This window comes from Heteronotia binoei, chromosome 3, assembly GCF_032191835.1.
Source record: "Heteronotia binoei isolate CCM8104 ecotype False Entrance Well chromosome 3, APGP_CSIRO_Hbin_v1, whole genome shotgun sequence".
Classification (NCBI taxonomy): Eukaryota; Metazoa; Chordata; class Lepidosauria; order Squamata; family Gekkonidae; genus Heteronotia; species Heteronotia binoei.
In genome coordinates, this window is record NC_083225.1 from 49033502 (window position 1) to 49173963 (window position 140462).

General features: G+C 41.0%; 5 protein-coding genes across 8 annotated transcripts; 4 read left to right on the plus strand and 1 right to left on the minus strand.

The window, feature by feature from the left end:
• The first annotated feature begins 2356 nt into the window (after positions 1-2356).
• Positions 2357-18717, plus strand: CFAP97D2 (CFAP97 domain containing 2). The gene is made up of 5 exons (XM_060235089.1): positions 2357-2562; positions 8377-8457; positions 14487-14605; positions 15286-15478; positions 18302-18717. The coding sequence occupies exons 1-5, from the start codon at positions 2470-2472 to the stop codon at positions 18470-18472; spliced, it is 657 nt and encodes a 218-aa protein (XP_060091072.1). The 5' UTR covers positions 2357-2469; the 3' UTR covers positions 18473-18717.
• A 4606-nt stretch (positions 18718-23323) lies between these two features.
• On the plus strand, positions 23324-41190 carry CDC16 (cell division cycle 16). Its single transcript, XM_060233751.1, has 18 exons — positions 23324-23532; positions 25216-25270; positions 26101-26198; positions 26993-27031; positions 27855-27995; positions 28353-28512; positions 30008-30102; positions 31535-31668; positions 32348-32427; positions 32987-33036; positions 34577-34650; positions 35074-35199; positions 35763-35915; positions 36818-36881; positions 38934-38995; positions 39485-39620; positions 39734-39824; positions 40422-41190. Exons 1-18 carry the CDS (start codon positions 23485-23487, stop codon positions 40685-40687), a joined length of 1872 nt encoding a protein of 623 aa, XP_060089734.1. The 5' UTR covers positions 23324-23484; the 3' UTR covers positions 40688-41190.
• A 1885-nt stretch (positions 41191-43075) lies between these two features.
• Positions 43076-60405, plus strand: UPF3A (UPF3A regulator of nonsense mediated mRNA decay). Of its 4 annotated transcripts, none has more exons than XM_060233757.1 (10): positions 43080-43280; positions 44727-44833; positions 45879-45916; positions 47323-47421; positions 48065-48175; positions 51849-51904; positions 51997-52155; positions 54853-55001; positions 56948-57242; positions 60088-60369. In XM_060233757.1, the coding sequence occupies exons 1-10, from the start codon at positions 43122-43124 to the stop codon at positions 60259-60261; spliced, it is 1347 nt and encodes a 448-aa protein (XP_060089740.1). In that variant the 5' UTR covers positions 43080-43121; the 3' UTR covers positions 60262-60369. The 4 variants fall into 4 exon arrangements, with proteins under 4 accessions (XP_060089742.1, XP_060089740.1, XP_060089739.1 ...); XM_060233756.1 differs by having other exon boundaries at positions 43081-43280; positions 45810-45916; XM_060233758.1 differs by having other exon boundaries at positions 43084-43280; positions 45810-45916; positions 56948-57186; positions 60088-60283.
• A 3779-nt stretch (positions 60406-64184) lies between these two features.
• On the minus strand, positions 64185-77403 carry LOC132568186 (F-box only protein 36-like). The gene is made up of 4 exons (XM_060233752.1): positions 77271-77403; positions 75367-75475; positions 65008-65180; positions 64185-64741 (listed from the first exon to the last, which is right to left on the minus strand). The coding sequence occupies exons 1-4, from the start codon at positions 77364-77366 to the stop codon at positions 64577-64579; spliced, it is 543 nt and encodes a 180-aa protein (XP_060089735.1). The 5' UTR covers positions 77367-77403; the 3' UTR covers positions 64185-64576.
• A 4775-nt stretch (positions 77404-82178) lies between these two features.
• On the plus strand, positions 82179-96245 carry CHAMP1 (chromosome alignment maintaining phosphoprotein 1). The gene is made up of 2 exons (XM_060233753.1): positions 82179-82397; positions 92405-96245. Exon 2 carries the CDS (start codon positions 92431-92433, stop codon positions 95476-95478), a length of 3048 nt encoding a protein of 1015 aa, XP_060089736.1. The 5' UTR covers positions 82179-82397; positions 92405-92430; the 3' UTR covers positions 95479-96245.
• Positions 96246-140462: the final 44217 nt, after the last annotated feature.

Below are 140462 nucleotides of genomic sequence, written 5' to 3' on the forward strand. Positions count from 1 at the left end.
AATGTCTTGAGCTTTGTTATCAGTTGCAATTCAACAGTCTCTCTTTCTAATCTCTCTTTGAAATTCCTTTGTAAGATAATGGCTACTTTTAGGTCAGTAACTGAATGTGGGGCCTGGAGATCTCCCACTATTACAATTGATCTCAGGCAATAGAGATAAGTTCCCCTGGAGAAAATGGCTGCTTTGGAGGGTGGACTCTGTAGCATTGTACCTTGCTGAAGTTTCACCCCTTCTGAAGCTCTGCCCCCCCGCCTCAAATCTCCAGGAATTTCTGCACCAAAACCTGACAATTCTTATTTACAACCCTAACTATGAATGCGTTTTTGGGAGGCTATCTCTGTATTCTTTCTGTTCCAGTAAGTCACAAGGCTTTAGTATTCTGGTTCAGAATGTTTTTGAACACATGAACTGTGAATCCAGCCCTTCAGCTGGGGAATGCTATTAACTGCAGCAAGAATGCTCTGGTGTAAAATCACGCAGTAAATGTGCTGCACTGTGCCAGATTACTTAGCAGTTCCCCAGATTAAACCCTGCTTTAATGTTCTGAGAAGTTAAATAGATAGAAAGAGCAAAGCAGAGAAAGCACCAAGCTTCATATTCTTGGCAGAGGCTCATTCTCTTCTCCTTTTGTGCGAGTATTCCCATTCCACCAAAGCAATTCAATAAGTTGGAGGCCCACGAGAATTTGCGGAGGAGAGGGTGAGAAAAAAAAAACTCTCCCCTGATAACTCCTGAGGATGGCAGGCAACCCAATTTCCACATTGTCCCTATCTTATCTTTAAGTGATTCTTAACCTCTCAGTCCTCATCAGGGAGCTTGCGATGTACACATGTGTTTCTCTCTTTTTTTCTAACTACATACTAAGCTTCTTTCTGCAAACCTAAAAAGCTCCACAAACACTCAGAAGACCAGAGGTACCAACTCTGGATTGGAAAATTCCTGGAGATTTGGGGGTGGAGCATGTGAAAGTCATGGTTTGGAGGGGGAGGGACCTCAGCAGAGTATAATGCCATAGATTCCACCCTCCAAGAAGGTGTTTTCTCCAGGGGAGCTCTGTAGTCTGGGGATCAGTTGTAATTCCAGTAGATCGTTAGCAACTCTAGCAAAAACTCCAGTCTTGGCTTCCTCTTTGCCCCCTTCATATCCATCTTTGTGGCTAGATGCATAGCTTCCTGCTCCCCTGAGCATCAGCAATCTTGAACTGTCATGAAATTGTCACGACTAACTTTGCAGCAAGGAGAGCACAAGACGGATATTTTTACCTTTTCCCCTCTATGTAGCAATCTCCTTCTACAGGGTTTTAAAAACTGCTCAGGTTTCTGGCAGGCACAGTGTTCATCTCCTTATGGAACTATGCTCTGCCACTAGCGAAAGAGCTATTAGGTCAATGGAAGAGCACCTTTGTATCCAGGCCAATGGAAAAGCACCTTTGTATCCAACCCACTGGCTTTTCAGATCCTGAGAGAACACAGTTTTATTGACATGTGACTGGTTATCGCTAGCCACTTGCTTTCAGTAATAACAGTGGAAAGCAAACCCAAGCAATAGCATTACATTGTCATCGCTATATGTTTTGCATTTGGTCAGCAGCTTCCAGGCAACTGGGTAACAATTAAACTTCTGCTTTAAAAGAAAGTCAATGCATTCCTTTCAGGTATGCAAGCGTACCACAGAAAGAGGTCTGCGCAAGCTGTTCCAGTATTGGTCAGGGGACACAAAAAATAAATAAATAAAATGTGAAGGCTTGAAGGTAGATTTCGAACTTTTTTCAGAAGAGCCAGCTTTGAGCAAGCTGTCCACATAATATAATCTCCCTACTGTAAAGAAGATGTATGTACAGTCAAATGTGATGATTATATGTGGGATTCGCAATGCATTTAAGTACCATGGGGTGCTGTGACTGTGACTGCCTGAGTATGTGCAGGAGAAATCCCATGTCACATTTGGTAGACTAAAGGGCCATTACTTATAATTTACTGTAAGAGAATATTTCCAACATAATAGTTTTGAATTGTAGTCTTTACTGGACAAGTATTTTTTTAATCAATTATACAAGGCATACTTTAGTGTGAGTCATGGCAAATGCTACATGTGTGCAAGTGCCTATGTAGTTGTAGAGCTATTACAAAATATTCCTAGCTGCCCCACTACTTTTCTGTTAATTGCTGAAGTGGTAATCAAGATCACTGGAGTATTCTCAGGGCTGCTGCTCTTCCAAAACCTTAAAGGAGACCTTTTTGAGTCTCAGTTTTAAGTGCTTCGCTCCTGTTTCACTATTCCCCCAACATCCTATTTAAAATGCTACCACCAGCTATTCAATTTTTGTCTTAGCGATACCATGACAACCACCACATGACCGACTGCAAACATACCACTCTTTGCCAGAGCTTCACTCAAGAAGGTTCCAGCTGAAGATGACTCACTCTCTGTGAAGTAGTCCTGATTTAGTGATGTTTTATATTGATTAAGATGCATCGAGCCTACCAGCCGATTTTACCATGCGGCAACAAGTACCTTCAGCAAAAGTGGGACAAAGCTGTCTATGAGGAGCACAGGAAAAAGGTAAGCATGAATTCAGAGAAAGGCCAAAGCATCCTACAGAAAGGTCAAAGTCACTGAAATGAAGCATCCTTGTATTTCTTCCTATGAAATCTGAATGATGAGCCATTTCTTTATTTTTTTAAAGATCTGCTTCAAATAACCACATTTGAGATAATAACCTCAAATAACCACATTTGAGATAATAACCTCAAATAACCACATTTGAGATAAAGTGCCTTGCCTAGAATTTTGATACCAAAAGGAAAAGAAATGGTTACCTTGCTTCAAAATCTTTCTGGATAAACATGTAGTTTTGCACTTGTTCTCTAGGCCATTTATTTCTTGCAATACTTTTTTTTCTCCTGACATGAAGATTAATTTCTGAGAAGAAAGGGCAGTGACAGTATGGGTGCTTTTCTGCCACAGGTATGTGGATTGGGAGCTCCTCAAATCCATGTACACATGAGAGCAGAAAAACAGCCATCAACCTATGACAAATTATTTTTCTGATGCAAACATTAATCAGCATAACTAAGAAAAAATTCACAGCACCCAATTAAACCTCAGTTCCAAAGATTAGAAGGAAGAAATGGACATTAAAGAATTATAAAACGAATACAAATTTGAAGTATAAACGTTGGGCTATGTTTAGTGGAAAATTTCTATCTATGCTAAGACCCTTGACCAAGACACTGCACAGGACATCATGGAAATAGTTATTTGGATCAATGGGTAACCCAGTATATCTAGAACTATTGCTTGTGCAAGCAGAACTGTGCTAAGTATGCAAATAAAACAGAAATCCAGCGGCACCTTTAAGATTAAACATATTCCTGCATAAGGTTTAGTGAGTCAGATTTCACTTCTTAAGATACATATGAAATAGATATTTTACATGGCCTTTTATAACTAAAATCCAATGGGAATAGAGTTGTCAGCTCTGGGTTGGGAAATAGCTGGAGATTTTAGGGGGTGGAGCCTGAAGAGCCGGGCCAAGATCTGGCTGTCATAACAAATGAGTTTGACACCCCTGTGAGTTCTGCCTTCCAAAGCAGACATTTTCTCCAGGTGAATCTCTGTTGCCTGGAGATCAGTTGTAATAAATCTCCAGCCACTATCTGGAGGCTGGCAACCCTAGATGAGAGGGGGAAGATATGACAGAGGCAAACCCATTGTAAATCATTCAGGTGTGAGTTCCATTGTAAGGGACCGGAATTGATGCATGAGTGACAAATAACTAAATATGTTTACATTACATACATCAGTGGATCCAATTTATGGCCTAAACTGTAGTCTCTGCATATGTATTTGGGATTATTTCCCAATGGATTCACTGGGACTTGCTTCCAAGAGGAGCCGGTTTGGCATAGTAGTTAAGTGCACAGACTCTTATCTGGGAGAACCAGGTTTGATTCCCCACTCCTTCACATGCACTTGCTGATGTGATCTTGGGTTAACCATAAGTTCTCTCAAAGCTGTTCTGCTCAAGAGCAGTTCTGGGAGAGCTCTCTCATCCCCACCTACCTCACAGGGTGTCTGTTGTGGAGAGGGGAATGGAAGATAGATTGTAAACTGCTCTGAGACTCCTTCAGGTAGTGAAGGGCAGGGTATAAATCCAATCTCCACCTCTTCTTCTTCCTCTACCAGGCTGAATGGCTGCTTTCACAAACACACTGAATCCATTTCTAGTGGGAATGGTTAGCCTCTCCACACTGAAGGCAAATAACAGACATGTTATGGTGACTGCAACAAAAGATGCAGTAAGAGTAGTATTAGACAAGCATTTGAGAATGTATTTAATTATTTAATTTATTCTACCTATCTTTAAAAGAAAACAAACCTAAGACAGCTTGTAAAGAACTATTGAATAAATTGTGTAAAAGCAGGCCTATAGAAGAGGTATCACTGTCTCCACCTCCCTCTTTGGTGGAAGGGCTGGTGGAAGGAAAGATAGCACATGAGCCAGGCATGCCAATAAAAAGGACCACGCTCTCCTTCTCTCTCCTTCTGCTAAGCTGTAGAATGATCGGTCATGGATGGAGCAGGGGTTGCCAGGTTCAACTCAGGAAACATCTGGGAACTTTGGGGATGAAGCCAGGAGTGAAACAAGCACTATTGAACTCTGGAGGGAGTTCTGGTCATCACATTTAAAAGGATTGTTCCTTTTAAATGCCTTCCTTCCACTTGAAATACAGAGGATGGGGGCACCTTCTTTGGGGGCTCATAGAATTGGACTTCCTGGTCCAATCTTTTTGAAACTTGGGTGGAGGGGTCAGGAGATACACTAGCAGTTATGCTGAAAAGTTGTGCCTCTACATTAAAAAAACCAGCCCCCGAGAGCCCAAAAACCCATGGATTGATTCTCCATTATACCCTATGGGGACCACAGTATAATGATAACCTTGAAGCGGGGGTTGGGCCTCCAATCCCCCCACCTAACTAGGGATTGGCAACCTTAGGATGGAGTGGAGGGGATGAGATTTTTGTTCCATGCAAGCTGTTGGAAAGGTGGAACAACCAAGTGCTGATAGATACCGTAACATTTGTCCACTACAAAACAGCCCTTGCTCAATGATAAAAGCAGCATGTGAGATTCTGATCACTGATCTTCTGTTCAATAAAGAGAAATTAAGCTGAGATGACAGTACCTCAGTGGAAGTTCTACCGTTCAGCATCTGATACGAAGGAGATTATTTTGACACAGAATTATACTGGTTACTCAGGGTAATTCCCAATAAATACCTTCCCACACCAAATTAAGCTACTCCTTCTAGTGACTATTACTGGGTGCTAAGCAATATGGAAGCAAGAATTTTACAGGTGGATGAGAGGATTTTATCCAAATAACCCCCAACTACCCCACACACACACCAAGGTTGTTTGCAGAAGCATAGGGAAAGAAAACATTTTGTGTGATCAGCTGCTGAATTCTAGTTGGTACTTACTCCTATTTCATGTAAAGGCAATTCTCTTTATTGCAGCTACGAGCAATATAAACTAACCTGGCAACTGTCATTTTCATTTTATTGTGTTCATGTTCTGCTCTTATTTATACCTGTCAGGATAAATGACTTTGAATAGACACAGTGCACCCAAAGAGGCCCCATGCAAATATTTATTCATAGAATGTGCCTTTACTGATGATGTAGGAGCTGTGTTCAACTTGTTAGCTACACAAACAAACAGAAATAACCCTCAAACATAACTCTAATTGTGTCCTAGTGAGTCTCAAAGTGTGTGTAAAAAAGGGGGAGAATCAGAACAGAAGAGGAAAGGGCAGAGGAGGGATGAGAAATGAAGAAACAGGCATGGGTAATGTATGACAGAGCAACATGATAAAGGAAACAGTTTATGATGGGAAGAAAATATTAGAATTTCCATTGCTGCCATCATTAAGAAATACTTCGTGTTCCACACAACCTGTTGGACAATGTCAAATTTCGTTGACCTTTACTTAGTCAAAGTACCTTCTGAAGAACATTTACTACTGAATACTTTGTATCCATAGGACTGATTTTAGATTTTTTTTAAAAAAAATCAATTTCTATCCTGCCCTTTCCACCAAAGTGGGCTCTGGGCGAGTTACAGCATAAGGGTTCATACATACCCTATCTAAAATTGCATCAATTTAAAAGCATAGTAACAGACAGTAAAATGGTACTGTGTACCCTGGGTCTGCCTCAAGTTTCAGGTCTGATCAGTGGTGAATTCCATTTTCTTTTTTTAAGATTAATGACTGTATGTACATGGGAGTAGGCGAAAAAGACTTTAAGTTTATCTTTTGTATAACAATTTAACATGGTGTTTAGGGGGCAACAATGGGAAGGCTTCTGGAATCTGGTCTTGCTGGTGGACCTCCTGATGGCACCTGGTTTTTGGCTACTGTTTGATACTGAGTGTTGAACAGGATGGGCCATTGACCTGATCCAGTCTGGCTTCTGTTATGTTCTTACATTCTTAAGTTCCTATGAACTGATTCATCCAGGATCCAATTCATTAGACTGAACAACAGCGCTGGAAAAGACTTTATATATATGAGTTTGACACCCCTGTGAGTTCTGCAACATCATGTTACTGAGACAGGGTTTTCTAATGAATCTGAAATTCAAGATATTCTATTTTGTGGTCAAGATCCTGTTCTTATATCCAGTCTTATACATATTATCATTACTACCATCAACATAACCATGTTGGTTTGAATACATGAACAATTGTGCACTTAACATATTTGTTTTTGTTATGTCATCCTTTAGGACAACTATATTGAAAAAGCTCTGCCCTGACCCAGATAGCCCAGCCAAGCCTGATCACATCAGACCTCAGAAGCTAAGTAGGGTTGACTGTGGTTAGCACTTAGATGGGAGGCTTCCATGAAGTACCCAGTCAAGAGGCAGGGACAGGCTTTATTCAGCCATCTCTCTGAATATCCTCCAGGCCCTCAGTAGGGGTCAGTCACCAGAGGTCAATATGACTTCCAGGTACAAATACACACACGCATGCACACAAAATATAATCACATTAAAAAACTCTGAGCGATACTGAGACTTAGCCCAAGAAATAACACAATAGAATGAACCAAACGAAACATGTGTGAGATGAGTCAGGACACGAGTCCCTAACTCAGCTTGCTGTCACATGACTTGAAAGTTCTCCATTGCTCTAGAGCAGGGGTGGCCAAACTTACTTAAAGTAAGAGCCACATAGAATAAATGTCAGATGTTTGAGAGGTGCAAGACATGCATATCAGATGTCTGAGAACTGCAAGACAGGAAAGAAGGAATGTGGGCAAAATGCTATAGGAAGGAAGGAAAATAGATGGGGGAGGGAGGAGGCAAGGAGAGGTGGAAATAAAGCAACTTTAACTGCATTCTCCAAGCTGCTGGCTGCCTTGGCTTGGAGAAGTGATTTAAAGAGAGAAATGCCTTCTCCATGTCAGCTGATGGGGTGATGGGGTTTCATGAGCCACACAATATGCCTGAAAGAGCCACATGTGGCTCCTGAGCCACAGTTTGGCCACCCCTGCTCTAGAGTGGTACAAGGCAACATGTGGAGCTAGAGAAATAAGGAAACAGGGCCCCCGCACTATTTACACTGGTGGAAAACTGTGTGGGAGGGAAGCCTGAAGCCCTGCCTCCCTTCTCGCAGCATTCGAGATGATGTCATTATGATGTCATTTGAGATGAGCCTGCTTCGGCGAGGAGGGCGGGATATAAATAAAATTGAAATGAAAAAAATGAAAAATTCAAGAACTGAATGGAGCATTTTCAAGGTAAATTTCCCACTACTTCTGTGTGACAGTGAGGCAGAGCAGTGATATTGCTCTGGGTTTTATCAAAGCAGAGTGGCACACAAATAGGGCCGCCCACCTCCAGGTGGGGCCAGGAGATCTCCCAGAATTACAGCTGATCTCCAGATGACAGTGATCAGTTCTCCTGAAAAAACCTTGGAGGGTGGACTGCATGACATTATACTCCACAGAGCTCTGTCTCCCTCACCCCCTCCACTCCACCTTCCCTGGACTCGACTCTCCAAATCTTCAGGAATTTTCTGGAGCTGGCAACCCTAGACACAAATGTGATTAATAAGGAACTGTGTTTCTAAATGCCAAAGCACTTCGTAGTCATAACCTCAACTTTTCTCATAATGACATCATAAACCAATATTACTACTCCCAGAGGCTGACGGCAGCCTGCAAAACAGCCAGTCCATTTGTGGCTGAAGAATTGAGATGTGAAGCAGAACTTTCTTTAGTGCTACACTAGCATGTACTTTCCCTTTATTTCCCTGGAAAATTTATGTACAAAAAACCCCTAATTTTTGTCTTTCATGCTGCAGATCCAGGCAGCCAAAGCTGTGACAGACACCTCTGCTCCTCCAACATATAGCCATCTTCTCTTGAAATTAAAGAAACTCAAGGTACATTGCTGCTTAGTGCTCTTTGAAAGCAGTTTTAAGCAAGTGTACATACGTGTGTGTGTGTCCGTGTGAGAAGTTCCATCAAGTCACAGCCAACTTATGGTGATCTGGTAGGGTTTTCTTTACTTTGTTTTATTTAGGTCTAACAGAAAATAAGTCATACACCAAGAAAATATTTAAGCATTTATAAATAACATCAAGCGTACATGCTTTAGAAACAATCTTTAGAAACACTTAGAAACAATCTTAATTTATGGGTATCAGAAGTGGCTGAATATTTTAATAGCATTTTGCACGACATTTCTACCTGGCAACAGTGTGTTCAGAACAGTAAAAGAAAACATGCAATAATGAATCAGGCGAGGAGCAATCACACAAACATTGCTCAGGAGGAATCCCAGCAAGACACCCCTTCAGCTGTGCTGAAGGCAGCGCATTACAGTGTGCAAGCGTATATGACCATCTTAATTTAGCTATCATCAGCATATAAAAGTAGGATGGGAATTCAAATTCAGCTAACTGATTCCCAGATGGAGTGCAGAACATTTCCATCTGACATCTTGAATTAATAGATTCCAGTCTTCTTTAAAGGGCATCTTAACAGCTGACACTTTTTTCCTTCAGCCTGCAACCCGGGAAGCAGAGAGCGGCAGAGCAGTGGGAGAGGGTGCCTGAAGGTGCCCTGTAGATGAGGTAGCTCCTGAGGCGGCCGCCTACCTCACCTACTCCCACCCGCTAGCAATGGGTTTGGCATTAAATGAGCACAAAGCTATTCACCTGCCTCTGAAGCTAAGCTAGGGCTGTGAGGTCACCGGCAGATTGTCAGATCCAGGTTTAGGGACTCCTGGAAATTTGAGGATGGAGCCTGGGGAGGACAGGGACCTCAGTGGGGAACAATAGAGTCCAGCCTCCAAAGCATCCATTTTCTCCAGGGGAAGTGATCTCGGTAGTCTAGAGATGAGCTATAACTCCAGGGGACCCCCAGTTCCTACCTGGAGGATGGCATGGCATCCCTATCTCCCCAATCCTAAATTCTATGGGAAAGTTTTTTGGGGGGTAAATTTAGGTCAAGGAATGTGTGCTTCACAGTGTGCATATCCCAACCTATTTTCACTCAGTGTTCCAGGATGCTTTAAGTTACTAGGGGCTTTCCCACCCTTTAAGATCTAAAACAGCCCTTGCAGAACCAGTTTATTGAGATCAGATGAAATTCCTCCAAGTTTAATTAATCCAGTCCCTCCAGGAAATCTTGGTTTCACAAAGTACTAATCACAACCTTTATAGCATCCTAGACATGTAGCAATTGAACTTACTATTACTATTACCACTACCACCACAAAAACTGTCCCCAAAAGATTTTTTTAAAAGAAATATCTTTCCTTTTCCCAGGGCTTTTTTTTTTCCTAGAAAAGAGGTGCTGGAACTCTCAAGAGGGAAGCACACAGGTGCCTCTCATGAACTTTTAAACTTTTTTGAGAATTTTTGTTTTCACAAAGATGTTCTGGAAGTCTACTCCACTGCATTCCCCCAGGAGGAAAAGCCTTGCCTTTTCCCTCAAGTTATTGTGATGTTCCAAGATCTTGAAATTCTGATTGAGCCAATAAAAATGTGAATCTGAAAACTACTCAACACCTGCCTGAAACAGCACTCAATTGGTTTGGCCTTCAGACTCTTGATGAGACAGAATTAAGAACACAATAAGAGACATAAGGCACTTTCGATTAACAATGAAATTAAGCAATCTTTCATAGAGAGCAATGGTATTCAAGTTAAGTGGAGCTTTTCAGAAAGAACAAAGAGTTTACAGTAGGTTCTGTCTGTTCAAGGAGGCCTTAAGGATCTTGGAATGTCTATAGAAAAGGAATATCCTGAAATATTTGCTAACCACAAACAGAGCCAGTAGTATATAAAAACAGAAGAAGCAGTCTTTCTGATGTGAAATATCTCTAAGGGTATTTTGCAATATTTTGCTAATGAATATATGAAGCTGCCTTATACTGAATCAAACCCTTGGTCCCAAGGTTAATATTGTCTGCTCGGACAGGCAGTGGCTCTTCAGGATCTCAGGCTGAAGTCTTTCACATCACCTACAGTCTGGTCCTTGTTAATTGGAGATGCTGAGGAGTAAACCTGAGACCTTCTGCATGCCAAACAGGTGCTCTACCACTGAACCACGGCTCCTCTCCTGAGTTTTTGCAATATGCTGTTGTGACAATCTTTGCTCTATATGTAAAAAGCTGCCTTTTGTGCAAAGTGCCTTTTTCCCAGGGTTCTTGACACCCAAAAACTCCCTGTGTTTGTTTTGAGTGCCCCCAATATGAAGCCAGAGAGGTGTGGCTGCATTCCATGTGCCTTATCTGAATTGTGGGAGTCCTCACTGGGCTACCTACTACGCTTAAGAGACTAGCTCCACATTTTGTCTGGTATCCTACACTGCACCATGGCTGTTTTGTGTTAGCTGGCATAACATCACACCAGTGCTGGGAGTAGGACCTGGGCTGAGGGGGCTTAGGATGCTGACTAAAACCTGCTTCTCGCTTGACATATCCCTCCCCCTCGCATGCTGCCTATTTCTGACTTCTATACCAGCACGTCTATGCTAGCTCTGTTTACACTTACATTAGGTTTATACCAGCATGATGCCAGTGCAGCATTTCACTGATGTTTCTCCGTTTGCATATCTCCAAGTTATGGCAGCACAGAAACTTAGTTGCCAACCTGAACTAGGGCTGCCAGGTCTAACTCAGGAAATATCTGGGACTTTGGGGATGCAGCCAGGAGCAACTTTGAAACAAGCACGATTGAACTCTGAAGTGAGTTCTGGCCATCAAATTTTAAAGGACTGTGCTCCTTTTAAATGACTGCCCTTCACTGGAAATAATAGAGGATGGGGGCACCATCTTTTGGGGCGCATAGAATTGTTTGTTTATTTATTTAATTCCATTTATCTCCCGCCCTCCTCGTCGAAGCTGGCTCAGGGCGGCTTACATGCTCATTGGACCCTCTGGTCCCATCTTATTGAAACTTGGTGTTTTTAAAGGAGAGGCACCAGATGCTATGCTGAAGATTTGGTGCCTCTACCTCAAAAAACAGCTCCCCCAGAACCCCAGATGCCTACAAATTGATTCTCCATTATACCCTATGGGGACCAATCTCCATAGGATATAATGAAGTGCCAGGTAGACAGTCAGATCACCCCCTGCTTTCTGATAACCCTGAAGCAGGTGGAGGGCCTCTAAACCAGGGGATTCCCTGCTCCCAGCTGGGGATTGGCAACCCTATGATCTGTACAGCTCAAGGAATGCCATAGGATTGCACTGTGAGTCTGTTACAGAGAATATAAGCCAAGCCGACTTAACAATTAGGCCAAGTAGGCACTGGCCTATGGACCCCTATGCCTTTTAGGGCCCTGGGCTGGCTTCCCCCCTGCTTGCAGCCCTCCCAGCCTACACGAGCAGCCAGCAACTGAGCTGCTCTTTGCCTGACTTGCCTGATGCGGCTGCTGCTGGCGTTGTCACCAACAAGTTTGCCTCTCCCCTGCAGCTTAGTAAAAGGGGCTTTTAAGAAGGTGCCTGCAGGCTGCAGCAGGGGCTGTGGGTAGTGGGGCGGGCAGACTCAGATAATTTGTGAGGGGCCCCCCAGGGGCCTCCACAGGGTTTAATCCAGCACTGTTATAAACTTTCATATAAGTCCCGAGCCCACCACCAGATGTATTGTAGAGCAAGGTCAAGTAATGCAAGAACCCCCATGAAAGGAGACTCAGACAACAGATTCAGTCAGAATGGGTAAGACCCACCTCCAGCTAGTGATGGACAGACAAAGCAAGATGCAACACTCACCTAAAGGATAATCAGTGATAGAACTGGGAGTGAGTTAGCTGTATGTTTAAATAACAACAAGTAATAAGCCTTTTATACTAGCCTATTGTAGTATTTGCTGTTTGCTTTCCCCCACTCTGTTTAGTCTTAATAGAGAAAGCAGCTGAGCAAAGACACCACTGCAGTTAGGGTGGAGCTCTCAGATTATCAGTTCTTTCACGGCTAAGAAGAAAACCAATACACGAGTTTAACCATAACAAGGCAGAGAAGCCAGCAGAACAGAGGCACATGGTGGGAATAATGGCATTAGCAAAGGACAGAGGATGAGCCTAAATATTTGGAATAAATCATCATGGTTATCTTTGCATACTTGAAGGAGTACAATCTACCCCCAGTAGCAATATGCTTCCAAATTAAAAATAGCAAAAGGTGGGCGCCATGTGCTTGTGAGAAGCTATTTATAGGTCTAGTATATTTTAAAACCTGCTTTCTTTAAGGAGTTCAGGGTGGCATTCATAAATAAACTGGGCATACTCAATAGCTTCCAGAGATATATCCCTCAGCAAAAGTGGCTGGCCAGTGTGTGTGCGCATGCATGCGAGAAATGTGTTTGTGTGTGAAGTGCTATCAAGTCATTTCTGATTTACAGCAACACTATGAATACATGAGCTTTAGATGTCCTATCATTAACAGCTTTGCTCAGGTCCTGCAAACTGAGCCCCAAGGATTCCTTTCCTGAGTCAATCTAGCTTATTTTCCTCTTTTCCTGCTGCCTTCAACTTTTCCTAGCATTATTGTCTTTTCCAGTGACTCTTTTCATAATGTGACCAAAGTACAATAGCTTCAGTTTAATCATCTGAGCTTCTAGGGTGATTTGATCTAGAACCCACTGATTTGTCTTTTTGGTGATTGATGATACTCATATAGCTTTCTCTACCACCACATTTCAAATGAATTAATTTTTTTCCTGACAGTTTTCTTCATGACCAATATAAGGAAGAGTTACTATAAGTTGTGGAATACATTATACAACAGAATACATTATGAACCAGTGCAATGTGGCTGTTGTATCATTAGATTTGGACTGTGGAGAATTAGGTTCAAATCCTCTCCCAGTCATCTGGTTCACTGGCTGCTTTAGACGTCACTATCTCAGGTTAGCCAACTTCACAGGGTCACTGTGAAGATCAAATGGGACAACATTCATTTTGCCCTAGAGATCCTTAAAAAATGTGGCTATGCTAAAGATGAATTTGACAACTTTGTCATCCTTGTCCCCCATGGCAATCTCTGTATAGAAAATGTCATATGCTACAGCCACCCCCACATTTAAAAAAAACCTAGCTCAAAAGTATTGAAAGCATTATGGGGCTCATTATAATGTATGCCCATGCACTCAAAATGTTTGAGTTGAACACAGTTTTTGAAAACACCATCAATCTCTTTTTAATGTTTGTCTGCACATGACCGATTCAAACTCTAGCTCATTTGTGAGCCAAATGCAACTTTGCAGCGGATGAAAATGTCACAAAAAGATATTTGTACAATTTGATCTCAGATCTAGGTAAGCAGTTATGAATTGGCTTTCAGTATTCTCTTCAGTGCTCCATATTTACTGATCTATATTTCAGCCTAACATGGTTAAATTCTCTGCACTTCCCTCTTCCTTATTACTTCAGAAAGTCTGGAGCTTTTTTTTGTTACTCAAGACCCAAGTTCAGTAACTTTCCAAAGTGCAAAAGATCTCTTGTACTTCTTTCATATTCACTGTGAAGTCTTCCTGAAGAAACTATGAAGGAGGAGAGATAAATATTGCACTTGTGCTTTGTTAGAGAAGATGGTCCCCATGGTGCAGAGTGGTAAAGCAGCAGTACTGTGGTCTGAACTCTCTGCTCACAACCTGAGTTCGATTCCAGCGGAAGCTGGATTCAGGTAGCCGGCCCAAGGTTGACTCAGCCGTCTATCCTTCCGAGGTCAATAAAATGAGTACCCAGCTTGCTGGGGGGGGGGGAGTGTAAAAGACTGGGGAAGGCAATGGCAAACCACCCCGTAAAAAGTCTGCCGTGAAAACATTGTGAAAGCAACATCACCCCAGAGTCGGAAACGACTGGTGCTTGCACAGGGGACCTTTGCTTTCCTTTGTTAGAGAGGAGACTCAAAATATAACTGCAGCTTCTACAGATATTCTTTTGTCTTTTAAAATGTATTAAGCTCGAGAATGATCGCCTATCAGTCATTAAGAGAGACAATCAGTTGCTCCTGGAGAAGATGTCTTACATCATGAGGACAAAAGGAAGAATAGATAACAGAAATGATTATGAGGCTAAAAGGTAAAGTTGGCAGTGAAACTGGTATGGAATTATAAAATACTTGGACAGTGATGGCGCTGGCATTGAATAATGTGTCCTGTAAGGTCTTGCATTAACAAGAGGAGGCAGAGTTGGAATGAAGCCTGTCTTATAAATATTTAGCCAGAAGTACATTTCATTGATCATTTTTGTTTTAAAAATCCATCAGAACACTGAATCAGATAATAAAATGGAAAAGGATCTTAATTTGGGAAAAGTATTGGAAAATGACAGCGTATCATCTCTTTACTGACACAGACAACTATGAAAGTGAAAAGTATGTTTATTGAGATTTTGGGTGTTTCCCACTGAAGGCCTCTTTATAAATCCACGAGGGAATCAACAGAGAACATTCTCAAGTGATTACTGGGATCTGAGAATATCTAGATGAATTCTCTAGTGAGAAAATGACAGGGGAGGGAATCAGTTTTGGCAGCTGAATTTGCAAAAGAAAATAACACTTTATATGGGGAAGATGGAAACGTATAGTTGAGCCTATTTCAGTGTTTGCATATAGGTTTGCGTATTATCTCCCATTTGACTGATGTTTCCCTCTAGTACTTAGATGTATGTATAATAATCTTGCTTTTCCAATAACAATCTTATCTCCCCCTGTATTTTGTGTGGGTGTTTATGGCATTGGTACACATTATCTCCTTTAGTCTGAACAGAAGAAAACGAGAGCAAGAATTATTGAGAATGACCAAAGAGAATCATGCCATTCTGGAAAAGATTATAAACTGTAAGTCTCACTATAAGGTCCAGAAGTGGGATGAAGACTGGCAAAAGGCTGAAGAATACAGGAACAGCATCGCAAGATACCCTCGTGGATCCTGCAAGCTGCAGAATCGAAAGGTAACTCTCAGCTGTACAGATTTCAGAAGGCCAGTGGTCTGCTGTTCCCAGACTCTGTTCCTCACAATTACTAGGCTAGTAAAGAAAGAAAAAAAATCTATACTACTATAAAGCTGGAAAATGCTGCAACAGTTCCCATGGGATAGAAAGGAAAGATGTTATAGAGACTCCATTTCTGTGGTGTTTCATTCTTCATTAGTCATATTCTGTAGCAGCAACAACTAGAGTAAAGCCCTCTTCATTCAAAGTACTCCAGGGGCCATAGGGCCCCCAGCTAGGTCTCTGTGATACATGCCCTGTCAGCCCTCTTGCTGGCTGTATTAGCAGAGTCAAAGGGAACCACACAGCACACACATGTACATTAGCTAAAAGAAAGTTTACTATTAAATTTAGGAAGGGTTACATCAGGAGTGGCCAAACTTGCTTAACATAAGATCCACACAGAATAAATGTAAGATCTTTGAGAACAGCAAGACATGAACATCATAGTTTGAGAGCTGAAGGAAGGAAAATAGATGAGGGGAGGTATATAGGAAGAAAGCAACTTTAACTTTAAATGCATTCTCCAAGCTGCCACCTGGCTTGGCCTGGAGAAGTGATTTAAAGAGACAAATGCCTTCTCCAAGCTGGCTAGCAAGGCAGTGTGGGCTTCAAGAGCCACACAATATGTGTGAAAGAGCCACATGTGGATCCCGAACCACAGTTTGGCCACCATGGGGTTACACAATAAGGATAAAACAATAAACAGTCTATCCAGCTACATATTTCTAGTTACTCTTAGCTCTAAGATGGACTCTAGCATCACACACATACACTCACACATCTTAGAATAAAGGGAACCCCTAAATGGTTATGTGCAAAATATCAGACAACATACATAACCCAACTATGAATTAACCAACAGTAGGGTTGTCAAGTCTGTATTGGAAAATACATGGAGACTTTGGGGATGGATCTGGGAGAGGGTGGGGTTTGGAGAGAGGCTCTAAGTGGGGCTCTCTTGAAGACTGTTCAGAAGCTATGGTTGGTACAGAATGCTGCAACCAGTGTGTTGACTGGAGTGGATTGTAGGGATCCTATCATTCTAATCTTGTTCCATCTACACTACCTTCATTTTTGCTTCTTGGGTCAATTCATGATACTGGTATTGACCATCACATCCTAATGTGGCTTGAGGTCAGCACCTACTCCTATACAAACCCATCCGTCCACTCCATATCTTCTGAGGCCCTCCTTTGGGTGCCCCTGCAATCTGAGGGTAAATGGATGGCAACCTAAGAAAATTTTGGGTGCTAGTACTGAAACTTAGGAATTCTTTCACCAGGGAAATCTGTCTGTTTCCCTTTATTTACTTCTGCCAGCAGGTGAAGGCTTTTCATTTCATTTGGTGTGCCCTTATTAACTGTCACCAGTTCTCCTTCTTTGTTGTGTTATGTGTGTTTTATATGTTGAATTGTTTAAATATTTTACATACCCCTATATTTTAACTTCTTGATGCTTTTATATTTTAACATTCACCACATTGGGGATCCTATTTGGGCAGTAAGGAGGCATAGTAGAAATAAATTTAGGAACTGACATTACTGGATAGAGCAAGAAATAGAGAGAGAGAGAGATAATAAGCATCCTAACTACATGACAAGGCAGGAGGGGAGTGGTTCAAGAAGACGCAGGAAACAGCGGGAGAATGGTATTCTGGGAACAAATGAGAAAATTACATTTGGCAGAAGGAAGGCGCTAGAGGCCCTCATTGCTATTTGACCGATTTTTTTGTATGTGGCCCACTGCAGGAGCTTCTTCTCTTCTTGTACATCAGACATTGCATATTCCAAAAGGAACAAATGTTTGTCTTTAATGTGGCACTGGACTTCTCTTTAATTCTGATTCCTATCTACTTTGCAATAACATTTTTAACAGTATGTAACTGCTGCTCCTTCTGAGCCAACTAAATCTGCCACAATCAGCACAAGCAAATTGATGTACATGGTACCAAAAATGTGGAAATCAATCCAGGTTGTAGTTCACTTTGGAAAAAGAATAATAATACAATTTCTGGTACTATATGCTTAGCTCAAAACTCCATATGTATCACCATTGTTTGAGGAATTCAGTCTCTACTAATTCCTTCAGTCCTGGGTTACCTCAAAAAACAAACAAAACAGCAGAACCAAATCTCTGTAGCTGAAGAAAAGGAAAGGCATCTTCCCTTAAAAAGATTTTTAGATCTGTTATCTTCATGCAAAAGAAGAAATGCTATGTAAATGATAAAGAATAGATTTCTCAAGTTGTAGAGCTGTTATCTGTCTTATATTTATCACAAATCTCAGAGCATTCCTGAAGCCCAAATTCCTGCACTTGGGAATCAATGCCTTAACAAGAAAGCTAGAGAGTAATCCCCACACTCTAAGGTGTAAATATCATTAATTTCAATTCATCTGACACTGTTATGTGCTTTTAGAACAGGCCTGGGCAAAAAAATAAATGGAAAGAGAGCCCACTGTAAGCGTATAACACAAAATAGATATCTAAAAGAAAAAAATAAAAAGGAACCAAGAGTTATGATTTCAGTATTTTATAATTTCATGCTTGCAATGCATGACTGACTACTTAGGATTAAAAGTGCCTAGTTTAATTACCTTTTGTACTAGTAGCAAAAACGGAAATGATTTCTTTTTGTGTGATTTTAACCTTTTTTTGTATTCTTATGACTATTTTGATGTACACCATCCTGAGCCCTGTCCTACAGGGGAGGACAGTTTAAAAAATAAAATAAATACATAAATGTTCAACACATTAACATTTGACTTCTTTTCCATTACACAGAAACAAAAGTACACCAAAAAAACACCGAAGCGAGACAAACAGAAAATGAAGCATCTGAGAGATGGATGCCTGGCAGACAAGCCAGGAGAAATAAAGCAAAGCAAAGACACAACTATCAAACATCAAAGTGAAAATCAAGGGGAAAGGTGTAAACAAATCACTGTTTTATAATGGCAGTTCAGACAATGGATATCAGAAGTCTTGGTGCAAAGAACATCATCATTAGAAAACCGGCATTGTTATACCAAGAGTAGATATCAGAAATATCTTACTTTTTAACTTTAAATAATCTCTAAAAATGTTTATGCCAGGTATTAGAAATTATAACATAGAAGTGCATTGGCTAGGATAGCAATTCTGTGCCTATCTGAAAATTAAATTCCATTGAAATTAATAGGAATTAGTTTTAAGTAAACCATATTTAAAATAGGAAAGGTCCTCTGAGGTAGTAGAAGAACAACCAGAGTCACCAGCCTGCAGGTGGGTCCTGGAGATCTGCTTTTATAGCTGCTGTCCAAACAACAGGGATCAGTTTCCCTGGAGAAAATAGTTGTTTTCGAGGATGGACTCTATATTAGGGTTGCCAGCCTTCAGTTGGGGCCTGGGTATCTCCCACTTTTACAACTGATCTCCAGCTGAGATCAGCTCCCCTGTAGAAAATGGCTGTTTTGATTGGTGGACTCTATGGCATTGTACCATTCTGAGGTCCCTCCCCTCCTCAAACCCCGCCCTCTCCTGGATCCATCCCCAAAGTCTCCAAGTATTTTCCAACACAGACCAGGCAACTCTATGGCATTGTACCATGCTGAAGTCCCTCCCCAGCCCAAACCCTGCCCTCTCCAAGTACACCCCCAAAATCTCCAGAAATTTCCCAACCCCGAGCTGGCAACCCTTGGAGGAAGAGGCACAGGAAGACCTTACCAGAAACCCAATCACCTCTGTTTCTTACAACCAATAGAACCTCCTCCTTTTTCCATAGGGCTTTTAAAATGAGCCCTGGCCTTCCCCACCCCAGAAAATCCTTTAACAGGCAGGAAGCAGGGAAGCCAGAGGACAGGTCAGATATACCTTGTAGAGTAGAATTTTCCCCCTTCCCCAAAGACTGGGGCTTTATCAGCATCCTGTTGCTAAAGGGCACCAGAGAGTGTAACAGCCCTGGGCTCTGTCCCTCAGAAGTTGGAGCCTGACACACAGATTTTGTATTGGCTTTATATTGAAACAAAAATTGCAGTATTTATCAAAAAGTACCAATAAAAAAGGCTCCAGACACAACATTGTACTAGCAAGGGTTTTTTTTTAAAAAAAATATTACGCTTAATGAAGATCTCATGTGGTTTAAGATGTCTTTCATCTGTTCAGTGTCCTCAGACGACGACTTTGTTTCTCCTGTTTCCCCACAGATTGTGACACATTTGTGCACCTCCCATGTTTTCCCTGACTTTTGTCTGATTATGTCCAAACCTGCTTTGCTGCAAAGTTTTTGGAAAGATAGCTGCAAAGCCCAGATGGCTGCAGAATAGGCTGGCAAATTCAGATTTCCATAGTCCTGGCAGCCGTTTTTTCAGGCCTTATTCCCTGTGGCAGCCATTCCCTCCTTGCCACTAGGGGGAGCTCTTTGGGGTTTTAAAATCAGCCATTGATTATTATCATTATAACAATATGTGAATCACTTTTTAAAAATATTCCTCTCGTCCCTTTTGTAGTGGAGATATGCCTTTCCCTTTATATCTCTGCAACAAAAGGGGCTGGGATTTATTTTGTAAAAATAAAAGCTAAGAATTCAGAGATTTTGATCTATGTATTTGTTATAATGTTATAACGATAGTCATTTGCTAATTTTTTTTTAAAGGATGAAAAAGCCTTGGTGGTGCTTGGGGGTGGGGGAGTAACTGCTGTTGGGAGAATGGGGGGGGGAGCAGTGGAAATGCTGGGGAGTCTGCCATGTGAGAGTCCTGTGGCTACTGTTAGCGAGGAACAAGAATCCCTCCTATTGGGGTAAGACCCCAGCACTCTCCAGTTGCAAGGTATTCCACCTACTTAGAGACAAAGTAGAGTCTGTGAATTAGTCTAGCATGGAGAAATTTCTGTAGAGCATATTCAAGAAAGTGGTGTTTCATAATTATTTACAAAGCCATTTAAACAACATCCATTCCTGGCTAAAACTTAGGAGAAAAAAACTGTACAGAGCATCAACCCTTCTCCCTTTTGAAACCACAGAGCTGTCTCTCATTAGGTTCCGGAGACTTTCCAACAACTACAGCAGTTGCAGTAACAATGGTGAAACCGTAAAGCATTCTCCCTGTGTACGCAATACTTACCTGATGGTCTCATACATGAACTACAATAGTTCTTACATTAAAATATAACCTGCTGTACTACGCTGTGTGTCTAATATATGTGCCTCTAGAGGTAAGCTAGTTGCCATCCTTATTCTAAGACTGGTACTGTGCAATGCTAGGCAGAGTTACTCCAGTCTAAGCTCAGTGGGTTTAGATTGCAGTAACTCTGCATTTACAACTGTGTGATCAGTATTCTGTGATCTGTCCGGGAATTTACTTTTTTTTGTTCCCTACATCATTTACTTTTGCTTTCTCTTCTGTGGAAGTAATGTATCACTATGCTGTATAATTGGTACATCATGGCACAGCAAGATCATTTGGGTGCTGGCACCATCTGTGGCACCATCAATACAAAAGTAATCCTAGTGTCAGTGCGCATTTCAGACTTGTACAAAGCCTTGAACGCATGAACTGTGTTTTGGATTGTACTGTAAATCTCTTGAACTGCTTTAAACATTATTTGGCATTGGCTTGTGGTGTGTTCTTTCCTACTCCCATCCCAAGGAATTGGTGGTTGGATACATAGATAATTAAATTCACAGGGCTAAAGACAGGCTACTGTTCTGATTGGATCTATACACAACAGCAGAAACTCTTATAGCAAAGGTTTTCTCACAAAAAAACCCACCTATTCTTTCATGCTATAACATGGGACAGAAATGTCAGGAAAGATGTTCCTCACCCTTTTTTAGTCAGCAAAACATATTTTTTAAAACCCTGGACATTTTGTTATCATGGAACACAATATTTAGCTTCTGCGTTTTCTACACTGATAGTGCTGCTGCAGGGTTGCCAGCTTTGAATTGGAAATATCTGGAGATTTTGGGCGTGGAGACTGAGGAGGGCAGGGTTTGGGGAAGGGAGAGGCCTCGACTGGATATGGTGCCATAGAGTCCACCTTCCAAAGCAGTCATTTTCTCTTGGTAAACTGATCTCTGTCACCTGCAGACCAGTTGTAATCCCAGGGGATCTCCAGCCACCACCTGGACAGTGGCAACCCTATCTGCTGTTATCCATCATTGCTTAGTTTTTACGACTTCACATGGCACTGATTCCTTCCACGGACTCAACCATATATGCCAAGCTTAAAAATCACTGCTTGGAACACCATTTAGCTTTTCCCCTTTATTTCTGAACCCTTAACAGTGCAGTCCTAAGCAGAAGTCAGTGGGTTTAGAAGGGTATAACGCTGCTTAAGATTTCACTGTATGACTGCAATCCTATGTGCCCACTTATAGGGAGTGGACCCACAGAACACGGCGATACTTATTCTTGAGTGAATATATACATGATAGTGCTGCAAGAGTAAGCACTTACCTTTTCCAGAAAAATCAAGCAAAGTACCTTGTTTCTTCCAGATGCTGTTGCACACAGAACATATTGTGAAATGTCTAGCTTGTACTTTCTGTGTCTAAGAACATAGGAAGACCCCTGATGGATCAAACCAGTGGTCAATCTAGCCCAGTATCCTTTTTCACATAGTGTCCAACCAGTTCCTCTGGACAGCCAACAGGTCTTAAAGGCTAGGTTGCCAACCTTCAGGTGGCAGCTGGAGATTTCCTTCTATTACAACCCAGACAACCAAGATCAGCTCCCTTGGAGGAAATGGCTGCTTTGGAAGTTGACTCTGTGGTTATTATACCCTGCTGAAGCCTCCCACCCCACCCTGCACTCTCAAAATCTCCAGGTATTTCCCAACCCAGAGCTGGCCCACTCTAATAAACGCTGAGACCTTTCCCTGATGTTGCCTTCTAGCATGGATTCAGAGGTGACTACCTCTAAACATAGAGATTCCACTTAGTTGCCACAGCTAGTAGCCATTGATAGCGTTATCTTCCATGAATCTATCCAGGACTTTTTTTGAGCATAAATGCAGTTCTGGCTGCCTTGGTGCCAGAGGGTGCGGCCTAATATGCATATGAGTTCCCACTTTCTTTTTTAAAAGCCCCATGTGAAACAATGGTGACATCAGTGGGTATGGCCTAATATGCAAATGAGTTTCTTCTGAGCTTTTCTACAAAAATACCCCCAAATCTATCTAATTCCCCTATAAAGTTGTTTATTCCATCACTACACCCTCTGCCAGCAAATTTCACATTGTAATCATTCACTGTGTAAAATAGTATTTCCTTTGTCCATCCTGAACCTTCTGCCCATCAGCTTAACTGGATGCCCTCGAGTTCTAGTATTTTGGAAAGGGGAGGGAGGTTCTTCGTCAACTATCTCTAACCTATGCATAACTTCATAACCTCTATCATGTCCCTCTCCCCTTAGTCGCCTCGTTTCTAAACTGAAAAGTTTCAGACTCTTCAGTCTCTAGGCCCTGTTGTTGGCCGTCCAAAGGAACTAGTTGGGCACTGTTTGACTCTGAGACAGGATTTCTGGCTTGATCCAGCAAGGGTCTTATGTTCTTAGAGACAGAAAACACATGCATCTGGAAGAAACAAGGTACTTGCTTGATTTTTCTGGAGTGAAAAGTTTACGGTCTCTCTGCTGAAAATATTTTGACTCTAGTGCCTTTTCCAAGTAAAAGGATGCCGGAGAAACATCTTTCTTAACTCAAACCACGCCAGTTCTGTATTCCCGTCGCCAGACGTCTGAGGGCGCCGTCGGAACGTTGCACGCGGGGTTCGTGTTTCCGGCTCAGGGAACGATACAATGATGAACGTTACACCAGAGAGATGTCACGGGGAAGGGGAGTGTAATCGCTGATGGACCCATGCGAATCAGTGGAATAGCAGAGTGGGAGAAGGATTTGAGGCTCCGAGGAGCAGCAGCAGGCGCTTTTGCCTCGGGGATCAGCCTGCCTTGTTAACTGGCTGCTGTCCGGCGCACTGCAGGGACATGAATCTGGAGCGTCTGCGGAAGCGCGTGCGGCAGTACATAGACCAGGTGAGCCGAAGCGGTGTCTTCTTTTCGTAAGCCCCCTCCCCCGGTGCCAGGCGCTGATGTGGTGGTTTGCGAGTCTTTCAGACAGTATCTAGCCTTGTGTGTCAGTGGAACACCTGGCCCTGAAAAAAGGGGCAGTTTTCTTTGGTGGGCAACATGTTTGTGTGTTTAGAAATACAGCTCATTCTCTACTCCATGTTAAAATCTGGGTGCAAGCAAAGTCTTCTCAGTTCATACCCTGGAAAAATGTGTTGGTCTTTAAGGTACTACCGCACTCAGATTTTGTCAGGTAGGTAGTATTTAAAGTCATAGAAGCCATGTGGGCAGGTGTAGAAATACTTCTCTCAGCAATTGCTGGATGGCCCAAAATGTTTGTTTAAAAATTAATTTAAAATAAATGTGTGTTCCTAGTATTTATTTCAGCCTGCTTTTTGGAGGTTGCTGACAAGATTAATAGTTATTAATGAATAATAATCTTATTTGGTTAAAAGTGGTATTTATGAATGCACTGTCTGATTGGTTTTATGAAAGATACTATGGTTGATATCTGGAGAAGTATGGGGAAACAATGAGTATTATAGGCTGCCCAGAGCTCATTGGATGAAGAAAAGCAAGATAAAAATGGCAGAGTAGACATTGTTAGATTTATGTAACGACACTAGGTCAGATACAGTGTGCAGCTTAGAACTTGGAAACCACATTTTTAAATCCAGCTCAACCTAGGAGCTCACCTGATGACTCTGGGCACACCCCTCTCTCTCAGCTTCAGTGTCCAACTATAAAATGACAGTATTGATATAACTGCCTGTCAGAGGTTTGGACTGATTGTATATCATAACCTTTGCAAGGTAGGAGATATGCTAAAAGCTAATGGATCCAGTTGGATTGTGTTCTGTGAGGAGGCTTCTCCATTCAGCCTCTTAGGTGTAGGATCAGAAAATTCCGTAGCTCTCAGTGATGTATTTGCAAAGCATTCTGCAGACAAAATATTAATCCTTACAGAGACTCCATTAGCTTATCTGTCCAGTCCTAGAGCGTTATCAGAATGCAATCTGGTTAGTTTCTTGGAATGTGTGTGTGTGTGTTTTTTTTTTGGGGGGGGGGAGTGCAGAAGACAGTAAATGCTTTGCCAAAGGAGGAGGTAGAGTTTGTTGCTCTGAAGGAGCTGGTTGTAAAATCCCTTCTGAAGAAGCAGTACCTGGATCCAAAGTAGTTCAGCAACTTCACACCACATTGTACTACTGTTTCCTTGAAACTACTTTCTACCTTTTTGTACATGGAGACATAGTCTCTTAGTGATGTACCCACCTCTTGTCATTTGTGCTTATGTCATTTGTTGGTCTTAAAAGTGCCACTGGACTCAAATTTTGTTCTCTTGCTTCAAACCAACACAGCTACCCACCTGGAATGTATCAGTATGTCATAGCTGAGTTACCAAAAGACCTTAGGTAAAAAATATAGAGAGTAATGTGAGTAATAAGTAACAGGATATAATGTGTCTGAATTAATAACAAATGAAGTGTCTTTGAGGAAGCTTCTCTCCCAGTCTCTGTATTTAAAGTTGCCCAATATGGAGCAAACTACTCCTACTATAAGTTTTGGGCTTATAAGACAATATCATTCTCTAAATACATTTGTTTTCAGCAGACTAAAACATTTGCTATATTTTTGTCTCCTTAAAAACAGCAACAATATCAAAGTGCTCTATTTTGGGCAGACAAAGTTGCTTCGCTGTCTCATGGTAAGCCAAATTTTTCTTAAGTCCATAACAGTTCAGCTTTCTAAACTGCTTTTCATTTCTTATTGTCTTCCATTAGTGTACCTTACTTTCATCTATAATGTTTATTTAAGATATTTGCACCCAGAGCAATGCATGAGGAAGCTTCCATACCAGAGAAAAGAAAATGACAATAAAATATAAAACCAAATAAAATCCATCATGTCTTAGCCATTAAAATCAGCAACTGAAAATTTCTTACACAGCTAACCCAACAATAAATGAAAAGCATAATAAAGTCAAAGGTACAAATCCAGTAATTAGGCAGAGGTGAGCAATAACCATTAAACTGGAAGCTCACACCTGAAAGATGGAGAAAAGTTCATTGTCTCGTATTTTCTAGAATAACATCTCCTCTTCAGGATTTAGATTGCTTGGGATGATTACTTTAAAGGAATTAAAAACTTCCTGACACCTGCAGTCTGCCATAGCCAAGGAATTTATTACCTTTGGTCTAGTTTGTACCAAAGGTTTTAAACAATGAATTTTCCAGTGTAACCTATCTGTTTCCTCAGGAAATTATTGCAGGGTCAGTAGAATTACAGAAACAGGATCTGTTTTCATCCAGGAGTGTAGTATACTGCCAAATGGTGTGTAAAATTCTGATGGTTTAGTTTCAGTCCATAAACCACCATATTTCTGAGATATGAACTTTATATAGCTGCATTTCTTCTTATAAATATTTACTTGGATAACAATGTATTTCTGAATATACTGTGTATTCTCTTTCAAGATCAAAGTCACGAGGTCTGTGGGGTTTCAGATCATGCTTAACACTGTATGGTTATTTCTAGAGGAGCCACAGGACATCTATTGGCTAGCCCAGTGCCTTTACTTAACAGCTCAGTACCACAGGGCAGCACATGCCCTTCGATCAAGAAAGCTAGATAAGGTAAGAGGATTGCAGACATATTCCGCTTCTAACATTTCTGACCTAAACTTTACAAATTTTTGAGTGTGGCATTGTGAAAGCTACTTATTCTTCTACTTGAAGTGGAATACTAGACAATAGGCTACAGCTTGTGTCCTTGAACAAGCTAATGATGATGAGTGCTGCTTTGCAGACCCGCTGATGTCACTGTTGCAAGAGCAGCTGTTGTAGCCCCTTCCCATTGTCCTTGCTCTCCTCCTGCCACTGCCATCCCACCTGCCCACCCCAGTTCTTCCCTCTTCACCTCCCCCATCCTGCTCCCTCTGCCCACTCCGGCTAGCAAATATTTTAGATAAGTAAATGTACAGGTAGTGCAGAAGAAGGCTGTAACCTTGCTCACAGTTTTATTGTGTTTTAATAGAAACAGCTGCCAGAAGGTCAAATTGTAAGAAACCAATATAGTGTGAAAAGGCAGTATGTTGGGAAATTGCTCCTCCTTTCCCTTTGGTTTTGTTTATAATACAAGCATAAACAAAATTCTTTCAAGGTAAAAAAGGCAAGAGCTTCCTTTTAGAAGGCAGGAGCTAGGGGAAGAGTGTTCAGGGATTATAGAAGTTGAAAAAGTGACTGAATGTACACATGATAAATTGAATAATTGGTTGAAATACAATAAGCAGCAAATACTGACAACAAATGAACAATGTGAGGCATATGGGGAACAAGTGTATATCCGGAATTAAGGTCTTTACTCTTGATAATTGCTTACTTTCCCCAAAAGTATAAAATCATCTAAATGATCTTTGTTTCTCTCTTAGTTGTATGAAGCATGTAGATACCTTGCAGCTAGGTGTCATGTAAGTATTTACTTACAGTTTCTTCTGAATTAAATTGTCATTTTGTGAAAGGAAATCACATAGCAAAACAAGGTATTTTTCTGATCGAATAACAGTTTGAAATGTCTTCACTTCTTTGAACTTTTTGTTTATAATGTTCTTTAATTCAGAGGGCAGTTTGAGGCCTATATTTTTTTTAAGACAGTTAATAAGATTGAATAAACATACAAATGTTCTGATTCCTGGAATTTACTTTTTTGTTCTGCCTTATTTTAGCTATAAAGAAAGAAAGGATTAAGGCAGGCAAAGGGTTAATAGTAGAAAGATGAAAGAATGGATGCAACTAAAAAAGGCAGAAGCAAAAGATCAAATATGAGCTAAGTAGGTGGATTTCAAGGAAATAAAGGACTGAGGTGGAGTTTAGATGTGGATATAAACAACCCGGAGAGGAGGATACAGCTGACCTTGAACATGTATTAGAGCAGGGGTGACCAACTTGCTTAATATAAGAGCCACATAGAATAAACATCCAGTGTTTGAGAGCCACAAGACAGGAAGGAAGGGGAGGGAGAAGTGAAAAAGAAGCAACAATGCATTCTCCAAGCTGCTGGCTGGCTTGGTGAAGTGATTTAAGGAAACAAATGCCTTCTTCAAGCTGGCCAGTAGGGCAGTGGGGGCTTCAAGAGCCACACGATATGTGTGAAAGAGCCAAATGTGGCTCCTGAGCTGCAGTTTGGCCACCCCTGTATTAGAGTATGATCATTTGGGTGTACAAATGCTCATCCTCTTTATGTGACCTTTTAATTGTAAAGTTACACTCTTAACTTTGAATTTCTCTGTGTAGTATGCTGCAAAAGAGTATCAGCAGGCTCTTGATATTCTTGACATGGAAGAACCAATCAACAAAAGACTGTTTGAAAAATATTTAAAGGATGAAAGTGGACTGAAAGACTGTTCTAATGACTGGGAAGTTTCACAATCTTCAGTAAGTAGGGAAAAAAATCTATGCACCATGTTTTAACTTTCAGCAGTGCTTGTTTTTCACATCTACCACAGTAGGCGTTAACATCTTGGCTATATAGGGGAGAAATAGTCTTTTCTTAATTTAATGGGTCACTGTTTATGCAGTGTGCATAACACCCACACACTATAGGCTATCTAAAATGTGTGCCTATTAAATAACTAATTTTATAATGTGTGAAACAGAGTAGCATGTCAAACTGGAAGAGGGCCACATACAGCATGGGTGAATTTTTTAAAAATGTGTTACGTTTTATTTTTGCTCATAATGAGATTCAAACACTGATTCAGTCTCTCACCTCTGGCCATGATTTCTCAACAGATCAAGAGCTCTATATGCCTTTTGCGGGGGAAGATCTACGATGCTCTTGATAATAGAACCTTGGCAACATTCAGCTACAAAGAGGCCCTGAAACTTGATGTTTACTGCTTTGAGGCATTCGACCTTTTAACATCACACCACATGCTGACAGCACAAGAAGGTTTGGATGGATGTTTTTTATAAAATTAAAAGATTAAAGCAGCTTAATTCATTGGACAAAACTATTTAATGGTGGAGAAAATAAACAGTTGGATGCTCTATGAAGACTGTCAATATGTGCTCTTTCTTTGGTACCTAACTAATAATGAACTAAACTATACAGATGTATGTGCTTTCTTGAACTGTGATGAGAGAGAAAATAAGAATGTTCCTAAGTACCATTATGTTCTTGCAACACAGTATGAATTAGAATCTGTTAGATATCAAGGAGAGTTGTACAAAGAAGGGATGGTTGAGTTCTCACTGGCTTCTGTTGAATTTGGAACCTTGGTTGAGTTCTCATTGGTTTCTGTTGAATTCAGAAACAGCATGCAACATGGGACAGTGTTGGGCTGGCAAAATCTGCACCTCACCCCAGATGCTCATGGCCAGGGGCAGGCAACTGGTTTAGCCCCCACTCCAACTGTAACTGGACTCCTTTCTGCTATATAAGTGAATGATTGGACATAAACACAGCTCATTCCACTGCTTGCAAAATTTCCTTGTTCCTTGGCTGTCCTGGTTCAGAAACTTTTGAATCAAAGTCCAGTTAGCCAGGGTGTCTGCTTATAGCTGTTTGTGCCATTTGGAGTTTGTTTCCTCACCTCAAACAGGAATTCTAAATCTTGGTTCAATCATAGTTTAGAATCTCAGTTTGTTTGTGGAGGAAGCAAACTCCACTTCCGATTGGCTGTCACAGAACTTCATTAAAAGTTTCCCAAACCCAGAAGTTACCAAACAATGTTGTATGGGGTACAGAAGATGAGAGCAGCAAATGCACCAACATGGCAACCAGCTATGTTCGTGCCAACCCTTTTTTGCACAGAAAGTCTGAATCCAATCATATGGCATAATATTATGTTGACTTTTGACCAGCACTGAAGTTCCTGCTTAAGAAAATAAGAGCTTGGGCAGCAAATGAGCCTATTAGTTGCCATATTCTAGTGTCACAAAACATGCTGTGCTGAGATTGCAGGTAATCCTATCCTGAGCTGCTCCAGTCTAAGGTTGCATTATGAGACTTTAACAGAGATCTCCTAAGCAGAGCTATACCCTTTTAAGTCTGTTGAGGACAACAGACTTAGAATGGTAAAATCATATACAGTTAAACTCTGCTTTCCTCTATGATGGGGCCCCAAAGCAGCTTACATTTTCTTGCCTGCACCATTTTATCCTCACAGTAACTCTGTGAAGTAGGTTAGGATGAGGAAAAGGGACTGACCCAAGGTCGCCCAACAAGTTTCCATGGTAGAGTGGGGATTTGAAGCTGGATCTCCCAGATCCTAGTCCAGTAGTTTTAACACTATACCATGCCAGTTCTCAGTGTCAGACTCTGTTTAGGATGGTGCTGTAAGTCTTTTAATATGTTTGAGTTCTCTTTTTTGCCGTGGATAAGGAGTAGTTGAGAGGTGAACAGGCAGTCATACTGGAATTCTTTTTGTTGTTGCTGCATTCAGAAAAAGAACTTCTTGAATCGCTACCTCTTGGGAAACAGTGCACAGAAGAAGAACAAGTATTGCTACATTTTCTGTTTGAGAACAAACTAAAAAAGGTAAAATATATCTTAATATGTTATAAATTACTTGTCTTCAAATGTAAATTTGATATGATTAAGTTTTACATTAATATAAAATGGTTTATATTTACTATTTTAGGTTTTAAGATCTAGTTCTGTTAGGCATTTTATCAGTTTAGTAAAAAAGTTAAAGGTAGTCCCTTGTGCAAGCGCCAGTCATTTCCGACTCTGGGGTGACGTCATATCACAACATTTTCATGGCAGACTTTTTACAGGGCGGTTTGCCATTGCCTTCCCCAGTCATCTACACTTTCCCCCCAGCAAGCTTGGAAGGATGGAAGGCTGAGTCAACCATGAGCCGGCTACCTGAACCCAGCTTCCACCAGGATCGAACTCAGGTCGTGAGCAGAGAGTTCGGACTGCAGTACTGCAGCTTTACCACTTTGCCCCATGGGGCTCTCTATCAATTTAGTACATCAGTATAAAATTGCTAAAAATGACTTCTAATCAGTTCTCAACAATAGAAATGTTGGAAATCATATCTATATCCAGGTATGACATACTGAATTTTTAAACAATGAATCGAGTCAGAATAGCTATAAAAAGAAATAACAGTTGTCAAAATATAGAACTTGCTGCAAAAACAATTGTACTAATTCTGAACAAGTTCAAGTGATATAATACTGGGTGGTAATGCTACAGTTATCTAAATATTTTATGTAAATATTTTCTGTGTAGAAGATTTATTCTGAGTATGGAGAGGAGGGATGCCTTGAAGTCTTAAAGCGAATTTCCAGTCAATAATTAGTCTTGGTTTTAAGATGGAAGAAATTTGCTTAGAGGAGGATATAATTAACAAGTATATGTTTTACCAGGTTGTCTGAACGTATGCAAACAGAACAGTATAGCTAGGGATAATTGTTATGCACCCTGAGCCATCTAAGGATGGGGAGCTATTCCCAAACTAGTCCACCATTGGCTTGAGAGGCATCTTGAGCTGGGGAAGGAATGCCTTTGGTGGTTGAGCATTATCAGCTGAGCCCTTAGTTGCTCAAATGGCATGCAGGGGATGAAGCTTAACATCTTTCAGCACTATTTTACATGCAGTTGAGGATAAATAAAGCTGGTGGTTATGCTGGCTAAGCTTGGAGGCAAGGTGGGCTTGCCCAGAAGGCTGGTAGCCACAGTAGGCCACTTATTAGTCCAACTCAGCTAATTCAGGAATGTTTAGCTGATTTAATAAGCTAGTCAACTAGTGTACCAGTGTCTTGTGTTGTTATTTGGGGGTACTGGTACACATTTAAGTTGTGTGTGAAACTTGCAATACCATTTTTGTAAAGATTTTCAAAATTATTTTATTCAGCTGCATCTATGATAGTGCTGGACATAGGGACCTTTTGCACCTCTAGGGTTAGATTATGGATCTAAGCTGCTGACTGGTTCTTTGTTGAAACCTCTTTCTCCACAGTATAATAAACCAAGTGAAACACTGATTCCTGAATCTGTAGATGGTCTTCAAGATAATCTGGACGTAGTAGTGTCTTTAGCTGAAAGACATTACTATAACTGTGATTTCAAAATGTGCTACAAGCTTACTTCTGTGTAAGTATAGAAATCATTCATTATAAAAAAAAGATGAGGGGTTGCTGTCACAGTAATGAACTCTCTTTGAGGGTCACTTATGAAACATACATGTTGCAGCAGGTTGTCTGTGCTATTCACTTTAAAAATGTATTAATGCCTTTAAAATGTTTCATGCCTTTACGTTGACCTTTATTTCCAAATATTTCCAGTGCTGTTATGGAGTTTGCCTCAAAATAATTACACCCTCGCTTCCTAGTAGGGCTGCCAACTTCAGGTTGGGAAATTCTTGGAGATTTGGGGGGGGTGGAGCTTGGGGAGAACAGGGTTTGGGGATGGGAGAGTCCCAAACAGGGTATAATGCCATGGTGCCCATACTCCAAGCCATTTTCTCCATGGAAACTGATCTCTGTAGCCTAGAGATCAGTCGGCATCCCAGAAGGTCTCCAGGCCCCACCTGGAGGTTAATTACTCTGCTTCCCAGGGATATGGTCACTAAATGTACAGTTCTGGCCTAAGAAGTAGTGAGTAATAGCAGAGACTTGATAAATATGAACAAACTAAGGCCTTTTTAGTGCCTCTTTGGATGGCAAGAATACAGCTATTATTACAATATATTTAAATGTCTATAATCTATTTGTGACTGAAGTAGTTTAGTTCATAATAAAAACCAGGAGTCTTATTTTGGGATTATCTTTAGAGTAATGGAAAAAGATCCCTTCCATGCCAGTTGTTTGCCTGTGCATATTGGGACGCTTGTGGAGCTGAATAAAGCAAATGGTAAGGAACTGTTTAAAATACGTCAGACGTTTAGTCAAATGTAGCATTTTCTTTTTAAAATGACTCCAGGGTTATTTTTTTTAACCCTGTTCATATTGCCATGTCTCCTTTCAAATGTGACTTGGCAGAAGGTGCAAGATTTTGTATGCATTTGTTGAAGAAGCTAGGGACCTATGAAGAATCACAAGTGGGACATAGTTTGAAACACATTCATACCAAGATTTTGCCTGCCAGGAACTTAATGTCTGCCTGGACTGATTTAATCATTATTTTATTTCCACATAACAAATTAATCTCGTTTGATTCTACATCTGAATTTTGCGATCTGATTTAGCATAAGATACAAAGTATGAATATATATTATTCTATAGTATTTGAATTCAGTCATTGGTCCAGATTTTTAACAGAGAAGTAGTAAAAGCTTCCTGTGAAGAAATCTTCAATGGCAACTCACCCACTCAGGAAATCAAATGCATAACTAGTAATGTAGTGATTTTGGTAATCTAAGCAAACTTTAAGTAATAGTGTTTGACATATTTTTTTTCTCTGTCCTTCCTAGAACTCTTCTACCTTTCCCATAAACTGGTGGATTTGTACCCAAATAATCCTGTAAGTTGATCTTTTGTTCTGTTTCATAAAGTTGTTGTAAATCTGACCTGAAGAACAGTTCTGTGTATGTTCCTGAGCTAGAATGATATATTAAAGAAATGCCTAGCCCTTAAAGAAAAAAATATTTAAAAATTTCAGAAAACAGAGTAATCATAGTGTGTTGCTCATAATACCTTACTGTTATCCCAGGTATCCATGATACTTGTGTAGCCACGTGGCACTGACAATCACAAACTATGTGTTTAGGCAACAACAGTCCCATTTTCTAAGCAACAAAATATTGTAGATTAACAGTACAATCCTAAAGAGAGTTACTCCAGTCTAAGCCCAATCATTTCAATGGGTTTAGAATGGAATAACTTTCTTTAGATTGCACTGTAAGTTCTGAGAAAATGATATCACAACTTTCAGAAAGAACATCTGGATCCTCTGCAGCAAACAAGAAAAAGACTGCACATGGGGCAACATCATTAATTTGAAACAAAGATAATTAAAACTCATTTGGTACCTTTTTGAAAATGTATACGTAAAGTGCTGACATATCGCAACCCCCTAAGGTTTTCAAGGCAAGAGACAGACAGAAGTGATTTGCCATTGTCTGCCTCTACACAACAACCCTGGACTTCCTCAGTGGTCTCCCATCCAAGTACTAATCATGGCCAACCCTGCTTAGCTTCCAAGATCTGGTGAGGTTGGACTAGTCTGGACCTTTGAGAACAGGGCTTTGAAGGGATGGGTGGAGAAAAACATTTTCACCATTCAAAACATGCTTTTCATAGTGCTTCCTTGTTTAAAATAAGTTTTCTATCAATCTGAAATTAAACTGGTGTGTGCATTGTGTTTCAGCTTGGATCATGCATCGGGTTTTCCCCAGACTTGTTTAAATGAACACTGTATACACTGTAATAAGGAAAGCAGTATTTATTCACTGAACACTTGCTAAGATTATAGTCCACCTTTCTCGCTGAAACTTCAAAAACGATGCAGTAGGAACAGCATAACACACACAATAAACAGTGCAATATCATTGGATTGTAAAACTTTGAGCACACCTCTTGTGCACACTGAAGAGCCAGTATGATATAGAGAAAGTCTCAGGCTAGGACTGGGGGAATGACACTCATTGGGTGACTTCAGGCTGGAAAAGGCCATTCTCACAAGGTAGTTGTGAAGATAAGCACATGAGAAGAGGCCTTCTATACTACCCTGAGCTACTTGAAGGAAAGTCAGGATAAAAAATATGGCAGTTCTTTGGATCCAAGTAAAAATCTTTAGGAAGAAGCATGAAGTTCATAAAATTCTGTAGTGTTCACATACAGATGCATAATGCAAATGCAACAAATTTTGTACAGCTTCAAATAATTACATGCTTTTTAATTTACTTGTTACAACAATAACTTGTTATATGTATTTGAAAAAGTGAGCAGTAACTCATGAAAGTTCATACCCTGCCGCAAATTTTGTTAGTCTTCAAGGTGCTACCGTTGTTCTTTTCTATTGCTGTATACTTAATATGCCTGAATTTTTATTTGGTAATTAGGTCTCTTGGTTTGCAGTAGGATGCTACTATCTCATGGTTGGCCATAAAAATGAGCATGCCAGAAGGTATCTTAGGTAAGTTACACTGTTTTGCTTAGCATTAAGCTGAGATTTTGCAGTCTAGTCATTTCAGAAGATGTGTGCAAATTTTAACTTTGTGTTACAAGTCTTGATAATATAAAGACCCAGGGCACTAGCACCCTTTCGTTTGCACAGGTTTAGTAAATGCCCATTACATTTGGGCATTATTTTTGTGACATACCCAGGCCTTATATTCAGTGGGAGCTCACAGGAGCACAGCTCCTGAACCTTTCTGAGAGTTCCACCTCCTTGCCCATTGAATAATATGTGCAGCTGCATAACAATCCCTGGATGAGCTCCACCACCTATTTTTCTACAAAATGACCACTGAGCATACCTAAACTTGAAGCATTATGATTAATATTACCTGTTTTATTGGTCCTTGTTCTATGTGTCTGGTTTTTTTTAATGTTTCAGCAAAGCCACTACACTTGAGAGAACATATGGGCCAGCATGGATAGCATATGGGCACTCATTTGCCGTTGAAAGTGAGCATGACCAAGCAATGGCTGCATACTTCACAGCTGCCCAGCTGATGAAAGGGTAAGTCCCAAACTAGACTGTTAGGTAATCGGAATGTTGAATAAGATTGCAAGATGGTTGTTAGTGAAGAAATAGTAAAACTGAAGATTTTTCTTCCAGTAAAATATTACCCCATGTCTCCTAAGATGTACTTAGAGTCTTGGTTTGTACTTTTGCAGTGGAATTGATGAAGTTGTCATATGAATGTATTTTTTTTTTCACATTGGCAGTCCGGATCTATTCTATAAAAGAGCAAGAGTCCAGTAGCACCTTAAAGAGCAACCAAATTTGTGGCAGGGCATGAGCTTCCATGAGTCACTGCTCACTTCTTCAGAAAGTTCATACGCAGCATCACATTTTGTTAGTCTTTAAGGTGCTACTGGATTCCTGCTGTTTTCTGTTGCTACAGACAGACTAACATGGCTGCCAATCTGGATGTATTGTAGATTATCTGCACCACCAAGGCTTTACTACTATATTTTTGCTCATGTTGAAAAGATGTGAAAAAATTAAACACTACAGATAAAAGCTTTATAGAAATGAAATTCATTATAAATGCCTCGTTGTCCTTAATTTTTTTTTAGCTGCCATTTGCCAATGTTGTATATTGGGCTGGAATACGGCTTGACCAACAATTCAAAACTAGCGGAACGGTTTTTCAGCCAAGCTTTATGTATTGCACCAGAAGATCCTTTCGTTATGCATGAAGTCGGAGTGGTAGCTTTTCAGAATGGAGAGTAAGTTTACTTTGTTGTGGATTTTCTCGGTAGGCGCAGGCTGATCTAATCTATGTGTGAATTCCTGATTAATTATATCAAAATTCAGAAATAATGCTTTTAAGATTTAGCTGCCATTTAGGAATATACTGTCATCTCTGTGTTTCATGAAATATGACAGAAACTGTTACATGCTGCATTATTTGTTACTACTGTTTAGCTTATGCATAGGGCCAACATTTATCACAGTAACTGTTCAGCAAGTGCATTTTTTCAAACAGTAACATGGCTCTTTAAAACCATGAAGTCCCTATTGCTCTGTTCTATCTTCTGAGAATTCTTTTTAGGCTGGAATAGTAAGAAGATTTAATAAATGACTTTTTTAAAAAACACATCGATTTGTGCTTTTGAAGTTAATTTAAGCAATTTTATTAAGAGCCAGTTTGGTGTAGTGGTTAAGTGCGTGGACTCTTATCTGGGAGAACTGGTTTTGATACCTCACAGGGTGTCTGTTGAGGGGGGGGAGGTAAAGGAGATTGTGAGCCACTCTGAGATTCAGAGTATAGGATGGGGTATAAATCCAATATATTCTTCTACTTCTTCTTCTATTGTTGCATATTAATGACATGCCTTGACTTAGATGTTGCAGACTAGCCTGATCTTGTCAGATCTTGGGAGCTAAGCCAGTTCAGGACTTCCACCAAGAAAGTCCAGAGTTGCTATGCATAGGCAGGCAGTAGCAAACCACCTCTGTTCATCTCATGCCTTGAAAACCATAGGGGGCCACTGTAAGTCAGCTGCAACTTGACAGCACTTTCCACCACGAGCGAGAAAGAAAAAAGATAACCTCCTTTTGAAATCTGATGAACAACTTCTTACCAGTTACAAAAGGATCAATTTCTTAATGACCTTTTTTCTTTCAGCTGGAAGACTGCCGAAAAGTGGTTTCTTGATGCATTAGAGAAAATTAAAGCCATTGGAAATGAGGTATTTAAATTTTAATCATGCTTTCAAAATGGGTGGCCATAATTCTTTCTCTGCCAGTGGAGATAAGGTGCAGAATGGCTTTACCCCCGCCAGAATTCTGACCACAGCAGCCTGTTGTAACTTTTGGACACTCTTCAAAGGCAACCTCACGTAGGGCATGTTGCAGTAATCTAATCTAGATGTTAGCTGGTCCTGCACCATGGTGGCAACATGTTTATGCCAAGGAAAAGCCACAGCTGGATCACCTGCTGAAGCTGAGGAAAGGAACCTGCCTTACCACTGTTCCAAAAGGAAGCCCAGGCTCAGCTGCACACCTAAGCTACAAACCTGCTTCTTTAAGGGTAGTACAGCCCCAACGAAAAGCAGAGATCACTCAATTCTTGAGTCAATCCTTCCTTCCACTAGTACCACCTCAGTTCCTGAGTCAATCCTTCCTGCCATCAATAGCCCCTCCATTTTGATGGGTTTCAGTTTCAGCTTATTTCATCCATCTCCAAACTGACTCCTGGCACAGCCTCCCTGGGATCCACTGGGAATGTGAGAACTGAGTATCATCTGCATATTGGTTATTACCCAGCCCAAATTTCCAAGCAGCTTCTTATAGATACTCAGTCATGGGGGACAAGATGGAACTTTGCACAACCAAGAGTCTGAGCAGCAGTGCCCCAGCACCACCCTCTGAAATCTGCCTTCCAGATAGGATAGAAACCATCACAGGGCAGTTCCTCTCAGCTCTAATCTCAAAAGGTAACCGAAAGGGTACCAAGAGGTCCAGGAGAATCAATAGAGTTGCATTCTACCCATCTCTCATAACTGATCATCAGTCAAGCCAACCAATGTTATTTTAGCTACATATTTAGACCCAAACCCAGAATTCATTCAAAAATCCGTGGAGTTGTCCTATTATCTTATCAGGCACATCCCTCTGTACAGTCCTTCTGTGATTGTATATTAAACCAAAGCTCTGTGCACCTCTAATACATCCAGCAAGCCAAACTCTCCTGTTCTGCCACTTGATGCACACAGGTTATTTGATGTCTCATGGAGAGAATGGTTGTTGCAGGGGATGAAGGACCAAACCAATACTGAGTGGCAGGGAAGTAGTCTGGTCCAGCCTGCTCTTCTGACTCTGTCTCTAGTCAGCACTTGTGCAGAGTGGATTGCTACACCAATGCAGTGACCAATGCAGCCGGAAGATATCATTAATTTCTTCCTGTGTTGACTGTAAGAGACCACTATGTGACTTCCCTCACCCTTCAGTAACAGTTATTCTACATTGCACCGCGGTATGTCCTGCTGTGAGAGGCACAAGGCTCTGGCCCAGCTGCATTGTCTAGCTAGCTAGTCCCAAATGGCCAGTTTGTATCTGTTGCAACTTCTCCACCAACATTATGTAATTGCTTTACATGATTGCAATACAGTAAGTACTTTTTAGCTGAGCACACATCTGGATCCAGAAACCATGCAACCTCAAGATCTCAACATGTTTCTCAGAGAATGCCTCCCCACCCCATTCCCATGCCATGTGGATTTTTTGGAAGCCAAGGTAGTTTTTGGTGTGACATAGACAGGGGTGGGTGTGGGTAGGTGGGTGTGCACCATTCAATTTTTTTAAAAAATTAAATATCCCACTGGGTATAATTAAGGCTTTTGGGACACCACTGTAGCTTTTCAGCACTTAGCCATACTATCTAACTATGAATTCTTTTCATGCAGCATTAATAAGGATTAATTATTCAAAAAAGTCTAGTGGATTATCTGAATTTCTGCCATCAGGTTTCTCCTTTATTTTATTCTTTTATACCCTACTTTTTTCCCCATTGGGAACCCAAAGTGGCTTACATAATTCCCCTTTCCTCCATCTTATCCTCACAACTCCTCTGTGAGGTAGGTTAAGCTGAGAGTATGTGACTGGCCCAAAGTCATCCAGCAAGCTTTCATGGCAGACTGGGGATTTGAAACTGGTTCTCACAGGTCCTAGACCAGCACTCTAACCACTACACCACACCGTTAAAATTTTGCCTAAATGTGATTTTTGCTTTGTATTTTCAGGTGACAGTTGATAAGTGGGAACCTTTATTGAATAACTTAGGGCATGTGTGCAGAAAACTCAAGTAAGTACAAAAACAAGCTATTTTGATTAAAATGAACTATTTATCCTTACTAGCAATGAGTTCCAGTTTGCAAAGCCTGAAATACTTGATGAGATTTTTATGTCCATAATATCATCCCATATTTGAGTTTTTCATGGACACTGCTCATGTATTTCCAGGTTTCTCCACTGGCCAAGGTTAGAGCTTTGGTGTTCTTCAACGCTTAAGGCTACCATTGTTTTGTGACTCACCTCAATCCCTGTCTTGCAGCTTCTTTTCTTCTTATTCCAGGGTAGTGGGTATATGTGTTTGATGGCCAAATATCTGCCTGTGATGCCTCTGCGGCCTACAGTTTTTTGTTACTCACAGTAACATGATATTAGGAAGACTATTATCATAAAGTAGTGTCATTTTTAGATATGAGATATTAAGACATTTTGCTAATGGCATCTGTAGCATGTTATGTATGAAAAGTTATGTTAATTTTTGTTCATTTTAATACATTAATAGGAAGTATGAAGAAGCTCTTGAATATCATCGCCAGGCTCTAGTGCTGATTCCTCAGAATGCTTCTACCTATTCTGCCATTGGATATATACATAGTTTGATGGGAAACTTTGAAAGTGCCATTGATTATTTTCATACAGTATGTACATACTTTATGACAAAATTATTTTTTGCATAGCCTTCTAACTTGCAGAGATTTAAAGTAATATATTTCCTATTTCTTTTTTTTTTTTGTACCTTAAAAATATACAGGCCCTTGGTCTTAGGAGGGATGATACCTTTTCAGTTACAATGCTGGGACATTGCATAGAAATGTATATTGGTGATTCTGAAGCTTACATTGGTAAGTTTGTTTTATTCCCATAACTTTTCTAACAGCTAGCAATTCAAGAGAATATCCCATTCTGAATACAAGTTATTTGGTTGCATCGAATGCTTGATTTTTGCTTGGGAGAAGGATTCTTCCACCAGGGTAAGGAGTGATTAACTTTCCCTGACATTCCCCCTCCTTCCATGCAGGACATCCTTATGCCCAGTGCCATTCTTCTGGAGGTGGGAGTCTCTTATAGCCTGGGGTGGTATTTTAGGGCTGCAGCGGAAGGGAAAATTCTGTTTTGCAAGCCAAGTTTTGCTGAGAGTATTTTGGGTACAATCTGAAAGAAGCTATTACTGATATTGACAGAAACTACTACTGATGCTGACTTAATGGAAAGTAATTTCATGTGGTAAATACCTGTAGAATGGACTTTCTTCAATGGAAACCACAAACACATGTTATGAATCAGATAAAAAAACCTCAAGGTTATAGTAATGAGCTGTGTATGGCAAACACCATCTTATGATTCTACTGAAGTGGATTGAAATAATAGTTTAAAGGAAGATATCTAATAGCAGGTTAACTAGGTACATTGGCAACATTAACCTAGAAAATCTCTTTTAGGAACTGCAATTAAGGATAAATTAAGGTGCTATGACTTTGATGTGCATACAATGAAGACATTAAAGAACATCATTTCACCTGCGTGGGATGTATTGGAATTTGATATAGAAAGGCAAACTCTAGAAGAAAGTAGCATCATGGCACTTGAAGCACCACATCAGAGGAAAACTGCAGAAGCACCTCCTCCACTAGATGAAAGTTTTGAAATCGAAATGAATGAAAGCGATATGATGCTAGAAACCTCTATGTCCGATCACAGTACGTGACTCTAAAGCACTGAGGCAGATTTATCATCATGCAAAGTATTGAGCATTTTTGTCATCTTGTGCTTTTAAGGACCTGCTATTTTTATACAATTGCAAACTCCTTCTCTGATGTCAACAGAACTGCTCAAGACTGTGACAATATTTGCTCATAAGAAATGTACGAATTTTATTCTGCAAAATAATCCTACACATTTTAAAACTATTCACTTCATTCTGTGACTGCTATTATTGAAGTTTTTGAAACTGTGAATGTTTAAAAAATGTTTAAAATATAATTGGTTTACAGTTCCTGTGCCCAAGAGCTGGTGAATTATAGCTTTGGCTGTCCTAATTTCTGGATTTCAATGCTAAATATTTGTCATAAGATTTTGATACTACAACGTTTTATTCTTTAAAATAGAATTAATGTTATTACTTTGTCCAACCATTACATACATTTGTGAAAACAATTTTTATCAGTTGGTTCAGTTTTGTTCATTAAATTGTTGCTGAATTTTCTTAAAGCATGGGTGCAAATGCTCAGAGTTCTCTTTTTGTCCTGTATTTGCCATTACTTGGAGCTTATTTGCTGTTTCTGCATCCTGCTCCCCTGGCAGATAAATGTGTCAGGTCTCAGCCAAGAATTACTTATTAAATGAAAATTCACGTTTGGCTACGCTACAAAGGTTTAATGGGTGACTGATATGAGACCAGGCATTTGTCAAAATTGAGAAGGTGGTTCATGGAAAGATTTAGACTGAGTTGCCAAGAAATCTGACTTGAAGCAGGGTCTGTAAAAATCTGAGTGGACCCCTAAGGAAAACTCTGTCAGAATGAAAAGAGTATGATTGAGCTGGATGCATTGACAGTGTAATAAAGGAACAGATGGGGGAGGGGGGTAGCCAAAGTCCAGCACTTGAATATTACATTTTGTGCAGGGTTGGAAGAGAAGCAGGACAATCTTTTAGGCAGCAGCAACTCATGGTATATCTTATGGCTCTCTGTTGACAATTAGGATGACACAGTGATGAAATGTATGGTTTGTAGGAATGCTTTGTATGTCTGTTGTCACAAAGGACAGTTCCTGTAAGACATCTCATGTAATGTTCTAGCGTGGAGTCCACAGCAAGCCAGGTAGAAATATTTTGTGATTGGACAACACTATTAAGCTACTGCGGTGATTCTTATATTGATCTTCCCACTTAAGTCAGTGAAGCAAACCTATGTCTTTGTCTTATTAAGGCCTTGGTGGCCATGATGGTTGACTTTTGAGTTATAGCACACAAATGTATATTAACATATGAGGTTTGTTTTATATTAGACATAACTTCCTAAAGATTGACTTCAGGCTTAGGTAAATGAATAGGAAGGGATTTTTTTTAGGGAAGCATTTGTTCTGAATCTTAAAATCCATTTAGTATTTTTGTGTGACTGACACTTTGCCACTGATAGAAGTTTATTACATATTTGGAATATAGTGAATGCATCCAATAAATCAGTGTCATGACTGCTAAGAGCTTAAATGCTTCTGGTTCTATATACAACATTAAGCTTAAATTTAAAGGATTAAAATGACATCAAAACCAACAAAAAGTTGTATATATCAAAGGTAATAAATCTTGGTTACTATGGATTAGAACAAGTATTCTTAACATCTCACTTAAGATCCAGCTTTACAGAATGTTGCAGGAAATTATCAGGCTTTTTAATGAACGGATGTAGACTATTCCTTCTGCCCTGAACCAGCTTTTAGAACCTTCTTTAAAACATTTTGCAGCTGCTGAATTTTGCCATTGTACAAAGGAAGGTGTGAAGTAGTGGGGTGGATATGTTGTTGATAATGACACCTGAAATCCAGTCCCTTTCTTCAGCAGAAGCCTGCTGATGCACATCAGTGACATTTACTAGCTCCTGCTACAGGCAATGTGGATGGACACAGTAACTGTGTATAATCACACTAGCCCCTGCAAGACCATTAAATAATTTCTAGAAACACTGTTCTTAGAGGCATTGGCAAAGGCTGCACAAGACTTCTGTACTCCCATGGCTTATGAAAAGTGTCCCAGACTTCTTGCCCTGGGTGCCATTGTTGCCCACAGTAATCCTGGCACAAGACGTCGAAATAGGCTTAAGGGGGCGAGAAGTAGAAGCCAGAGAAGTACCTCCTGGACACCCCAAATCGATACACTAGAAGGAGAAATAGGCTCCAGTAAAGGGAGCCTGGCAGACAAGCGATGGAGAAGCTCTGCAGCCGTTGGCTGTTTCTCTCTTCTCCCCCCTACCTCCACTCGCGAGACCCTCTCAGGGCGAGGGGGCGGTCTCGCGAGAGTTCCGGGCCAGCTTCGGCAGGCGGTTGGATGAGGGTTGAGGGAGAAAGGAGGCGCAGCGCCGCCAACGCGGTTGGCCGGGCTGGTGAGAAGCTGTCATTTCTATCCTCCCCGCGCACGCCAGGGCCATGGAGGCTCCGCGGGAATCCCCGCGTCGTGTGCCGGAGACCCCTCCGCCGTCGCCGGGGCCGCCTCCGCCGCCCCCTCTACCGCCGCCGCCTCCTTCCAACCTGGCGCTGCCCGGCAAACAGCAGCAGCGCGAGGAAAAAAGAGCGGCACTGAGTAAAGTGAGGAGCCGGCGAAGGATGATGGGGCGGGCGGGGGGGAGGGGCTCTCCTCCAGCACCTGGGACAGCGCGAGAGGCCGGGCGGCAGGAGGGGGGGGGGGTTGAACGCGCTCAGAAGGACTCCCCGGAGGGAGAAATTGCAGAGGGGCAGCCGCACCGAGGAGATCTGTTGCAGCAAAAAACCCAGAAAAACCGAACAAAAGCCTTGTGGCGCCTTAAAAACGAATTCCAGGAGAACATTGCACGGTCTAGATCCCACTTCAACACACGCTTTGTGTTGCATTCGTTTTATGTAGGAGGGTGGGATGGGGGCGGGACGGGTGACTTTAGACTCCTGCAGTTGCATGATCCTTTGAACCTGTTTTGTTTGTTTCTCCCCTATCTCTAAATTAAAATGAATGCAAAATGATTCCCTCATAATGTTTGAAGAAGTGGCTCCACAGAATATTATGCTGGAGTAACCTGGTGTTAATTTTAAAAATGTTTCACCAGCCTCCTGTTCATTTTTACAGGGGGAAGAAGGAAGGGGTATTGAAATTTGTGCCTGCAGGCAGTCTGGTCCCCTGGGTTGGCTGAGTTCAGGACCCTGGTCAGAGACATGGCTTGGGTTCCGTTAGCCAAGCCATGATCTTTCCTACAACAGTTCCCAGCCTCCACTCTAAAGTGGCCATCAATAAGTTATCTTCGTCCACACATTTAACAATTTAAATGGAACCCAAGAAAAAATTCAAGCATACGTTAAAAGCTGTCTGATGTAGTTTGAACTGGAAAAGTGCTTGTGAAAAGCAATGTGAAGGATGGCATCCAGAAGCGAGTGAGTGACATACAGACTGTAAATTTCTGTGCCTTCAAAGAAGATGATGATCCTGGATTTATATCCCGCTCTCCACTGAGAGTCTCAGAGCGGTCACAATCTCCTTTATCTTTCTCCCCCACAACAAACACCCTGTGAGGTGGGTGGGGCTGATAGGTGCTTTCAAGGACAACTCCTACAAGAGCTATAGCTGACCCAAGGCCATTCCAGCAGGTGCAAGTGGAGGAGTGGGAGATCAAATCCAGTTCTCCCAGATAAGAATCCACGCACTAAACCACTACACCAAACTGGCTCCTGCAGATGAGAGGGGAGACAGAAGAAGGAATGAGTTTTTCAGCTTGTTATGAATGCTCTATAGCAGGGGTGGCCAATGGTAGCTCTCCAGATGTTTTTTTGCCTACAACTCCCATCAGCCCCAGCCATTGGCCATGCTGGCTGGGGCTGATGGGAGTTGTAGGCAAAAAACACCTGGAGAGCTACCGTTGGCCACTCCTGCTCTATAGAACACTATAGAAATCATTAATATTACTCAAGGAAAATAATATAACTAATATGCTTGTTTCGATGGTATTGCAGATATTAGGATGAGTCCTGAGTTTGCTGTGCCCTCTGTTTTACATTTGATACTTTTAGGTAGTTATACGTCGGCTGCCTCCTAGCTTTACCAAGGAACAGCTGGAGGAACAGCTCCATCCACTTCCTGCTCATGATTATTTTGAATTTTGTACATCTGATCCCAGGTGAGAATTTGGTTGAATGTCTGTAGAAGCAGTTTATGTTGACATTGTAATAGCAACAGCATATGATTTCCAGCACTGTACATTTTCAAAACAAAGAAAATATAAAGGTGCTGTTTCACACAGCACTGAAAAACACTACATTAATACATTTTAAATAAATGAGTAAACATATTAAATATGTGTGGCACATTTCCTTTGTCTTGGCTTTCACAGATGCATGGCAGTAGCATGGATCTTTTCCCATCTGTGGGTGCAGCACACTAAACTATTTATGCCTATGTGTTTTTGGATATCTAGGTCTAGTTCACACAGTAACCTCTTAAGTAGACATGTACATGTTATTAACCTCTGATGTTGATAACTAGGACAAGCACTTACAGTTTTTCCTGCAGATGAAAGGGGAGACAGAAGGAGGAATGAGTTTTTTAGCTTGTCATGAATGCTGTCCTATATATCTATTTGCCTCACTGTATTTGTATATATTTAAGACAACTTTTCCAATGCTCAGAGTGTTTTGCATTTTAAAAGGAACTTTCCCCCCAGTGTATGTAGAAAACTGCAATTGCAACACCTCATTCAGTTTCAGCCAAGCCCCCACTCCTCACCCGCATCAGTTATCCACTGGTTTTTTTGCCCTTTTTATACAAGCTGTTTCCAGCAAAAGCAGAAGTGGAGTTCCAATAGCCTGGGTTGATGTTCAGGAGGATGTTGGCTGGAAGTGAATGAGTGGGTTCACTCCTAACATACCTGGGCAACACTGGAACATTGCAGCCCATGGCTGGAAAAAGTTAATTATATAAGAAACCTCTCTCTCTCTCTAATTAGCTGTCAGTTGGATACATATGAATGTGACTTACCTTCATTGCTATGCAAGTTTGATATATTCAGGCAATCAAAACTAAAAGAATATTTCTACTTCTAACTTTGCTTTCTTTTGAAAAACAAATAACTGAAAATATATGTACTCTTGTTACAGTCTTTATCCTCATCTCTACTCAAGAGCATATATTAATTTTAGAAATCCTGATGACATCCTGCTTTTTAGAGATCGTTTTGATGGCTATGTCTTCATTGACAACAAAGGTAACTCATTATTACTGTGGACAGGATCCATTGAATCCCACCACTAATGCTAAGAGCCCATGGAGGTATTGTTACAATAACTACCTTAGCCAAACCCAGAAGTTATGCATATCTTTCAAAAGCTCTGGTCACAGTTCAGTCCTGTCAGAGGTTTGCTATGTCAGTGGCAAGTCTATTTGGTGTTGTTAGCAAATTCTTATTTTGTAACCTCCAAAATGCTTTATTACTTTGTTATGGCATAGTTTTAGACTTCTAGAAGCCCACAACTAGATGGGTCATCACTGGTTGTTGGATCTACAGTCCTTTCATAAACAACATAACAAAGTTTGAGTCCAGTGGCATCTTTAAGACCAATGAAGTTTTATTCTGGGTAAGCTTTTGTGTGCGCATACACTTCTTCAGATACTCACAGGTTTATACCACTTACTTTCAGTCACAGAATCCACAGCTATGTGTCTGGGAGTGACTAAGTGGTGCTGAAGTTTTACATTTTGAATTAGAAACGAGGTGATATTTGCAGTTAAATTAGGTTTTAAATGTTTTGCAATAGAGAAACTGCTGCTGAGCTTTATGTGAATAAAATAACTGAATTAAAAAAGGCAAAGGTAGTCCCCCTGTGCAAGCACCAGTCGTTTCCAACTCTGGAGTGACATTGCTTTCACAATGTTTTCATGGCAGATTTTTTATGGGGTGGTTTGCCATTGCCTTCCCCAGTCATCTACACTTTCCCCCCAGTAAACTGGGTCCTCATTTTTACCGACCTTGGAAGGATGGAAGGCTGAGTCAACCTCGAGCCAGCTACCTGAACCCAGCTTCTGCTGGGATTGAACTCAGGTCGTGAGCAGAGCTCACTAAATAACAGAATAGATCACTTTTAAATGCAGATCCCATTGGAATCTAGTAGCAGCCTTTGATCTTTCAGTGATAGCATCTGTGCTGATTAATTTTTGCATTCTTTTTTCTGCCAAATCAAAAGAAATTTAAATAGAGATTTATGAAGACATTGACCCAGCTCTAGTTATACACAATCTAGCTGCAGTTATGGGCAACATTAATGGCCTTGGAGGGGAAAATTTGTACCCACACAAACAGGTATAACCTGCCAGATCAGTGCTCAGATAAGCATCACAATGCAGATGTGACCTATATGTAGACATGCATCCATACTAACTATGTCTTTGAAAGCTTACTTCCAGTTTCTTCTTGTTGGTTTATGTCAAATCTAAGTAGTGACAAAATAAAGGGAGTCAGTTTTCTTCTGATTTTTGATCCCATGAGGACTTGATTCTATTTTGGCTTCCCAGGATTTGTTGGGAGGGCATATGATACAACAACCTTGCTGAATATAAATGTAATAAAATATTTCCTTTAATCACTCCACTGGATTCATTTGTGACTCTTTGAAGGTTTAGAGTATCCTGCTGTGGTTGAATTTGCACCATTCCAAAAGATTTCAAAAAAGAAGCTAAAGAAGAAAGATGCAAAAGCTGGAAGCATTGAAGATGGTAAACTCTTTTTCTTGGCAAAAACATTTTCTTAACATTGCAGTTAAGTGATGTTTCCTCATTGTAACAAAAATGCCATACAGCAAACGACATTCAGCCACACAAACCGGAATTTCTTGATCTTCTCTACTTATAAAGTTATTACTATTTTTTCTCACATTTGATTTGTTTCTTTTACTGTTTTCTCTTTCTCTTTTCTTTCTTTCTTTCCTTTCATTTTCTCTGTCTGCGCTAGTCATGGATCACACCTAAGTAATTACCTAATAGTAATTTCTAGAATAACCTGCATAGTACGTACAGACTATAATTAGGCAGTTAGGAATTCATATCTATGCCTTATTAATATTTTTATAATATGTATTTTTGAATTGACTGTACCTTGATACAGGAATTACTGCCTTAATTTTAATTTTGTTTCCATCTTGACCTCTCTCCTTGAATAGAGAATGGTTAGCATGTCTAGATACATCTCTGTAGCTTAATATCCTTCCTTGATTTTTTCTATATGCATATAAGTATTTGTGCTTATTTATAACTTGTTTCCATAAGTTTAATTAATTGTATACACATATTGATATTTACTTGTTTACTTCAAAAATTAATAAAAACATTAATGGATAACTGCTATGGTTTTTTTTCACAGATCCAGAATACAGAAAATTTTTAGAAAGTTATTGTGCTGAGGAAGAAAAAATCTGTGCCAACCCTGAGATCCTGTTGGGAGAGATTGAGGCAAAAACAAGAGAACTCATTGGTCTGTTTATGTGCTTCTTTTATTCCCTTATTTGGCCTTCTTATTAGACTTCAGAGGTTAAAATTCAGATTTAGAGGTTGTTACATATTGTGCCATCTTTTAGCCCTTGCTTATTGTTTAACATTAACAGGATTGGAATGCTTACACTCAGATAGCCCATGAATCTCCAAGGAGGATACAATAACCTCTTTAATACTTTATGTTCAGGATCTGTTGGTGACCTAATCTTGGGGAGAACAGTTGAAAATGTTTAAAATATAAGCATGGTTTTGTGTGCAGGAGCAGATTTCAGTATCTGTGACAGGAAGACTGGCTCCTTTAATCTCCCTATGTTTGGAATAATAACTGGCTTTCTGGCTTGTGCCATTCCCCTCCGCCCACTCACACCTGTGCTTCTGCAATCACTACCTAGGCTTGGTCAGCACAAGCAGTAGGATGAAATGATAAAGTTATAAAGTGGGAAAATAGGTTATACCACTTAAGACAACAGGAGGTGAAATTGTATTGTTGAATCTATTCCAGTCCAGTTTTTGCCCTCATGGGATGGAGGTTGCCATCACAGATGACCTCAGGAGACATCTGGATCAAGGCGAGTCAGCATTGCTGTTGCTTTTAGATCTAACAGCAGTGTTTAACATGGTTGATTATGATATTTTGACCCACCACCTTGCTGACTTTGGGATCTAGGGGTTTGCCTTGCAACGGCTGTCCTCCTTCCTCTAGGTTGGGGACAAAGGGTGGCACTTGGGGAGGAAGTGTCCCAGTGACACTCACTTGAATGTGGTGTGTCACAGAGGGCATTCCTCTATCCAGTGTTGTTTGACATCTACATGTGCTCCCTTGTCCACTTGGTTTGACACCCAGCTATGTCTGTTGATGGATGGCCAGACTCTGCCCCAGAGATGTTAGCTGGGGTGTTACAAGTTGTGGCAGAATGGCTTAAGCAGAGCTAACTGAAATTTAATCCAATGGTCCTGTACCTGGGTTGCGGGGATCTGGGATTGGGAATCTAGCTCCCAACCCTTGATGGGACACCTTTGGTGTCAGCGCTGAGGGTGGAGAGTCTAAGAACTAACCTGGATCCCTCCCTTTCAATGGAGGTCCAGGTTACCACTGTTGCTTGGTCAGCCTTTTATCATTTTCAGCTGGTCAAGCAACTAGCTCTCTATTTTACTTGCCAGGACCTAGCTGCAGTGATCCATGCAATGGTCACTTCCAGACTGGATTATTGTAACTCACTCTATGCAGAATGTCCTTGAACTTGGACTTGGAAACTGCAGCTGGTACAGAACACAGAAGCACAGTTGCTGACAGAAAACGGCAACACAGTTGCTGACAGAAAACGGCAGCACAGTTGCCTGTGCAGGTTCACATCCAGCGAGTGCTCCACCAACTGTGATAGCTGTCTATAAAGTATTGCATCCACTTCAAGATGTTAATGTTGACTTCCAAAGTCCTGTAAAGCCAGGGACCTGCATATCTCAGGGACCATCTCTCCCCATACGTCCCCTGTAGAGCCTTGCTCTCAATGGATCAACACCTTCCTGGCCTAAAGGACATCCAACTAGCCTCAACCAGGGCCAAGGACCTTTCAGCCCTGGCCCCAACCTGGTAGAACAAGCTACCAATTGATATCAGGGCACTGCAGGATCTACTACAGTTCCTCAGGGTCTGTAAGAAGGAGCTGTTCCACCAAGCTTTTAGCTGGGGCAGCAGGCATCCAAATTCTTCCATTTCCCCTACCAGTAGCCCCAGCCTTGTGGTCAGTGGCCAACATCAGCAGCATTGCTCACAAGGCTACATCATAGCGTTGATACCAAGAGCACCCTCTTGGTAGCAATGCTATGATGTAGCCTTCTGAGCAGTCTACAGCTATCCTGGATCCTTCCCTTTCAGTGGTTTTATTGCCGTTCTATTTTATTCAAACCCTTTCAATGGTTTTATTGCCGAATCTTCTTAATTCATATAACTGTGGTATTGTATTGTTTTATTGTCAATATTTTTGTGACCTGCAACCCATCCTGAGCCTTTTTGAAGGGAGGACAGGATATAAATTGAATAAAATAAATGCTCCTGGGAGCAACAGATGCCTTCCTGTGTGAAGAACACCAAAACAGCAAGAAGTGAGATGGAATAGAACCTTTTTGCTTGGTGTACTTGTAGGAATTGTTTTAACATCCCAAAATGATATCTACTACCTTACAATCTGAAGTGGTATGGTCTCAGGATTTTAACTTTTTATCCTGCTACATGTGAAGAGCAGACCATATTCTTTTATTGTTTTTTTTTCTTTTATTGTTTAGGGGTAACTGTTCTGTAGTGCATCAAACCCACTTTGAACTGTGTTCTTTTAAAACTGTGATGGTTTCACTAACAGGGCGTTGGCAATGTTATACTCTCATTAAAAAGAGAAAACTAATAAAATGAAAAAAATACTATGTGTGTGAGAGAGAGATGCAATACTAATTTGGTATTATCACATCTGGGTCCCATGCCTATTCTGTGAGAAACAGAAGAGTCCACGGGAATTCTTGTTTAACAATGGAATAGCTATATCATGTTGATGCAGCACTGAAGATAGGGAGAAATTAATTACTCAGTACTTCTTAAAATGTATGCCTCTCAAATGTATTGATGAAGAAAAAAGTGCACAAGTAAGGTATATAGGTCTAGGAACGCTCATAGAAACCAACTTTTGGATTAATTTGAAGCCCCAGATAATGTCCTTGTTTTATTGTATCCCTATATCTTTAAAGTTTTATAATCTTTCATTGTAATCTTTACCAGGGCTTTTTTTGTATCAGGAACTCCTTTGCATATTAGGCCACACACCCCTGATGTAGCCAGTCCTCCTGGAGCTTACAGCAGGCCCTGTACTAAGAGCCCTGTAAGTTGTTGGAGGATTGTTTGCATCAGGGGTGTGTGGCCTAATATGCAAAGAAGTTCCTGTTACAAAAAAAGCCCTGATCTTTACTATCATTTCATAGGGGAGGTTACATTAATGGGAGTTATTATCAATCATTGTTTGGTTTTTGAACTAGGATTTATTTGTGATCTGTTGTGTTTTAAGAGAAAGCATTGGAACCACCAGAAGTTATGTTTGAACAACACTCTTCTTCAAAGTAGAGCAGAAGTTTCCACTAAAATTGGATACTATAGGCAATAACATGTACAAACCGAAGCTATCATCAGTAGTTTAATTACAAATTGTATTTTTGTGAAGTTTTGCAAGTATTTCACAAAAACATATATTTATACTCAGAATTTAAATATAAAACATTACATTTTTTAAAAAAATGTATGAGTATGCAAAACCAGCCAAGAAGAAGATGGAACGGACAAATAATAATTCTTTTAAGTGTTATTGATAGCTGTGTTTTCAATGAAAAATCAAATATATCATTGTGATTCATATATATGCCTTGTTTTACTGGTATCAATAGTCCTTAATGATGAGAAATTGCTGTCTTTTCAATGATAGGCTAATGAGCACTTTAATATATATAGTTCCATTATGAAACAACCAGTGTGTTAATATATATAGTTCCATTATGAAACAACCAGTGTGTGTTAGTAAGCACGGTGTTAAAAATTAAAGGACAAAAAAAGCAATATTTATGATAAAAACGTATATTAGAGGTGGAACACTACATCACAATTTTTTGTGTTTTAGCTAGAAGAACAACACCCCTTTTGGAATATATTAAAAATAGAAAATTAGAAAAACAGGTATGTTTGTATTTTGGACTAAAGCTTAATAATTATGTTTATTTTTTTCAACTTTTGTACAAATTTATAGAAGTTGTTTTCCAATTTTTTAGCGAATACGCGAAGAGAAAAGGGAAGAACGAAGGAGGAGAGAATCAGAAAAGAAACGTCTAAGGGAAGATGAGAAACGAAAACGCAGAGAGGAAGAAAGGCGTAAAAGAAAAGAAGCAGAAAAGCAAAAGAAAATTGCGGAAAAAGAAATAAGGATCAAGGTAAATTGTGACAGTCTATAAATTTTTAGCTACTTGTGGTGCATATTTTGGTTTCATATGTATTGATTATTTCAGTAAAATTTATTCCTGGATAAATGGCTTAAGCTTGCAGCATTAAGGATGGACACACACAGTAATTTGGAACTGCAGCAGCTATAAGTACTCATTTTTATTAATAATGAAAATAGAGCTGTGGTAGAGAAGAACTCTAATTATTTGGTGAACAAGAGACAATCCATGAGATGCAGAGTTGGTTAATTTTTATAAAATGCTGGTTATTTAAATGTTTTACACATGTTTAATATTCTGTACCAGGCTCTTCTGGGTGTGATTCCCATTGACTAACACTGACTCACTGCTGAGCAAACCTGCTTACGATTGCTCCCTGAGGTATTTTTGGTGACTGTAGCCATGAAATTAAAAGACATTTGCTCCTTGGGAGGATAGTTATGGCAAACCTAGGCAGTGTAGTAAAAAGTAGAGACATCACCCTGCCAACAAAAGTCTGTATAGTCAAAGTAATGGTATGCCCAGTAGTAATATATGGCTGTGAGAGTTGGACCATAAGGAAGTCTAAGTGCAGAAGAATAGATGCTTTCAAATTGTAGTGCTGGAGAAGACTCTTGAGAGTCCCTTGGACTGCAAGAAGATCAAATCAGTCCTAAGGAAAATCAACACTGACTGTTCCCTGGAAGGTCAAATGAGAAGGGAGTACTCCCTTGAGAAGACCCTGATACTGGGAAAGACAGATGGCAAAAGAAGGGGATGGCAAAAGATGAGATGGCTGGACAGCATTACTGATGTAACTATCATGAATTTGAATGGACTTTGGAGGATGGTGGAAGACAGGAGGGCCTTGGGTGACTTGGTCCATGGAGTTGCAAAGAGTCAGACTTGACTGTGCGTCTGAACAACAACAACAACTTGAGTATCCAACCAGTCCAACCTCCTGGGGCTACCTGGGGCTGCTCAAACCAGGAACATCCTTTCTTCAGCATCCCATAGATCAATCTATACATTCCAAACCATGATGGCCATAAGCAAAGAGCAAGTGTACCATTTAGAAGATTAAATCAAAATTTACACATTACAAACACTGCTGAAATAAAACCTCTCACCTAACCCTTGTGATGAAAGAACAAGACTTGCAAGTCTGTGGTCAGTGTCTGCAGAAATCTCTTAAACCAAAGGGATGCTTACAGTGCTAGGGGAGTGAGGAGGGATAAAGGAAAGAACAGATGGACCAGAAACTATGACTGGAATGAAAACAAACCACAGCTTTCTTGAATACAACCACAGGCACATTGGTGCCGCATGGAACATAGATCCAGGATTGGGAAGCCCACTTGTTGACTAATGGGACCCCACCTTCCCCCAGCCTGCCTGCTGGGGGAGCAACATGGAATGGCAGTTCCCATGAGATCCCCACATAGGGGCAAGCTTCTGCATAGTTCCCTTGCTACCTGGGGCTGAGAGCCAGCCAACAGCTCCCCAGCTGGACACATCAATGATCAGCCCTACCCCCAAGACCCCTTTCAGTGGTTCCCAGAACAGGGGGAGGCAGGCACACAGGCTCAGCCTCCCCCACTCCAATGGATCCAGCCAAATGTCCAAGCTGCCTACCTTAAAGCAGTAACCCTGGCATAGAATTTTGATCCTCAGTCTTTATTGTAGAAGAAGCCAACTTCTGACCCTGTGGAGTATGTTTCATTCTAAGCACAGATTACTTGTAGCTACCTCCTCTGGTTTGAAGGCTTATGTCTTGCATTGCACATTGCTTGTGCAAATTATTTATTGGATTTTTAAAATTGCCAATCACCTAAAGAGTCTCATGGCAAGTTACATTAAAACCAATAGGGTAAAACAACATAAAAACAAGCAATAAATATAAAATATTAACATTAAAATATTAATTTATTTAAAACATGTAGCTATCACCATTATTAAAATAGCTAATATGATTACCCTTCTTTTTCTTTCTTTCCTAACCCTTATGGTGAAGGAACTAGGCTTGAGCGTCTGGTGACTTCACAGTTTAAAAATTTAGAAGGTCTAAATGTGAGCAATAAATGAAGAAGAGCCAGTTTGGTGTAGTGATTAAGTGTGCAGGTTTGATTCCCCACTCCTCCACTTGCACCTGCTAGCATGGCCTTGGGTCAGCCATAGCTCTGGAAGAGGTTGTCCTTGAAAGGGCAGCTGCTGTGAGAGCCCTCTCCAGCCCCACCCACCTCACAGGGTGTCTGTTGTGCGGGAGGAAGTTAAAGGAAATTGTGAGCCGCTCTGAGACTCTTCGGAGTGGAGGGCGGGATATAAATCCAATATCTTCTTCTCCTTCATGGTTTTTTCTGCAGTTCCACAAATGGGACTGTACACGTTTACCCAAGCAGCAAAACCAAGTTAAGTACTTTAAATCCCATCTTTTTTTATAGATTTGAGCACATGCTTAACTCCCAAGAAAAGGTGGACATAATCTTTTTTGTGGCTGGATCATGGTCTCTGTTTCTTCATTGGATGCAAATGAGAATACCATATAGGTGTTGCTGTTTCGGAGGGACACATCTTGATCAAGCACATTTTGGTTGTTCAACAAGTGCATTGTCTTGAATTTTAGTGTATTTCACAAAATTTTATGTACATTTATACAGCTAAGCAAGATTTTCTATAATAACCAAATATTTAAATATATATATTCTTTAGCTTCTTAAGAAGCCTGAAAAAGGGGATGAGCAGCCTACAGACAAGCACAGAGAAAAAGACATAGAAGAAAGTAAATGGGAGAAATCTCCAGGGCATGGGAGCATAAAATCCAAGCCACTGGAAGGTTTGCTAAAGGAACCGAAAGAAAAGTAAGTGGTTCTTTATGTTAAAGACTGATTTCTTACACAGTGCATTTCAAATCCATTAATCCCACTGAGGAATTCATCAGAACATCTTGCATTGATGACTCTTCCGTTTCTTAGGACTTAATTCATTTTGCCTAGAGCTTAACTGCTGGGGTTTGTTGAAGCGCTCTTGTTCTTAGTAGGGCAGCAGAGCTGAACCAAACATTTGGTTTCTTTTGTTTAACCATATACTTGATGACTTCAGTTCAGTGTGAGCTGACTCCATTCATAAGCACTATATGTGAGATGATGCATTAAGGTATGAACTGTGGCACTCTATCTGTGATAGTCCATTCAGAAGCTCACATTATCCCAGTGCCATGAATTATAAATGTGTGTATGATCAGCATGTAGTCTATAATGATAAAGATAATATAAAGATAATAATAAAGATAATATAAAGAAAAATATAAAGCCAATGTAAAGGTACTGTGGAATGTACTACATAGCATCTAAAGAATTGGACTGGTGCTGATCTACAGTGTCATGATCTCAACTCACCTCCATTTGTCATGTTCTGTCCTATCACAAACCTTCATGTTGTGTCTAACTGATGGATTTGCAATCCTCCAAACCTTTAGAATTTAGCTTGGAAGCCATTCCAGTACAGCTAGGCTGTATCCACCACACTTTCCCATTTGTAGTATAATTGTGCAGATTACTTTCCTTTATGCAGAACCTCTATAGTTAAACAGAGTCCAGGCTGCTGTTTAAATGATACAGGAAGATGTGTACGCTAACAAAGCTTCAGAACCCCAGTTTCATTTAGTATCTATGAACATTATTTTAATAGAATGTGCCAAGTCCCAACACATTTTGAACTGGGCCCCTTTTCATCAGGGAGTATTACGAAAAGTAGCCTGAGGATATAATCTTTCATCTTACTACTGGACAGCTGTGTTTTAAAACTTATATCCTGATCAAGCCTGCCCTAACTTGAAACATAGATAAGTGAGTAAAAAATAAACCTTGTAATCACCAAGAATCGGCTTTTTTTGTAGCAGGAACTCCTTTACATATTAGGCCACACATCCCTGATATATCCAATCCTCCTGGAGCTTTCAGTAAGCCCTGTAATAAGAGACTTGTGAGCTCTTGGAGTATTGGCTACATCAGGGCTGGGCAGCCTAATATGCAAAGGAGTTCCTGCTACAAAAAAACCCCTGCCAAGAATAATACCAAAATCAATTACACTAAGATTCTGAAAAATTAATAAACTTTGTCACATCCCAATACAACATTTGATTTGAATTCTTCACTATAATAAAGTGCTTGTGCCAAAGAAATTAGTATGGCATAAACTGTGCAAAGGAATCCACAGAAGGATGTTTTGACAACTGCATGTGCCATTCTAATCTCCTTTGAAGAAGAGTAGGCTAAAATGGAACAGATTTATGGAATTTCTTTGGAAGTGTGAGGTTTCTTTTTGTGCTTGTCTAGAACCTTCTTGATGTGCCACATTTCAGTCTGAGTCTCTTCAGCATCTGTATATTCAAGATGGTCTGTCATCTTAGTAGCTCATATTATTAGACGATTATCAACTAAAATTATCAGTTATCAACTGTTATTAGGAGATTATCAACTAAAGAATTTAGGGAAGCCTCAGAAAAATACATTTAGCCAAATGGTGAAATTTTGGGTCTAGGATTTTACATTTTTCTGGTTCTCTGTTTAAAAAAGAAAAATCAAAAGAGTGGAATTTATGTCAAACATTTCAAAAAACACTTCTGTTTACAATCAGTAATTCTCTATATTTATGTTAGGATAATTGGGATCTCCTCCAGCTTCACTAAACCTACTGTGAGTTTTGTTTTGGCATAGTATAACTCTCACCATGTAGATTTTAAGTAGTTGATTTTCCAGTTTTTGTTGTTGTTGCTGCTGTTGTTTCATTTTCAAAACATTCACAGGTCACAAAATGATAGTGATAAAGAGCAAAGAGAATCAGACAGAAGATTTCGTGATAAGGAACCAGAGAGACAAAGGTATAGGTTGGATGATGGCCGAAAGCACAGAACTCACTATGAATTTGACAAGTTTGTGAGAAGGAATGAAGATGAACTGAAATGGGGGAAAGGATACAACCAAGACCGAGGGAAGAAAGTGAGCTACAACTACAGCTTCACTGTGGACACAGTAGACAAACTGGGTAAAGAGGACAAGTGTGATGACATGGCATCCAAAAAGGAGCGCATAAGAAATAAGGTTCTTTTATTCATTTAGGATAATCTTTCATTAGTAAAATTTCTTCAGGGTCACACAGGATTTGCATTTGTAATCAAAGCATGAATTTTTAAGTAGTTTCATTTTCAGTCAGATAAACACTCCATATTTACATGGCCAAAGCAGTTCAAATGATAGGTATTGGCATGGCATCTCTCTCTGCTGCTTATTTATACATTTGCATTTTTAAATGCATGCTGTAATGAAGCACAATTCTTGAGATCCTGTCTTTTTAAAAATTTGGTTGCCTGTTTTAACAAGCACTTGGCAGAATAACTACCCTCTTCATGGGAACCCATCCTCACCCAATGCCGTTCCAAAGGCACCTGCCCTTATGCACTAGCATATTACAAGAAAGGAAGAACAAAGCCATAAAGGATTTAAGCTGAACAACTAGTAGCATAGGTTAAATAATAGGAAAGACACAGTAGGGATATCTGTTGAGTAATGGGGAAAGTTATCTAAAAATGGCAAAGAATCCTTTTTCTCAAGGCTTGTACAGGTAGGTTCAGTGAAAGTTTAGATGTTAATATCAACACAGTCCAGGAGACTGGTGGTTTTTACAAATACATTTCTTATACCTTGATCCTGTGGATATGTGTGGCTTCTATGGTGTAAAGAGTTATAATTAACCTCACTATAGCAGCATCCTTTGTAAGCAGTCCTGCTGTGCAGTCTGTTAGTTGCAGCCCAATTATAGTGATCTACAATTATTCAAGAATATGTGAAAGTTCTATGGGTCTGTGTTTAGAATTGCAGGCTTAGGCTATGTAGCTGGTTATGTGTTGGATTAAAGGTCTTTAGAATTGTATGTAGTGAGTTGTTTTCTGTCTTGCCTATATCTGACCATGGCCCAGAATTTAGCATTCACCCAGTCTGATACTCCAGCAAAGTAAAATGGTACAAGTTAAAATACTGCACATGAAATGTTAAAATACTGCTCTTGGGCCAATTTAAGGGGGATAAACTTCAGATAGCTTTTGGAGGCCGGGGTGGGTGGGGAGTTGTGTTAAATGGGAAGCCACCTTGGGCCACAAGGAAAGGCAGGATATAAATAAATATATTTTGTACACTAATTTGCCAAGGAGCAAACTATTTAATCAAGCTGTAAATTGTTAGGTCAGTCTGTAGATTACTCTGGCCTAGTATGCACTGGTCTTTTCCCTCGCTTTCACTGTGCATCATGGTCAGGATTTTTTTTTTTGTCTTTTGCATTTCCCCTCACTGTCACTGTGCATGTCTGTCGGATTTCCTTTTTTGTTCTGCATTGTTCCGCCCCTTCAGTGCTCAGTTTGCTTTCTGCTCACAGTTTCCTCAAAGCTTCTCAAAGTTATTTTGTGGTGGTTTTTCCCCTTGCTTCACTTCAAAGCTGAAGATAAAATTCAAAAGCAGATAGATTCTCTTGGATTTCCCCCCTCCCTTTTCCTCACCCTTGGAGGCCACTCCCCACCCACATCAAGGTCTTGGCCACCAAAGCACAAACAGACTGAGAGACCAACCAGCCAACCACCAAGCTTGCATCCCTCTATAGGACAATCATGCCTTGAGAAGCCCAGCAGCAGCAAGCCAAAGGGGGTGGGGGAGCAGAGAGGAGTGTGCCCCTATGTCAGCTTCTCCTCCTCAGCTTGCCTTGTCCTCTCTTCCCTCACCTGCCTGCCTGCCCACCACTCCAAGTTGGGCGCACCTGGGCAGCTGCTCAGCCACTATCCTCTCCCCTTCATCTGTGTGCAATCTAAGTACTGAATGCAAACAAAAGGGGAAGATCATCAGCACAGAATGAAATTGACAAGCTCTTTAAGAGGGGAGAGAGGGAAAGACTGGCATCCAGTCAACTCTTTCACATTTTTCATATTGGCCAATAACAAAACAGACAATACAGTGGTGTTTGGCAATAAGAAAAGGGAGCTTCACAGCTGCTGTAGTCAGTTTTACTCATGGAACTGGACAAGGAGGATTTAAACAGGAGTCACTCACTGGACACTGCTGTGCAGTTGCATTAGGGCAGTGGTATAAATTAAAAAACCTTTTGGTTCCATCCCAACATGTCACAAGTGATGTTCCCAACCCAATAAAGCAAAAATTGCAGGTGTTGATTGTAGTTGCAAAATACATAGACAATACAAAATAAATGCATCAGAGAAAAAAGGTGCTTACAACCAGTGTTCCCTCTAAGCTGAGTTAGCGTGAGCTAGCTCACAGATTTTTAGCCTCCAGCTCACACATTTTTGTCTCAGCTCAGGAAAAATGGCCCCAGAGAAAGCTAATTTGTGCAGTAGCTCACAACTTTAATGCCAGTAGCTCACAACTTTAATACCAGCAGCTCACAAAGTAGAATTTTTGCTCACAAGACTCTGCAGCTTAGAGGGAACATTGCTTACAGCAGGAACACAAATCCAAAGTCAGGCTTAAAGGCTTGACTGTTCAGATTCTCTGCAGTATACTGTGTGTGCAGAAAGAGCCTCTGTTAGTTTATATCTTGACAGAATAGACTCATTTCCATATTTTTTACATCCAGTTTTCTTCTACAATGTCACAATGGATTTAAAATTTTATTGGGTGCTTTGAAATTTTCCATTGGTCAGCTCCCTCACTTTCCTACAAAATTAGCCAAATTTGGCTACCCTTGTTTTGTTTTGGTGGAAATTCTTTGTTTCCTGGAACCAAGAGAGAAGTGATCAGATGTCAGATCACAATAATCTAGATTTTCCATTTCTGCAGTTTATTACAAACCCCTCTTTTCTATATCAGTTCAAACTAGACATCTTGAGATCTCCTAAGTAGATAACTGGTGGCTTTGAGAAAGTCTTCTTTCTATATTTTTGCACAGGATCGGCCAGCCATGCAACTATACCAGCCAGGAATTCGCATTCGAACACATACGGGGTCTACAAATAGGTCCTATGACTCTACTGAAAAGTCTCATGAAGATGCTTATGATAGAAAGTATGAGGCAGACAATTCAACTGGAGCTGGTTCTGAGAAGAGCGAAGATGCAGAATAGAACAAAATGGACAGAACAAAGACATTAAAAGAATTAATGTCCCCACAGATTATTATATATTCTCAGAACTCAAGCAGCATCACCAACAAAAACTATTATGGCCTTCCCCCCTCTCTACTTTGCTGGCAGTAATTGGATTCATGTTCAACATTCCATACAGTTAACGAGAAAACACTTGATGAAAAAAGGAAAGGCCTTCTGAGTCTTAAGGCCATGTTAAAAGTGCATTTAATCTTGCCAGCTAAAGTATGCTGTATGTGTTAAGACCACATTCTAGGCTCATCAAGCATATTCATGCAAATTTGATTGCATAAGGTGACATTAATATCCTGCGAGATGCTGTTTTCTGTCATTTTTATAGGCATTTTTAAATTAGTCATATGTCTCTATGCCTAATTGGGGGGGGGGCTGCTCTTTCGAATATACTATCATTTGAAAGATGGGAAGGACATATTTGAAATACCTTGTTGAACATTATGCTAGATTTAATCCAGGATTTGGAAACTTTTATTGATTGCTAGTTTATTTTATATTTTGTGTGTTGCGAAATATTTCCGAAAATGCCTTTTCAAGTCTGTTGAACCAAGAGGATTTTATTTGGTGTGCACTTAAATTAATATACAATCTGAGGCCTTTATGTGTTCTATAAATTAAATTTAATACAGAGCCCTGCCCTGCAAGACCCCCTCCCCCCCCAAAAAAAAACATTCTGCAGAAAATAATAGTGAGATTGCTAGGGAGCAAATACAACATACTATAGCCGCCTTACAAAGAGTTTAGGCCCAATTTAGCATGCATTAATGCATAGCTAAGTATAATCAATTAATGGCACCTCCTCATTAGGATGATTCATATGTTTGTAATTAAGGTAATGTTCAAATTATTATTGTAGGGCAATACAAAATCCTAGTAAGTTTGTGAGCAGATAAGGCATATTTGCAGAATCACGTTCTGACTTGCACATTTGTGTCCAATATCTGCAGTCTTCAGTGCCTCATTGAACTTACTCTGATCATGGAGAGGGGCAAATTAAATATTACAGAAGCACAGCATCCATATTCTATCTTGGGTTGTGCTAAATTCCAGTACAGTGTGATTCTAAGCAAAGTTATACTCTTCTAAATCCATTGACTTCAAATAACTTAGAAGATGGCTCTGCTTTATATGACACTGTCAAAGTCCAACATGTTGTGTAGGACACGTGTGCTGAACCCTTTATCTGCTCATGTTTTCCACCCTAAAATTTCTTCCATCATGCCATTTTTCTCCTGGGAGTTACTTCTTTTATCAGAACTCTACCAGGAAACAAAACTGGGTGTGGGTGGGGAGGGTTCAGCACCCTTCTTCCCGCTGCCAATGCTGAAGTTTAAATCATCCACATTTTATAGAAATTCAGCAGTCACCCAATGCTCACATCAATCTACCATCACAGTTGGTCCCTAACTTTATTATAACATGACGCCACTATCAGTACTATTTTAGTTTCTCAACTACTTTTACCTTTCAACAGATTACCCATATTTAAACCAGAAGGTTTTGCTGACGGCTGAGTGCTTAATGCTGTATCTGATTTTCCTGAAACAGCATTTGAAAATGTTTTGCCACTTTTTAATATATGAAATTGTTTTATATGTTAATGTTTCATATTACGTTTTTTTCATAAGCCACCAGTGGAGCCTGTATGTTGATAAGCTATGGAATAGAATTCAAAGTAAGCAGTTATGGCAATTCTCTCTGCTCACTGTGATTGTTCAGAACAAGGCCTTTATGTATATTGTTTCTGGAATCTTCAGTGAGCACTCCACATGGGCAGAGCATCTCTGCCAAAGATCTCATATACTTTTGTTATTTATGTAATATTTTAAATGTTCTACTACTAATCCTACTATCAGCATTTGATTGTTCTAATGTATATAAAAGTGCTCTGAACCTTCAACCACTGGAATAATAAACTGAAATGATTAAGGAATTATATTTCTTAATTAAAACAATCAAGAGTTTAAATGCTCTGAGCTCCTGCATACACAGCAAAGTTATATGTTCACATACCTACCAGGTTTGTAACCCAGTTACACTGGATTATTAGTTGAATCCCACTGTCCAATCCATCCACAAAAACAGATTTCTGTATGGACATAAATGTGTATCTGCATCCTCACTGTAATATTCATATGGATCATACTAATTTAACTGGATGTATCTTTTGGTTTAGGTCATAATGTGCATTACCATTCAACATTAGTAAATATGGTAGGGGATTTATTATGCAGATCTAGATCCTGGATTTTGATTAAAATCATTTTTGAATGATTTCTAGCAAGACCTATGAGAATAGAACTGGTGACCCTGTGAAGACACACAGGGAAGAGAACATCTGTTTACTCTACAGGCCCCCATTTTCTCCCCTATTACTGTACACACACACACATTAACCCTCGCATTCCATGCTTTCCCTTTCCTATTTTCAAGTGATCCTGTTTTTATCTTTTCACATTTTTTATAACATCTGCACATGTTCAAGAATGGACTGAAACTGGACCAGATTATTATGGATCTACGCATGTGAAACCTCACATCAGATAGACTGATTTATACTAAGTAGTATTCTGATGGTGTGGTCATAAGAAGTACTGAGTTTAGACCTTTGTCATGGGCAAATCGTTACCTGTTCACAGTATACTTGGAGTTGGGTGGCCACTTCCATATAGATGATAGGTGATAGATGGTTTGCCCTTGTCACCTTTGCAGTTTATTATATTCCAAAATATGAGCAATGGTATACAGGCACAGGAGATAGTAGCAGCATCTCTGTTGATGCTCTGAGGGCCAGTTTGGTATAGTGGTTAAGTATACAGACTCTAATATGGGAGAACTGGGTTAGATTCCCAACTCCACCACATGCAGCTGCTGGAGTGATTTTGGATCAGCCACAAGCTCTCAGCAGAGTTCTCTGAAAACTCTCTCAGCCCCACCTACTTCACAGGGTGTCTGTTATAGGGAGAGAAAGGGAAAGGAGATTGTAAACCACTTTGAGGCTCCGAGTGAAGAGTGGGATATAAATCCAATCTTCTCTTCTATCAAAAGTAAGGAATGGAAAGCTCATCTGGATAATTGACAAAGTTACCCTGTCATCTTCTCTGCAAGTCTCAAAGGATTCCAGCTCTCTGGCACATGGGGCAGCTATGAAATAGATATGTAGAGAACTAGAGTACAGGTGACATGAGTCATGCCAAATCTGACTGGTGCATCCTAGAGACCATTTACAGGCATATGAATGGTGGCAAATCAATCATTCTTCTCTATCACCATATTATCAGTGAAATCACAACTAGCTGATCTGTTCTGGGCGATGAAAGGAGGTCTGTGCCTAACAGACAGGTTACTGGAGAATGAGGTACCTACAGACATTGTGATAATTTTGCTAGTAAATTTGCCAGACCTGTTTTATTTTTCCCTCACAGAGCCTTGAGCAAGGATGTTAAGAAGCAACCATGTCAGAATTTCCTATATCACTTCAACCTTGTTTCTTTCACAGATGTCAATAGAGCATTCTGGCTTGTCAAACCCACTACATATTTAAATCCATGTTTATCCTGGCTGGTTAACACCAGCAAGTGGAGTTCAGAGGCCTGTGGCTGAAAAAGTCATAATCACTTCAAAAGGGAAGGATTCTCCGTGTTTTATTTATTTATGTTATTTACAGTTATTTTAAACTAGCTATGTTAACATTATTTATCTTTATTTATATATATCAGGAGAGGCAGATTTTTGCCTGGTCTGGAAAAGCTGTCATTATATAGGGATGACTTGGTCATATTTAGACCTATTAGTAATCTTTCATCTTAATAAAGGTAGCTGAATATATAACAATAGACCAACTACAGGCATATCTTTTTTATATGCATTTCATTTGAATTTCCAGCCTGGTCTATTTATTTATTTGAAGCATCCCCCCCACCCGTTTTAGTTCATGAAGCATAATTTTTTTAAAGTTCAGGAAGAACTGAACCAACAAAATAAAATCAACGGTGTAAACTAATAATAAAAAGTTACAGCCAAAATTAAAGCAATAAAAAAACCCAATGACAGTAATATCATGAAAGCAACAAATAGAACATGAGAAAATCAATATGCAGACCAGGCATAAAAACAAGAAGTGAAAACACTTAGTGAACAGCTACAGGGAGAAAGTTCCACAAATAGCATGTCGTAATTGAGAAAGTTTGGAGGCACATGGAGGGTAGTCCAAATTATTTCTCTCCTCCCATGACTGCTTGGGGGACCCCAGCTTGTAGCCATCAATTTGTACCCCTTTTTAAAAAAATGTAGTTTGTCTCCTCTGCATCTGCGTCAGGAAGCCTTGTCTTTGGCTGAAATTCACTGACCTCTTATGAGCTGGGAACTTGATCATTTTTGCATCAAGAGTATATTTATCTTGCAATTGTTTTATTGTTTCCCAAAATTCTTCTGTGTTGCACAACTGAAAGAGAAATAGTTGCAATGTATATTACATAACACACAAATGCATGTCATACTCTCAGCTTATTTTAAATATGCTTCCAATAGTTACTTCATCTTTTGATCTGCTCTGAAACCAATATTAGTTTAGGTATGCTAGCAAACTTCCATGGATAACTGATTTTACATGTTTCTTCTGTGAACTTCATTTAAGCTGAAGATTCCATCTTGATGAAATTCTTTAGAGAATCAATATAGGCCATTAAATAATTATGTGAGAATTTTTACCTGGCGAAACTTTTTACATGTTTTTGACAATTGTCCAATATCCTCCACACTGAGAAATGACAAGATGTATATAATCAAACTCTCAGGCATTCGAACAAGGAAATCATAATGTCCTTGACACAAGTTGAGAACATAATCTAGCATTTTCTTTCCGAAGATACTTCGTAGTTGTTCTGAATTGTTAAAAAGAGAGAGAATATATATATATTTTAAATTCAGCCACAGCAGGAAAATTCCATCTTATGTTTTTTTTTATTCATAAAATCATAGAGTTGGAAGGGACCTCCAGGGTCATCTAGTCCAACCCACTGCACAATGAAGGACTGAAAAAGTTTGTTTTACAGACTTACAGTTTACAGTTTGTTTACAGTTTAAGTTTACAGAGAAGGAGGAAAAAATAGAGGCAAATACACCTTAAATGATGTAATATGAAAAGCCCTCAAAATAGAAATGCTACAAAGAAGGAATCACCTTCATTTAAAGGCAGCTACGAAGAGCTTGTGTGCACCTAAATCAAGCCACCTACCAGTACAGTAAAAATGTAAAATGATTGAAAAAATGCAATGTTAAATAGATGACTGAAAAAATACAGTGTTGAACATTAACAAGATTCCTAACTCTGAAGCAAACAACACATTTACAAAACTCCTCCTTTAACATGGTATATTTACATTTCCAAAACTTTATATGTGTTTTTAAAGCCCTGTTAGAGAATGCAAAATCTCCACTATATGTACACATAAAAATATAATGATTCACTGCAACACCTGTATGTGCAGTGTAGTATATAGTAATGTGGCATGTGTGAGGCATTTCTATTGCTAATTCTTGAGTTTAGGCCTCCTAACAATCTCCAGGAATAAATCAGCACAGTGCCTTTCTCTGAGTAAGGTCAAATGCATCACCTCACGCAAATATACCGTGTACATATATACCTGCACATGTATGTACTAAGAATGTATGTGTGTGGAGGAAAACCACAAGCAATTCACTAATAGTGTTAAAGCCAGGATTCACTTGTCAGACTATACCAAAAAATCCCATTTAGCTCAACTGATGCTTAAATCATGGATACTTTCTCATTAAAGAGACCTATAGGTGATCTAGAGGTCATATTCTTATTCTCTGAACAAAAGCCATGTAACATTTATATTAAGACCAACCTGAGAGATCTTTCTTCTCCTGCACTCACACATTTTAAAAAATTCTGCCCTGATTTTCTAGAGAACTTGGAAAGCTCTGACATTGTGTGTTCTTATTTTAGTTGGTCTTTATAATGTGTTTTTTGTTCTTGGACTTTGCTACAGACCAATATGGCGACCTTTATTTGCATTCTTTGGGGAAAAATCACTAAGGGAAACAAAAGCCTAGCTAAAGAGAAAGCAAGAGGAAAGCAAGTTTAATATCATTTTTCTGGAGCATATCTAGTTAAGCACTTACCTTAGAAAAGCACAGTGAGCATGAATATAGTGTGTCTGTGAAGAACCCTAGCTTATATTAGCTAAATTTTTTACTCATTTTACTTCTGGGAGCAATTCCATGTGTGGTTTTTGATCTAGAATCCTCTAAATCATCTAAGTTTAAGATTCTAAAAGGACATTCACCTCCTGTATGATTCCATTCACTCACAAAGATTCTCTCCAGAGGCCCTTCTCAGGTACTCCTACTAACAAAGGTTAGTCAGTAGTGTCAGGGTTGCCAAGTCCAATTCAAGAAAGATCTGGGGACTTTGGGGGCAGAGCCAGGAAACTTTGGGGGTGCAGCCAGGAGATATTGGGGGAAGAGCCAGAAGCAAGGTTGTAACAAGCATAATTGAACTCCAAAGAGAGTTGTGGCCATCACATTTAAAGGGACTGCACACCTTTTAAATAGCTTCCCTGCATTGAAAATAATGAAAGATGGGAGCACCTTCTTTGGGGGCTCATAGACTTGGGCCCCCTAGTCCAATCCTTTTTAAACTTGGACAGTGTTTTGAGGAGAGGCACCAGATGCTATGCTGGCAATTTAGTGCCTCTACCTCAAAAACCAGCCTCCCCAGAGCCCCAGATACCCATTGATCAATTCTCCATTATTCCCTATGGAAATTGGTCTCCATAGGGAATATGACAGGAGGGTGGAATATAAATTTGATAAAGTAAATAAATAAATAACTCCCCCAACAGAATTGCCTATTCCCTGCTGCCCCTCTTTGCCATGTTCAATACCTAGGTCTTTTCAAAGAACCCAGAGCTACTCCAATGAATTACATTACCATACTAAGAATGGGTTATTTAGTGCAAGGAAAGGGCAAACTGCCATGGTAATTATTAAGTAGAATACTGAGTTGCCCAGGCATGCCATATGAAAGGCACATTGTTTTCTTTGCCCAATTGGGTAGAAGGGATTTCCTTTTAATATCCAACAGTGCAGATGCCATAGCCCTTTCCACTCTGAAAGCTTTTCAAATTTCAAATATAAATAAAATGGACTTAAAGGATAATTATCATACTTATCAGAATGACTTGGATACTGTGTGTACTGAAGGTATTTGGAATGATAAATGAATTTCTCCATAGCTACTATGTCATGTGGTCTAGACCTATTCATTAAGTACATAAATAGAACAAACAGCTAATTTTAAAGAGTGAATGACTGCCTTAAAAACAAGTAAGACAGGAAGAAATTAAACTACCTTATGCAGACAGATCATCCAACCTGTGCTGAAAGCACTGCACTGGTTGCCCATTGCATATCAGGTTCGTTTCAAGGTGCTGGTTCTTACCTTCAAAGCCCTATATGGCCAGGGACCTGCATACCTTAGGGACTGCCTTTCCCTGCATGTTCCCCCGAGAGCACTTTGGTCTGGGTCAAAAAAATCTACTTTCAATCCCCAGCCCTAAAGAGGCCCGGCTCATGTTAACTAGAGATAGGGCCTTTTCTGTAGTAGCCCCACACTCGTGGAATGAGCTCCCTGAGGAGGTCAGGACCTGCAAGAGCTTATACAGTTCTGCAGGGCCTGTAAGACAACACTCTTCCGCCAGGCATTCACAATTTAGATTGTTGGCTACTGCAATGATCCAAAAATATCTGGATTACTTCTTGCAATCTGCTTCATATAGAACATTTGGACCATTAAGATATGCTCTATCGAGAACATCTAGCTGGAGTAGCAGGGTAACATAATTAAGATCATAGCACCTGAATTGTTAATTTCTATGTTTTAAATTTTTATTTTTTTATGTTTATCATATGTCTATACTCATGTATAGTCATAAGCATGTGAGCTGCCCTGAGCCTGCTTCGGTGGGGAGGGTGGGATATAAATTGAATTAAATAAAAAATGATGGCATAAATCACAATAAAGGATGAACAGGAGAATGAAGCTGAGATAGTATGGCTAATATTGCTGGGTCCACTGATGGTGTTGCTAGGATCCATGTGAGAAAGCTGGCACTTTGGTTTGTTGTAGGCATTGGTACCAGAGTCCATGTCACTGTTAAGTAGTTTATCATTGTAGGTAAAAGGTTATACGTTCTTTTCTGACAGGAATTTATTAATTTTTCATTGTCTGAAATGCTAGGTTCAGTGGCCATTTTTGGTTCAGTGGCCATTTTTAATTCATTGTATGAGATCACTTGGTTATTGATCAACAAGTCCCTATAAGAACTGTAACCTGAAATTTCCCATCTTCTCAAAGGGGCAAGTTCTGGACTTATCTCATCAACCGTATCACTAATAACTGAGGCTAAAGGTGAAAATCTTGGTGACAATTTATGTTTTACTTGGTCCCACATGCTAAGTATAGCATTAATAGTGGTATTATCATTATTATAATATTTCTTCCTGTTTTCCTTTTTTATCAAAGGCCAGCTCTTCAGAGGTACTGCCACAAAATTGTTCTATTGAAATATTTTCAACAATGTTTGTTAGCCAGTTCTTCAGCTGATTAATTCTAGAAGGTTGGTAATAAAGCTTAAGTTTGGGAACCTCCAAACCACAGTTTATTTGTCATACATATTATTGCATCATATCATAGGGTTTTTTTAAAAAAAATCCCAAATAGTGATTACCGTTCTCTTAACAGTTTTTCTGGAAGTTCAACTGGTAGGTTTTCAAATAAGAAATTGAATTTGGGAAGGATCTTCATTGTAATGGAATGTATACAACCAAGAAAGGATAATTTTAAGTTCTGCCATTATTTTAACTTTAAAAAAAAATTTCAATAATCATTGGGGAATAATTATTTTTTTTAAGATCTTAAAATTCTTAAAAGGAGCTTTCCACTATGAAATAGGACTTTATGCAAATTATGTTGTAATCTTTCTAACAGATATTAAACAATCTTGTAGAGCATTAAAAAAACTGGTTTTGCAATATGGGAATGCCTCTGGATATAAGCAGAATGCAGATAAATCAGTGCTCATGTGTTTTAATACAAATATTGATGACTATAAAAAGGACGGTTGGATAAAAGAATTGAAACTGTTGACTTATATCAGATATCTTAGTTTTAAAGTTTTATCATTTTATATAAAATGTTTTAACCCTGTTGTGGAGGGCATACTGTTACATGTTGGTGTATACGCTGGGATGTTATGACCTATGGCTGCAGCAATAACAATAAAATAAACTCAGAGGTTGATGTCCTAGCTGGTGTTTCCATAGGGTTGTCAGGTCCAACTCAAGAAATATCTCAGGACTTTGGGGGTGGAGATGGGCGCAAGGATGTGACAAGCACAACTGAACTTTGAAGGGAGTTCTGGCAATCAAATTTAAAAGGACCACATGCCTTTTAAATGCCTTCTTTCCTTTTAGAAACAGTGAAGGATTGGGGCACCTTCCTTTGAGGCTCATAGCATTGGACCCCACGGTACAATCTTTTTGAAACTTGGGGGGTGTTTTGAGGAGAGGCACTAATTGATATGCTGAAAAATTGGTGCCTCTACTTCAAAAAACAGGGTCCCTCCCAGAGCCTCAGATACCCACAGATCAATTCTCCATTATACCCTATGGGAATCTGTCTCCATAGGGTATAATAGAGTGCCCAGCAGACATTTCCTTCCCCCTTGCTTTCTTATAGCCCTGAAGTGGGTGAAGGGCCTCTAAACCAGGAGATCCCCTATCCCCAGCTGGAGATTGGCAACCCTATGTAACAGTTTCCATTGTGAGAGAACTGAAGTCATCTAATACTCAATTTACTAATCTGGGATGCCAGAAAACTACTGTTTTTCTTGCACCTGCAACTAAAAATATCACGTAGAATACAGTGGTAATGTTTGTGACACCTGTATCTATTGGATAGTGCCTGTGATATGCAACACTCATCACCCTCCATCCATTGTTTCATTCTGCTTTATCCTCATGAAATTTTAGGCACTCATTAAATTAAACTGATTTTCCTAAAATTCAAGATAACAGTCTGCATTAAAGAAGCAGCAAGAAGAACAGAAATTGCTGTTTTTGGAACTACTTTAACCTATCCAGCTATGTCATTTTGAAAGCTATGCCACCACCACCCTATGAGTGTGTGATCACCCAGCAAGCTTGCATGGCAGAGCAGGAATCAAACCTGGTCTCCCGGATCATACTTCATCCCCCACTCCCATTTTCCCTTCAGAGACTGTACTCCCTGTTTTGTACACTAGAACACATACAGGGGAATAGTGTACTTAGAAGTATGTTGTTAATCAACTTCACTGGCCTATTAATTTGCTTCATTTATACCCCACCTTTCTTCCCAATGCAGGCTTAAAGCATCTTACATTGTCTCCTCTCCTTATCGGGGAGAACCGGGTTTGATTCCCCACTCCTCCACTTACAGCTGCTGGAATGGCCTTGGTTTTAGCCATAGCTATTGCAGGAGTTGTCCCTGAAAGGGCAGCTGCTGTGAGAGCCCTCTCAGCCCCACCCACCTCACAGGGTGTCTGTTGTGGGGGGGAAAGATACAGAAGATTGTAAACCGCTCTGAGCCTCTGATTCAGAGAGAAGAGCAGGGTATAAATCTGCAGTCTTCTTCTTCTTCCTCCATTTTATCACCACCACCACCACCACCCTATTAGTGTGTGATCACCCAGCAAGCTTGCATGGCAGAGCAGGAATCGAACCTGGTCTCCCAGATCATACTTCAACACTCTAATCATTACACCTCACTGACTCACTACTGAGCAAAAGCTTCCACTTTAAGAATTCACTAGAATGATTTTTCTTGGGTTTTCCCCCCCAGACATACTGTTATATTTCTGCTGTCAGGAAATGTTCTGAGAGTGACCTTGGTAGACAATACTATCCAGGATACTGGAACACAACAGTATGTCATGAAATTTAAGAACAAGGAAGTAAACAAAGAGGTTACATTATCTTTGTGACTTTGTATCTGAAAAAGCGTTTTTAGCAACCATGGATCTGCTGAGCAGGGACAATTTAGTCTGAAGCAGACATTGACATACACTGAACAATAAGCAATAATTTAAATCTTTAAATTCTTTGATGCAGAGGGTTATTTTTAGTATACAATCATAGAGATGTCAATTAGTTCATCATATCTTTGTAGCCTCTTACTGCATCTGTTTATCTTATGCTAGATTTTATATTAATTCTACTTTAACTATCTAACAAAAGTGAGTAAATTAATTACACTTTATTCTACTCTGGTTTTACCGCTTTCATTTTCACCATCTTAGGGACCTTATTTGGCTGGAATGTCAGCATAACAATATTTAAAATAAAGATGAAGGTCTTTTATTGTTTTCTGGAATAAGATGAAACCAGAGGAAAAAAGATATGTAAATCTAAGATATCACTCTGGGAATATGCACTGCAGAAGGGATCCACCAACATTTTGAGCCTTTCGTATTCTGACACAGGACTGTAAACAAAAAGGCCACAAGAGGAGATGGAGATACATATAGGGGGACCTCAAGTGCAGGGGACAAGTGGAATATTTATATATATACTGGGAAAGAGTAATGAGAAAGAATAAAACCAAAACATTATTTTAATCTGCACAGCCAATCAGAGGCCCTGCTAGGCAGAAACGCTACCTGTCTACAACCATTTTATAAAAACACTTGGCAGGTGCCATAAATAGGGTTGGTGGTTGTCATGGTGCCCACAGGCACTGTTTTTTACCCCAGCATTGCAGCATAAATTTCTGTATTTCTATTACGTCTCATTAAGCTATCTGCACATTTTTCACTTTGCTAGTTTAGTTTTGAAATTTTAAAATTTTAAAAATCAAATAGTCATACTGTATGCACGCAAGTCTGCAGCTTCATCATACCTAATGTCCTGTAGATCATACTCTAGCTCAGGAGTATCAAACTCATTTGTTACAAGGGCCAGATTTGACATAAATGGGACTTTATGAGGCCAGACCATGTGAATCATACAATGTAATGGCAATTAGCACAGATATAAACTGTATAAGGATAAGGGGAAACACAATTAAAGATATTATTTTTCCTTAAAATACAAACATGCTTAAAACTCTTGTGATATTTAGTTTAAAATGGAAAAGTAGGGGAAATAATGAGATTTGTTAATGTGATTTTTAAAATAAAATGTCAAGAAAAAGCATTTAGATCACAGCAGAAACTGAAAATATAAAATGCTCTGAAGCCTATGAAAACATGAAATGGCTGGGCATTGCAACATTCCCCCCTCCCCCCAGGTTTACTCAGATTGGCAATGACTCTCCAGTGTAATATTCCCCTTTGGCTGTGGGTTCCCAGGTTAGAGTACTCATTAGGGCACCAATACTCAGGTCCATTCAGCAGAGACAAGCCGGCTCAGAGCATCAACCTTTTATTTGCAAGGACACAACTTCAGAAAACAACAGCTTCAGCTGCCCACAGGAATTCTGGAAAGTGAAACTGAGCTCCACTCCATTGAAACACATTGCAGCACAGACAAAGTTGCAAGGAAAATGTGGAATGGATTTTCCATTAGGGTCTCTGTCTATCTGGGTGCAGAGACCTTAACGGAAAATCCACTCTACATTTTCTTTGCAGCTTTGCAAACCCAGAAGAACTCCCTGCTGAATCTGGCAATGACAAAGCAGAAGGAGCTGGGAACTTTGGCAGCCTGGGAGCTTCAAAGGGTGATAGGAGGGGGAGAAAAGAGCTACAGGCCTGATTAAAGTCCTAGGTGGGCTGGTTCTGGCCCATGGGTCAGACATTTGACCACTGCTCTATAAGCTATTGAGAAACAATTTTGATAGATAATTCAGGCAGCTGCTTGAAGAAGATGCATGCTCAGCCATGCCTTTCTCTAGTCTTGCCACTATTTTTGATTATTTTGTTCAGTAACCTCACTGAGTTTACTGATGCAAGCCTCAGTTACTTCAGTGTTTTAAAATGTGCTAAAGATAACAGTCAAATATTATTTATTAATGGGAGAAAACCAAAATGAAGACATGCAGTCTAAGCCCGTACATATTTTATCAATTACTCTGAAGGAAGTATGCCTAGCATTGGAGTCCCCTTGATAATGCTATAAGTTGCCCAAAAGGTTTTTGTTCTAAAAAGGTCTCTGTTTTTTGTTGGGGGAATTAGCCAGAAGACAGGCTTGCATGGGGAAGGGGGGGGGAACTAGTGACATTCTCCAACTATGTTTTATGGGGATTTCCCCCCTAGAGAACTGTCAAAACGAATCAGACTGTTGCTTAACTAAGAAAGGTTGCTTTATTGAAAAAGAAAATAGTAAAATAATGCACACTTACAGAAAATAAGATGCACACTGAAAACCAGAGGTGGAATTCTAGCAGGAGCTCCTTTGCATATTAGCCCCCCCCCCATGGTAGCCAATCCTCCAAGAGCTTACAAGGCTTAAGAGCATATGAAAGCTTACATTCTGAATAAAACTTAGTTGGTCTTAAAGGTGAACTTGTCTACTGCTTTGTTCTATTGCAGCGTTCCCAATTTGCAGGGTCGTGACCTGGTACTAGGCCAAAGAAGCCTCAATACTGGGTCACTAGGGGCAGTCCGACAGCCCCCTCCCCTCTCTATTTATCTTTGGTGACGCATGCCGCACCGCGCTCCAGTCTCTGCCCCCCATGCCACTGCCTGTAGCACTCAGAGAGGGCTACAGACACTGTGTGCTGGCCAGAAGTCCTCCATTGTCCCTCTCTGATGTTCAGAAACATCAGAGAGGGCAGGGAAAGCTCCTGACTGGCGTGCAGTCTCTGTATGGCTCCCTGAGCATCCTCCACCCAGACCATGGGGAAAGAACCAGGCCAAGGAGGGGGGGGGGGGAGTTTGGGAAACCCTGTTCTATTGCTTCAGACCAACACAATTGTCTGCTGGGATCTATCTACAAGGCTCTTTTTTGTAAGCTCTTGGAGGATTGGCTACATCAGGGGTGTGTGACCTAATATGCAAAGGAGCTCCTGGTAGAATTCCACCCCTGCTGGAAACAAACACATAAGCTGGCAGAAATGCAGGAGTGAGAGGAAATATAGCAGAGTTTCAAGGAGTTATAGTTACCTATCCAGAAGAGGCAAGGTCTAGAGCAAAATGTCCAACATCTTAGGTGTACATTTGGGGCTCAGGAAAATACACACATACATATAATATCAGTGGAATAATACAGGGGAAAAATATGTCCTGAGGCAGTTTGACATGATTGTCGTGAAATAATGCCTTAATGTTTCTCCCATGACATGAATAAAGAAATGGGAGATATTTGAGAGGATTTCCTGATGCAAAACAAAATTCAAGTTGAAACTCTCATTGCTTCCTCCAGAAGTCAGAGTGTTCATGGTTGTCTAATTACAATAATCTAAAGTAAAAATATTGCCTTATGACCCTTCCTTTGTGTTGGATGGGAGACCTACCTGTGTTAGCTGTACCTTTTGTGAGGTAAAGTGTGGGTAAGGGGAAGATTAACAATCCAGGTAAATAATTTAAGGTCTGGATGAGGCAAGTCTATTGTTTTACTTATGTATACTTTAGGGTGAAGAGAAAGATAGCAGCATGGTCATGCCAGCGTTTTATTTCTTCCCAGGGTCCCTGCCTAGACATGTCAGTGAGGTCTGCCAGCCCTGACATCCATCTTGTGTACAGCTTGGCCAAACTGCCTGGTACATGAGCTCTTGTGGTGCTATAAATTAAGAGTGCTCATTTCCAAACTTATCCCTTAGCAAGAATGTATGATCTGCCTGCTTACACCCAGGGAATACTTCCTTGGGAGTAAGCTGTATTTGACATATAACTAGCTTCCAAGTATATATGTACGACTGAGCCCACTGAACAGTACTTGTTTTGAGAAAATATACAAAAGACCAGGCAGTAAAAGTAGTACAGTGACTTACAGAGTCACACAAACACTATGAAACTAGAAATACAAAGTTTGGTGAAAGTTCTTTAGTCAGTCAATACTTGCTGTGTAATTGATCATCCATGACAAAATCTTTATGGAGTTTCTTTATTTCTCTTGGGCAATTCCTTTCTTGATTAGGTCGAAAAGAGATTCTCCATGATTTCCAGATAACCTACAGCATCAATATTTAAAAGGATGGATCAGGCTGTGCATGCTGCTTCATTTCCCTTTTTTGTCAAGAACGGAGAGCTTTATTATTCAGCACATGAGGCTACATAACATATAATATCAGTGGAATAACCTCCATAAAAGTATAAGTAATGTTTCAGCAAATGTAGCTATAAGGGAAAACCAGAGAAGTTAAGGAAAATAACATCTTCCATATCAAATATATGCTGCAGATGTAAAGACATATGGGCTTATTCATTCATATATGGTAGCACAGCATGATTGTAAAAGTTGTTTTTTTTTTTTTTTTAAAATGCTATGGCAATTTCACTTTCTCTCACAGGATTTCCCTTTAGCTGAACAGCCCTTTTTTCTTAGCTGAGAAGCCCTCCCCGCCCCCCCCCCCCCAATTTATTTTTCTCTGGCTGTCCCACCAAGTTGTTGAATGTATATTGGTAAATGTTGACCCAGTTTAGGAAATTGAGAGGAGAGACTAAAATCTTTCTTTTCTCCTCTTGGCTGATGGTAATTCAAAACTAACAAATTGCTTTGGTTCACTTTTGAGGGGAAATGGGCAGGTAGAAATAAGGGTTAGGACAACAGGAATGAGGTAACATTGTATAAAAATGAAACCTGATAATTTGTCACAAACAAGTAACTGTTTCTGTTATTCAGACAGTTCTTTAAAACTTGAAAGAGATTTCTTGGCAGTCTCTGCTTAAATATACAAGCACAAGTGTCTTTGTTTCACAAATTGGTGAAGACAGGAATATTCATACTTTCCAGTTTCCTTCCTTATCCACTGGCTAGGGATTGCACATGTCTTCTAAGAGCTATTTCCCTCAGACGATAGGGATGGGCAATGTGTCTCATTTCCCTAACTCAGGATCCTTCTTGATTTTCTCACAGTCTGCTTTGCTCTCTGTTAACTTTTAACTCCCAGTTCCTAACTGAAATTCTCATCTGAAGAATTTCATTTGAATCCCCTGTCACTCAAGGTTCTCAGACCAGGTTACAGCATTAACCATTTACTATCCATGACAAAGGCATTTATGTCAGGGGTGGCCAATGGTAGCTCTCCAGATGTTTTTTGGGGCTGACGAGAATTGTAGGCAAAAAACAACTGGAGAGCCACCGTTGGCCACTCCTGATTTATGTCACTGCGATAAATTCTTCATATGTAAATATGAAAAGATCCTAGCATAGCCCTTTTGAACATTATGCCTAGAGGGATCTCAGTTAACAAGATGTGGATATTAGGAAATTAATTCACCACAACCAGAATGTTAATAGCCACATGCATGGAGACAGGAGCAGGCACCAAATATTGAGAAATGGCTAAGGAAAGTATGATATATTATGTTAACTGAGGGAAATATCTGCATATAGGAAGTTCTAGGATGGAGACAAATATGTACAAGTCTGGTCTCCCTTCATTACTTTTGGAATAGAAATAACTCTAAAGAATTGGTCAGAAAAGAGGTATTGAACCTTGTTTAGATTATCAAATCTTATATGATGGAACTGAGGGCTTTACTTTCAAACTAGATGTGAATACAAATTAATTACACTGCTTACAGAGAAACAAAGTAAATGCTACGTTGCCATCCCCCTCCCCTTTTTATGAATACAGCCCCAGGAATGCAAATCTCTGGATTATTTCTAGGACTGCCTGCACAACCAGTATGCAGCATTGCCACTTTCCCCCCTCTGTCTTTAAAAGAAGCATGAGAGGCAGAAGCTCTCCAGGTAGTTTTCCCCCATCCTCACCCAAATATAAGATATCAATGGCTTTTTACCTCATTTTTTGTAACCGTCAAGTGATGAAAGTCTTTGCTAGGGGAAGGCGCTTGCATGTAAAGTTCATACAGCTTATCCTGCAGTAGAGAGGACATTTTGGTTTTCCTTGCCTGTTCAGTTAGCAACTGAAATCAAACTCAGAAATTTGTTTCTATGGTCTCTATATGAAGAGGGCTTGAACTCGCTTCGTCCCAGTAGTGTTTGCATTCCTGAGGTCAATTTCTTCATCCAAGCAAGACTCAAATGTGCAATGTTGACAACAGCATCAGTTAGTCAACAGTAAGGAACAATATGCTAGTTGCCTGATCCTATGAATATCAGGGGAAGGGAGGGAGCAACTCCCATTAACTGTACAGTAGAAATTTCACCTTGGAAAAAGAGAGTACTTCAGGCTTATAGCATGTTTATACTATTTATGCATTTATAAATATACAGGGGAGTAGCAAATAAGCACTCAGAAGGCAATGATAGTTTTAAGGATGCAGCAGTATAGAGAGCCAGGGTTTTTTTGTAGAAAAAGCCCAGCAGGAGCTCATTTGCATATGAGGCCACACCGCCTGGCCTGAGAGCACATGGCTGCTGCATGGCAGATCGGGCCAGTCAGAGCCCTGGCCAGTCCAGGTGGAGCTCTGCTTCTGTGGGCTCCTGCAGAAAAAAATCCACGTAGAGAGCTATGACACCTTCACACTTCGGGTCCTCTCTGTCATTCAGACATCAGCAGACAGGATAGCCTAGTCCCTTTTAATAACAGGCCCTCACTCACATAAGAGTTATTGGAGTTCCATCCACTGTTCCATCCAGATGCTGCCATCATTTATTCAAATCCCATATTACATATATAGACCAAAAGATTAGCAAGTTTTGAACTGTGGTCCTATTCCCACAATTAAGAGCCTTTGGTTACAAACTATTTCAGCCTGCTCTAAGCACTTCTTCTCCACAGTTTCACTCAGACATACTCTTTTTCCTCTCAAACTCCTAGTTAACTCTCAATTCCCTCTCACCTGCTGTTTTCCAACTGCCTCTCCCCAAGATTCTGTCAGCTCCCATCAGTGACTCTTAGGGAGAGGTGGAACATACCCTGTCCATCACAAGCTGCTTCAGAATTAGGGATGGGCATGAACCAAAAAATGAACTGCGGTTCAAGCATGAACCGGGCCTGTTCAGGGTTCATTTTGAACCAGTTCATTTGGTTGCACCATGCCTGAAGGCAAAACTCTAGTATGCCTTCTGGTTTTCTTTCCAGAGTTCCTAAAATATATTAATTAAAAAAATAATGCTTATGCCATAGACATTATATATTATGTATGCATACCTAGAGATAGAAAATTTATATTTATCTTTTCTCAATACAAACTATTTCCCGCTCTTCAATAGTAATTTTACTGCTGCTTTTTAGAGAACAGCCACTAGGTGGCAGCAAGCATCACTTTGAACAATCACTGTAGTTAAAAGAAATAACACAAAAGGTAGTTATATTTATATGTGCTTCATATTTAACTGTGTAAATTAAACTCAGAAAAATAGTTTGAGAAATGGACAAACATTTAAAAGATTAATTCTTTTCTGAGCACTCACCAGTAGAATTGCCAGTTGAGTGATGGGAGACCTTTATTAGTTGCTCATCATACAGTCATCCATGTTTTAGGTATATGTGGGTGTGTCTGCACCTGGAAGTCATGGTGACCTCTGGTGACTGATCCCTACTGGAGGCCTGGAAAATATTCAGAGAGGTGGATGAATAAAGCCTGCTCCTCTCTTCTCTCAGCTGGGTATTTCAAGGAAGCCTCTCATTCAAGTACTAACCACAGTTGACCTTGCTTAGCTTCCAAGATCTGACAAGACTGGGTTTGCCAGAGCTATCCAGGTTAGAGCACCATACAGTTGTCAAAGATGCAAGAGTCTTCCCAAGGAAACAAGAACAAACTAGTGATAAGATGATATAACCTCTCTATACTACACCGAGGTAATAAACACTATCTTGGCAAACACAAGTCCATTCCATGTTGTGTTGGTTCTGTACATATGTTTAACATGTTGCCAGGTAACAACTTATCCATTCTATAAATGCCAAGAAGGAAAAAATGTGGTATGGAAAGTGGCAGCATAAGAGACCTTAAAGAGAATATTTGCTAGAAGAGCAAATGTTTACTGTATAAAATGGGGTCAGTGCTGACTATAATAACTTTTTATAACGTCCCATAGTATCATTGCCCACTTAGAATTTCTGCTACAGGTCTCAGTCAAAATCCTTATAAGACCTAAACAATATTCACAGGAAATCAGAAGAACAAATGAGATGGGAGTAAGAGACTGAAAATAACAGTGATTACATTTTCATGCACATGAAATTTACTCTTTTGCTCACTAGTGCAATTATTTTTCTTGTTATGTTCTAGGAAAGTAGCTGTATTACTGTTTCTTCAAATTATGTAACAATCAATTTTTTTCTAACTATAACAGCAAGCACATAAAGTTTGAACACAATACATGTGTTCTTAGACATGCAGCATGCCTGGAATGCTATGCCTAGTCAGGGTTCCTGGGGCTGACATTTAGGAAAGCTATGCAACATTGGTGCAATCACAGCAAACTTGAAAGCCCAACAAACTTTTTTCACTTTTGGAGCACTGAAGTTATTTTTGATATGGGCTGACTTCTGTTTTCTTAGATTGAAGCTCCACAGTTGGAGTGCCAAGCACTTCATATCCTGATTTATGATGACATAGAAAATGATCTTTCTAGTATAGAACTAGGCATATGCAATCAGACATTGCCAAGCCAATAAAATGCTTAATATTTATTACAGAGGATCAAATTGGTAATTGCTGAAGGCACTCCGGGTATTTCCTGATTCTGGTATTTAAGTCCAGATCAATATCAGAAATATCTGGAATTGGGTCAGAGAAAGCCTTTCTGCTGATCTACAGATTGTGCATTGACTCTTTAACCTTTAAAGGGCCATTTTTGTGGCCTCTGGACTTCTAATCTATTGCCCATTAAAAATAACGGCCCTTTAAGGTTAAAAATAAAAGATTAAAGAGACAATGCACTAAGGAGCAACTGACACCCTCCCCCCCCCCAAGCAAGCAAGAGGAAGAAAGAGAGAGAGCGCTTCACAGCTGCTCTGTGGCAACATGCTTTAAACTTCAGAATCCACTGCAGTAGACCTGGCCTCCAAGTCCAAATGCCAGGTGTACTTTTCATTGACCTTAGACTGCTGGTCAAATCACTGGGCTTTTTAGAAACTTAATGAAAATACATATTTGTATGTTTGATGTGCATTCCTTTCTAGCTCAACTTTCATAGCCATGCACAACAAAGAGAAAAAATATTAAAATCTTAAGCATGCAATCATCATAAAATCAAGAACAGTAGTAAAAAGATCAACAGTATACTGCCATCCATTATTCACACCCCGACACTGAATGCTTGCAGAAATGTTAACCTGCACCTGGAATGGACCACCTGAGAGGGACAAATGTCACAAGACAATGAGTTTTGTAGCCCAGTGGTGACTGCTGATGCTCTTGGACATAAGCAATTTTGCTTTTATGTAAGATGTAACTGTTGACCAGAACTTCTTTGACAGATCTGAAAAACATGGGAGAGTTTCTACAAGCACATTGGACCAAAACCATTTGGGATCAAAACCAGCACCAATAAGATCTGTATTGTGGACAAACTTTCTGAAAGTTCTCTTGCCACCACCTATCTTAACTGCAAGACAAATGTAAGTAATGTGACCAACTAAGTAATGTGACCAAAGCAAAACTAGTCCTGTGGCAAAAGCTCACATACTTTTCAGAAGGCAAGTCAATATGATTATGTCTGAGGTTAGATAAATGCTGGTGCCCTCTCCTGAGGTCTCACATTCAGGGTAAAGCTCTCTTTGGTCTACCACTTCAGACTGCAGGTGGGGACACCAGCACACATGATGGAATGTGCCCTCACAAAACAGTCCTATGTATGCATAGAAAACTAGGTCAAGGAAAAGCTAGGTTAGAATTATTCCCCTGATTTTCTATGTGTACAGCGTTTTGGGGACAGGGGCAGAAATGAAGGAACAGACAATCATGCAAGTTCAAGCTAGCAATTAACCATAACCATGCAAAACTTTTAGAAATTCCACTTGGAGCTTTTCTTCTGCGCTTTTGGTGGTGCATGAGTGGATGTCAATTAGAATGGTGCATAACTGTGTTCTTTTTATTTTGCAATTACAAAATCAAAGATTTCCCATAAAATACACTACATACATTTATAAAATTCATTCCAGAAGTGAAATACAATTGCTCAGTATTTTCAAAGCAATACCAAAACTGCTTTCGATTCTAAAACACCATAAGTCTAATTTTAAATCAGCTAAATTATGACAACCCTGTAGGGTTTTCAAGACAACAGACGTTCAGAGGTGGTTTGCATTCACCTGCCTTTGTATTCCTTGGAGGACTCCCATCCAAATACTAACCAGGGGGTAGCATTTTGAAATCCTTGGAGAACCAGAAATCTTAATCATCTATTAATACCATTTACCTTAGTTCAAGCATTCTTATTTTGTATTGTAATTTTGTGGACTGAGATTTTAGCTGGGTTTATAAACTGCTTTGAGTTCCGTTAAGCAGGAGCGGTGCAGGATATACATAAATGAATACTTTGAATACATGAAGCGCTACATCATAGACTAGTCTTTGGTTCAGAGTGAATTGGAGTAAATAACCCTTTCAAATTGAGAGGGGAAACAGCCCCATTCTACACCCCCCCCCCCCCGCCACTTGGCTTCGACCTCCCATCTAGCCGCGACTGCCGTTGCGCCTCCTAACGGCACGAGGGCTTCCCAACCGCCTCATCCTTTCCCATTACGTCTTTCAACGACATTTCTTCCCGCCCCCTTGCGCCTGCGCCAAGTTCTACAGCGGGGGGCGGGGCAAGCACCGAGGAGCGGTCGAGTAGCCCCCTCGGAGGCCGCGAGCCAATAAAAAAGAGGGTTTCTGGCCGCGCGTGCCCCTCTTTGTCCCGTCCGCTGGTCCCTTTTCTCTTCTCTGTTCGATTCTGCGTTTCGGGCTCTGCCGCCATTGTAAGCGAAGCTCCTCAGCAGGACCGCCTCTCTTCATACGTTTTGTCTCGGGGTACGTATTTGCCATTTTGCCTGTCCTTTCGGGCCAAAAACCTATGAATTTCACGGAAATAAAAGGGGAGGGGGGGAGTTATCGCAGGCTTTCTTCCCCCTCCCTTGTTTTCCGCGCGTCCGCAAGGCTGTTCTGCTCCCGCCCGTCTCAGTCGCCGAGCTTGTTTACGTGCGCGCGATTTGTAGGCACTGCGCGTTCCTTCCCAGTGTGCCGCGCGCGTGCACCGTTCCTAGTCTGCAGCCGAGGGAGCTTCCTCGTTCTCGTTGGGTGGACACTTCAAATAAATGTATATTTTAACAAGCAGGGACTTATGAGGAGCTCATGGGGAAATCCTCTCACTGCCTTCTGTTCTGACTCCCACCCCCTGCTCCATGTTTGGCAAATTTATGGAATTGAATCTTCATTTTGTATTTAAAAAATTGCAAGTTGTTGAGAAAAACCACTACACCCTATACTACCACAGCGCATGTATCTTTTTGCCACCTGAGAGGCAGGGAAAAGTAAAAGGTGAAGTCAGAAAACAAATTATCTAGTAAGTTAAAGTTGTTATTTGCACAGAAACTTTCTCATGGAGTCAGAACAGGCAGGACTGCTAGCGTGTTTGGATATTAAGCTAAACTTTGTAATGTTGAAAACACAACTCAATAATTATTATCATTGAAACATAATATATTTTTGCAAGAATTGTTGACATGTCAAAATATGACTACAGTATATGTCTTGAAAATATTGCATATGCTTACAGTCCAAGAGTTGTTTTCGCCAGTGCTCCCTAAAATTTCCCAGTCCTTCCACTGGAAAAACAAAATCTTAAGACTTTTTCACTGTACATTTGGAGTTAAGTGAAATGCTATGTAAGACATTTACTCACTCAAAAAGAGAATATATTTCATAGGAGGGTCCCAATTTTTTTCCATTAGAAAAAATGAAAAAGCTCTCAGGAAAAAAACAGACCCCCCCATTGTTTTGTTTCCCTTCCCCGCCCTCACATATTTAGATCAGTAGTGATTAAATGGTTTAATGAAGACATACTGTATTTTTCTAATCAAATTGTTGGACCATGAGTCTTCTCCAGAAACTAACCATTTAATCCAGTAAATAACCATGCTCTCCTCACAATAAAGGTTCATGGATATTGAAAGTCTTAGCTGATGTTGATGAAAACAGCAGCTTCTGTTCATCTTACAGTTCTGTAAATAGGCCCGACAACCCTTTGAAAATAATGTTCACGTGCAATTTGTTTTTTTATGAACCAGGAAGTCTTAGAGATTGATTAAAACATTTTTATGCTGCCTTTCCTCCTTATTGGAGCCCTCAGGGTGGCAAACAATTAAAGACATTTAAAACCCGCTATTAAAACACTTTATAAAACTAGTAGTAACAAAGTAACAAAGAAACAAGAAGGATGGCCAGTAAGGGAATGGCAAACACAACAGAAAAGTCTTCATTTTATGGCGGAGGCCATGATGGAGAGAAGTAACAGCTGAAAGGATGTGATTTAGATACAGGTAATAACAATAGCAAGCTCATATTATTAAAGCAATGCTGCTAGAGTTGATCAAATTGATCTTGATTCTGTTAGTACTAATTGCATTCTTGAATGAGGGAAGATTTTATCCCACTTGGTCACAACGGAAACCTGTGTTTAAATATTACATCTTTGTTTAATCACAATTTCCTGTTTCCTGAAACATGTTTTAGTCTGCTGCAGCAATACAGGGGATCAAATTAGGCTATTATCTCTAAGTTATGTTACTATTCTTTATTAAAAGGAAGTAAATACATTTGTTGCTGCTGTGTTTTTTATGGATGTAAACAGTTTACTAATGTGATCTAAGCTTCCATTTTTACTAAAACCATTTGGAATATTAAACTGGCAGGGCAGAATCCTAACACATATTTGGGGAAAATACAGAACTCATGGATTGAGATTTGAGATCATACTTATTGGGCCCATCTGGTGGGTGATGATGGACATGCAGTCTGCCCAGGGGCCTCCTGTACACCTAAAATTGTGCTTTGTAAGGCCAAGAATTTATTCAGCCAGTTCACTGACAGGCTGTCCTCAAACCATACAGGATAGATAGCTAACCTAGGATCTTACTGCATCTGGTAGACTTGTGTGCTTTAAAAATTGTGGGGTTAGAGTTAAAAAGTACACAAATCTACCAATTGGAATAAGATTCAATCCAAAAAGGTGCACTTTGCATTTTTTCCTGTAAAGTGGAGATGGAGATGTCTGTCACAAGGCAAGATCTTTATTTGAGGAATTCTGAAAGAGTCTAAGCCGAGCAATTTAGTTCATACATTTTAGCTATTTAAGCATCTTACAAAATTGTGGCATCTCCAATACTGACAGCCTTACAAGTGAAAGCATAGATGGTGACTTCTTCTCTGAAGCTTTATTTGATATATAATTTGGTGGAACACAAACTCATACATGGAACCAGCAGTATTTTAATTTTATATGTTTGTTATTTATTAGTCGTCTCTTCAGAGAACTACATAAAGCAACTTGGAACATTTTTAAAGAAAGCACAACAAATTGTGATAAGCTAATTTGTTATTATACGGTTAACTAAAGGAACAGAGGTCAAAACAATCAAAACAGTGACTTAAAATCAGTGTGATACTAGCAAAACAGCAATAAGAACTGTGATCAGCATAAAAGCCATACAAGCAATACTAGATAAAACAGAACACCTAAAATGAGAGTGGAAAATGGCCAGGAATAAATTTAGTCAAAGGCACGAGCAAATACAATTATTAGGAGCATAAAAACCAATAAATTAGGCATCAGATGAAATTCTAGAGTTGGGGTGGCCAGACTTGCTTAACATACGAGCCACATAGAATAAATATCAGATGTCTGAGAGCAACAAGACATGAACAGCAGATGTTTGAGAGCCACAAGGAAGGGAAGAAAGCAACATTTAACTGGTTTGGCTTGGAGAAATAATTTAAAGAGACAAATGCCTTCCCCCAAGCTGGCCAACAGGGTGGTGGGGGTTTCAAGAGCCACACAATATGTGTGAAAGAGCCACATGAAGACTCCCAAGACACAGTTTGGCCACCCCTGTTCTAGGGGGACATTTTCAGGCAAAGATACAGGTGGATCAGAGCTTAAGAAGATTTTAATGTTGGACATGGTTAGGGCTGCTAGGTTTCCGCTATGGCAGGAAGTCTCTGACTGCTGTAGTGGCAAGAAAAAAAACAGTGACTTTGCTACATCATTTACTGGGGAAATTCAAAAGAGGTAGAGTAGCTCTAGGAATCAGTCAGTAATTTATTACAGTCATGGATCAGCAGAATAAAGCATACATAGAGTAGATATAAGAATATATATATACAGTCTTCCAATAAAATACACATAAAACAATTTCATGTCACTGAATCAACACTACTTCAGTAGACGCTGACGACTGCACAGAACCTGGCAACTCTATCCAGGATTCAGATTTTTTTGGAGGCTCGTCTAATAAATATATATCTAAATTCTAGAAGTCATTGTATAATTTCTGGCAATTCCTAGGGTTACCCTACATCACTGATGTCTCGTTCCCAACCCTCCCACCAGTTGCCAGGCTCGGCCTGCCACTGCTAGGCATGGGACAGTACAGACCAGGTATCCTGATACTAACCTATTTTGGGCTTTAAAGACAAGAATTGTACTTGGAAGCAAATTGGCTAGTCAGTTTTTGATAGGAAGCTCTTTCAATACAAAGAAAGATATATTCTCTATGGCCAGCTCCTGAAAAAAGCCAGTTGCAACATTTTATATCATTGGAAGCTTCTTAGTATTCTTCGAAGGCATTTTCATGTATAGCACATTACAGGAATCTAATGTGTCTGTGATCAGGTCATGGATAACCATAGCCAACTCTCACTTCTTTAGGGACAGCTGCAACTGGCATACCAGCTGAAACTGGTAAAAGTAGCTGTGTGGCACAGAGGAAATCTGAGATTCAGCTACAGGCCTGGGTCAAATAATGATCTAGAGCTGTAAACCTTTTCAGAAGAGAATGCAAAAAGACTGACTTCTTGTTCTTTGATTAGCTCTATCATTGACCAACAGTGCCTCAGGCTTCTTTGCACTGAGTTTTGCTTTATTGGCCAGGTATCTTTTCAGACTTCCACAGACCTGCTTGATTGAGCTGTGATAATGAACTAGGTGATGATAGCATACTGATAGCACCTTATTCCAGATCTTCAGGTGATCGTCCTCATCACTTCATGTAGATGTTAAATTGCTTGGGGGAGAAAATAGAATCCTTCAGAACTCCACACACAAATGTCCAGAGGATTGAACAGTAATCCCGTAGTACCATCTCTGGGTAGGATTGGCTAAGTAGGAGAGAACCCATGTTAGTGCAGTGCCACTGATCTCCAACTCAGCTTATCTGTTCATGTTTGATAGTACCAAAAATAGCTGAGAGGTCTAGAAGAACTAATCTACTCTGTCTCTCTCAGCAATTATTGTTAGTCCAGGTCTGCAAGGCTATTTCCATTTCAAAACCAGGTCTGGATCTGTCTCATTCAAGACTGCTTGTTACTTACCATACCAAACCTTTAATGACATAAGAGTTGCAAATAAAAATACACAGAATATAAAAATTTAAACATTGGAGATAAAATCAAAATGAAACCGAGCTTACAGATGCATTCGTACATGGTCAGATTTAAATTTAAAGATGTCAGTCAAAAATTTTGCCACAGCCTCGCTAACCTCCCCCTCAGTATTGTTCAATAAATAATAACAGGGTGGCAGAATAGACAAATCTGGGGAGAAAGAAAGCTTGCAAAATAAATCTTTACGAAAATTATGATAAAAGGAACAATCAAGTAATATATGCTGAATTGAGTCGGGAATATTCACCTAAAGGGACTCGATGATATCTCCCTTGTAAAACTTTGGAGGGAAACGCATTTAGTCTAGCCAACATAAATGCCCTGCAATGACTTGGAATGGTTAAGTCTGATAGATAATGGGGCATTTTGCTGCAGAAAGCATAAAGACCTAAGGAAGCTGGGGAGCAAATATAAAGGTCTGTTGGATGTAGTTTCGTTTCCTCCAACTCCAACAAAGACTGCTTGTTGCTTGAATGCCACACACATATAAGTATCATGCCTAAGAATGTATATTAGCCACTGACCAATAGTTGTTTAAATCTTCTAGTCATGGGTTGTTGAATATTGTACATTAATTACTTGTTGTCTTGTCCTGTTGACCATGTTGAATCTTTAGCCACACCTGGCTTACCTAAATAGGACAGTGAGAACTATTAGTAACATGGCTGAAATTAATATAACCTCATAGTGATCACTTGTGTCATAAAATATCCATTCCTATTAGTGAAGTGACTAGCCTTAGTAAAACTTGAAAAAATACTGAGTATCAGAGACCACAAAAAAAAGAGTAACCACAAAAAAAAGAGTAACTGTCTTTAACTGTATAAATACAAATTATTGTTATATATAGTGCAAACAGTCCCAGGTAAGAGTAACAAGTTCTGAATGTTCAATGTTCTGATAACAAGTGAATTTTGCCAGCTATCTTGCTACTTTCTTCAGAATTTTTTCTGTTGCAGTTCTGATGGAGTCTGGCCTTGTGCAGTTGTTGTGAACTATATAAAGGTGTCAAACTCATTTGCTAATGAGGGCCAGATCTAGCACAAATGTCACTTTCTTGGGCTGGGCCGTGCATGCCATAAAATGTAGCATGAAGTACAGAGATATAAACTTTATAAAGGTGATTTCAGATGCTGAATGGCAATAGCAAGTGAATGACAATAATAGGTTTGATTGGATTAGGTATGATATGCAGAGGGGTAGAAGGTGTGGAGATACCAATATTTGTAATGAGTCACGAAACCTAGGTCTCAGTTCGGTCCAGGAGAATGTAAATAATAAATGGATATGTATAACATTAGAAACCACAACAGTTTCAATTGCTGATCTAAAAGTAGCAGTGCTCTTATAAAGGAATTTCAAAAGGAGATTAGAAAGATAGACTGCCGAATTGCAATTGCTAATGAAGCTCAAGACAATGCATCCTCCTGGACTGAACTGAGAGTTAGTTTTTGTGTCTCATTACCAATGTGTGCTGTTATAATTTGGCATCCAAAACCACGCCACTGTCCAAATGTTCTAACTCCTAATCAGGACCTTTTTGAAAGAAAATAAAATCCAGATAGAAATAGAGAAATCAAGTCTTTTTAAAAGCAAACCTTTTCAGAATAAACCAAAATAGGTTCCTCGGTGTAAATTATGCTTGTCAGAAGAATCAGAGAGGGAGAACAATTAGAGGGAAGGTCATGTGGGGCGCTGGGGGATATCAGTGCCCCCCACAATGTAAATGCCCCCGATCTTCCAAATCCTGGCTATGGCCCTGCTACAGTGTTCAGACAACCTGTTTTTCAAATGACGTTTTGTTGATCTCACATACAAGAGCTTGCATGGGTATACTAAAATGTAAACAACTTGAGCAGATAAGCAGTTAGAGAAAAGATTTATGGTGAAAACTTATTTGTTGAGTGGATGAGTAAAGTGCTTCATCTGAGCCAGCTGGACACAACATATCCATTATACTTATGGTCAGTTGGGTGACCCTTTGAAATAGTCAGTGCTTCTGCTGTTCTCAGATCAGCACATACCAGTAAGTCTTTAATGGATCGTGACTTCTTAAATCCAGTGATAGGTTGTGTTTTACAGGATGGAATATAGCATATGCCATTGTTGAAGAGTTATACTCTTAATCTGTAAAGTGAGTGGGGAAAATTCCAATGAAAAAATATTGCATCTTCCTTGTTAGAATGGACAAATAATTTCCTCCATGGTTTGCAGTTAGGTCTATTCCAGGCTGATGTCACGACTCTGTTTGGAAATCCATGTTGATAACATTTCTGAGCCAAGGCCTCATCCTCAGCAAAGTAGGTAGAAGTAGATGAAGTATCGCATTTTGTACATTAGAAGGAACTAAAAGGAAGATTCCTGATCAGCTGTGGTGGATACAAACTAAAGCGATGCAAAAAAGAATTTTTATCTGTAGGCTTCATTAAAGGTTTAACACATAAACGACTTTCAGTGTATCAAAAAAAAGAAATCTGAGCAGAATCAGAGGAATGGGATAACTTAATCAGAGTTGGAAGGGACCCCCAGAGTAATCTATTCCAACCCCCTGCACAATTTAGGAACCTCACAAATACCTCCCCCTAAGATCACAGGATCAGTATTGCTGTCAGGTGGTCATCTAGCCTGTGTTTAAAAACCTCCAAGGAAGGAGAACCCACCACCTCCCAAGGAAACCTGTTCCACTGAGGAACTGCTCTAACTGTCAGGAAGTTCTTCCTAATGTTGAACTGGAAACTCTTCTGATTTAATTTCAACCCATTGGTTCTAGTCCTACCTTCTGGGGCAAGAGAAAATAATTCTGCTCAATCCTGTATAAGACAGCCCTCCAAGTACTTGAAGATGTTGATCATATCACCTCTCAGCCTCCTCTTCTCCGGGCTAAACATAGCAAGCTCCTTCAGCCTTTTTTCAAAGGACTTTGTCTCCATACTCCTCACCATCTTCGTCACCCTCCTCTGGACCCATTTCAGTTTGTCTATGTCCTTCTTAAAATGTGGTGCCCAAAACTGAACACAGTACTCCAGGTGAGGTCTTACCAGAGCAGAGTAAAGCAATACCATCACTTCATGTGAAATCCGGACACTGTACTTCTGTTAATACAGCCAAAATTGCATTTGCCTTTTTAGCCATTGCATCACAGTGTTCGTGTTCAGCATATGGTTCACTAAGACCCCTAGATCCTTTTCACACATACTACTGCTAAGACAAGTCTCCCCCATCCTATAATAATGCATTGGATTTTTCCTACCTAAATGTAGAACCTTATATTTATCTCTCTTAAAATTAATTTTATTAGGTTTAGCCCAGTTTTCCAGCCTGTCAAGATCATCCTGTTTCTGTCTTCTACTGTATTTGCAACCCCTCCCAATTTAGTATCACCTGGAAATTTAACAAGTATTCCCTTTATTCCTTCATCCAAATCATTTATAAAGATGTTGAACAATACAGGCCCCAAGACAGATCCTTGAGGCACTCCACTAATGGTAGGCTGGCAGGCTGATTCAGCTACTCAACACATTCACAAAATTTATTGCTCCCATTAAAATCATAAGAATATCATCATATCTGTAATAAACTTTAAAATGATTAAATAGATTTGGGGGGGGGAAGTTCTTCAGAATTATGCATGAATAAATTAGCTAGTTTATGTGTAATTTCTCTGAATTTGGAAATAAAATGGATCTTTAAAATGAAAATTTTTATTTAAGACAATTTAATTGAGTTGCATTAAAAAGGTGGAAGGTGACAAATCTTTCCTCTTCTGAAGAAGAAAATACAACAGAGAGGGTCTCTTCATTTGGCATATTCGTGTGCAATGCATTGACATCTGCTGTGGCCAAAAGATCATCTTTATAACAAGAAAAATCTTTAATCTTGAGAATAAAGTCTGCAGAATCTCTAATTTATGATTTCATAGTGGAAACAAGGGGTCTCAAATGATCCAAATATTTGGCCACAGCTTCCAATGTAGTATTTGTTCCTGACACAGTAGGGTTACCTGGAGGTGGTCACTGTCAGTAGAACGAGACCACCTATTAAAATGGTAGGAGTATTATACTTGGGAAAATCCTTAGATATATTAAAAATATGATTTTGTAAATTAGCCAAAAGAAGGGGAAAGCTTGTCAGATGAAGAATGAAGATGTTCCAGGAGGCACAGAATATTGAAAGTCTGTTAAAAGGGGAAAACAGAGGAAGACAAACAAATTGCTTACTGGGGAAGATTTTGTAAATTCAGATGAGGTTTCAAAATTCTCCCCCACCCATTCCTTGTGTGCATATTTTGTCTGATAGCAAACAGACAGCTGAGGGAGGGGTTTTGTGAGGGTTTTTGCATACTCAGGAAACTTCCTTTAAAAAACCTATTTGTATAAAAAGTTTAAAAGAAGAAATCTACCCACTTCACTCCCCCAAGGGAAAAAAATCCTGATGAAGATTGTGTTATTTGCCCTTGGAATATTGAGAGTGAGACAAAGAAAATCAAAGGAGATGGAAACTGGCCTCCTCAAGCCTTTAGAGAGCTTGTGGTATCTCAATATTCTCTTTTAATAACAAACTCTGCAGTTTTCTGTCAACAGGGCAGTGAAACAGCTATCCAAAGTGATGGATTCCCCAGTTATATAGAAAAGTGCTATGTGCAATTTGAATAAAGTTTTTTTTTTAAGTAAAGCTTAAAGAGTGATAAAAATGTTCAGTGCATTATAGAATGTAAAGAATTTTCAGGGCAATTAAGCATCAACTTTAAAAAAGAAAATAAATTAAGTGCATATTAACATGATTTGGCTTTGGAACAAATCTAAATAATGTTTGGAATCTTCTCTACTTGTGCAAATATAATTTAATTTCCTGTGTGTTGACTCTTCTGTTTTCACTAATGAAAACATTCAATTTGTTTACTTATCAGAATAAAGAACAAATAACAGAGGTCCCAGAAGGGGCTCATTAAGCCTAATTCAGTTTCTTACCATTGGTATCAGCGGGGTGCACATCAGGCTATTTATGGCATCTTAAAAAATATGACAATGCTGCACTTTCTCTACAGATAGTTTTGGGTTTTTTAGTCCTTCTAAAACAAAAAGATCCATCTGGAATGGGTAAACAGCTTAAAGTGCTGTCAACAGAGTCTGCTGATAGCACTGTAAACAATGAAGAGATTTTTTTAACTCAGAAAGCTTTGGGCAAATTGTCATAGACATGAAAATGTCAACATTTTCCCCAAGATGAAAGAGCTCATGTAAGTTCTACAATTGATTAGTTGTGTGTGTGCATGCTTGCGTGTGTGTGTGTATAACTTAGTTGCTCAATCTAAATTTTACATCAACAAGAATAAACATTTCTGTATTTCATGAGCTTAATTATTTTAACATTTATTTCAGGAATACTGAAGCTTAAACTTTGCACCATGTGTAGTGTGATGCAAGCTGAGAGAAAAATGGACTTGTTGAAGATCCTGCATAAACCAGCAGAGAGCTTAGAATGTGATCACTGCAATTTCAGAGGCTCAGACTATGAAAATGTACAGATACATATGGGTACTATCCACCCTGAGTTTTGTGATGAAATGGATACTGCTGGATTGGGGAAACTTATTTTTTACCAGAAAAGTGCAAAATTATTCCATTGCCACAAATGTTTTTTTACCAGCAAGATGTACTGTAATGTTTATTATCACATTAGAGAACAACATGCTAGGCCAGACAAATGGAATGAAGAGCGGAAAGAGTTGTTAGACACAGAATCCCAGAAAAAAACTATCTCTGTGGAGCCTCCAAAGCCTTCTGTGTCTCCAGAGTCACAAAAACGTTCCACATCTCCTGAGTCTCAGAAGACTGCTCTTGTTGAACCCATCAAGTCTGATAACAGTTTATCTCCCAAGATGCAAAAGCCCATTCCAGTTACATCTATGGAGCAACAGAAAGTTGTTCCAGTTGTGTGCCCAGAGCCACAGAAACCTGTCTCTGTGCTAACTCCAGAACCTCCAAAACCTGTTCCAGTACTGTCATCAGAGCCACTGAAACAAATTCCTTCTTTGTCTCCAGAACTGCAGAAACCTGCCCTAATTGAGCCCTCAGAACCTCCGAGACCTGTCTCCACTATGTCCCCAGAGCCACAAAAATCTGCTTTAGCTATATACACTGAGGCACAGAAACCCCTCCCTGCTGTACAGGCAGAACTACATATCTCTGCCACAGAGCCAGAGAAGCCTACAATGCAGGTACCCCTGGAGCCACAGAAACTAGTTCCACCTGTATCCCCAGAACTTCAGAAGTCTGCACTGCCTTCTTCTCCACCTATTGCTATATCTGAATCTCAGAAATTTTCTCCAGCTCCATCTCCTGAGCCCCGCAGGTACTCTCCAGCTGTGTCCCCTGAACCAAAGAAGCTTGCCACTGCTCTGCCCTCAGAGTCTCGCAGGCATATTCCTCAGATGCGGAGACCCACTTCAGCACTTTCCCCTGAGCCATGGAAAGCAGAAACAGCAATTTCTGCAGATCCCTGGAGGCCTCCCAATATTCCAGATCCCTGGAGGCCTGCCTCTAGTACCTCTCACGAGCAACAGAAGTCTTCTATGAATATGTCCCCCTGGTCTTCAAAACCCTCCTCATCAATGTCACTTGAATCCAGAAGACCTGCCCCAGATTCCCGAAGGCCAGCCCCTATGATGTCCACAGAGCCTCAGAAGTTTATGACAGAGCCTTGGAAATCTAGCTCCTTACCTGATACCCAGAAATCTAGTCTTGCTTCCACAGAACCCTGGAAACCCATTTCATCAGTTTATCCTGAAGGTTGGAAACCAGTTTTGTCTCCTGACACCTGGAGGCCATCACCACCACCTCCTCCTCCACCTCCTCCCATGCCAGCTGAACTCAGAAAGCCTGGTCCTCCTATGTCACCTGATCTTTGGAAGCCTTCCTTCTTTCCTGAGCAACGTAAACCAACTCCTTCTGTGTCTCCTGATCCCTGGAAATTTTCTTCTGAGCCTCGAAAATCTCCTTTCTTTCCAGAGACTCAGAAACCTGGTACTTTTCTGTCTCCAGATCTTCAGAAGCGTGGCTTTTTTTCTGAACCCCGAAAACGGGCCCTGTTTCCTGAGCCTAAAAAACCTGTTCCTCCTGTTGCTGCTGAGATGCAAAAGCGACCCTTCTTCCATGATACTCATATGTCTTTTCCTGAAGTGCAAAAACATGCCCTCTATTCTGAATCTCATAGACCTACTCCTGTTTCTCCTGAAGCCCCAAAACATCCCTTCTTCACAGAACCCCAGAAGCATATTGCTCTTCCTCCTGAAATACAGGAGCATGTTCCTTTACCGGAACCTCAGAAACCACCTGCTCTTTCTCATGAGGTGCTGAAGCTTCCTGTAACTTCTGAAATTCAGAAACTTGCTGCCTTTGCTGAACCCCAGAAGCCACCTCCTGGTTCCCCTGAGAAACAAAGACAGACTTTCTTCACAGAGCCTCCAAGGTGTTCTCTTTCTCCTGAACTCCAGAAACCTTCTCCTTCTGTGTCTTTGGATCAGAAGCAAGTCCTCAGTTCTGAAGTCCCAAAATCTGTGCCTCTTGTTTCCTCTGAAGTCAGCAAAACAACTGCCTCTGAATTTAGCCAGCCTTCTGTTCCTGACTTTTCAGAGTTGCAGGCCTGTACTGAATCTACTAGTAAAGATTTCTTACCTGAAAATCCAGAAGATGAGAATCCCTTCAGTAGCCTGTTGGCTCCAAAAGAACAGCCCACACAAAATAAGGAACCTGCAGAAGATGATTTGTATATTTGTCCAAAGAAGAAAGCCAAGAAAGAAAACCAGGAAGCTTCTAATGTAGACCTAAATAGCAGCGAAAGTGGAAACACTGAGATGGATACACCAGAAGTGAAAGAGCCGGATTCCCTCAGTGATCAGGAACAGCTTGATGCAGAATCAACTGATCTCAGTAAAGAGACTAAGACTGATGCAGCTACTACAACACAGCCTCAGTGTGTGCTGCAATTTACAGAAGAGAAGGAAGCATTTATCTCAGAAGAAGAAATAGCAAAGTACATGAAGCGCGGCAAGGGCAAATACTATTGTAAAATTTGTTGCTGCCGAGCTATGAAAAAAGGTGCTGTATTGCATCATTTGGTCAATAAGCATAATGTCCAAAGCCCATTCAAGTGTGACATTTGTGGGAAGGCTTTTCTCTTGGAATCTCACCTGAAAAACCATGTTGCTGCTCATGGCCAGAGTCTGCTTAAATGTCCACGTTGCAATTTTGAGTCAAATTTCCCTAGAGGCTTTAAGAAACATTTAACCCATTGTCAAAGCCGTCATAATGAAGAGGCCAATAAGAAACAGCTGGATACCACTGAGCCACTTAGCCAGAACAATTCCAGTGAAGAGGCCAGTAAGATACCTGCAGATGGCACTGAACCATTGAATGAATCAGTTACTGAGCCACTTAATGAACAAGATCAGTGATTTTTGTTTTAGAGATCAAGAAGTCCCCAAACATGTTGCATTGTACTTTGTGATGTAGTTGAGCTTATATAACAAAGTGAATAGAAGCTGCTGTTACTACATCAAGCTATGTTAACAGTTATCCTAACTTCACCAGGCACAATCTAAAACAATTTTAAGCATGCTTAAGCCATTGATTTAAGGAACTGTAGCATGCTTGACCATGTTTTAGATTGTAACCATTATGTTTAGGAAGCAGAAATAGTAAGACTTCAAGCATCAGTACATTAATAAGCTTGTGTATCAGTGTCACATTTTTAAACAAAGAACATAAACTGTCTTTGCAGAGTTAAAATATGAAGCTAAAAAAGCAGATGTGCTTGGCAGTGTCCATCTAGTTCAACTGTACAGTTCCTAGTTTTATACTTGCAAAATATTTAGTGACCTCTTTTATAAAGTAGTTATATCATCAGATGGTAATCCATTTAAATTTTGCATGAAGTATTAGATTGCTGGAATTGTAAATTGTAGTAATGTTTAAGTATTTATTGGGGGGGAAGTCCCAGTTTTCTCCTCAATGAATTGTTTGCTTAGGTTATTGAAGTAGTTGTGCTTCCATTTTCATATTCAAAGCATGGATTAGTAAGCGGGAAATAGAGTGATGTCGGATGTGTAACTTAAATACATATGTGCTGTGCCCTGTATGTTTCTTTGTATCAGAAAAAAGGTGCATTTTAAAGACATTTTTTATTCTTTTAACAATAAAAAATTTCATTTGGTATTGTTAATTTGTATGTGTTAATGTTTCATTCGTTTCTTTTAACTCAAATAATGATGACTAGAGTAAGTACAAGTGAGGGGTCTGCAAGACTTTTGTGGGGGGTCCCATATTCCTCCCATCACTGAGCCAAGTGAGGCTCCAGCCCCCACCACCTACCATAGAACTCCATTGCCATTGTGCCCAGGCTCACAGTGGCTGCCAGCTTTCACTGCCGCTGCACCCAGGCCCTCAGTGGCTTCTGCTGCTCCTGGGCCTGCAAGGGGGGAAAAAAGGTACAGCTCCTGTGACAAGTAGTCCTATAACCAATAGTTAAAGATTCAGTCGAACACAAAAATTCCAAAGTTCATTCCTATAGAGACATTCAGATAAATTTATGACAATAATTCCCAGAACAACCACAAAGTAGAACAGGTAATATGTTAAGAAAGTCCTTGATAACAGTTCATAATAGAATCCAGTTCATAATAGAATGCTTCTCTCTATCCACAGAAAGACACATCCTGTTCCAACCACTGAAGAAGAGGTTTCCACTCTGGACAAAGTTCACTCTCCGGGCATACTGCCATGCAGCTTAACATTTACAGAATATCTAGGACCCCATTTTCGCAGAAGGCTTTATCCAAACTGTACCCTTTAAAGAGAAATTTCTCACTGTTCCAACACGACTTCACTCTTCAAGGTCCCAAGCAGGTTTTGAATATATAATATAGAAATAATATTTAGATAGACAATATAGATCCCCCAAGGTTGCAGGAAAATGTCTTTTGCCTTAGTTTGGTCCTAATTCATGGAGGCCACATGTGGCTAATAATATATAGATAATATAAATGTAAATTGCTTCCTGCAATTTACAAAAACATTACATGTGAATCTGACTAAATCTCTGAGGAACCGATTCAGCCTGCAGCGTTGGTACAGTTACATTGTCTGTTCCCACAAGAAGCTGCAATTTTGCCATTCTGGTAATGTATCATTGGCTTAAGATTCCTTAAGTACATTCAAAACCCAAAGCATCAGCATGAACTGTTTGTGTTTGACTCTAAAGCATATGTTATCTTTTGCTTTTACAGTGCCAGAGAACCTATAGCAAGCTACTATTCATTGTAATACAGTTTTTCCCATTTTTAAAATTCTCCATTTTTATTGGAATGCAGCAGGTGTGATAGTAGGGCCTTGAAACTATTAGCATAATCCATACATAGGCTGAGTTAAATATCATTGGTATTGATGGAAACTATTTGTGTGTCTGGATCAAACTGGACATTTTTTTTAGTATATAGGTATTTCAGCAGATACACATAACTAAGGCAGCTGGAGTTTCTTTGAAGTTTATATCACCCTTGCCTTTGCTGCCAGACAGATGAGCCATTTTTCAGCTTAATCAAGTAGAAGAAGAGAAGATACTGTATTTATACCCTGCCCTTCACTTGGCATCTCAGAGCGGCATACAGTCCCCTTCCTCTTCTCATAGCAGACACCTTGTGAGGTAGGTGGGGCTAAGAGAGTTAACTGCTATTGAGAGAACAGTTCTGTGAGAACTGTGGCTGGCCCAAGGTTACCCAGCAGCTCCATGAGGAGTGCGGAATCAAACCCAGTTCTCCTGGATTAGAGTCCGCACACTTGACCATTACATAAAACTGTTCATACCTGGTTGCTGACATAAAATTTGCAAGTATTTTAAACTATAAAACAATTGAAGAAACCATCAATCACATTTCTAGCTGGAATTGAGAAGAATGAAACTGCATCTGAATTTAATGAAATGAGAAGAGAGACCCATTGTCTTTGTGTAAACAGTTTGAATTCCCAGAGGTCACAGTGATCCATTATGTTAGAAAGCATACGATCTGCATTTTGTTTTGTCATAGATTAGGTATGCAGCTGAAATACACAATAATAATTGTCCTTGCGGAAGTCAAAACCCGCAGAACTGGATTCTTCCCATTACAATGCTATAAATGTTACTTGAATGACTTAGGTGTACAGTGCTGTAGAGAAATAAGATTTTATAATGACAAAGAAAATGGTGCCGTATGCTTCTGAGGAATTTATGCTGTCACAGTAGCTTTTTAAAAGCTCTCCAAAAGCTGTTTAGGGGCATAAAAAATGTGTAATTGGATGTTGTCACTTCTTCAACAAAGTAAAGATTCTTGCTATGGAGGAAAGACTTCCATAGCAGGATCTCACTTAGTAGAAGTCATAGGATTTAGCTCAGTAAAACATTCATACACAGAAACTGACAAAACTAAAACAGTTTTGCAGTCTAAAAGTTCAGTCTTAAAAAATACATATAATCAGTGAGATAAACTAGAAATGTCTTCTTTCCATTTGTAGCTCACTGGGTGTGCATTAGGCAAAGTATGTGTGACTTTCCAGAAGTTCCCAAATTCTGTTGATGAATTTATGGTGACTCTTGGTAATCCCCTGGCCAACTGCAGCCTGATAGCACACAGGGGTCTCCAACTTCGTTGAGTCTGCATCTTCAAGATAGGATAGTGAATGCCGCTATAAAATGGCTTCCAAAGGTAGTCTTAAGTGCATATTTTTAAAATAAAATAAAATTTCAATTAGATGGAAAGTTCAAAGAGGATCATCCAGGCCAAGAAAATATGAAGCTACAATATTTACCCAAAAAGAAGCTGTATGCCCTTCCCATGGCATGCAGAAAACTTTATTCCTGTATCTACTTGTACATTGCATGTGAATGTGAACGTAAGGTTCACGTAAGGTGAACATATGAACATATGAAGCTGCCTTATACTGAATCAGACCCTTGGTCCATCAAAGTCAGTATTGTCTTCTCAGACAGGCAGCGGCTGATCCCATCTTTTTGTTAATAGCACACATAGAAGAAGGAAAAAAGCACCTAGAGTTCCTTTTGTGTAAAGACAGTAATAGTGTAATTGCTTGAGCTTACTGATATTTAGCCAACTGAAATAAACCGTGGTGGATGACCTAACCACCATTCCATTACTGGCAATACTGGGATCCATAAGCACAATGGAGGGGGAGACAGAGAAGATATTGTAGATGTGGCTGGTACAAGAAAGCTAGACTGAGTTACCCTGGGGGAGCATAAAGTGTCTTGTACTCTTCCCTCAATTTTTGCATGTCAGTTCTCATAGTGTCATGTATATACACTTCCTCCTAAGAGTGGAGGTGCATTACACACCTGTAATGAAAACAAGGTGATCTGTGAGCTCAGGCACCAATAAGTATTTAAGCTGCAGTAATTGCTTTGGACTTTGTATGAGCTGCCAGGAGCTTACCGTAATTCCTTCTCTTCTTGCACAAAACTTCATCTGAAGTCTTAAAGGTACACAAAGAGAACTAACTTCCAGTGTCACCACCTCAACCTCCCATGGCTTGCCAGAGAAGAAGAAAGGGGATAAGGACATTGAGAGAAAGATGGGCACAGAAATGGGGGAGAGAAAGGAATGCAAAATGTAACAAAGAAAAGGAGGGCATCTGAATGGGGTAAAGGGAGTACAGAAAAAGATCAGGGAGTGTGGAAGCGATCAAGAAAGAAACATACTGGCCAGTACCTTGCTTATTTTTTCTTTTTATTTCCATTATTTATAATCTGCCTTTCTCACTAGTACTGAAGACAGATTACACAGAACAAATCAATACAATCAACAGGATGGGATATTCAATTTAAAAAATGCAATAGGAGCATGTGTTTAAAGTGATGTCAAATTGCTATTGACTCATAGCAATCCCATAGGGTTTTCAAGGCAAGTTATTAAGCAGAGGTGTTTTGCCATTGCCTTCTTTTGCAACGCCTTCTTTGAAGGTCTCCCATCCAAGTACTGGTTCTGACTACACTATACCATTCCACATCCCTGTGATAGAATTAGGATTGTAGAAATCTCGAAATAGTCAGAAATCAAAGCAAAGCGTAAGTATTAACATGATGCATTAAATGACGGGGAAATTATATGGTAGGCTCCTACTTAGCAGCAACCTATACACCGTAATATAAATTAAAAGCCTTAATAATTATTCCAACTATGTGAACCATTTTGTACAGTGCAACCCTATTACCTGTGCAGGAAGCTCTCAATAATTTATTTTTACCTACGTAGGTAGTGGAAAGCCAGGAGAGTGTGAGCCTCCTGATTTTGTCAGGCAGACCATTCTATAAAGTAGAGGACACAATGGAGAAAGTACATGTGTGGACAGTTGTGGATACCTTGTTGGGGATCACAGGCATAGATTACAGTTTTTAAAGTGAGTTTTCAGAGGAAGCCTTATTTCTGCATGTTTAAGTTTAGTAACTTATTTGCATTAAACAATCTCAGTTTGTTGCTATACTGAAGCTGCATAGGACTTCACATTGCTTTGAATACAAATTGCATATTGTACAACATGCTATACCATGAGAATCTAAAAAACACTGGTCTGCCATTGTATGAAATACCAGCACACATTAAGTAAACAGCATTATAGAGACAACACTGCAGAAGACTTAACCAAGGCTTTGAAAGTTGTCCCAGGAGCCAGCAACAAAATTAAGGAGGCCAGGCTCATCCATACCAAATACATTTTTCCTATGTTGTATTAAGGAAACTTACTGTTGCTTCTAAGTTATAAATGGGGTTGCCAACTGGCCTGAAGAAACATATCCTGTCCCTTTAATAGAGCATTAATGAGATGTTATTTATTAGGGGATGTTATTTACCTCTTGTCAGAAAAACCATCAATAACCCATTTTCACACATTAAGCCTTTATTACCCTGATCCAACCAGCCCCATCTTAGAAGCTAAGCCACATCAGCCCTGGTTAGTAATTGGATGGGATGGGAGACCACCAAGGAAGTCCATGGTTGCTATGTATAGACTGGCAATGGCAAAGCACCTCTGAACATCTCTTGCCTTGAAGACCCTGTGGGAGTCATCACAAGTTGGCTGTTCCTTGAGGTTACTTTACACAAACACACACAAAAGCCTCTGTTAAAGGGTCAGGACATTTTTCTGCACACCAGCTGGAAACACTGAATTTCTCTTCTGCAAAACCTTAAATGGTTTCCAGTGGATGCTTGTGTAATGGAAGGGGGGCGGGGTTTACAAAAAAGGAATCACACTGCACTGCAGGAACTATCTGTATGCAGAACACTTTCATAGGATCCCAGGTAAAGTGTGTAATGTACCAGAACTGGAGACGTCGGTCGGGCAACATACTTTATTGTAGGTACATCACACACGAGAGAGAGAACACGCGGGCCGGGCCCCGCTTATAAACATTGCCCTGAACAGCCCCCCCGACTGGCCAGTTCAATCCGGGCCAGTTAAACTTCCCGCCACTGATGGTGATAGGCGGGTGCTTAGCGCGCTGTGTGGAGTCGCCTGGGGCTACCCCAGTCGCCTCCGCTGGCCGCGCTGGCTTAGACTAACGCTATTGCGTGGTAACAAAATGGTTGCCATCGTGTGCTAACGCAATACACTACACTCCTCCCCCCCTAGTTGATGTACATAGTCCTGTAGGTAGGCGGGTGCCCGGCGCTCCCGGGTCGACCGCCTGGGGGCGGCTTGTGGTGTTGGTGCGGCATCCGTGGCAGGCGCGGCTGCAGGAGGCGCGGCTGCGGGCCCTCAGTCAGCTTCTGCTGGTCGCTCGGGATCTGCCAGCCTTGGGGCCTCTTGTGCAGGCGGGACCGGTTCTGGCGTGGCCGCCTCTGGCAGACCCCCCCTTGGCTCCTCCCCAGTCCTTGCTTCTTCCACTTCTGTGGGTACCTCTGGTAAGGTGCGGCAGCGCATTTGGTCGATGTGCCACTTCAGGATCTGGCCCCCCTCGGACACCTCATAGTGGCGGGACCCGAGTACCCGCAGCACTCGACCTGCCAGCCATTCCGGGCCCTTCCCGTAGTTTCGGGCGAACACAGGATCCCCTGCAAAGAATCCCCTGGTCGCGTCCCTGATCTCGGGAGACCCGCGGATGTCTGAGGCTCTGTCGGGGTGCATCCTATCTAATCTAGTTGTGAGCTTGCGTCCCATGAGGAGCTCCGCCGAGCTGACCCCTGTGACCGGGTTGGGGATGATCCTGTTATCAAACAGGAAGGCGGCCAGCCGGTGGTCCCAGTCACCCTGCACGATCCGCCCCAGGGCTTCCTTCGTGGTGCGCACCATGCACTCAGCCTGGCCGTTGGTGGCCGGGTGGAATGGGGCGGACCGTATGTGTTTGATGAGGTACCTCTGTAGGAATGCCTGGAATTCCCCAGAGATGAACGCTGCCCCGTTATCCGAGACTAGTGTGTCTTGGATGCCGTGAGTGCTGAGAGCCCTGCGCAGCGCTCGGATTGCGGTGGCAGAGGAAGTGGACACCACTGGAATGACCTCCAGCCATTTGGTGTAGGCGTCCACTATAATCAAGAAGATCTGCCCCTGGAAGGGCCCCGCAAAATCTATGTGGAGCCTCAACCATGGCTTCCGGTTGGTTTCCCATCGTGTGGCGGGGGCGCTGGGCGGTTCGGGACGCGACTCCTGGCACACGCTGCACCTCCGGACCCAGTTCTCTATCTCCTCGTCCATCCCCGGCCACCAGACATAGCTCCGTGCTAAGGCTTTCATCCTTACTATACTGGGGTGGGTTTCGTGGAGTGACTCGAGAACTCGCTTTTGTAGCGGGGGGGGGGGGACCACCACCCTGCTCCCCCACAAGAGGCACCCTTTGTGGGCCGCTAGTTCCTCCCTCCTTATGTTGTATGGCCTAAACTCTTCCCCCGTCTTCCCCTCGGGCCATCCCCTCACCACCCAGTCCAGGACCCTCGCCAGTGTTTTGTTCCTCCCGGTGGCTTTGGCAACCTCAGCTGCGTGCAGGGGCTGCTCCGGGAGTGCTTCTACTAGCATGACATGGTGTGCTGGGGCTGGGGCTGGACCCGTGGCGGGTAGCGGCAAGTGGCTGAGTGCATCCGCGTAGCCCATAGCCTTGCCCGGCCGGTGGACCAGGGTATACATGTACGAGTTGAGGAATTGATTCCACCTCAACACCCTCTGTGATAGGATTTGTGGGGTTTGGCGGTCTGGGGCTAGCAGACCCAAGAGTGGCTTGTGGTCAGTGGCTATTGAGAACCTCCTCCCATACAAATAATCATTGAACTTGTGGACCCCCGCTACGATAGCCAGAGCCTCCTTGTCAATTTGAGCGTAATTGCGCTCAGCCGGGTTTAGTGTGCGGGAATAATACGCCACTGGTACCTCCCTCCCGTCCGGGAGTTGGTGCCCCAGGACTGCGCCCACCCCATAGGATGACGCATCGCAAGCCAGGATTACAGGAAGGCTCTCATCAAAGTGGTGGAGCACCGCATTAGAGACTAAGATGTCTTTTACCACCTGGAACGCGGCGGCTTGCCGCTTGCCCCACACCCAAGCGGCTTGTTTGTCCAGTAGCCGGTGGAGTGGTTCTGCAATGGCCACCTTGTGGGGCAGGAACGAATGGTAAAAGTTCAACAGTCCTAAGAAGCTTTGTAGCTCCGCCTTGCACGTGGGGGCCGGGGCCTGCACGATGGCCCAAGTCTTGCCCTCCGTCGGGTGGATCCCTGCTGCGTCCACGGCGAACCCCAGGAACTCCACCCGCGGTACCCCTAGCAAGCATTTCTCCCTCTTGACCTTAAGCCCCGCCTCTTGGAACTGGCAGAGCACCTCTCTCAGGCAGTTGCCGAACTCCTCGGGGTCTGGGGCGGCGATTAAAACGTCGTCAAAAAAGGGTTGGACTCTGGGGATCCCTTTAAGAAGAAAGTCCATTATGCTCTGGAAAATCCCCGGAGCCACACTGACCCCAAACTATAGCCTCCGCACCCTGAAGGCCCCCCTGTGGGTCACTATAGTCTGGGCTTCCGCCGTTCTGGCGTCTACGGGGAGCTGTTGGTAGGCTTGTGCCAGATCCAGCTTCCCGAATATCTTGGACCCGGCCAATGCCGCCAGGACTTGGCTGACCACCGGGACGGGGTAGGGGTTGTCCTGTAGGGCCTTATTGATTGTGCACTTGTAGTCTGCACATATCCGCACCTCCCCGTTGGCCTTGACCGGGGTCACTATGGGGGTTTCCCAAGGGGCATAGTCTACCGGTTCCAGAACCCCTTGGGCTGTGAGGCGGTCCAGTTCCGCCTCGATTTTGGGCTTCAAGGCGAAAGGGACCCTCCTAGCCTTAAGCCGGATCGGCCGGACCGTCGGGTCGAGCGGTAGGGAGATGGCCGGCCCTTTGTAGCTCCCCAGGGACCCGTCGAACACGTTGGGGAACTCGCGGCATACCTCCCCGAATCCTCTGGGTGTCAGGATTTGCCCCAACCCCTCCAAGCGGATCCCCAAAGGGCCGAACCACGCCAGTCCCAGCAGGGTGGTGAGTTGGCGCTTGACCACCAGGATGTCTAGCAGCCCCTTGAAGGACCCCCTCTCTACTTGTACCTGGGCCCACCCCACAATTTGGACTGGGTTCTTCTGAAAGTCCCGCAGTATAAACTCCGCCGGCCGCAGTTGGAGCCGGTAACGGGGGCACAGGTTCTTCAGGGTTTCCTCCGCTATTATGGAGATGGAGGAACCCGAGTCCACCTCCATGAGGCATGGGGCTCCTTCAATGAGGACCGCCATTTTGACCTTATCGGGGGTGGCGAGGGGCAAGTTCAGTACCTGTAAACTGGTGGATGCTGTGGAGTGGAACTCCGCTGACTCGTGGTGAGTGGTCGGCCTCCTGCGGTTGGACTTGGCTCGGCAAGCCCGCGCAATGTGGCCGGTCTTTCCGCAGCTCTGGCAGTCCCCCCGGTCGTGGGGGTTGCCACAGCTGGCGCACTTCGTTGCGGGCGGTCTCTCCGTCGTTTGGGGTCGCGGTGGAGCGCGATTGGTTGCCCCTGCTGGCCGTCATAGCTGGAACGCTTCTCCCTCTTCCAGGCGGTCGGGGTCCAACTCCTCTTGGTGGACCGCGTCAGTCCTCGCCTTGGGGAAGGTCCTCGATGTTCTCTCGAATGCCACGGCCTCGCTGAAGGTGCCCTGGAGTGTGAGCTCTTCCTTCGCGAAGAGCTTCTGTTGGAGCCTCTCGTTGTGTAGGCCCCACGTGAACCGATCTGCCAGGGTCTCTTCCAGATGGGGAAAACTGCAGTTGCCTGCGATCTGACGTAGGGCTGCCAGGTAGTCGGCCACTGATTCTCCTGCCGCCTGGTCCCGCCGGTGAAAGAGGAAACGGCGGGCCACCCTGAAGGGTTGCGGTAAGAAGTGGCCTGTGAGGAGTCTGACGACCTCCTCGTAGGACTTCTCCGTGAGTCGGGTGGGGCCTGAGAGACCTTTGGCGATCTCGAACGTGGTCGCCCCGCAGACGCTCAGGAGAACGTCCCTCTTCATGCTGTCCTCGGTGATCCGGTTGGCCCTCAGGTAGCATTCAACCCGCTCCGAGTAGGACTCCCAGCCCTCTGGATTCGCGGGGTTGAATGCCTCGACGTGACCGGTGGTTCCGCCCTGATGAGCCATGGCGGCTGCGACGGCGGTCGTGGCCGGTGGCTGCTGCCCTGGGTCTCCGATGTAGCTGATGTAGCTAAGATCCCATCCTCATCGCCACTGTAATGTACCAGAACTGGAGACGTCGGTCGGGCAACATACTTTATTGTAGGTACATCACACACGAGAGAGAGAACACGCGGGCCGGGCCCCGCTTATAAACATTGCCCGGAACAGCCCCCCCGACTGGCCAGTCCAATCCGGGCCAGTTAAACTTCCCGCCACTGATGGTGATAGGCGAGTGCTTAGCGCGCTGTGCAGAGTTGCCTGGGGCTACCCCAGTCGCCTCCGCTGGCCACGCTGGCTTAGACTAACGCTATTGCGTGATAACGAAATGGTTGCCATCGTGTGCTAACGCAATACACTACAAAGTGTTTGGAAGCTTGCAAACCGAACATCCTCCAAGTATGAAGGCAGTCGTTTCTGAGCAAGTGCTTCATGTAGACGCAAAGGTAATGCCTCCTAGGTTCTTTTGCAGAACTTTCTGCTCCAGTGAGGAGGAGGAAAATCAAGAGTGATGGTTTGCTCTGGGAAAGAGATGCTTTCAGGAAGAAATAAATTGGCCACAGGAAACCCATTGATAGATGCCCTAGTAGCGGCATGCCTAGCTGGGTATTTGCTAACACAGGAGCTACACTACCTTTTAAAAAGTTTGCTGAGGTCTTCTGGCTCTGCTCTGCTTTCATAATTGAAGGGCAATGGGACTATGCCAGTCCTCTACAGTTCAGTCTTCCATTCAATTACTTGTTTAAAAACACAGCTGTGATCTCAAAAACACTATTTGTCTTAGAATGGGTAGAAATGCATAAAAAGAATATTTAATGAGTATATTTCAGCATAACCTTCTCCCTGCAAATTGTGGAACTCCTTCTTTCCCTTTCAAAACATATTATATGTATACCAGAAATTGTAAAAGACAGCTGTGATTCTCATTCATGCACCCTGTTAAAATTATTGGGGAGGGGGGAGCATCTGAGTCTGAGTGGTATGGAGCTTGCAGCCAAATACAGTTCCAGGCTGCTGTGAATGCTGCCTTGATCCTACTGTGTTAAAGTTGGTGGAGATTTCATCATCGATTTCCATGAACAGCCTTCAGTCAATTAGATGAACTGCTCTGAATTATTCTTCAGCTGATTCAGTGATTTTCTCTTGGCTTCCATTTAATTTTTTTTTTAAATTATCTGTGCTAAGGAAGTCCCAAGCAGTGAATGTGTTGCCAACCATGTGGGAGTTTGTTGCAAAGGAATTTGTAGGCAGGCGAAGCCAGAGCACTTAAGAATGTTCTGCTGCCGCTGCCATCACTTTACTTGTAACAGTGTTATCTAAAGAGGTAAGAGTTTCTTAAACCTAATTCAGACAAGCTGACTTCATTTTTAAGGTTCTGATAAGCAAACGAAGCAGCACGAAAATAAGAGGTTGTGTCCTACAAACTTTCTTCCTGCAAAGGCAGAGTTTGCCTCACCTTCCCCAACAGAATCATCTGTTAAGGACTGGGTGACCCTCGTAAATAAAATGCAGCACACTGGAGAATGGTGGGGAATCTTGTGGAAATGGAAATCCTATTAAGGTCTCATCCATGGAATTTTATGTTGCAAATCAGATTCATCTTTTGTCTTCTGGCTAATCGTAGTGTCGAACAAGGCTAAAAGTGCTAACGAAGGGGGGGAACTCTGCAAACTTTCTCATACTTCTTCTGACACAAGCCAATTACCAACATTATATCATAGTCTATTAGGGTTACCAATCCATAGTTGGGGGCAGGGGAATCCCCTGGTTTGGAGGTCATCCCCCCCATTCAGGATTATCAGAAACCGGGGGAGTGGGGGAGAAGAAAATGTCCTCTGGGCATTATATCCTATGGAGACCGGTTCCCACAGGGTATAATGGAGAATTGGTGGGCTCTGGTGGGGGGCTGTGTTTTTTTTGCTGGCAAGGATCCTGAGGAGGGTGTCTGTGCTCAGTGCAAAAAGTTGGCACTGCATTAAAGTTGCTAGCTCTGGCTTGGAAAAGTCCTCGAGAGTTTGGAGGTGGAGCCTGGGAAAAGCAGAGTTTGGGGAGAAATGGAAGCTCAGCAGAGTATAATACTATAGGGTTCACTCTCCAGGGCAGCCATTTTATCCAGGGGAACTGATCTCTGTTGATTGTAGATCATTCTGGGAGATCCCCAGGACCTCACCTGTAGGTTGGCAATCATACTCAGAAAAAAACAGAAGACCAGAAAAACCATAAACATCAAAAATTAAAAACATACAGATCCCTGTAGTGTTTGGGTTTTTAATAATGCCATCCTATGCAGAGTTACTCCAGTCTAAGCCCATTGATATCAGCAGGTTTTGAATGGAGTAACTCTGCATAGGATTAAACTAAATCTGGCAGGGGGTTAGCATTCCTTTTTCTATTCCAGCATCTCTCTCACATCAGCAGTGCCTTGTCTTTAAATGGGAGTTGCTGTGGGAAGCTCTGGGTTGGGAAATTCCTGGAGATCTTGAGATTTGGGGAGTAAAGGGACCTTAGCAGTATAATGCTATAAGGTCCACCTTCCAAAGCAGCCATTTTCTCCAGATAAACTGACCCTGTTGGCTGGAGATCAGTTGTAATTCTGGGAGATCTCCAGCTATCACATGGAGATTGACAACTCTGCACTGCATCCTCAGTTGGGTCCTTGCAGTATACAAATTCTTAATTACCTCATAGTCCCCTTGTGCTACTGCTAGGCACACTTTGTGACATTTCTATGCAAAACTCTAAAAGTATAAGAATAACACACATTCACAACAGCTGTCATTGGTAAGCCTAATTTTGCACAATACTGTTCTTCCTCTCCAATAAGTCTTGCTTATTGGCAATTCACTTCATATATTTGAAAAAGTGGGCTGTAGTCCACAGAATTTCATTTTGCAATAAATCTCCCTAAGATGCCACAAGAGACATGTTTTCGTTATAACAAACCCAACTGGAATTTATTTACCCTGTTCAATCCTTCTTTCCCTGTTGCTAATGTATTTCCAGTGGCCTACTGGTTTTCACAACCGCACAGGACAGTCAAGGCTCTTTTGCATGCACTGTGTTTATTTTGACTCTCTGCATCTTTTTCAGCACAGTACCATTTCTCTGGGGCATGGAAGCAATGGTGGTACCGAGGATAGCATTTGATCTCACCACTAAAGCAGAGGGTTGGGTCGTTCTTGGGCAGGCAGGGCTTTTTTTGTAGAAAAAGCACAGCAGGAACTTGTTTGCATATTAGGTCACACCCCCTGACACAAAGCTAGCAGGAACTGGATTCTTGTTCAGAAAAAAAGCCCTGTGGGTAGGGATGTTGATTCCTGGTTGTGTCCCTCTGCTGCAATAAAGGTTAGGATTGGGCCATACAACTCAGCAAAGTTGGCAGGACAGGCTACTCAGTTGTATAATTACAATCAGTTTGAAGACTTATAAAAATAATGCTTGCCTTGTGAGACTTTGTTAGCATTCTCAACAAGTTGCAAGCATTATTTCTATAATTTTGGAGGATTTTAACCCTCCCAATGGTGGTTGTTTTTTTTAATTTCAGATTTTCCCACAAATCTGGAACTTCCACCATGTTTGTAGGAAAATCTCCTTTGTCTGTCCCTAGCCATATTGTGTGGGTTTTTTGATCCACATTCAAGAAATAGTTATCTCAATAAGGGAGTTAAATTCAAATGACTTGCTCTTTTTATCTCAAGAGAAAACAATGTGGTTTTGTCTATGACAACCTTTTTCCTATTTTTATTTTAAAGCATAGTACAACTAAAGCTCTGGTGTCAATAGATCCAATTGTTGTTCAGAAATCTTGAAGAGCTAGCCAAGAAATAATTTAATTTTCTTCGACAGGGGAATAAAATTATAGCCATAAATGGCATTCTTATTCAAGGTTCAGTGCACTGCTCTTTAAAAAAATAGATAGAACTTCAAAGGAGACATGAAAAGGTAACCTAAACCAGGGCTGGATTAGCAATTAGGCCACTGGCCTGTGGACCCCCACACCTTTAGGGGCCCCTGGCCAGTTCCCCCCACCCCCCAGTTTTCCCCCTCCTTTCAGCCCTCCCAGCCTGCACATGTAGCCAGCAACTGAGCCACTCTTTGCCTGATTTGCCTGGTGCAGCTGCTGCTGGCGTCCTTGCCAAGTTTGTTTCTCTCTGCCTCTCTCCCATAGCTTTGTCAAAGGGGCTTTTGAGAAGGTGCCTGCAGGCTGCAGCAGGGGCCTCAGGTGGCGGGGCAGATGCTCCAACTCTGAGATAATTTGCAAGGCCACCCCCCCCCCTTCAAGATTTTGACTGCCTAGGGCCACCACAGGGTTTAATCCCGCCCTGACCTAAACACAAAATTCATTTGAAGATTGTTCCCAAAAGGCTTATTTGTATGCGTTTGATGTCTGCCCCCACCATCTTGTCATAGAACATGCTTCTTTCCTTTCTTTCTTTATATGAGCAGTAAAAATACGTCAAAAGAGCCCTTATTGCCATTTTGTTGACTAGTCATTGTCCACATTGGGAGTGTTCTTTTAAGTTGGACGTGGTACCTCTTTTATCACAGATGTGAAAGAAAGAACATGGAAGAATTATTTTCTTCCTTACGCTTAAGACTTTTAGCGTGAAACTGAGCTTGACTCTGAAAGTGGGCTACATTCACAAAGGCACTCATCTAGAATATACACACCGCCTGACTACACGTGGCAATACAATGGAGGTAGGGTAGGAAGAATGTGTTGTCAAGTCACAACTGATTGTGGAAATCCCATTCTAAGTAAGAAACAAGCAGTGGTTGTTTGCCATTGTCTTCCTCTGCATAGCAACCCCAGTCTTCCTTGGTGGTCTCCCATCCAAATAATTACTGTTGCCAGCCTTGCTTAGCTCCCAAAATCTGACAAGCCTGGACTAAACTGGGATATTCAGGCTGCTTATGGTATCCATGTCTTTAAATTCCCTTTTTTGCTACCCATTTTCATGGTGTCCATGGTGTTGGCTGTCTCTTAGCCCCTTCTAGATGCTGATAGGCTCTGCCTAGTAAACAAGGGACATTTTAAGAGACAATACATTAAGTATTATTTGGAGTGGTGATGCTACAATCTAGGATAAAATAAAAGGACTGCACCAGTCACTAAGAGGTTTCTTTTTTAAAGGCCAAGGTTGTTGTGGTGCAAGACAAAGTAAAAATATGTTATCATTTGTTTAAAATTCCCAATATTCCCTGTGCATTTCACCAAGAGGTTTCTTCAGGGGAATCTGTTAGTCTTGCACTAGCAGTGGCTACTGAACCTTTTTTTTCTTTTAAAGAAATATTGCAAGAAGAAGAAGAAGAAGATATTGGATTTATATCCCGCCCTCCACTCCGAAGAGTCTCAGAGCGGCTCACAATCTCCTTTACCTTCCTCCCCCACAACAGACACCCTGTGAGGTGGGTGGGGCTAGAGGGCTCTCACAGCAGCTGCCCTTTCAAGGACAACCTCTGCCAGGGCTATGGCTGACCCAAGGCCATGCTAGCAGGTGCAAGTGGAGGAGTGGGGAATCAAACCCGGTTCTCCCAGATAAGAGTCCACGTACTTAACCACTACACCAAACTGGCTACACCAAACTGACAGATTCCCCTGGAGAATTTAGGGAATTTCCCCTGGGATTTTGGGAATTTCAACTGAGTAATAAAATATATATTTTACTTTATTTTGCACAATGTTATAATCTAACCCCAATCTGACAGTGACTGTTATCAGAGTTTAACACAGATTTTAAAGATTTTTTAAAAAAAAATTAACAGAAAATAGCAGTACTACCATACCAACCATTACACTGTATCCAGACCTACTCTGTCCAGACACTACCAGACTACTTACCTAGTGAAGCTTATTTGTGAAGACAAACAAATGTCAAAGCACAGTGTATTGGTGAGGTGTATTGGTGAGGTGATATACCACCTTGAGTCCAAATCTTAATGCTTGTTACATGTTGTAGAGTTCATTACGGTTATTCATCTATGGTTGTACAGCATTAGAGACTTAAATAAGTCTAGCTTTGACAGTAATGTGGGTAAGAATAATAATATTACTAGTAGTAATAATAATACCTTACTTTATCCTATAGAGTGAGGATGACTTAAAATAGGGATGAGCACGAACCAGCAAACCAAATGTTTGCTGGTTTGTAGTTCACCAACTGAAGAGTCACCATGAACTTCCACTAATTTTAATGCAGTTTGTGGCAGTTCATGAAGAGCAGAAACCAGGGGGTTAAATAGATCTGCTCTTCATGAAAAACAACTCAGCTGTTTGGTTTAAATTGCTCTAAGCCATTTAACCCTCTGCTTTCTGCTTGCTGCCAAAAGCTGCAGCAAGAAAAAAGCAAGGGGTGAAATGGCTGGGAGGCATTTTATCCCCACTTTTCTGTTTGCCATGAAAAGCAGCAGTGAACAGAAAGCAAGGGTGAAGTGGATCTGAGCTTTTTTGCAGGGAGCAGAAATCAGGCATTTAAACTTAAAATGGCTTACAAACTGATACAAACCGGTTCAGTTCACAAATCAGTCTATCTGGTCTTGGCTCATTCCATGGTTCAGCCATGATCCGCAAAGCATACCGCAAATATGCCATTCTTGTCCATCCCAAACTAATATCAAGGTTCATAGTGCTAAACAGAGTGTTTTCATAGAAAAAGCCCAGCAGGAACTCATTTGCATATTAGGCCACACCCCCTGACATTACCAGAAGTGACATTGCCTGTTCAGTGAGTACTTTTCGCATATTTACACACAGGGCTTTTTTTTTGTAGCAGGAACTCCTTTGCACATTAGGCCACCGTGTGTGTGTGTGTGGCTGAGATATTTGGCATAATAACTCATTTAAAATGGCTGTATGAACATATACTCAGTGAAGGCAGCACTAGCTCTCCTCAGCCTTGGTGGAATGACAGCTCCATGTAAATCTTGTTCTTTTTTCTGCTGGTTCAGCAGCTATGGTGATGAGTAAAGCAAAAGGATTAAACTGAGAGATTGTACTAGATTCAACACAGGGATTTATCTTGGCTTTGCTACATGGCAACTGAGCTAAGAATAAACAGTATTGTAAACAGAACATCTCTGTTTTCTGGGATGGAGTCAGGGAATTCAGGGGAAAAAAGCTGAACTAGCTCAAGATAAAAATGGCAATACATTTATTCAGAAATCTTAATTGCCTCTTCAAAAGGTGAAAGCTAAATATTTTAGACATGCTATTTTCTGTGTTGGGATCAATGTTCCCTCTAAGTTGTGGAGTCTTGTGAGCGAAAATTGTAATTTGTGAGCTAGCACTAAAGTTGTGAGCTACTGGCATTCAGGTTGTGAGCTATGCATAAATTAGTTTGCTCTAGGGACATTTTTCCTGAGCTAAGACAAAAATGTATGAGCTGGAGGCTAAAAATCTGTGAGCTAGCTCTCACTAACCCATCTTAGAGGGAACACTGGTTGGGATATGACTTTTTAATGTCCTCTGCTCTGATTTTTATTCTTGCCTATCTACGATCTGGAAGAAATCTATTAAGGAAGATTAAAGTAAGGATTATCATTATTACTAACCATTCTCAAGTGCCTCTGATGTTTCAGAATATTTCCTCAAACACTAATCCTAATCCTAACACTAATCTCAAACATATGCAGATGAGTTCCAGCTGGGCTTTTTCTACCAAAAAAGCCCTGAATATAGGTATGCCGCTTCTCTGGTGAATCTTGGACCTGCACACTTTGCAACACCCCTGGAACATTCACAGAGATTCATCTGCACAGATTTAGGCATAGTAGCTTTCCCCTGCTTTTTTGCTATATTGGTTTGAGCTGATTTGGGGGGATGGGGTCTGAGAAGAGATCCAGTTGCCCTGGGACCCAAGCAAGCTGCTGTTGGGAGACAGAAGAGTTGTTTTTTATATTCCACTTTTCACTACCTGTCAGTGGCTTACAATTGCCTTCCTTTCCTCTCCCCACAACAGGTGGGATTGAGAGAGCTCTGCAACAACTGTGACTGGCCCAAGGTCACGCAGATGGCTGCATGTGAAGGAGTGGGGAATCAGACCCAGTTCTTCAGATTAGAGTCTGCCACTCTTGACCACTATACCACACTGGCATTCCAGAAGCAGTATACTTGTTCTAATCAAGCATCTTCTTCATGTTCTTCTCAACGTGAGAGGGAAACAGAGAGAAAATGTCTGAGGAACAGGAAAGAAAAGGAGAGCCTGAAAGATCTACACTGCACATCTTACAGGATCTCTTTTCTGCAGAGATTGCTTTGGCCTGGAAAAAAGCAACCATGCTTGATGAAAGCAACCATGCTATTTATCTGATGAGTCTGAGGATGCTTTGGGCTAGCATTTCTGAAAGAACAAATGTTTTCCCCATACCACCTAATAAATTTTAAAATTGTTTTCAACATTAGGCTAAAGTAAAATGTAAGCAGGAATGCAGTGATTTACCACCAAGTGGTTTTTAACTTTATATTCTTATTTTGGTGAAACATATTGTATATTGTAAACTACATTTTATATTTATTTATTTCCATAAATTTAAACCCAGCTTATGCCCCAAAGATAGACCTGAAGTTGACTGAAAGGTCTTTAGGGCATATGACCTAAGGTATGGAAAGAATACAAAATGCTGCTGCTCTATTTTGTTTGTCTGACAGACAAGTTCCATCTCTAGAGATGCAGTTTTGTGTGTGGGGAAAAATATAGCTGGCTTGCTTCCTCTCTTGGACAGCTCTGAGTTGGGGAATATCTGGAGATTTTGGGGCTGGAGCCTGAGGAGGATGGGGTTTGGGGAGGGGAGGGACTTCAATAGGGTATAATGCCAAAGTCCACCTTCCAAAGCAGCCATTTTCTCCAAGTGAATTGATCTCTATTGCCTGGAGAGCAATTGTAATCCCAGGTATCTCCAGGTTACCACCTGGAAGTTGGCAATCAACACTTGGAGACTGGCAACCCTAAGAGTGTGGTAAGTAGCAAGCAATCTTGTGTTGCAGAGAAGGAGTTGTTCTAATGGGTTGAGTCGAGCAACCTGTGAGTGGAAGGCACTGGTGGGTACAGATTTTTGCCACACTTCCTCTTCCTCCCCTAGAGGTCACGGGACCCTTGGGACCAGGTGCCACTGGAGGGAGCAGGAGGTTGCATTGTAGAGGGAGAAGGGGGCAAAATCACCTCTTCCACAAGCACAGCCATGCTGATGACAGAAGGAGCAATTTCCCAACCTGCTTGACTGCTAACCCATAGGGATCCTGTAACCTTGGGGAAACTAGTCTGAGATTGCTGGGAAGAGGGAAATGCCATAGAGGTCCATTGCTGTTGACTCCAACCCAATTATGAATGTACATATCTTGTAAAGGCTACAAAGCTGAATGCATCTGTCAATGTGTACATGAAACAAAAATGCACATGTTATGCCATCCAAAGCCGCTCAAAGGGAGTGGTGCTTCTTTCTGTTAATGTTATGGTTTTCCTTGTTCTCCCTTAATCCTTTTCATTTAGATAAACTTATCGTTAGCAACTGTTTCCTTTCAAACGAAGGTGGAGTACTTAACCTCATGCATTAATGTTTTATCTGTTCAATATCTGTTCTATATGCAGAACATATGCTAGGGGAAACTGGATTAGATTTAGATGAAGGTGGAGTGGAAATTGGTGGAAGAAACATCAAACAGTTTGAGATATGCAGATGATCCCACATTACTGGCAGAAAACAGTGAAAACTTGAAACGATTACTGATGAAGGTTGAAGCAGAAGGTGCCAAAGCAAGATTACATGTTTACATCAATAAAACAAAAGTTATGACTGCTGAGGAATTGCACAACTTTAAGACTGATGATGACACAAGTGAAATTGTTAAAAGTTTTTCTATCCCTTGGCTCCATCATAAAAAGAGAAACTGCAACCAAGAAATCAGAAGGAGATTGTGACTGGAAAGGGCAGCCATGAAGGAGCTAGAAAAGATTCATATGTGGTGGTGACCAAAACCAAGATAATTCACACCATAATATTCCCCATCACTATGTAGGGGTGTGAAAGTTAGACAGTGAAGAAAGATGATAGGAAGAAAGTTGATTCATTTGAAATGTGGTGTTGGAGAAGAGTTTTATAGATATCATGGGACAGGACCACCAAGGATAGGGGGACAAAATTCTCAAGGCTCAAATCAACTGGAGGGTTCTGAATCCAGCATCATGCTTAGGTCACAGAATGCATTTAATTTATTGTTTGGTTTTACTTATAATGCAGTTCTGCAGTGCAGTCACTTGACGGCAGAGCACAGCAAATAGGAGCTGGTTTGATTCTGCTTGTCAGGCCTTTCTGCAACCTTTGCTAGGAGGCCAAGGGAAACCTTTGCTTCTCAGATACTGCTAAATCTATCAGCCAAACCAGCACAGAAGCAAGACAAGCTATATAGTCATTGCCAGGATGCAGCCTCCTAAAAGGTCATTATCAGTAGCAGTCTGTAGTTTCCCTCTTCCTTTAGTTCCACCCAGCTCCATAGTTTTGTCTGCACTGTCAGATTTTGCAAAGGAGAAGCCCTGTTAGCATGTTGTAACAAGATAATAATTTATTTTGTTGTTAATCATTTGGGGCATAGATATTTTCAAGTAACTTTTTTTTATTATCCACTGTAATTTCCACTAACAGAATTCTTCTATCTTCAGAAGCATACTGCAATTGTGGGTTAAATTTGTCTTTAATATATATTGCCACTCCCATTTTTCTTCTTGTTCATGTCTGTTGCTGTAAATAAATTACCACGTTTTTTATTTTTCAAAAGATGTTGATCTTTAGTTAAAATATGAGTTTCTTGTAAGCAAATTATGTCCATTTCCATTTTTATTAAATATCTAAAAGTCTTCCTCCTTTTGACAGAAGAATTAAGTCCATTCACATTAATTGAAACTATTGAGGCCATTATGGGTTTTGCTTATCATTATCTTTCTTATCTTTTTTGGATTGCTGTCTTGTGTGGTATCTCCGTGGTTCATTTGGATTCTCTTCACCAGAACTTTCTTCCTCCTCATCATCATCCTTCTTTTCCTTGCCTTTTTTCCCCTTCACTCTATCCAGAGAATTCTGAGCTTTGAAAATGGAATTTATCCTGTATCTGCTCTCCTGGTAGGTAAAAAGAAGGCCTTCTGGCATTAGCCACATATAGGGTATTTCTCTTCCTCTCAAAAAGTGTGTTAACGCTTGATATTCTCTCCTCTTTTGTCTCACTGGCCAAGGTACCTCTCTTAGAACTTTCACTATGTTTCTAGCTATCATCATAGGTCTGTCTCTTACTTGCTTCAAAATGTCATCGTTAGTCCTATTTCTTGTGAGCTTCAAATGAACTTTACTAGGTAATTTATTTCGTCTTGTGTAACTTGATGGCACCTGTCTAACTTGGTCAAATTCTTCTTTCATCCTCTGAGGAGTCACCTCAGACAAGGCTGCACTTAAAATTTTCTGTAAATCTTCAGTTTTCTCTTCTGGTATATTTTGAAACCTCAACATATAGACAGTTCTGTCTACTTCCAACTGCAAAAGTCTAGAATCATGTATATTCTGTTCTTTTTCCAGATGTTCCACCTTTTGGATATTCTTTGTCACCTGATCATCTAATACTTTTAAGGCTTTGTTAGTCTCAACTGTCTGTATGCAGTTTTCAAAAAGCTCTTGTTTAATCTCTGCCATCTGTTCACCAATATTGTCTACTGTACTAGTCAGCTGTGCTATAGCAGTCATTAAGGTGTTTTGCATTTCTTTCATGTCTCCCTGCATGGACATAAATTTCCCTGGCCCAGGTGGAGCCTTAGGTGAAGGAATTGGTGGCTTTCCTTTTCTGTTTTCTTTTCTTTTTTTACTGTTTCTTTGAAACCAATCCCAGCTTTATTTTCCATTCTTATTAGAATAAGGACATTCACAGCCACAAGACCAATAATGCCTCTTCAGAGCTTGTTTTGAAACTCTGTGTTCCTGTTTATAACAGATAAGCTAATCTCCACCAAGCAATGCCCTTATTATGAAATAGTTTTAAAAAGAAAACAGCTTTCTAGCTTTTATCAACAATTTGTGGTACCCAAAACAATAGTAAGAATAATAGTAAACAAAACTTTTTAGCCAACCACACTTAATAGTCAATAGGCAAAACAATTCAGTTTACAACAACAAAAACAATTCACTATTACAAGTCCTCTAGCAATGCTGATTTAGTTGAAATCCAAGTCACTACAACGTCTTTCAACAACTTAAAATTTCAGGTTCTTGCAATTAAAGTCAGTCCGTCTAGAGTGTTTGGATTCCGACAGGCTTGAGTCAAATTAATGACTTTAGAATCACTGCAGATAATGGTTGACAAGTCCCGTACCGCTGGACATCAAGAACTGAAGGAGACAGCTCCCTGACCCCTCCAGTTCGATATCAACAGCTAAAGGGAAAAATAAAACATCGTCTTGGATTAACCCTTGCCTAGGGTTAATGGGCATAGACCTTTTCAGGGGTCTTTTATACCCTGAACAGTGACAATAAAATCCCCCTCTGTTAGGGAGCTGCAGCCTGTCTTCCAGCCAAACAGGAAGTTAATCTCAATAAATTTACAGAAGAACAACAAAAAATTTTAAATGAACCAATAACAATAAGGGAACTTGGAGATGCAATGGCATCTCAAAAGAATGGCAAAACCCTGGGTCCAGATGGATTGCCTGAAGAATTCTACAAAACCTATGAGGAGTCTTTATTATTACCATTTAAGCGTCTTATTGAAAAGATTCAAGAGGAAGGCCAAATACCAGTTTCATGGCAAAAAGCTACAATATCTTTGATTCCAAAAGAAGATACTGATCTGAAAGATATTAAAAACTATCATCCAATCTCCTTTTTAAATGTGGATTATAAAATTTTCGCTGCAATATTGGCACAACATTTGAAGAAAGTCTTACAGTCTACAATACATTATGACCAAGCAAGATTCCTTCCTAGAAGATATTTGAAAGATAATGTCAGAACAGTTTGTAATATCTTGGAATATTATGAAACTCATCCAGAGAAACAATTGGCTCTAATTTGTTTGGATGCTGAGAAGGCCTTTGATAATGTTTGTTGGCAATTTATGCTACAGCAATTGAAAGGTATGGAATGTGGTGAGAACTTTTTGAGAGCAGTAGAAGCAATATACTCTTCTCAAAGTGCAAGGGTGACAGTGAACAGCGAACTAACAGATGCAATTAATATTCAAAAAGGTACAAGACAAGGCTGTCCATTGTCACCTCTACTTTTTATCTTATCTCTAGAGGTACTGAATAACCAAATAAGGGAAGATACAAGTATAAAGGGAGCTGTGATAAAAGATGAACAATATAAACTCAGAGCCTTTGCAGAGTCTTTATACTAGAGCAACCAATAGATTCAATAGACTGTCTTATAAACAAGATTAAACAATTTGGCTACTGGGCAGGATTGAAGATTAATTACCACAAAACAAAATATGACGATGGAACAAATTCAATCTTTCCAGCAAAAATCAGGGGTTTTGTATGAGAAAAGAATCAAATATCTAGGTGTTCTTAGTTCAGATAAGTGTAGCAACTTAAAAACAGACAATTATGATAAACTACTTAAAGAAATTAAAAAAGACTTTGAAAAATGGCGTGACTTGAATCTATTCTTAAAGGGAAGAATAGCCTTAATAAAGATGAATATCCTTCCAAGGCTATTATTCTTGTTTCAAACTATTCCAGTATTTTTAAATAGTGGATTTTTTTCAAGAACTGAACAAGATGGTCTCTAAATATGTTTGGCAAAGCAAAAAACGTAGAATCAAACTAAAGACATTGCAAGACTCTAAATTAAGAGCAGGTATGGGCCTTCCAGACTGACAATTGTATTACAAAGCTTCTGTGCTTTTGTGGGTAAGAGACTGGATACTATTGAATGATAAGAGACAGTTGTTGTTAGAGGGACATGATCTCACTATGGGGTGGCATGCGTATCTATGGTATCAAAGACTTGAAGGCCATTCCTATTTTAAGAACCATTGGTTTCAAAAATCCTTGTAGCACATGTGGTCATGGCTAAAAATCAGAATTTATCAAAAAATTCCAAGATGAGTTTCTCCAGTAGAAGCATTTACTCACCCAAATCTTCTAAAACCAAATCAGAATTATAGGTACAATGACCTGTTGGGAAAAGATAATCAATTGAAAACCAGAGAAGGGTTGGAAAATATGGACATCAAAATGAACTGGTGATTGAGAATGCAAGTTGACTCTAGGTATGCCAAAGACAAGACGACGGGTTTAAATACAGAACAATATTCATTTTACAAAATATTTTTGGGTCCACAGGAAAAGCTAATATCCAAATTATATGCATATCTACTTCAGATGAAGACACAAGACGAAGTTGTAAAAGATTGCATGGTTCAATGGGTGAAAAATTTTGGTCATAATATTACATTAGAAGAATGGGAGAGAATGTGGAAGTTCAATGTTAAATTAACTAGGTCAGTGATATTTAAAGAAAATTTGTACAAGATGTTTTATAGATCGTACTTGACCTCACAGAAATTGTGTAAGATTTATACTAATATGTCTAACAAATGTTGGAAATGCACTGAACAGGTTGGTTCTTTTTATCATATGTGGTGGACATGTGAGACAGTGAAGGGTTATTGGAAAATGGTACACGAAATACTACAGAAGATTATGAAGACAAAGATCCAACTCAAACCAGAACTATTTTTATTGAATATATTTCCTGAGGACTATTCCAAAGAAATTAGACATTTGTTAGCACATTTCAACACAGCAGCCAGGATTCTCTTGGCGCAGAGATGGAAATCTCAGGAAATTCCCACGAAAATGGACTTGGTGGGAAAAATTCTGGAAACAGCAGAGCTGGACTTTCTATCCCAGCTGTTGGCTGGGAGATCTAAGGAAGAAGCAAGAAAATACTGGATGAAATTTTATGCCTGGTTAGACACTCAAGACTTTTAAGATTCTCTGGTGTGAACTTATTTCTCCCTTTTTCCCTGTATTTTAAATTACAAAATTGCCTTTACTGGAATTGTCAAAACAAATAGATAACTTAACCAAAAGGTTTATAATATAAACTTTTAAAATGTTGATGATGTTTAGCATAGAGATAATAATATGGGACAATTTATGTAAAGAAAGTATTGCAGATGTAAGCTTGTATTCTTTGAAAGTATTTTTATGCAGAATAAGGTTAAAATGTATTGTGCTTTCTATTCCCCTTATCCCCTAACCCTTACTTTTTCTGAAACTAATAAAACTTTTTAAAATTAAATAATTTATTTTGTTACAACACATAATTTATCTTCCCCCTTTCTGCAGTTTTCTCCTTCATTTAGCTCTCTTCCTTTCATAATCTGTCATTCCTCTGTTACCGCTTCTAATCCTCCCCCCTTCACTTTTGTTTTCAATTTCTCATCCATTCTGATTTGGCAACTTAAAACATATTTAATAGTAGATCAAGATGGGCAGCCGTGTTGGTCTGAAGCAACAGAACAAACACCAGCTATATGTAACTCTGCTTACTGTACCTCATTCCATGTCTGAAGAAGTATGCAGGCATACAAAAGCTTACATTCTGAATAAAACTTTGTTGGTCTTAAAGGTGCTACTGGACTCCTACTTTGTTATATTTAATAGTAGTAGCAGCAAACCTTTGTTAATATTAATGTTAATATTATGAACAGGCAGAGGGTGAGTTCATATTTCCCCATTATCAAATTAGTCAAAGGATGCTTCCTTCCGTACACCTTTTACATGCATAATAGAATGTTAATTTGCCTTAGTGGTAACAGAAATTAGAACTTCGCTTAGCTTCCACTGCAAATAGCATGGGGGACATCTAGAGATAAATATCCTGATTCCTTTAAATTTTTGGCCACAGAACTCCAACAATCATTTACATTCCGGTGAAGTATGCCTGCCACAAAAGGACAGATGAATGTGTGAATTCTTTTATTATTATAAATACCTGGTAACAGCAAGCCAAGCGATTTGGTTTGTTATGATATTGGGGTTAGATCAGGATCATATGGGCTTTCCCATATGATCCTGATCTAACCCCAATATCTTAACAAAGCCCATTCTGAATGAGTCTTGGCAGCCCTGCAATGGACCACCAAATGGGCCACTCTTGGCAGCCCTGCCATGGACCACCAAAAAGACAAATAAGTGGGTTCTAGACCAAATCAAACCTAAGTCTCCCTAGAAGCTAAAATGACTAAACCAAGGCTATCATAATTTGGTCACATTATGAGCCCAGTCTCTTTAGGTTTGGAAGCTAAGCAGGGTCAGCCCTGGTCAATATTTGGGTGGGAGACCACCAAGGAAGTCCAAGGTTGTGATGCAGAGACAGGCAAGGGCAACACCTCAGAATGTCTCTTGCCTTGAAAACCGCAGGGAGTTACCATAAGTCAATTGCAACTTGACAGTAAAAAACAAAGACAACAACAAAAAAAGAGAAGAGAAGAGTCAGTGAAAAAGACGATTTATTTTATTTTATTTGGTAGATTTAAGTTCCGCCTGTTCCCATATGGGCTCAGGGGAGATTACAGTCACAATAAAACAGTTAAAATACAGCAAGAGCTTAATAATATTCAATTAAAATAATAATAATAATATTCAATCAATAATATATACACAGGCGGGCGGACACAATTTACAGAATAAGGCATAGTATTTGGCCCATTGTGTGGGAGGACAATAGATTGTATAAACAGTAGGATGAAAGGACGTCTGCTAATAATGCTAGCAAAAGTTGAAGGCAGCAGGAAAATATGAAGAACATGAGATGGATTGACTCATGGCCCTCAGTTTGCAAGACCTGAGCAAGGCTGTTAACGATATTATTTTATAAGTCGTTAATTCATAGGGTTGCCATAAGTCGGAAACAACTTGACAGTGCGTAATACACACACATTAATATTTTGTTTCCATTTCCCCCACACTTCTGCTTCAGGCTTATAATACTACCCCTAAACATCATCAGCAGGCCCAGTCACCAGAGATGCATCCTTGTGCTTGCTTCATCCAGCTTTGGTTTGCCTTCCTGGAGTTAGTCAAAGGAAATGCTCACAGTAAAGGCTGAAAATGCACACCTTGTCCTGAAGCATTCTTTGAGGAACAATGTGCAAATAAGCTTTTTTTTGGCATTCACCCAGGAGCCCTGTCATGCTTCACACTGGTGGAAATACCTGTCTCAGCAGGCAGGCTGCTTGCAACAAAAGGGAAGAGCCCAAATAGTTCTGAGATCAGAGTGTCAAGCTGCAGTGTAGAATGGAAAGCAGAGTGAGTTGTTAAAGCAGCCAGTCCACCTCCAACATAACTCAGCCATCAGGAAAACAGTAGGCGAGGCTGGACAGAGTATAAGGTGTGAAGCTGCCTTATACTGAATCTGACCATTGGTCCATTGAGGTTAGCATAGTCTTCTCTGATAGGCAGCAGCTATCCTCGGACTCAGGCAGAGAGGTCTTCCACATCACCTACTGCCTGATCCTTTGAACTGGAGATGCCAGGGATTGAACCTGGGACCTTCTACCTGTCAAGCAGATGCTCTAACACTGAGTTGCAACCCCACCCTAACCAGCGTCAGGCTGGAAGAGGCTAAGAAGATGATCAGCCTTTTAAGAGACTGAGAAGATCAGGGCTTGTAAAGCGTATTCAAGGCCACTTAAGGAGGACACTGACTTTGAAGCACCCAGAAAGGAAAAAAGGAGTTGAAGGAGGAGAAAGGTGTTTGGTAAACTAGTCTGCTCTGGGACTGAGGTTCAAAGGATCAGGCCATCAGAGGAGTTGTGGTGCAAGACACCCAAAGTTGGGCTAACTGTCCACAAAATCTGGCCAAAGTAAAAGATAATTTGTTTGCCTCATCCTAATGCAGATACAAAAGGTAGGAGGCAGCATGAGATGTGCAGATGTTGATAGGAGTTATGGTAAGCAGGCAAAGACAATGACCAGAAGAGGGCTTTCCCCACAAATGTATGACTATACCACAATATCCAATAATAAATTGGCTGGCCCCTATATGGATGGCAAAAGCAGAAAAAGTATGCCATCCAAAGATAAGTTATGGACCTCTACCTTCCCAGGGGACTCCCTGCATATGCATGAAAATGTGTTTTCTAAAATTAACATGTGTGTATGTGTGTGACTGGCCTGATGAAGACTAAATATGTACGAGACTGTCTCCTCCGTTATGGCCCCAGGAGAGCATTATGCTCCATGGACAGCCATCTGCTGGTGGTCCTTGGGCCCATAGACATCTGGCTATCCTCAACCAGGGCCAAGGCCTTTTTGGTCCTGACCACAACCTGGTGGAACTCTCTGCCGAACACCATCAGGGCCCTGCAAGATATTTTGCAATTCTGCAGGGCCTGTAAGGCAGAGATGTTCCACCAGGATTTTGGTTGAGGACAGCAATGGTTTCCATCTAGGCTGGCACCCTCTTCTGCTCTCCACATTCATTTCACCCTCTGCCCACAAAGTGGCTGGTAGTCTATAATTGCAATGACAGGATTTTACCACCTGATTTTAGATTGTAAATAATTATTTTAATTGTCTATGCTTAATGTTTTTATCTCTGTTGTACATTGCCCAGAGCCCTGTTATAAAGGGATGGGCAATCCATTATTACTGTTGCTGTTGTTATTGTTATTATTAGCTCCAGAAGAGATGAAACAATGGAGTATCATATAAGGCAAAAAGGGATATAGAGGGGAGATTTGGGCTTAGGGCAGTAATATGGCAAAGGTCATCAAGTAGGGTGACAAGAGCAATTTCAATCCCAAATCTTAGAAACCTCACTGAGATTAATTCTAATGATCAGGTAGTATTAGTAACTGGAACTGTTCTGTCAACCAAGTACATTGCTCCCAAAAGTCAGATTAAAAATGTATTGTTGCCCAAGTCATGAGTATCTAAGGATAATTTCAGGGGCTGGGGCTAGCCGCCGTCTCTCTCAGGGCAAGTGGCACATATTCCTGTCAGAGGATTACTTGACCAAGATGCCTCTCACAGCCAGCAATAAACCAACCAACAAAGCCACAACATGCCTCAGAATTCTCCAAGCACCTTCTTGATCAGAAATCAACTGGAATTCACCCAAGCAATGACAACAGAGCCCAAGGGAGGTTCTAGTCCAGACTTTGAATGCAATGTGGTCTCCATGCAAATAATGTGGGCTGCTGGAATGGCCTTGAGTCACCCATGGCTCTCGTAGGAGTTGTCCTTGAAAGGCCAGCTGCTGTTGTAAGCCAAAATGCCCTCAAAACAAGGTTGGGGAATTGTCAGGTGGGCACCTGGCTTAATCAGGATCTTTTTACCTATGTATACAGGATACACATCCAGAAATTATTGCATAAATTTACCAAGGACTCTAATTAAGTAAAACAATTAAAATTTATTCCAGAAAAATATAGAACTCACATACAAGGCAATGTGCTCATGAAACATACATACAGTCCTAGGAAAAATAGAGAGAGATATAGAGACAACACATGGATAGACAAACAGGGTGATAATTATTGATCGTAGTCTTCAAGGAAGGCTCCAATGGCGACAAGCGAGGAATGGGGAAATAGGACCCTCAACTGATCAGGAATCAGGGATGGATCTAGACAGCGGAACTGGGGTACTGCTAGATGCACACCAGTGAGGAGCTGGGACACAGGTTATAAGGACTACCTTGAGCCCTCAGGGGATGGGAGATGCAGGGGTGAAAAACGGGGAAGCTCTGCAGTGACCATAAGGGCTGGACTTCTGCAGCAGCCAGTAGCAAGTTAATTGGTGGCGCCTAATTGGGTGCCCATAACTGAATGAACAAGCTTGGGCCCTGGTTACCTGATTGGACTTCCAGGTAACAATGAGCCAGGGTGGGGAGGCTCCAGGATGACCATTAAGGGAAAGAATGGAAGAAATTGTTAAGGTGGGGGGTACTTAAGTCTATCAAACATATCTAAAAAGATGAAAATAGATGGCCAAATTACTACCTAAGGTAACACCCGGTCTACACAAAGGAACTTGGCTCTTGCTGAAGATGGTCTTCCTCCTCTTCGATCTTCTATTGGTACCAGTCTTTGTCTTCAGTTCCATTGGACAAAGGCTTAGGCAGTCTGATAGGGTCCATGCCTAAAATAAGCTTGATAGTTCTTATGCATAGGTGACATCTGTTGAGTACATGAGCCTCTCGCTTCGGTGTAATGGAGTCTGGCATGGCAGGAAGATAGCTGCTTGTGGATTCTGTGGTCAAGGCTGAAAACTGCTTGCCTGGACAGTTCCTGGCTGCACAACTTCTTCCTCTCCAACAACCGAGATGGAGTTCGCACGGAGCGATTGAAAGCCCATCTGTTCTCCTGGCTAGCACACTTCTGGAGACATGGAGTGCTGCTGCAACGGTGCGGCTGTTAGTACTCATAAGTCCCTTCCAGTTGGTAGACAAAACCCATGTTCTCCTAGCAGATGTGTGTGAGTTTAGTCTCCAGTCGCCCTGGCAACCAAATGGGTGACTACGATGTTCTGGAAATAGGAGTATTTTCCTCACACTGTAAGAGCTCTCTCAGCCCCACCTACCTCACAGGGTGTCTGTTGGTGGGGGGGGGAGGTAAGGAGATTGTGACTGCTCTGAGACTCTTTGAAATTCAGAGTATAGGGTGGGGTATAAATCCAATATCATCATCACCAATATCATCATTTTGTCACTGAAAATTCCAAATAGTGGCAACTATTGGCCATGTTTTACATCTGTGGTTCTCCAACTTTTTGAAGTAGAACACACTTCTAAACTTACTACACATGGCAATCTATTTGCATGGTAACTTCCCCCCACCTCAGTATAAAAACCAGTTGTTATGTATTTGTTGTGTTCACTGTTAGTAGGCTTAAGCTTGAAGCATGCTTCCATTATTCTCCAGGATCCTGATGCCTACATTCCAATTGGCCATTCTCTTAGAACCAGGCCAATCAGGACACGAGGCATTTCTCCCAGAAAATGCAAATGAAGGATCTTGTAGAGACCAATAGAGAAGATTGCTACCAACCTAAGGGGGGGGGGGTGTTCAACTCAACCCAAGCGTATATATTGTATTGTGTTGCCTGTTTGTGGTGTGGCTGTTTCTTCTTGAATAAATTGTTGCTGCTTTCTTAAGAGCTAACTGAACTCACTTTACAATACCAATAATCTCATATTGCCCTGACCTGGTTAGCCCAGGCTAGCCCAATCTCGTCAGATCTTGGAAGCTAAGCAGGATCAGCCCTGGTAGTGTTTGGAAGGGAGACCCCCAAGGAATCCCAAAGTCATGGAGGCAGGCAATGACAAGCCACTTCGGAATATCTCTTGCCTTGAAAACCTCACAAGGTCGCCATACGTTAACTATGACCTGACATTAAAAAAAAAATCTCACATCAGTTAGCAACAAACTTCTAAGATGATGGTGCTGACGGCCCCTTGTCTGTCTGGCTCTGCATATATATCCATGCACAGTCAGGTCATGGTGGGCTTGGGTTGCTGTAGGCAGACCACCAAATCATAGACTGCCAGAGGCACCAAAATCCCTTAGGTGGCCTCAGAATGCCAAGAATGGTTTGAGTAGATTGAGCAAAAGTAGACAATAGCTCAGAAAGGTAGTTTCCTTCTAGGAAAGCTGCATAGGACAGGATGTTTTTAAATTAAGTAGAATTCTCCCCTGGGAATAAAATTTTCATTTTAAAAGGCCATGTTTGAACAAAAAGAATGTTGCCCTCACTGACTTTCCTTTTTAGAAAACTCTTGATTTCCTTTTTCTTTTTTAAATAGCTAATACAGAAGATTGGCCTGTGGTTTTATTTATTTGCTGGCATGATAGTTGATGATTATGTGCTGTGATTTCGGTAAACCTTGTCATAATGGAATTTCTAGCATGACAGCTTCCATCTGCTATGCAAACAGGCACGGCCTTGCTTTTTTGGGTAGGGCCTCGATTCAGGCTGCAAAGAGATGCTCTGAAACCCGGGGAAAAGGAAATATAAACCAAGATATGAAAGTATTCAGAATGTGCAAGCCTTAAAATTAGGGAAAGGGTTTTCCCTCACCCCTTAATGAAAAATAATGAATCAGTATTAATTGGAATTCTGCAGGTAAATTGAAATTAATTCATTTAGCACTTAATTCCCTAAAATTTGCAGCCTCTCCTGTACTGAGGGACTCAGGAAAAGAAACAGTGTTCTGGAAAGAAAAAAAAGTAGTCCTTATCCACATAATTGTGCGTTGGTTATATTTCTTCTCTGCAATACTTTACAATAGATGCCTTGTGGCAGTAACATATAAACAATCAAACATGAAGCTTACATCAGCATTACTCTCGTCACACACTCCCCATCCAAAACAAAGAAACATTTCTCATATATACATATGCCTCAGCAGATAACATACAGGGATCTGATACAATTGCAGAACAGTGTAATTAATGTCATCTAAATGGGTACCACTGTGATGTGATGATCCATTCACAGACATAAACCATCACGGAAGGAAGGAAAGGCACATGGCACATGGCAGGAAAGGGTTCCTCACCTTCTAACTTAGCAGCCACTCCCTCATCTTGAAAACAGCCATAAGGGGGCTCCTAATCATCTTTTTTTTAAAACTTGGAAGAGCTTGATCATGGGTCTTTGCTCTCAGGAGAGCCAGTTTGGTGTAGTGGTTAAGTGTGTGGACTCTTATCTGGGAGAACTGGGTTTGATTCCCCACTCCTCCACTTGCACCTGCTGCAATGGCCTTGGGGCAGTCATAGCTCTGGCAGAGGTTGTCCTTGAAAGGGCAGCTGCTGTGAGAGCCCTCTTCAGCCCCACCCACCTCACAGGGTGTCTGTTGTGGGGGAGGAAGGTAAAGGAGATTGTGAGCCGCTCTGAGACTCTTCGGAGTGGAGGGCGGAATATAAATCCAATATCTTCTTCTTTAGGTCTGTTTTGGTCTTCAGATCGCATGGGGAAAAATAAAACTGAATAACCATGGCCAGTGCACACATAAACTGACAGCACACCCCAGGACATGTGGCATGTGTGTCCAAGGACATAGTGTAGCCAGCTGGCAGTGAATCTGAAAGCCACTAAATGAAACCATCCCAACAACTACCACAGCTGTTGCTCAAGAGAAACCTCTTTCCAGCTCAACCATCTCCCTTCCGTTTTCACTCAGCAGAGAATTTGGGGGAGTGCTCTCGCCAAGCACATTTGTACTGGCCCGGTTCCTGTTGCCTCCTGCCCCCTATCCCATGTGTTTTAAAAGGCCTAAATAACCACATCCCTCCCCTCCCCTTTTCTATCACTGGAAGGATCTGGCAGATTTCATTTGTTGGGAGCTTTGTGAGACAGCACAGAGGTCTCTTTAATCTCTGCTGTTGTTCAGCATTTACGTGAAGCCATGGAGAGAAACAGTCACATCCATTTCTATGAGGGATAGAGCAGAAATCCTGAGGCAATATCCTGTCAAGGTTCAGAATGTTTAAGTCCCACTGAGCAGCATGAGGCCCATGCTTTTGTGCTCTCCAGCTGAGAGAGAGAAACGGCACTCACTGTGTTGAATCTTCATTACTATATTGTGAGAGCTGCTGTGTCACTAGGTCTTAACGAATGTCTTAATTCCATATATGAGGCTGTGATCTGCTGGGAGGAAGAACAGAATAAAATCTGCGAATAATAATGATACTAATTAATAAAGTGAATAGCATAGGTCTGCATACCCATTTTATCAACTTGGTTATGTATTTGATATTATTACGTGCTTCCTGTGTGTAACTCTGCCATACAATAAATAAGTAAACAGTGAGGACTACATCTTACATCTCTTTGGTTTTAATTTTGAGGCATGTGAGAAGTGCATGCTTTCCATACTTGTTTCAATCAAAAATTGTAGAAAAACTTCAAATACTTTTGTACAGTAAAAGGATACATATTTGTCTCACAGTGCTGCCTGGGCTCTTTCATAGTGGTTGTTTTTAAAAGATACATTACAAAATATATACAATTTACAAAATTAGAAACGACTCGGTGAAGTCATGACTTGATTGACATAAACAGCGTCTACATGCAGCAGAAAAATAGGTTGATTATTTAAGTCTTAGGAGTGTTCTTGAAAGGGTTATTTGAAAGGGTTATTTTGGCTAAATTGCCTAATCTGTATTTATTATAAATACAGAGTAGGCAGCTTGGTAAAATGTCTACTTACCTGCATCTGCTTTGAGTACTGGCACAGGAACAAAAGAGTCTTCCAGGATGACTGCCTGTCTCATACTCTAAACAAAGTTTGAAGTCTTCCTCCTGCCTAAGCAGACTTCCTCCCGTGGAGGAGCCACTTAAAGTGGAGGAAGTCTCCTTAGGCTAGAGGAACTTCCTCTCGCCTGAGGTCCAGTGCTGCCCAATGCGAAACAGTTGCTTGCACACAAACAGGATGCTTGGGAAAGATTCAGTGGCTTTGAAAGTGGGCCCACCTTCTCCTTTGACAAGTGATTGAAGAAGAAAGAAACGAACAAAGCATCAGATTCTTTCCCCATAATTGCAAACTACAATCTAGCCAAAGCTGAGCACTTGCCAGATATCACTGTAAGAATAAGTGCAGTGAGTATTCTAAATTTCCACTTTTTTTTTAAAGTAAGTCTCTAATCCCCTCTATTGTGAAAATATTACTTTCTCTTATATTTCTGTGGGCTACAGCCTTTTAAAAACTGGGTATTCAGATAAACTGCTATTGTTACAACAGTATATCAATATAACAATATTCTTGTTCCAATTTGTGGCAGGAGGAGAAAATGGCTGCCATGGAAAAAAGGGTCAAGGAAAATGGCTGTCATGTGGGCCAGAAAAACTGAATTTACTCATTAATACAGCAGCTAACCCGGCTTCACTGCGATCTTTCTCAAAACTTTAATGCAAATGTGGTTTGGAAAAGATCAAAGAAAAGTTGGGGAAACTCCCAGAGGTGCACAAATGCTTTCCAAAAGCATTGATCATAGGGAAGACAACCTGTGTGGAAGACCCCACATTGACTACTCCTGTTTGGTCTACTAACTTTAGACACACCAGACCTAGTTCTCTCCACCTCGCTGCTGCCTATCTTTCATTCCAAGCCAATTCTAGAGTCACTGCCTACCTGTGGAAGACCCCTGACCTCTCTGATGTCTGGACCACTCCTGCCTTGTGATTTTCTGCTGCTCGGGATCAGAAGGGTGTGATGTTGTCAAGGAGTCCAAGGCTGAACCCCATGGGTCCCCAGGGCATCTGTACACAAATAACCAGACCTTTGTTTAATTTTTAAAAAGAGGTTCATTAAATTTAGTTTAATTTCTGTCAAAATTAATTTTTTTATATAGACAACAAAAAGACAAAGGTAGTCCCCTGTGCAAGCACCAGTCATTTTCAATTCTGTAGTGATGTTGCTTTCACAATGTTTTTACGGCAGACTTTTTATGTAGTGGTTTGCCATTGCCTTCCCCAGTCATCTACACTTTCCCCCCAGCAACCTGGGTACTCATTTTACCAACCTTGGAAGGATGGAAGGCTGAGTCAGCTACCTGAACCCCGCTTCTGCCGGGATGAAACTCAGGTTGTGAGCAGAGCTTAGGAATCCAATACTGCAGCTTTACCACTCTGCGTCACAGGGCTCTATATAGACAACACATTACTATAAAATCATGCAACAAGAAAACTAGTTAACTATCTAATGCTTTTCAAGACTTACTTTAGATGGCACAAACCTTAAATTCAAAAGCAGAAGGCCATAGCTCAGGCTAGGGTTGCCAGGTCCTGCCTCTACCCCAGTGGTGGATTTTGGGAAGTGTTCCTGGAGGGAGAGTGGACATCCCCAGTGATAACATCACACAGAAGCGACAGCATCACATTGGGGACCAGCACCCTGAATGCCTGAACTCCAAGTGGTGAATTCACTGCTAGAGTTCATGCCCCCCCCTCTTGTAAATAGCATTTGAAGGGACCCTTTGAATTCTGTTTACAAGGAGTGGGGGGCCACATGTGCCTGAAATGAAATGGCGAATTCACTTCTGGAGCTCAGGCATGCACTCACTTCTTCCACTTTTGGCAGGAGTTGGAAACCTTAAACAGGGCTATAGCTGTCAAAACTCGAGGAATTTATGAGACCCCTTTAGGATTCCACAAGACTCCAGGAGCACATGGGACAAGCAAAGAGATTTCCCAATAAACCTTCTAAGTAAGGCTGACAACACCCACAATGAAAGAAGAGGAAGCTATACAATGTCAGAATAATGCCCAAGAGCCTTTCTGCCTTTTAAAAAAAATGTGATTAATGCTTTTTCTCCCACTCAAAAGAAGACTTGACTGAATGCTGCATAATGAAAAAATGAGCAGATAGTTCTTCCTTCAATTGAGAAGTAGCAAGACACCAGTGAATAAGCTCTGCTGTTTAATCAATCGACATAGGTGAAGAATGGAGCTGAAAATATCAGTCCTGAGCCGTAAGTTTGTTGTAAATTTAACTGAGACAATTGACAGAGTGAGAGAATGCTGTCAAGACCAGTATACATTCTTTCAGACTTGCAGCTTCCAACTAAGAGGTTAAGGCATTTGCTGACTTGCTTTAATCAGCAGCAAAACCACACGCTTCATTCATTGTTAATCTGTAAGAACTTGTTTGTCAGACACTGGGTTCAAGGAACGCTGTCCTTGCATTCTTTAGCTGTAACTGGTAATAAAGCCTTAGGTGGTTGTTAACATCTTCTGCCCTAAAGAAATCAACAGGTTTAATATGGGCTGCCAGTTGTGGCCCAACAAGCTGAACACAGTTCATTAGGCACACCCTGTGGTGTACAGATCCTTGACAACAGCCCCCTGTTTTGAATTTCCAGCTAGGTAGCAAAATAAGTTCATTGAGGGCAGCTTCACATGTCACCACATTCAATCAGATGGTACCTGCAATTCCCCAACAGGAACTCAATTCTCAGATGTACAGGATCATAAGACTCAAGTGTACACATGAGACTACACATGCAGTGATGGGGGGGGGGGGGAGACAGGTTATGCCTTCGCTCCCACATTATTTGTCTGACCTGAAATGATATAAGAGTATAGGAGAAGCCATGTTGGATCAGGCCAATGGCCCATCCAGTCCAACACTCTGTGTCACACAGTGGCCAAAAAGCCAGGTGCCATAGGGAGCAACTGTTTGCCTCGTTGGGGAAACTTATATTTACTGATGACTACAAACAAGGTTCCTCAGTAAAGCAAACAGGAGAATTAAGCAAGACAAGGACTTAAGCCACCTATGTTGTGCTATGGTCACAATCCAGATCAGGACATTTGAGTGGAGAACTCCTGAACCACATGCACTGACTGTCCATGTGGATTTTGTAACATAAATCAGCCTTGAGTTGTCAGAGGTTACTGTACATGGCTAGTGGTCTGTCTCCAGATTCATGGATCACAAGGTATACAGTTCTGGTTAAATATGAGTCCAGGATCCCCAGACTGTAAGACCTCATTAGCAAAGACACTAATAAAAAAAGAGAAAAGACTTTCTGAACTGGAAATGACAGGGAGTGAACTTGAGGTCAGGAGCCAAGCATAATTTCTCTAGATCCAGAACAAACCTGTAACACAGACCCTCCCCCCCCTTCAGACCTTTATAGCTGATCCCACCCCACACATGCTATCTCATGGGTCATGAAAAGAAAGACAATTGTTTCATAAACGACTCATATCAAGGTAATGGGCCTGTAGGCCAAGCCAGGTGCCCAGGTTAAGGCTACCCTTCCTCCTGCCCCCATGCTTCAGCCCTATCACTAATTCACAAGCCTCCCCCCATGTATACTTAGGCCTTTGCAAGTATGAGTACTTTTAAGAGTCAGAAATTGAACAGTCATTGAAATACATAATTGTAGAGTTATGTTGGTGTTGAATGACAGTGAATTAAACAGACTGCTCTGGACATTTCCCTACAATGCTGGGTTCGACCAAGGTGCAAAAGCTTTAACTTTGCTGAAGTTTCATTGAAGTAAAGAAGAGGCTGGATGGAAAGCTGGTTGGTGGCATCAAAATAAATCAGAATCTCTTAAATATGTACATTTATACACCTCTTAGACAAATACTGTTTTCAGCAAACAGAGAAAGCTGAATTTGAACAAATGCAGTCAGCATTTCTAGAATGTTGCGTGTCAATGTGTTATAATAATGTATTTGGTTCCTCCTTGGTTAATAGCTGTTTTTTTTAAAGAATTCTATAGTAGGATTTAAAAAGACAGTGGATTTTAGTGCTTTTGAGTGGCGCTTCTGAGTGTGCTTGGGAAGGTCATTCAACTATTGTTGATGGAAAATCATTCAAGTAGCATCATGTCTGTCATGCCAGCAGTGTGCTCATGCAGCAGAAGTTACTGCACTGCTTGGGTGGAGCAAATAAAAAGTTGCTATGGTAACAACATGGTCTGACTCAGAGCTTTTGGCTTGTTTTGCAGTGTTAGTGAGGTGTCCCTCCAATATCAATCACTCAAGAGCTGGCTATTGGATCTCTCTTGTGAATTACTTGGATGAATGTTTCACTCCTAAGCTGTAGTAACACAAACAGTCTTCCAGTGGTTATCATAGGATTGACTGTGTTCCTTCCTGGAAGCATTTGCAAGAACAGCATTGTTACTTATCCCTGCCCCATGTGACTTTCATATAGGGGTGGGAAGAAGACAAGTAAAATTCTAAGCACACCCTAAAATTGAACACCATGCCTCCTCCCAAAAACTGAAACTCACATACCCATAGTTATGCAAAACAACCCTGAAGTTAAGACACATGCCTCTTAAAGTGGGGGGGCATGCTAGAAAATGAAGTGCTGCATGGCTATAGAGATCAAACACTGCAATGTTGTTATTATGCAAAGAAATCAGCCCACAGTTCAGCCGAATGGGCCTGGAGTGATGGACTATAGTGAAATAAGCTGGAGAAAGGTTGAGCTCATAAGAACTTAAGAGCAGCAATGCTGGATCGTAACAAAAAGGTATATACGCCAGTTTGGTGTAGTGGTTAAGTGCGTAGACTCTTATCTGGGAGAACCGAGTTTGATTCCCCACTCCTCCACTTGCACCTGCTGGAATGGCCTTGGGTTAGCCATAGCTCTGGCAGAGGTTGTCCTTGAAAGGGGAGCTGCTGTGAGAGCCCTCTCAGCCCCACCCACCTCACAGGGTATCTGTTGTGGGGGGAGAAGATATAGGAGATTGTAAGCCGCTTTCTCTGATTCAGAGAGAAGGGCGGGATATAATCTTCTCCTCCTTCTCTTTCTTCTCCTCCAGTGTTCTGTTTCACTCCATGAACAACCAGTGGAAGGCATACAAACAAGGAAAGGAGACCTCTGTCATTACCCCCCCCCTATCCTGTCTTGGCTCTCCCATTAGTATCCAGAAGTTAAATAAAGATTCCATTTAGTCACTATGGCTAATAGACAATTCTTCATTAATTTATCTGTTTATAAAGCCAACTTAACTAATTGTCATCATTGCATGCTGTGTCAGTTCCTTCATTGGATGCCCATAAGTTCTAGTATGATGGGAGACAAAGTTCTTTGTATCTTCTTTCTTTGCCCCATATTTTACAAACATCCACCATGTTCTTCCTCAGTTATTTTTTATTTAAACTGAACAGTCTCAAAATTCTTAACCTTTCTACACAGGGCGGCTGTTCCACCCTTTTACTCTCATTGTCCCTTTCTGTATCTTTTCCAGCTGTTTAATATCTTTTCTGAGATACAGTGATCAGAAATGTATGTGGCATTCCAAATTAGGTTACATCATAGACCAGGGGTGTCAAATGTGTGGACTGAGGACCGAATCAGGTTCCTGGAGGTTTCTTATCAGGCCCATGATCAACTTACCATCATCTGCTTCCATCTCTCTCTCTTGCTTCCTTCTGTATTACAGTTTGCTTTGCCAGGCTTGCTCAATCACACAAGAGCTACAGAGCAAAGCCTCTATTTTCTCCATTGGCTGACCAGCACATGAAGCAGTTTGCATACAAAAGCTCACAATGCCCAGCCATTTCATATTTTCCCCTGGGTCTTAGGATCAAAGAATTAACCATGAGATTTATGTAATGAATGTCAATAAATCAAAAGTAGGTTTGCAACTTACAAACACACACCTTAACACCTGAACAGCATAAGATTGCTACAGCACAGACATTGTCTCCAGATCTTGATGCAATAATTCAGAGCAAGAGGTGTCAGTTATCAGATACTGTTACATAAAATATTGCAAGATTTTAAGCATATTTTAAGTTTTAAAGAAATCTTTGTTTTTGTCTGTGTCTGTTATAAAGTTTCTATCTCTGCTACCAGGCATTACATTTTATGACACACATGGCCTGGCCTGACAAGGTCTCATTTATGTTAGATCCAGCTCTCATAACAAATGAGTTCGACACCCCTGCCATAGACCTATAACCCTAACAATACTGATTATGTCGTTTTCTAATGCTTTCCTTCACAATCTGTACCAAAGCATTTGGTTTTTCTAACATGGCTCCACACCAAGATGATATGTGCATTTAGCTGTTTGCCATGTCTACAAGATCCATTTCCTGGTCAGGTGCCATCATTTCAGACACCATCAGCATCAGTGAGGCCATTTCTGTCCTACTGTGAACCATCTCTGTACGCCTTTTATTGTTTGTATATAGGGTAGACCATTTTAGTGGCTCTCCTAGCACATTTAGCTCCACCCACAGAGATGGGAATGCCAGTAGTCTGGTCTGCGTTTCAGAGAGCTAATTTTTTTTTTGCATGTTGTTTTCAAACAGTGGATGGGAGAACAAAGCCTCATGAAGGAGTTGATTATAAAAGTGCAACACAAGTCTTCAGATACTTTCAGTGGATCATAAAAAGTACCTTAGTTACTGAAGGAACAGTGACCAGCCTGTTGAGCCCCCCCCCCCCCCCCCCGCATATGCTCTGCTACAGGATCCCAATAGTGGTGTTCACCATCCCCCCACCTCGGTTAGCATAAAAATATCTTTGTTTAGAGTGTAGGTGTAGTAGTATTTCTCCCAAGATGGACTAGAATGAGTGAATTGTCATGGGTTTTTTTGCTTTCATTATTCATAGATTCCATGCTAAGTCTTTCTACAGTTATTAAAGTGACACTCCGAAATACATACTTTGCACTGTCAATCAAAATTATGCTTTCAGAATAAACTATAGAAAAGAGGACTGCACTTCAGCTACTAGGAACTGTAGTCAACTTTTTCTTAAAATTAAAACTGGAAAGAACAGAATGTCCAGCTGTAAGCAAAATGTTAGCCTGTGTGCCATGAAGAATCTACAGTCAGCTGTGCTTCAAACAGTTGCTGACTGTTTAAACCCAAACTAATCTGCTCTTGAAAATCTCAGTTTAGCAATGCTTGGCTTTTCCTTTGTGCCTGCCAGTTTCACAGGAAGCATTTGTTTAGTTTAGTTTCGTTACAAGGACTGTGTACCCTTCCTACCTCTGACAGAGGTGATACGCAAAATAAGCTTTGTAAAAGATGAACTGTGAACTCAGATCAAATGCCTTGCAAGACCTCATCATCTCTGCAAGCTAACAGAGTGACACAAAGTTATGTGAAAGGTGGCAGGTGCCAGATAATTAAAACTAGAAGGAGCAGAAAGAAAGCTTTATTCAGCCAAAGCATATCACACTATGCTAGGCTTTTCAAAACATATTTAGGAATGTCTCTTAAACAAGGGGAAATATTTAAAATAAACTGACCTAGGGTGGTTTTACTTTGAATAGAGAATACAGGAGGAGAGCCAGTTTGGTGTAGTGGTTAAGTGTGCGGACTCTTATCTGGGAGAACCGGGTTTGATTCCCCACTCCTCCACTTGCACCTGCTGGAATGGCCTTGGGTCAGCCATAGCTCTGGCAGAGGCTGTCCTTGAAAGGGCAGCTGCTGTGAGAGCCCTCTCCAGCCCCACCCACCTCACAGGGTGTCTGTTGTGGGGGAGGGAGATAAAGGAGATTGTGAGCCGCTCTGAGACTCTTCGGAGTGGAGGGCGGGATATAAATCCATCATCATCATCATCATCATCATCATCATCATCATCATCATCATCATCATCATCATCATCTTCATCTTCATCTTCATCTTCATCTTCATCTTCTTCATCTTCTTCTTCTTCTTCTTCTTCTTCTTCATCTTCTTCTTCTTCTTCTTCTTCTTCTTCATTCTTCTTCTTCTTCTTCTTCTTCTTCTTCTTCTTCTTCTTCTTCTTCTTCTTCTTCTTCTTCTTCTTCTTCTTCTTCTTCTTCTTCTTCTTCTTCTTCTTCTTCTTCTTCTTCTTCTTCTTCTTCTTCTTCTTCTTCTTCTTCTTCTTCTTCTTCTTCTTCTTCTTCTTCTTCTTCTTCTTCTTCTTCTTCTTTCTTCTTCTTCTTCTTCTTCTTCTTCTTCTTCTTCTTCTTCTTCTTCTTCGAAGGCAGCATATGGATCTCATCAGATCTTGAAAGCTAAGCAGGGCTGGTACTTGGAAGGGAGACCACTAGGGAAGACTCTGCAAAGGAAGCAATGATAAACCTGTTCTGCTTCTCACTCATCTTGAAAGCCCCTTGCTGGAGTCATCAGAAGTCAGGTGCAGCTTGACAGCACTTAACACATCCATACAGGGTATATGTCTAACACATAAATCTCCAACATGGTACCTGCCAATGTGTTCCCTGGTGTCTATTTGCTTTTCCCCAAAGGATCCTAGAATGTTGCTTGGCTTTGAATCTCCAAACGTTTTGTGACGGGTCAACTCCCACTCCACACCCAAGGCAGTCACTTTGGTATGATACTTGCTACCTGCTCTAAGAATTCCAAAAGTGTGCATAGGCTCAGCACAATTGGTCTGTCATGGCATGCCATCATGCATCAAGGTCAGCCAAAAGAGGAAGTGGCACTAACAATGGCTCCCTCTTTGGAGAGGAACGATAAGGCATATGAACCCCAAGAATGGCTTCCTGTACCAACTTTCTGCTTCTAACTGTATTGCATTTTGGAAATTTACTGGAATGCAACAGACTAATAGATTTTGTTCAGTGTATATATAGTCTAGGTAAACAGGAAGAGCTTTATCTACCTCTTGAAGATATTACAGTATAAGCATGTGTAACTCTGAGTCCACTAGAGGGAGTTAAAGAATTGGGGTATATAAGGAAAAACATTTTTTCAGGGAGAAGCATTCTAACAGTATTCCCTTCTATGAAACTATATATCGGGGTGGCCAAACTTGCTTAATGTAAGAGCCACATAGATGTCAGATGTCTGAGAGCCGCAGGACAGACAGAAGATAGAGAAGAGGTGGAAAGAAAGCAGCTTAACCTTAGATGCATTCTCCAAGCTGTTGATTGGCTTGGCTTGGAGAAGTGATTTAAGAGCCAAATGCCTTCTCCAAGCCAGTCAATGGGGGCTTTGAGAGCCACACAATATGTGTGAAAGAGCCACAGTTTGGCTACCCCTGCTATATATTTCATATTTTAGGATACCAGAAACTATGGAAACTAGTCCCCAGGTGGGCCAGAGATTCCCCCAATTTTACAAGCTCCTGCCTGCTGCCAGCCAGCTGGCCAGTGGGGGAAGACCCACCTCCAAGAGTGACCACTGGTCCTCCCCTCCTGGGAGATTTAAAGGGCCCTCTAGCTGATCTGCGGGAGCATATGGCCTGTCAATCAGCTGGAGGGCCCTTTGAATCTTGCAGGAGGGAGGGAGAGGGTTGGCCACCAGCCACATGTCTGAACTCCAAGTGGTGAATTTGCCGCAGGAGCTCAAGTGTGCACAGCTCCCGCTTCTGGCAACATCATATAAGGGTACCTTTAATTCATCATGTAAAGACATCCCTTCTGTGTAATGACATCCACCCATCGTGATGTCACCCCCCCCCCCCAGTCTCCCATAAAGGGGGGGGGCGGGCCCTGACAACCTACCAGAAACTCTGTAAATAACAGAAGACATCCAATGCAGAGCACAGCTGCAAGTTGGTGCATCTTCAAGGGACTGGCTAGACACAGTCAGAAAGACTGAGACCCTGGTTGCTCAAATACAATAGGCCTGAAGTGTTACGCATTGGTGTGGTTGTATGTGTTTAATTGTTCCAAGTATACCTTTTGAAGTTGGTTGTTATTTTTACGAATGTGTCACAAGGTGGGATCATAATGTCATAGACATGAACTCTCTCAGTTCTTTAATTAAAAACACTATTTGATGTTACTCCTTGAATTAAATATTGAATTGAATAATGCACTTTCAAAACCACTTTCAATGCACTTTGAAACTGGATTATACCAGGTAAATGGCAAAATCCACTTGCAAATGATTGCTAAAGTGGATTGAAAGTGTATTATTCGGCATGTGTGAAAGCGCCTGAAGTTTGGCTAGTTTACAGTAGCAGGATTTAGTGAGCTTGAACTGCTGGAGGAATCCAAAATGTGATTTATTAAGTAGATGAGCAAGGATTCCCTCCTCTGCTATTTCAGACCACATGTGATTATCCCTGAGGAAGTCTTAAGTCTCTGGTTACATTGCAATAATAATAATAAAAGAAATTGCAATAGATTTGCCAACTTTGCGTTAGGAAATTCCTGGAAATCTAGGGTGGTGTTTCGAAAGGGCAAGGACCACAGTGGGAATGTGATGCCATACAGTCCACCTTCCAAAGCTGCCATTTTATCTGGGGAACTGATCTCTGTTGTCTGGAGATCAGTTATAATTCTGGGAGCTCTCCAGACCCCACCTGAAGGCTGACA

Bases quoted from the DNA above. Each gene is read 5' to 3' on its own strand.
- CFAP97D2 (XM_060235089.1), top strand. From the start codon at position 2,470: ATGCATCGAGCCTACCAGCCGATTTTACCATGCGGCAACAAGTACCTT. The intron at 8,458-14,486 runs GTACATTGCTGC...AAATGTATTAAG, and splicing joins TGAAATTAAAGAAACTCAAG to CTCGAGAATGATCGCCTATC. The intron at 15,479-18,301 runs GTAACTCTCAGC...TCCATTACACAG, and splicing joins GCAAGCTGCAGAATCGAAAG to AAACAAAAGTACACCAAAAA.
- CDC16 (XM_060233751.1), top strand. From the start codon at position 23,485: ATGAATCTGGAGCGTCTGCGGAAGCGCGTGCGGCAGTACATAGACCAG. The intron at 27,032-27,854 runs GTAAGTATTTAC...TTCTCTGTGTAG, and splicing joins ACCTTGCAGCTAGGTGTCAT to TATGCTGCAAAAGAGTATCA. The intron at 38,996-39,484 runs GTAAGTACAAAA...ATACATTAATAG, and splicing joins CATGTGTGCAGAAAACTCAA to GAAGTATGAAGAAGCTCTTG.
- UPF3A (XM_060233756.1), top strand. From the start codon at position 43,122: ATGGAGGCTCCGCGGGAATCCCCGCGTCGTGTGCCGGAGACCCCTCCG. The intron at 52,156-54,852 runs GTAAATTGTGAC...TATATTCTTTAG, and splicing joins AAAAAGAAATAAGGATCAAG to CTTCTTAAGAAGCCTGAAAA. The intron at 57,243-60,087 runs GTTCTTTTATTC...ATTTTTGCACAG, and splicing joins AGGAGCGCATAAGAAATAAG to GATCGGCCAGCCATGCAACT.
- LOC132568186 (XM_060233752.1), bottom strand. From the start codon at position 77,366: ATGTCCTCTCTACTGCAGGATAAGCTGTATGAACTTTACATGCAAGCG. The intron at 75,476-77,270 runs GTAAAAAGCCAT...TTGATGCTGTAG, and splicing joins TGACGGTTACAAAAAATGAG to GTTATCTGGAAATCATGGAG. The intron at 65,181-75,366 runs GCAAGTATTGAC...TTAACAATTCAG, and splicing joins CATGGATGATCAATTACACA to AACAACTACGAAGTATCTTC.
- CHAMP1 (XM_060233753.1), top strand. From the start codon at position 92,431: ATGTGTAGTGTGATGCAAGCTGAGAGAAAAATGGACTTGTTGAAGATC.